The sequence below is a fragment of the Peromyscus maniculatus genome, chromosome 7, assembly GCF_049852395.1.
Source record: "Peromyscus maniculatus bairdii isolate BWxNUB_F1_BW_parent chromosome 7, HU_Pman_BW_mat_3.1, whole genome shotgun sequence".
Taxonomy (NCBI): domain Eukaryota; kingdom Metazoa; phylum Chordata; class Mammalia; order Rodentia; family Cricetidae; genus Peromyscus; species Peromyscus maniculatus.
In genome coordinates, this window is record NC_134858.1 from 75,149,393 (window position 1) to 75,268,095 (window position 118,703).

The 118,703-nt window shown below is 42.9% G+C and overlaps 1 protein-coding gene, 2 long non-coding RNA genes and 1 pseudogene across 9 annotated transcripts; 1 reads left to right on the plus strand and 3 right to left on the minus strand.

The window, feature by feature from the left end:
* Positions 1-15,720: 15,720 nt before the first annotated feature.
* Positions 15,721-40,410, plus strand: Klhl31 (kelch like family member 31). Of its 3 annotated transcripts, XM_006973718.4 has the most exons (4): positions 15,721-16,004; positions 34,273-34,371; positions 35,935-37,139; positions 39,013-40,410. In XM_006973718.4, exons 3-4 carry the CDS (start codon positions 35,968-35,970, stop codon positions 39,743-39,745), a joined length of 1,905 nt encoding a protein of 634 aa, XP_006973780.1. In that variant the 5' UTR covers positions 15,721-16,004; positions 34,273-34,371; positions 35,935-35,967; the 3' UTR covers positions 39,746-40,410. The 3 variants fall into 3 exon arrangements, with proteins under 3 accessions (XP_006973780.1, XP_076432823.1, XP_015848037.1); XM_076576708.1 differs by lacking the exon at positions 34,273-34,371 and having other exon boundaries at positions 35,880-37,139; XM_015992551.3 differs by lacking the exon at positions 34,273-34,371 and having other exon boundaries at positions 15,722-16,004.
* Positions 40,411-43,694: 3,284 nt separating this feature from the next.
* LOC143274289 (uncharacterized) lies at positions 43,695-60,634 on the minus strand. The gene is made up of 4 exons (XR_013052830.1): positions 59,513-60,634; positions 49,583-49,686; positions 44,154-44,277; positions 43,695-44,078 (listed from the first exon to the last, which is right to left on the minus strand). It is a non-coding gene; the product is annotated as an uncharacterized LOC143274289 (long non-coding RNA).
* A 6,492-nt stretch (positions 60,635-67,126) lies between these two features.
* Positions 67,127-92,028, minus strand: LOC121830907 (uncharacterized). Of its 5 annotated transcripts, none has more exons than XR_013052831.1 (6): positions 91,890-92,028; positions 76,580-76,695; positions 71,489-71,545; positions 71,256-71,311; positions 70,011-70,130; positions 67,127-67,795 (listed from the first exon to the last, which is right to left on the minus strand). It is a non-coding gene; the product is annotated as an uncharacterized LOC121830907 (long non-coding RNA). The 5 variants fall into 5 exon arrangements; XR_013052832.1 differs by lacking the exon at positions 91,890-92,028 and adding an exon at positions 91,491-91,883; XR_013052833.1 differs by lacking the exon at positions 76,580-76,695.
* Positions 92,029-94,141: 2,113 nt separating this feature from the next.
* On the minus strand, positions 94,142-94,663 carry LOC102905651 (large ribosomal subunit protein uL23 pseudogene; annotated as a pseudogene).
* Between the last annotated feature and the right edge of the window lie 24,040 nt (positions 94,664-118,703).

Consider the following 118,703-nt stretch of genomic DNA (forward strand, 5'->3'; position numbering starts at 1 on the left):
CACACAGGAAGGGGGGGGAGTGACCAGGAGAAAGGCAGTCATTAATACTTCAGCTGGGTGCCTCGAATCTCACTACCCACCCCAGTGCTTTGGATGTGGGAATGAATAAGCTGGGTTTGCTGTTAAAGAATGTTTCTCCTGCCAAGAAACTAAAGTCAACTTTCACAAGATAGAATAGTTGTATCTTTTAAATTTTGTTTAAGTAAGTGAAGTACCGAGGAGTGTGTGTGTGTGTTTATGTGTGTGTGTGTGTATGTCCATGTGTGTCTGTGTATATGTCTGTGTGTGTGTCTGTGTGTCTGTGTGTATGTATGTCTGTGCGTGTGTCTGTGTATATGTCTGTGTGTGTGTCTGTGTGTCTGTGTGTGTATGTATGTCTGTGCGTGTGTCTGTGTGTCTGTGTCTATGTGTATGACTTGTGAAGAATATTCATAGGTTAAAGCTTGCACATGAGCTTTATGGGTCCAGCTTTCCAGATAAGTGGCCACAAATCATTTTACTATCTGATATCAATTTCAAAGAAGAGAAAAGCCCAATAAAAAAGTGATGTTTATCCAAAAACTCAACCAGCCCTTGATCACATACCCACAGTGTTAGGTAAGTGCTGGCTTTTGTTGTTGTTTTTATTGTTTTGGGTTTTCTGTTTGTTTTTTGATATCATGTCACTGCTATCATATTGATACCTCTTTCACAAAAGCTGGTCATATTTATTGCATAGTTTATTAAAGCATGAAATGGTTTAATAAACTGGGGTTGCTTTGACTGGGAGTCAAGCCATGCTAAGCATACAAAGATTGCATGTGTATAAGCATGGGAGATTTACATGGTTCATATTTGCACGAACTGATTCTGTATGCAAATGTAAGCACAGACTTGAAAATGAATAATGCAAAAAATTGGATTTAGACCTTTCTGTGGACTTTGTACTGTTTACCTCATGTAATTACCTGTATAACAAGGCACATTTTAGTCTTTTTATAGTTCATATTTCTCCCAAATATCCTATTGTGGAATGTGGGAGCCCACAGAGGCTTCCTAGTGAGAAATTACTGAGGATCATAGAATCTGAGCTTGCTTTACCCAGCAGGGCTGTGTAAAGAGATGATTTGGCCATGAGCATGTTTACCAGATGTTTGGAAGGACCTACTCTTGGCTGTAAGGTGTGCTTTGATATTGCAAGGGGGAGGTCTTTTGCCTCTCCCTTTAGCATAATATAAAAAGCCCTTTTCAATGAAGGATGAGGCTGGTGGGTATTGACCCAGGCCTTCCGGAGGCTATCTTGTGTTTCTGTCTTTCTTCTCATCATCTAAGTCTCTCTATCATTTCTTAATTCCTCTTTCCTCCATCTAAGAACCCTTCAAAAGTGGGAGCCAGCCTCCCACAGTGAAATATTACTTTAACTCTGTTAAGGTGTGTTACATTTGTTTATGCTGCATTTGTTTAATTATGTAAAGATGTGTTGCTCTTTTGCCTTGCCTGCCTAAGGCTCCTGATTGGTCTAATAAAAAGCTGAATGGCCAATAGCTAGGCAGAGAAAGGATAGGTGGGGCTGGAGGACAGAGAGAATAAGTAGGAGGAGGCATCTAGATTTGAGAGGGAAGAGAAAATGAGGGGGAAGAGAGAACGAGGGAGAAAGGAAGGGAGATGCCCTGGGCCAGAAGCCAGGCAGTCACCAGCCAGCCAGACACAGAGGAAACAGGAAAGTAAGAGATACAGAATGAAAGAAAGGTAAAATTCCCCAAGACAAAATATAGATAAAGAGCAAGATTGAAACGAGAGCTAAGCTAAGGCCAAGGATTCATAACTAATAATAAGTCTCTGTGTCGTGTTTTGGGAGCTGGTTGGTGGCCCCCAAAAAAGCCTGCTACAATACCCCCTTGTAGATTTGAAAAGTAGTCATTAGTGTTTGAATAACAGGGCAGGATTCAGATAGCAAGCACTCAGGGGGAAATTTCCAAGTTACACTCTCTATGATGCTCACCAAAGTTTGTTTTGTTTTTTTTTCTTTAAACAAAAAACGAACAAAAAAACTTTTTTGTTTATTTTTGAGACAAGGTCTCACTATTCAGAACAGGTTGGCCTAGAACCTGCCCATCCTCTTCCCTCCGTCTCCCACAGCGCAAACTACTGCTTCAACTACTACTTTCTTGCTCCATGTTAGACAGCTTGGGCTTCAGGGCACAGTCAGGCCAGTGTGGGCCTGGCTGCCACCCTGCTCGTACCCCCTCAGCCCCTTTGCTCTGCTTTCTGTTTCTGCGTCACCTTGATCGTCAGTAGATATATAAAGTGCCTTTGTCTATTAGGGACTTTTTTCCTCTTCTGTGTATTCTCTCCCAGATAGCGGAGGTTTTAGGCTATTTCACTTTCTGCTTCCTCTGCTCCTGGGACAGTGCCTGAGGAATAGCAGCAAAGACACTCCACAAATAATTGTCAAGTGATGAGAAAAAGAAGGAAGATGGCCTTTAATGGTCTCAAAACCCCCCGCGTCTCGCCTCTTCACTGTGGCCTGAAAAGCTGGTCATTTTCCTTTAAATCCTGTGTCCTGAGGTTCATCTTGGAAATTCTCCTGGGAGAACATATTTGCCTAGGACTGATTGGAGGTGGGGAGGAAAGACTGCCTTGATCTTTCATAGTGTTTGTATTTTCTTTTTCTATGAGATCTGGGTGTGTGAACTTCTTGTTTTAGTTCTGTGTCTGATGTAGACAGAGCAGGTTGGGGCAGAGCACAGGATGTGTGGGCTAGGTTCAACCTCCAGGTTGTGTATGGCTCCAGTGGAGGGAAGTCAGGTGGGCAGAGGGGCCTGAGCTGGCCTGTAGTTTGTGCATCCTGATCTAAACCTGGAGTTTAGGGGTAGATCTGGGGGGGTTAGAGAGGGTGTGTGGAGGGCAGAATCAGGTAGACTCACCTGGACAGACCCTGGTAAAGGATATACAGTATCTTGCCGGGCAGGGAGGTTGGATCTGGTGTGGGAAGGACCTGTAGGCTGTGGGCAGGTCGGGAGGGTTCTGACCGAAGCCTGCAACGGTGTGGCAGCACAGGCGGGGGTGGACAAGCTAGACTGGAGCTCTAGACAGAGGATCTGGGCTGAGTCTGGGGACTTAGGGAAGATTTGTGTAGGGGAGGGTCAAGTGGACTCTTTGACTTACTAGACCTTGGTGAAGGATGTGCGGGCTCTGCCTAGGAGGAGAGGTTGAAGTTACTGTTTTTACATTTTTGTAGTTCCTTCAGTACAGATGTTATCACAAAGCATAATCAACTGATTTTTATTTATTTGTTTGTTTTGGGGTGTGTGTGTGTGTGTGTGTGTGTGTGTGTGTATACATGTAACTTTGCCATGGTGTACACATGGAAGTCAGAAGACAACCCGTAGGAGTCAGTTCTCTCCTTCCACCATGTGGGAGCAGGGGGTCACAATCGGGTCACTGGTAGTGGTGGTGGCAAGCACCTTTACCTACAGAGCCATCTGGCAGTCTCTGGTTTTATTTTTGGAAGAATAAATGCATTCCATCTGCAAAAATCGTCTTCCTGGAGGCTTATTTGCTTCATCAAGAGGCGTGTGTTTCCAGCTAACGTGACTTCTGCTGCTGAGATTGACAGCTCTGGGTCTGACCCCCTTCTCCGCGAGCCCGGCTTGCTAGCATTCTGGAAGTCCAATTATAGTTCAGCGTCATGGAGCGCTGTCTTCTCACACCACACATAGCTGCTGACCTCACTGCACACTCAGCCATTCCGATTCGGGCCTTGGAACGGCTCTCACAGTTCTGGTGACACACAGGTGGCATTGCTGAACTGACCATGACCCATATAATTCAGATTTCCTAAAATATGCTTTCCTGGGGCTTCCACTCCACAAACGGAAATATGGCTCGTGTTTGAGTAGGTGGGTCTGCTTCTTCCATATCACTTTAAATATGATTTCTTACTCGCATGAAATGCTTCTTCATGCTGTCAACCCTTCACTCAAAGAATTCCCCACCCCGTGTACATAGGAGACCCTCACTCCAATCCACTGGGTTAGTTCCCATTCAGACCGAGGCAGGGCCAGACATGAATATGAACAAAAATTGGAAACATATGTAAATGTTTAAAAGGCCCAGTGAGGCTTCATACACACATATTAAGGCCCCAGACAGCTGGAACCATTTCCTTTAATATTCCTGTCTTAAAAACTACTTTTGACCCCTTATTGGGCCAAGGGTTGTACATATCTGTCCTGGGCTTCATTCTTTGAAAGTATGGGGCCAACTACATTCTGTTTTTGAGCAGGAAATGCCAAGATCCTGGACAACTCCAACCACGATTATAGGAGCCCTGTTGGCTAGGTTTTTAAAAAAAATAGGTTTCAAAGTACCAAGGGAACTTTGAAACCTAGCTTCATGGCATGGTCATTGGAGTGGCATGTGACCCACCATTTTTCATCTCTAATTTTATTAATTTGGGCCTTCTCTCTCTTACTTTTGGTTAATATGATCAGGGTTTGTCGATTTTGCCTATCTTTTCAAAGAGCCAACTTCTGTAATATTGTTCTTTACTCTCTATCTGATTAATTTGCCCCTGAACTCTATATTATTTCTTGCGGTCTTCTGCTTGAGGGGTTGGACCGCTCTTGCTGTCCTCAGACCCAACTGTGCGTCATCGGTTATTTGAGAGCATTCCGAGTTTTTAATGGCAGCACTCCAAGTCAAAATTTTCCTTTGAAAACTGCATCTGCTGTATCCCCAAGGCTTGGGTAGGCTGTGATTTTATTTTCACCGGATTCTAGGAACTCTGAAATTTTCTCCCTGATTTTTTTTTTCAATGACCCAGATAATTCAAAAGTAGTATATTGTTCAGTGTCTTAAGAGTTTGTGTGGTTTCTGCAGTCTCTCCTGATATTGATTCCTAATTTTATTACACCACAATCTGGTAAGATACAAGATGTGTGTGTGTGTGTGTGTGTGTGTGTGTGTGTGTGTGTGTGTGTGTGTTGTGTGTGTGTGTTGTGTGTGTGTATGCCCATGTGTGCATATATGTTCATGTGTCTGCGCTTGTGTGTGAGTGTGTGGGTTAAGACTTGCTTCAGAACCTAGGAGGTGGTTTATTTAGAGAAGGTAACATGGGCTGCCTAGAAAAACATGTATTCTTATTTCCGTCGGATGGAATATTCTGTAGGTATCTGTTCGGTGCATTTGATCTGTGGTGTAGTTTAATTCTGAAGTTTCTTCAGTGATTTGTAGATGAGCGTGTGATGTGGGAGTCTTCCACTGTTGCATAAGGACTTAGCGGACTTTTTATGATCATTAGTATTTAGTTTATGAGATTAGGAATGTAACATTTAGTGAGTATATTCACAAGGTTTTGGGCTGGAGAGATGGCTCAGAGGTTAAGAGCACTGACTGCTCTTCCAGAGGTCCTGAGTTCAATTCCCAGCAACCACATGGTGGCTCACAACCATCTGTAATGAGATCTGGTGCCCTCTTCTGGCCTCCAGTCATACATGCTGTATACATAATAAATAAATAAATATTTTTTTTTAAAAAAAAAAAAAGACTCAAAAGAGCCAAGTAGATATTGAAAAAGGAAAAAAAATTAGAGGACCAACAAGGTTTACATTTTCTGGCTGGCTGGTTCTCTTAATTAGGATGTGGTGGCCATCTTTATCTCTTCTGAGTAGTTTTGTTTTGAAGTCTGCTTTATCAGGTACACAGTGGTTACACCAGTTTGTTCTCGGCTTCCATTTGCTTGACCTCCATCCTTTGCCTCTTGGTCTGTGGGAATCATTACCAGGGAGCGGGGGGCGGGGGTTGTTTCTCAGCGAGAACATAGTCAGTCTGGCTTTTTAATCCAGTCAGTCTTGTCTTTGTTAGTGAGTTGAAAAAAATAAAAGATTTGAGTTAAAAAAAAATCTGTTTACACTTATTGTCATTTGCGAGAACTATTTACCAGTTCCTTGGGTTTAATGGTGGTTTCTTTGGCTGGCTAGATTACTCTTGGTTCTTTTCTTTTCATACTGCTGTTCGAGATACTTGGTGATTTAATATGTTAGACATGATGGGTGCCTCCCTAGCTCTCTTGCATTCATCTATAGTGACATCTCATCTTCATTTGCTCTCCTGAGTGAAAGGAGATGGTCTCTCTTCTTTTTAAGTACCATTTGCAGAGATGAATTGGTGGTCACCATGTGCCTTAGTTTGTATCTGTCTTGAATCATCCTTATTTTGCTACCAACTTTAAAAGATGGCTGTTCTAGACATAGCAAACTTGGTTGGCACTTACTGACTTTTAGGGCTTGAACTAGATTACTCCGTTACTTCCTGGCTTTGGGGGTTGCTGACAAAGAGCTGGTGTTTTTCTTGATGTGTCTGCCTTTATGTAATTTGGTACTTTAACCTGTGGCTTTAACCTGTGGCTTTAATATTGGTTTTTGTTTTGCATTTTAATTTTAAATTATGTGTATATATTTGTGTGGCAGAAAGGGGTTGTGAAATGCATGCAGGTGCCCACAGGGCCAGAGGTATTGGATGTCCTAGAACTAGAGTTACAGGAAATTATGAACCACCTGACTTGGGTGCAGGAATCCAAATGCAGGTCCTCTGGAAGAGTAGACTGTACTTTTAACCACTGAGACACTCCAGCCCCTGCTTTGGTTTCTTGACATTTTGGCTATGGGTCATCAAGAAGTGTTTCTCTGGTCATGCCTATTTGGAGTTTACTTTTGCAGTTACATGTTTATTTCTTTCTCTAGATTTGGGGATTTTTCTGCCATAATATCATTGAATAGATTCCTTATGCCTTTAGTATTTATCTTAACCTCTTCTAGTGATTCATCCTGTGGATTCTTAGATGTGGTCTCCTGTTAGCATCCTCCAGTTCTTAGATGTTATGATTATGTTCATTAGTTCTTTTCCCTTATTGATATTTGAGTGTCATTTTTAATATGCATGATACTCCTTTTCTTTCTTTTTCTTTGGTGCTTGGTTAAGTCCATTGGTGACACGCTCTACCATGTGCTTTGATTCAGGGCTTTCATTTCTAAGATTTGTATTTTTTCCAAGTTTCAATTTTCTTTCCAAATGATTTTTATTATTACTATTTCACTAAATAAAAAGCCTATGTTGGTGATTTGCCATCCATACTGCTGATTTTCTCATCTATTATGGTGATATTTTTTCCTTCTTTGTTGCTGATTTGCCTCTCTAGGTCCTCCTGCGTGGGCTTTTCCTACTTTTTGAGGTCATCGGTCATGCTGACATATAAACTTGTGAAGTCATCATTCAGCATTTTGCAGATCCCAGCATCTTTTCATTCAGTGGTTCTGGAGCTGTGGCCCTCTGGAGGTGCTCTGCCTTCCGCTCCCATGCTACTGTGTTTCTCCTGACTCACATAGCTGTTGGTTTGGATGTGTCTTCCTGCTTAATTTGGTGGCTTACCTGTGGGGCGTTTACCCACCACCCCCACAGCTCCCCAGAGTTTTCTTGAGTGCGAGCAGCAGGAAATATTAAATAGAAGGATTTATAGCGGAGAATGTTGCGGAGATAAACAGATAGAAAATAAAGGATAGCCTCGAGAGGGCCTGGAACCTATTCCAACGGGCCCCGACTGTCTCTGGTCCAGGGTTTTTATAGAGACGCCAAGGGGTGGAGCAAAAGACCTCCTCCCCCAGCACAGCCAAGTGCAGACCATCTCAGACACCTGCACTCAGGCCCGTAGTCCTGATCATCCTCTATTCGGACCTGCTGGGTAAAGCCACGAGGAACCCCAGAACGGGCTCCCACACTTACCTAACCGTCAGTCTACTCCTCGGGCATCAAACATTGGTGTCACTTTTATAGGAGTCTTCTGCCTCCCTTCCCTCCACCATCTAGTGCTCATTTTTGCCTGGTACAAACTTCTTAATCTCTGTAACTTCAGTGTCTTCCCCTGTGATGTGGCAGAAGCCTCTCTGTGAGAGCTAAATGAGTTTGTGTGTGTGAAAGCCCCACTGGGCACATGGCAGAGCTCTGTCAACAGCAGCTTTCATGACAGTGGCTACCTCAAGCTATCAGCCCCAAACAGTGGCATCTCAATTGATTGATAATCTGGTAATCCTGTCTGAGCCATTTCTGCAAAATGCCCAAACCAAAGCTAAGGAGACAGAGAGCTCGGCCTGAGGCGGCTGTTCTCCAGTGAGCAGATGTTTCTCACCAGTTGTTGGCCATACATCTGCTGAGTACGTGCCCTGTTGTATAGGTCAGTAACAAATCACTGAATCACACAGTTTAATGAAATACTTCACAAGGCAATGGAATGTGAGCAGGCAAGTGGTTTGGAGGTAAAACAAACAAATAAATAAAACAAATAAAAGCAGTGTTGCTTGATACCCTATAATGATATATGTTTCAAAGTGTAGACACTGCAATTATATAGCAGTGTCCAAGGTTAAAGTAAGTCACACGAGTAAGTAAGGTAAGCTTATTATTTTAGTTACTGTTTTATGGCTGGGAGAAGACACCATGATCAAGGCAACTTATAAAACTTACAGTTTCAGCAGGTCAGTCCATTATCATTCTGGTGGGTAGTGTGGTGGCAGGCAGGCAAGCATGGTGCTGGAGCAGTAGCTGAGCTCACATCTGACCCACAAGTTGCAGGTAGAGAGAGAGGGAAACAGCCTGGTGAGGGTTTTTGGAATCTCCAAGTCCATCCCCAGTGATACTTCTCCAACAAAGTCATACCCCCTAATCCTTCCAGAATGGTTCCTCTAACTGGGAACCAAGCATTCAAACATATGAGCCTACTTGGGGGATGGGAGAGCATTCTCATTCAAATAACCACACTTACATAACTACAAAAAAAAATCTAAAAGTGAGAACCAAACATCAAATTCTCACTGAGGACTCATAGATACCCATAAATGCCCTGCAGAAATCTCTCATTCCCATACTCAACTGGCATCTTCTCCAGATCTTCCCAGAGTATCCTGGACAAGAGCTGTGCTTCACCATCAACCTATCCCTGCTTTCCAATTCCTGCATGCTCAGTAGAGTACTACTGAGATTTTTTTTTCTTTCATTTGTTTCAGGTATTCAGCTGTGGACAAGTTGAAGGGAAGATTATAATGTATAGTATGTTCATAACAATTGACTCCAATTCTCTTCTTGACATGTAGAAACCAGCTGGATTGAGATGTTTAAATAATATTTAATTAACTTAATTTAATCTTCAATCTCGGTATATTGACCGAGAACATAAAAGCTTTACCTGTGTAAAATTAGCATGAATTTCAGAAAAAGAAGCCTGTGCCCATTTCAGCAGCCAAGACATGTTTTAACCATCACACTCTTCCCAGCTGTTTTTGAGGTGATAAGGAGTTGCTGTTTCTCACAGAAGAACCCAGAGGCAACTATCAAACCTTCAGAATATAATAAATTATTTTCAAAATAACATTTACAATTTAAACTATTTGAAGACAACATATAATTTACCTTAATTTTATAATCTTAAACCACCATTGTTTCGAGAGTTCTTTAAGCCTTGGGGTCTTCCTTTTTAAACTGAGCAAGATTTTTTTTTATTAAAAAATTATTAAAACTTAACAAAAGAGATATCGTATTTTTTTTAGTCTTTCTCAAGCTTCAACAATATAGATCATGATTATGATGAAGCAGAGCACAAGTATTTTAATGGAAACAAAGTTCAAACTACAGCTCAATGAGTGATAAAGGAGGAGGATGCAGGAGGCAGAGGGTGGAACTGTCACTGACCTAGAGCAAGGAGCAGAGGGAACTCTTGACAGTCTCCTCATTTTCTTAAGGTAGATCCACAATGCTCCAAATGAGAGGATGATCTCTGATGCCTTCCTCTGACTTTGACCATGTTTAACTCCAAAGTGAGGGAGTCGCTAGGGCAAGCAATGGGCCTTCCCTAGCATGGCAGACTGTCAGCCATCAACCATGTACCAGGTACCATGTTGAGTACAGAGGTACAGAAAATGAGCACCACAGGACCTTGTCCTCTAGGACCTCGTAGACAACACACTGTCACAACATGGAAAACACCAGGAGAGACAGCTAGACTCATGGCATTGTGGGAACCAGAAAGCAACCAGCACAGGAACATGGAGATGGAGCCAGGAGAGTCAACTGATGAAAAGTTTATTATACGCTCGTCAAAACTTGTCAGTGGACAAATTTACAGCATTTTAACTAGATGTCTAACTTTGAGGCAACTGCTCTGCCAGGAAAGCAAGTCCTCTGAACAGTGAGCTTCTAGATTTTAACAAGGCCAAGTCTTCCGTGGCGCTGCACAGAATGGGAGTCCAGCTTTCCTGTGGAGGTTTTCTTTCTGTTATTTGGCATCGTCAGGCAACTTGCCTTTACTATGTGCTCTTGCGGTCACTAGTGAATCATGATCTGTGTTTCGAATACCAAGGCCCACTGTTAGAAGAGCCTGTGGTGCCTTCGATGCATTTCTTCCACGTCTGCAAGCATAGTTCAGACAAAGCAGTACCGCTGCCTTTGAAATGCCACAGCAAAGCATGTGATTGGCAAGTTCCACTGAACTCAAGAGCCTCTCAGCACACTGAGCACAGCCCAGGCACAGCCAGTGCTTTAGACGGCCTTGGAAGGTGGCACAGAGTCACAGAGACCGCTAGGGTTTCCGTTCAAAGTTTTATTTCATTGGGCTTCACATCTACTTTCTTTCTTTCTTTTTTTTTTTTTTTAATATTTATTTATTATGTTTACAGTGTTCTGCTTGCATGTATTCCTGTAAGCCAGAAGAGGGCACCAAATCTCATTACAGATGGTTGTGAGCCACCATGTGGTTGCCGGGAATTGAACTCAGGGCCTCTGGAAGAACAGCCAGTGCTCTTAACCTCTGAGCCATCTCTCCAGCCCCACATCTATTTTCAAAAGAGGGTCTCTGGTGGACCTTCAAATTGTGTTATTGCTTGCTTAAAAGTCGTGTGTTTGAAATAGTAGAGCATACCCCTTCCCTTCCCCTTGACAAGGGAATGGTTCGAGTCTATTATCTGAAAATTCTTCTCTTCACCCCATTCTCTGAGAGGAGTGAGTGGTCCCTGACAGCAGTTCTTTTGGGCAAAGATCTGTCAACATGTATACCTTGTTGAGTATGAGAAATAGGGTTTCTTGTCTCTTGTGACCCATCTTTAAGTCTGAGTGAAGACAAGTGGGTTAATACTTATATAGTGCCCATGCCAGCTTTGTCCTCCAACCCTGTTGATACTCAAATAAAACCGACTTGACCTTCCTAAGTCCCCAGCCTCAGAAAGATCTTTGCTGGAACTTCAGGGTGTTGCCTGTGTCCTTAGGCTTGTGTCTGTCACCCTGGTTCCAAGTTACTGCCTGGCTGAGCTCCAGCCCAAGCCTGGCCATTGCTCTCCCATCGCGCCAGCTCTGGGTCACGCTGGGTGACTTTTCACTAATTGCTACTCAAAACACCCACCGAGGGGATTGTGCAATGGACTCTACTAACACTGTTGTGCCATGGAGCAGAAAGGAAACCGTGATAAGACACCCAGAAGAAAGAACAAGGGGGAGAAAGGGGTGTGGTTTTGTTTGTTTTCTAGCTAATGGTTTCTGTGTTTATTCTATGGTCACTAGGCTCCATGCGCTTGAGCAGAGCATGAGGCAATGGGAGCCGGAGGCAGAAGACAGCTATTCTTACTGTGGTGGACAAGAGAAAGAGAGGAAGGGGAAGGGGCTAGAAACAAAAGGCCTGCACCAGCAGGGTCCAACCTTTGAAAGTTTTCAGAACCTCTCAAAGCTATGTCTTCAGATGGGAAGCAGATATTCAAAAATACAAGCCTGGGAGGGACATTTCAGATGGAAACCAAAACCATTATTTAGAGATCCCCCCCCCCCCAAAAAAAAAACCCACAAGATTTTGGCTGTGTTTCCCAGGATAATCTCAAACTCTGTGCTCAACTGACCTTCCTACCCCCGCCTCCCTATTAGCTGAGGTCAATGAATGGATGCCACTGCACCAGATTTCCTCTTCAGTAAGCCAATGCTGAGTAGTTAAGTGTTCTACAGTCCTGCTATTAGCAAAACGTGGCCCTTGGACTGTCAATATCAGCATTACTCATGAGCCTGAATAAAGGCAGGCTCTCAACTGCCCTCCCTGGGACCTAACTTATAAAATAAATTCTACAAAGTTCTCAGGTAGTTCTGCATGTGTTACTGTGAGCAATAGCATTTACAATTACTTACTGTTAGTGGTATATGTAAATAGGTAACTAAACAGCCAGGTTTATGGTCTGCAGTAGCCAGGTACGATTTAAGGCTTTTTAATTGTCCAACTGTTCTTTCAACTGTAAGTACTTCTTTTTTTCTTTAGAATTATCTTTATTAAATCATAAATGTATAACAGTTTAACTCCACATACACACTTCAATTTTTAAAGAAAAAACATTACATATTATTACACCATGATCCTGGCTAGTTTCAAAAGTTTGAAGAAAAAAATCATTTAAAAGGTTTTACACACAGCTCATGCACACAATCCTTCCCACACGGTAAGGTAATGTTATCAAATCATTCAGTCTATTCACAGACTGGCTCTCTGCAGCTGCTTTGACGTCTTTGGCTCTAACACTCCCCATTTGGGCATGACTGAGATAAGAGTCCTTTGACACTGTTATTTTGATAACCTGGAGCTGTTCAGTTGCTCTGGGCTCTCATCCTCTCCATTTTATACCCTGAAGGCCATGGCAAGTGGGAGGAAATTGGCATTGACCCCTCCCACCGTAACCCCTACTTCCTCCACTGCCCCCAGGACCACAGCTTCCTGCACAATGTTGCTCCTCCATGTTCCTGCCACCACCCAAGTTTCTGCTCTTCATTACACTGTAGGTAAAAGAGTGCTGATTATAACTTCCAAAGTCATTATATTTTCTAATTTGTCACCTCCTCTTCCACACAGTTCCAGGTTATCACCTCCATTGCCCCACTCCTGGTTGTTATACCCAGGCTTCCACCACCACCACCACCACCACCACCACCACCACCACCACCACCACCACCACCACCACCACGTTCTCCTCTTCCTCCTCCATAATCAGGGGTACCTCCAAAGTGGCCACCTCCAACCCCGCCCCCCATCCTACCCATGGTAGCCATTGCCAAATCCATGTCCACTTCCATATCCATCACCCCTCCCCCAATAAAGTTGTTCTCTGGTCCTGGTCCAAAATTTCCACCACCACCTTGAGATTCCCCCAAACCAAAGTTCTCTCCTCTTCCACTCCTGGCTCTTTGGACATCTACATCTCTTGCCTTTCTAACTTCTGCACTGTGACCATTGACAGTGTGATATTTTTTGTGATAGTTTTTTTTTCTCATGACATCATGGTCCTCAAAAGTAAGAAAGCCAAAGCCTCTTTCTTCCCAGAGTGCCTGTCAGTAATTTTTAAAATATTGTTATTTCAATACTATCGATTTTCCACATTCTTCAAAGAAATCTCTAGTGATGTCCTTAGCATCTTCTCTAACCCCACAAACAGCTTTTTCATAGTCATATGGGCACTAAGCTTTCAAGATTCCTTTCTGGTGATCTTCTGGCTCGGCAGCTCTTCCATCAGTGGAAAGAGGCCTTGCACCCAAGTCAGCATCGGCCTCAGCCGTGGGTGAGAGCATTTCCCAAACCAAATCCTCTTGACCATTTGTTTGCAGAGTCCTTCATAACCGCTGTCTATGTGCTTTTCCCATTGCGTGCACTAGTTTCTCAGACTTGCTTCTGCGATTTCAATGCATAAGCCCCTAACAAAGAGTCTATTCCTTTTCTCCTTTTCTTCTCCGCAGGAACAGTTTCTGAAGTGTCTCCCATCGTGGACTCAGTCTCTTCAGCTGCATTTCCCACAGCCTGGGTGAAAGAAGAACTCTGCTTACTGACTCTGCCCTGTGCGGCCTCCTCCTGAACGCACACAGCTGGAAGCTCGCGCACACAGGGCTCCCTGCCTCTGCTGTCGCCACAGGCTGGCCTGCCAGCTTCCCGATGGGTTCCCTGTCTTCTACCATCCACTTTGCCATAGGAATGTTGGAGTTGCAGATGTGAGCCATGGCACCCAGCCTTTGTAGGTTCCAGAGATTGAGCCCACGCAAGGTTTGCACCTGCTAGGCCATCTCACTGGCCCAGCAGTGATTTTTTTCAGTATAGTGACAACAGGGTTGAATGCTCTGGCCCTTTACCTGCATCAAGGCAGTGGGGTTCACTGGTACATGCCTGTATTCCAAGGTACCCTGGAGATGGATCTCTGGAGCCCAAGCAACACTACAAGACCCGATCTCAAAACCAAATGTAGAATGACTTCAATGCGAGCCATAAACTGCCTTACTTTGCCTCTCCCAGATTCTGTGCTAAGGATTCATGAGTGGAATCCAAACATCTAAGATCAAGCCAGGCGTGGTGGCCTGAGCCTGGAATTCTAGCACTCAGGGGACTGAGGCAGGAAGCTAACAAGTTCAGGGCCAGCCTGGGCTATATAGTGAGTTCCATGCTAGCTTTGAGTTCCATAGTAAGATCAGGTCTCAAAGACTGAGATATATATATATATATATATATATATATATATATAGAGAGAGAGAGAGAGAGAGAGAGAGAGAGAGAGAATATATATATATAGAGAGAGAAAGAGAGAGTATATATATATATATTTAGAGAGAGAGAGAGAGAGAGAAATGAAGGAAGGGAGGAAGGGGGAAAGGAAGGGAGGAAGGGGGAAAGGAAGGGAGTCCTTTCTACATCACACCTGTCTTATCCCTTCCCTAACATCCACCCTCTGCTTACAGACCAAGCTGCCATATTGTCACTGGAACCCGCTTGTTTTCAATTTTTCTTCCTTATTTTTCACTGATTTTCCTGATGTTTACTCATTTAGGCCTATTTTTAACATGTTAGGCTCCACAAATTTCAGTTGCACTTTCTTGGTGCACCACAACCCCCAAATTCAAATTCTTGGGAGTCTCAACTCATCTCGAAGTCCTCTCTTCACTATGATTTTTTTTTCACTTGTCCCCAGGATGTCTGGCTGATGATGTTTTCATCCTTCTAGTGATTAAGGTTGTAGAAAAGTTTCTCAGTAGGCCGAGACGGCATCTGACTGATAAAGGATAATTAGGATGTTTCTTTTCTATGTTCTATTTGCCCGTTACTGAAGCTGATACCATATTGACCTTTAGAGCAGTCATTTCATACCCTAGGTGCCTATTAAAAGCCCTCTGTCCATTACAATCACTTGAATTGCCTTCCTTGCATGAAATGTTGCCAAAGTAGGTATTTCCCAGCATGCTTCTGTGCAAGCATGTTTACTGCCGACCCTCCTTCAATGGCTGGTGGGGGACCGGTCACAAAGCTGGCTTTATTAAACTATGAAATGTCAGCCCTGTACTGAAGCGCTGCGGAACATCTCCTATCCTGGTAAACATGTCTCCTCCTCTACAGAGAGGCTATTTATAACCAGTCTCCTCACAGGACCTGAGGTGACAGCGATTTACCTTCCTAGAAACTAATTTTTGCCTATGACCTCTCTTTTTTACAAGTCAAGTTCCCGCTTCCGTCAATTGCAACTGAACATCCATTTAGCTAATTTTCTTCCCTCGCACCCATTGGGTCCTTGACTTAAAGACAAATGAACAAAACAACCTGGCCAGGTCAAGAAACCCAACCCCCCTCTCCACCAACCAGAGCACGCCCTCTTCCCCTGCATTGCCCACAAGCTGAAGACCAAAGAGGGAGTCTCCACTCCGGAGGGCTCAGCCTGCTCCAGGCCAGCGCGCAGGCTCAACCCGGCTCCTCCAGTGGGATGGCCAAGGGCCATTCTAAAAATTACTGCCGCTAGGGTTTGTCAGGCGGCTGCTGGTGACTCCTCACTGGGTCTTCCTTCTCCCGCCCTCCCTTTCTCTCCACAGATCACCTCCCCAAAGGAGTCTCCCGTTAAACCTTCTTCACTACCAGCCGGGCTCTCACTTCATACCGGGCGAGAGAAGCTGGGACCCGCACTGCCAGCTCGTGCCTTCCGGATCCCAGGGTGTGTATGGCTGTGTGGGTGGGAGACGGTGGGGGTGTCTTAAGTGTTGGCGGCAATAGAGCTACTTTCCTGCGGGGCATCTCCAGCTGGGTGCTACAGGTCATGTCCCCTGATCTGAAGTTCAGAGGCAGAAAACTTTGTCCTGGAATTTGAGAAATGTTGTAACCGAGGAAACGGACTCAGTAACTGATATGTAGAAGTGATACCCTGTAAAAGTAAAATTACATGTGTTTTGTCATAATAGTGTTGTCTCTAAATCGTCTACCTTTTTATTCCACTGTTTTAGAGAGAAAATTCCTAGGGTTTGCTCAGGAGGTTTAGAGTTCCATCTCTAATGTCATTAGCAACCACTTTAACACGTGGTTCAGTTAACACAACCGTTCAGGGAAGATACAATTTTATCAGTTTTAACTGCATTAGTAGTGCAAAACTCAAATGTCCTCTTTGATTCCCCAAAATATAACTTCTCGATAAAACTGAACTCACCCCCACCCCCTGCAAATACCCTACATTTGTTATTTGACCTAAAATAAACCTAGAGTTTTGTTCTAAATGTACATTTATGGTTATCACGGCTCACGTTTCACATTGAAAACTCATTTCGGTGATGAAATGGCGAAGTGGAATCCCCGTTCTGATGGACTTCTCTAAAAATGGACAGCGAGGGCCAAGCTTGTTTCTATTCCGGGAGGCAGAGCTGACGAGACCCAACAGATGCAGCCACTGGAATGCGACAGAGACAGGGGGCAGGCACAGCTGACTCTCACCATTAGCCAGGAGTCCTGTGGGATCCCACTCCGGGGCACGAAAGCGGCAGCGACGCTTCGGCACACGGGCACGCCCAGGGTCTCACACTCGAAGTGACCCCTCTCCTGGAGGCTTTCTCCAGAGGCAGGCTTGAGAACAGGAATGATTTTTCTTTCAAGTCAACGCTTTTGCATGGACTGGCCCAATGACAGGTGAGGGTATGGTTATGTTTCTATTGCTTGGCAACATCAACCCAGCTGTTCTAGACATATTTTGGATTACAGACTTTTTCAGGAACTTTATGGGGGAAAAAAAAAAGAACAAAACCCAAAACTCTGAGCCATTTTACAGAAAAGTAACATGAAGACATCTGTACTGTGGATTTCAGAACAGTCCTCAGGGCTCATGGACCCATCTGGAACCAAACCTGGAGTGCAGCTGCCAGACAGAATACAGGTTACCCTATTAAATGTGAACTTCCTTATAAACTACAAATTCAAACAACTTTTAGTATGTGTGTCTGTAGTACTGCCTGTGATACACACACACACACACACATACACACACATATTACACACACACACACACACACACACACACGTGTGTGTGTGTGTGTGTGTATGTGTGTGTGTATATATATGTATGTGTGTGTGTGTGTGTATATATATATATATATATATATATATTCTTGTTTTATCTGCAATCCTAACTGCACAATTTTGCTTTATTTGTTGACTCTGACAGCTCAGAACTAGTTGAGTAGATCCTATCTATATAAAGAATCTTGTCTCCATTGGCTCATCTGTCTCTGAGAAAGAGTTAATTCTGGGCATTGAAATGCTGTTTGAGTAGAAGTGGCTCCAGTCCTGGCAGAAAATGCCAGCTGTGCAATAACCATGAGGCTTTTGAACTAAGGGGACGGAGCTCCGGTCTGACAAGAGGTTAAATGAAAATCGTCAAGGCTGCGTGCCTCATTCCAGCCTCGCAAACGGTTCCAGCAAGTTGATACGAAACTCGGTTCCAGTTCTGCAATAAGCAAAGGAATGTGAGTGTTCAAGACTCGGCTTGGGAGAAAGAACTAGAAACTCACATCCTAATTCCCTTATGAACATAAAAGACAAAGAAAGAGAAGAAAGGCCTTTTTATTAATATTTGCCAGGCTTGAATGTACATGTCTTTGATCCCAGCACTCGGAAGGAGTGGATCTCTGTGAGTTTGAGGCCAGCCTGATCTCTTGTCTCAAAAATATTTCTTTTTCAGCAAAACCAATACCAGTATTTTTGGACCCTGTGTCTTGAAGGCAGAAAATAGGATTATAGTTAACTTTGTGTTTAGAGTCTCAATGCCCTATAAATAAATCCAAGCACAGCTGTTTTCTAAGTTAAACATATAACCTTGACATCATATTTTTAAGAAAAAAAGTGGGAACTTCATGTTCAATCTGACCCTTACAAAGAATCACCAAATCCACAGAAGCTCATCTGAACTTACATTTTTGGTTGGTCCAACCTGTTGGAGTTTTGTGATCTTACCATAACCTTTAGCAGGAAAAAGAAACCCACAGAATTTATGTGTCTTCAAAAACTTCACTTTGTACTCAAAAACGTTTTTACTTTGATAATTGGGGCTGTGAAGAACTATTTCACAGTCTCCATGTGTACAATTTGATTTTATAAGCCATGGGTCTTCCTCGCTCAATCTCATTTTTTTTCATGTTGGAAAACGTTAGCTTTTCATCTTCTACAGGCTTTAACGGACCTTGGATTAAAGGGAAGCAAAATAGAGAAGAAGAGTATGGTGTGGGTTTGAGTCTTTGCTCCAACATACATTGCATATGACTCGTGTTACTATGGACAGTGTTTTAGCTCTCTGAATTTTGAATTCTCCATTTGTAAAATGAACACAGGACAAGATTTTTATTTTAAGATTTCTGCAGCATTTAAATTTAGAAAATTAAATCATAGGAAGTAGATAACCAGGACTCTAGCATACAGGAAGCCCTGCGTACTGAGTAAATCCTAGGTATATAACACCACTTAGGGAGAGATGGAGGTATCTATTTCCACTTAATGTGTATAGATGCACACTTGGTGATTTATATTTTGTAATTAACAATGTGCTTAAATTTGATAAGTACAAAAGATGATGGAAAATGTGATGATTTGCATAAGACTGCCTAGCTGCTAATCAGGTATAGAATACACCATCGTTGTGGAAACTGCTTAGGAGACGAGAGCCATGGTGGGCAGTGAGAAAAGGCTGGAGAATAGTGCCTGTTACCATTCTCCCCAGTTCCAGTGAGAGATTTTCTTAGAGGGATGGAGCAAGGAGAAGAGTCAGCGGCACCCACTGTCAGGATTATTATCAATTGTCACTATATCTGGGTTCCCTCCAAGGGATGAAGGTAGAGCTTTGGTAGGCTCCAGTAGGCCGGGGAGTCTCCTTTAACCCCCTACATCCAGTCCGGCCTCTCCTTTGACCCGAGAAGGAAGAGGCAGAAAGGACTGGCAGTGCCTTCAAATGTGCTCATCCTGTTTCACAAGCTCAGCTGCTGTGGATGACCCGCTCTTTCCAGCATGCCCTACTACGGTAGGAACCTTGTGAAAAGTGCAAGCCATGAATAGTTCCACGATCGATCTGGAAAATTCTTCTTCTCTTTGAGCATAAAGGTGTCAACTCATCAGAGCCCCCATGGGTGAGAACAACCCAAGCATGTGATTCAGGAAAACAGGGAAAGAGTCTTGAATATCCTCTCCAGGGAAACTTGGTAAGATCACAGAGCTCTCTCTTTAGCACTCTGTGGTCTGAACAGAGCCTCAGTGAATGGGAAACATGGTGATTACCTGGCCTCCAAGTCTAGGCCCTCAGAGTGGTTGGCCACAAAGCATGAGCTTGGCTGATCGGGGGGAAGCTGTAAAGACCTGTTAAACCCTCAGCAATCTTTCAGCTCATGTATAAGCTGAATCAAAAAGAATAGAATTCTTTCAGAATTGATTCCTCAGTGTGCAGGAATATTCTAGATTATTGAAGGCAAATGAGTAAATTAAAATGAGCTAAGTTGTTCGACTTTCCATATATATATATATATATATATATATATATACATATATATTCCTATGTTGCCTATTTATAACTGCTTCTTTTAAAAAAATTTATCAGTTCTTTGGAAATTTCATACCATGCATTTTGATCACATTCATAGCCCCTTCCCCGCCAGCCAACTCCTCCCAGATCCATTCTTCCTCTCCTACGCACCTAACATTTTTAAAATAACAATTTAAGAATTGTGTCTGACTTAAACAAACTTTATTCAAGTATAAATCAACATTTTAAAAGGGTTAAATTTCCAGACAAGATAATAACAATAGCATGACCATAAAAGAGTTTAACAGGTTTTAAATGTCTAAAATAACAATAGCATTTGATTCCTTGATTTATATGTTTTTGATCTTATTCATTTCACGATGTCCTTATTCTGGACTTCATAGTTTTCTGTTTAAAGGTTTGAATTATGAGTGTCATGTTGAAGAAGTCGGAGTTTATCCCTTAAATAGCCTGCTGGTAAATAATATCTATATTAATAGTTATACATGTTATGCATGTACAACATTCACTTGGAAAATAGTCTTTAATGGAACTAGTAATGTTTCAAGTACTTTTTACACCTTTGAGCACATAAGAAATACACAAGGCACTATTTATTCAGTATATAACATAGCATAATTAGCCATAGTATGTATACGGCATGTTGTCTTTATCTCAAAGACAATAATTTTGAATTATACCTAGGTTTTATTGGCGATATTACCAATTTCAAGACAAATGCTTTGAGAAAGTTTCAATTTCATTTTAGCAAGCAGTTCTCAAGATAGTAACTCTTAGGTCATAATACAAATCAGTAAACACATAGAGTCTAGATGGCTTTATGAAACTCAAGAAACTAATATCCCTGGTGCTCAGTGTGATCCAGAAGCGATTAAGCTGTGTTGTCCTTAGAGGTGCCAGCTGGCTCTTGAGTCATCACATTCTTGCCTTTTCTTTTCCTTCTTTTTTAATCCTTCTTTTTTGAAAATTTCATCATGAAATTCTTATCACATCTACCTCACTCCCACATTTCCCTCTCCTCCCTGAAACTCCCTCTGTGCCCCCATCCTGAATTCATCATGATCTCTTCTTTAATCATTATATATGTGTGTATATATGTATACATTATATATATATATATATGCATATACAACCTACTGAGTCTGTTTAACAGTGATCATGTGTACATGTGTCCAGAGATGACTGCTTGGGATTAGACAACCTACATGGGAAGTTTGTCCCTGAAGGCAATCCTCAGTAGCTTTTGACTACCTGTTGCTCTTCATCTAGGGGCTGGACCATGTGGGATTTCCATTGCCTGCATTGGCATGTCAACTAGTAGTGTCATTATACTAGTCTTGCTCAGGGAGCCATGTTGAGAGTTCATGGATGCTTTTTCTCCATCTTGTCTAGGGGACATCGTCTATTAATAGGCATCCTGGGCCTCTGTTTGTTACAACCTTTCTGCCCCCTCTTCCAAGATTTTCCAAGAGCCTTAGGCATAGGAGTCATGTTGCAGACATATTGGTCAGAGTTGGGCAGGCCACACTCACTTATTCTCTGCATTTTGGCAATTGTGAATCTCTATAATAGCTTCCAGCTTCTGGAAAAAGAAGCTTCTTTGATGAGGGGTGAGAATTACGCTTATCTGTGAGTATTAGGATGGGCGTTCAGAAAATAGAAATACATTGGTTTAGAAACTTGGGAGTAGTAGGGTCTCCTCTTGTGTATGACCTCTCATGCAAAGGGTAGTTGACTAGGTATATAGTACCAGGCATGAATTCCCTCCTATTGAGTGGGTCATAAGTCCACTTAGATAGCTGTTGGTCACTCCCACGATAAAAGCGCCACTATTTCACCATTTGGAGTATCTTGCTGGTCTAAGTCATTGTTGGTGGCCCAAAGGCTTTATAGCTGGGTAGGGCTATTGAATCTTGGCAACTTGTGTAGCACTTTCTGGTACTATGAAAGCCAGTCTTCAAGATGAGGCTTACAGGTCAGTTCTAGGTCCATCCTTCCAGGTCTTGTGTCCAAAGTGCATGGAGTCTTCAACAATAGACCTTTACCTTCAAATTCTGGAAGACATCCAAGAGCAACAGCAATAGCTTATATTGTTTGGGATTCTATTGGATTCTGCTGATCAATAACTGTAGAGGAAGGTTCTCATGTTTGGTACTGGAATTTTTGTTAGGTCATCCATGGCTCTTTGGGGGGTGCATTAACAACCCAAGCCATGTAACTTCTTTAAAATATGTATCTATATGTAATTTCAGGTAAACATGAAGTAGTATGATTCCCTGTATCTTTTCAAACTTCTGTAGTGTGATTTATTCCCCTCCTCTCCCTCTGTATTGCCCTCTTTCCCCAGACCTCTGTGGGGCGTTTACCCACCACCCCCACAGCTTCCCAGAGTTTTCTTGAGTGCGAGCAGCAGGAAATATTAGATAGAAGGATTTATAGCGGAGAATCTTGTGGAGATAAACAGATAGAAAATAAAGGATAGCCTCGAGAGGGCCTGGAACCTATTCCAACGGGCCCCGACTGTCTCTGGTCCAGGGTTTTTATAGAGACGCCAAGGGGTGGAGCAAAAGACCTCCTCCCCCAGCACAGCCAAGTGCAGACCATCTCAGACACCTGCACTCAGGCCCGTGGTCCTGATCATCCTCTATTCGGACCTGCTGGGTAAAGCCACGAGGAACCCCGGAACGGGCTCCCACAGGTCCCCCCTTCTTAATATATAAAAAAATAACTATTAATGGCTTACAGCAATCTCCATAGCTGTTACACCTCCCAGTATGGGAGTCGAGGATGATATAGATGGCATTTCTCTTTTGAATTAGGTCCAAGGTGACCACAGCAGTCTTAGCTGCCTCAAGCCCTTTCTAAACCAAAACTCTTAAGGCAACTACAAACTTAAAGAATCCCTTAGCTTCATCATTACCATTAACAGGTTAACATAAATATTGCTATACATAGTCACAATTCTCTCAATCTTACAACTCAAAACAAACTCTTAACAGAACCATTAGAATTAGCATATATGGTGCTATATATAGTTAACAATTTTCTCCGTCTTACAACCTTAACTCAATCATTTGAATTTTCTTGTTAACATAGGAAAAACTTCGATGTATTTACATCAAACTTAAATATTTTCTTAACTCCACAAAACCAGGGTGCATTAATATCAATAGGTTTCTGCGAACATAATTCAATCTCATAACTCCTCCTTTTCTTTATAATTTTTTAAACAAAGTCTCAAACCTAGTTAGAGGAACCCAAACTTATCTGTTTGAACCGTTCCATTTGTAACATAAAACCAGTTCCACAAGTAATTTCATTTTTACATAAACAGTTTCACAAAACAACTCATAAATCACCAGTTAATAAAGCATATACGCATACACAAAATTGCATCTTGATTCTAAGTAGAAATACATTTCTTCATTTAAACAGTTTCATTTTTAACCCAATTCCAGAAAACCGTTCCTAGGTCATTACTATAAGTAAGCTCAAAATTGTCCCATTGCAATGAAATCTCTATTGTTCATTTCATTTAAGTACCAAAATTCAAATGATAAATATTGGTACTAGCCTTCCAAATTTGAAGAAATCCATAACCAAAATGTTTTTGTAATTTTATCTCATTTTAAGTTCAAAAAGTTCAAACAAGAAATAAATTCTGGTATCAGGCTTTCACTTCCAAATATGAAGAGACGTTTTTCAACCAAAACTTTTTGCAGTTAATTTTTGTTCAAACAAGCGTCTCTGCAACTTTTGTTCTCAAAGACAGACCTTTTTAGTATAGTAATATTTTAAACCGCACCATTTTTGCTGTTAGCTCAGGTTTTTCTGTGCTGCGTTGATATTCCATGGATCTCAGCCGCGGATGCCTTGTGCTGGTTCCGGCGTCTGCCATTCTTAGCTTCTTAGCGGCTTCTGGAGCTTTTGAAACCATTCAGACTGCCTACTTTGCAGTCTACTAGGACACTATCTCCTATGTCTCAGGTGTTTTCACCATTTACATTAATAGACTCACACTTAACATTTACATACACTTTTTCGCAAACTCACATATAACATTTTTTTGCCTTGCAAAGCATTTAGACTCATATTCAACATTTACACGTTTTTACAAACTCACATAACATATTAACATCTACTTATTTATACTTTAAGGAAACTATAGAACTACTATAGCAAATATATTTCTTATTAATTCTTATATACTTATATTTTACAACTAGCATCTTACAAGCTTATTACTACATGTCTTAAGACTACCTTAGATATTTCTTACAAGCTTATATTCTTAAAGGAACTCTATAGATCTATTTTACAAACTTATATAGGCTACCATTAGTATATATCTAACTTAGCAAACACCTAAAGATTTCTTAACACAGATCTAACAAGACAGAATTTCTACAAACTCACATATCTTATTTTCATTTATCTACTTCTTACTCTTAATTATTATCACCATCTCTATCAGAAAGATTCTCTTAACTAGACAGGAAGTGTGTACATCATTTCTAAAGTTTACAGTTTATAGTCAGCTTTGTTATAAAGCACTGGGATTTAGTGAGTGTTGTCATTATAGAGTTGTGATACTTGTTGCTAGGGGATTGTAACATTCTCGGGACGAAACCACACTCCAAAGTTGCCAGATCTCTCAGCCGTTCCGGACCGGCAGAGATGCACTGTCAGCGGTAGACAGTTTTTAACTAGAGGCTGTCCCTTCACCCAAATTCATAATAGCTCCCCTAAGTACTTCAATTCAGACAAACGTTTCTATTACAGCAGCACTTTTGGTTTGCTCTACCAAAAAACTTCACTTCACACTGAGGGTGAAATTACCATATTTAGCTGCTGTAAAGCTCTTCGCCAAAAACTGTACAGTTATTAGGTGGTATTTTAAGGATTTTAAAGTGACTCGTTTGCTCTTATAGGTAGCTTTTTTGTCATCCAATTACCGTAAAAACTTTGCACAGCTATTAGGGTAAATAAGGCATTTTACCAACGGAGCCCCAAACCGCGAAGCGCCTAGTTGCGTATCCTTTCAATCTTTCATTGGAACTGATACTTAAACTTAGACAACTTTCCTTCTTTTTAAAAGCTGTATTTTAATTTTAGAGCTGACAAAAGTGTTTCAGGGCAATGTCGCCATCTTTAGTGGAAAAACTACCTTTCCCAGAATGTATTTTTCTTATATCAGTCCATAATAATATCAGTCCCATATCAGTCCCTTATATCAGTCCCTTATATCATTTCCCATATTTCTTATCGGGTTTGAGAGTCAACTGGTTCTCTTTTACCAGACTTGCTTACAAATTCTTGCCCGGGAGGTTTGAACAAAGTTTTTTGCTTTTGCAATGGGAGATTTGAACAAGCATTTTACATTTTCAGCTATGGCACATTGGGAGGTTTCTATTCTCCTCAGCTGGCTTTAACAGGTGTCTCTCCTTCATCAGACACTGGCCCCCGAATCAGAACCGCACCTGCCTCGTTAGCACGCATTGAGGCTGGCATTTCTGATAGCAACTTTCCTCGGGGCTTGTGTTTGTTTTAGCCAGTCAGTGAAAAACAAGATCATTTACAACAGCTTTTCCATAGCTCCTTCAGAGATTTTCTCCCACTGATTTATCTCATTTTGCTTGTTGCTTCCCCCCCCAGTTGCAGAGCTTCAGGTATCTGTCTGCGGCTCTGTACTTCTGCTAGCTGCCTTTGGAGGTAGGGGCTTCTTTTTCTCCCCCCGAATCTGCCTCAAATTCTAGCAGCTTTTTCAGGTCACATTTTCTGGGGAGGATTATGTCCCTTCTCTGTTTCTTCAGAGTCTTTCTCCCAGACAGTTCCCAGTTTGGTCTCAGTTTATCCCCTCTACCCCAGAAACAGTTTCCGACACTAGAGCGGTGGCTTTCCCTGCTCCTGAAGGTAGGGGCTTTTTGTCCGTTTGTTTTCGGGGTCTGTGTTGTTTGCGTACAGACTGAAAAATTTAACAAGGGAGGTTTTTGCCATTTCTAAACTCCCATTAGGACAGGTGTTTTGCCTCATCAGGCCTTCACCTGGCCCAGTCCCCCAATGGGTTGTGTTTGCTTGTCTGGGTGCTCAGGACAGAGCTTATGCCAAAGGCAGTCACCCCTTAGGGCTACACTCCCTCATCTCATCGGGAGTCAGTTGAAACAAAGCTTTTCTCAAAGAGGTGCTTTCTCTGACAGAAAAGCTTTACTCCTGGATAGTTCTGTTCTGCCCTGGCTGGGCTCTTTCCCCAGACAGCGTTCTGACTCGGCAGCATGACTGCTTCAGACACAGTTCAGCTTTACTGTTTTCCCAGAAAGGTCCTTTCTCTGATAGGAAAGCTTTTTCTCAGATTTCTTTTTGTAGTTGTGGACCTTTCAACCCGGGACTTGTAGGAAAGTGGACAACTGTGCCGTTCCCACCGGCTTTAGCTTTGTTTGTTCATTAGCAATCTTCCCCTGGGTCCTGCACCTTCCTGCCTCAGCTCTGTGCTCCAGGAAGTTTACAACGCAGGAACCCTACTATCCCCGAAATGCACTCCAACTCAGAGACGCTGGCCAGTCGCCTCTGGGTTTTTGCTCAGAAGCGAGGATACAATGCTAACAGTTTCAGGGAATCTTTGCATAGGACGATTAGGAGCACCTTTTCATTCTGAAATGCTCACTCAGAAACAAAACCCTTGATGCTTCAGCTCGGCTGTAACTGTGAAGCTTGGCTTTTTTGCTTTTCTCAGGCAAAGTTTCCTGCCCTTTTGGGCTCTCTGTAGCTCTTCACCCACACTCTCCTAAGCGTTTCCTTCAGGGTACTCTGACCACTGTCTTTTACCAGCTTGAAGAGACAGAGCTTACAAGGGGTTTTTAGAAACTTGTTCCTGCCTCCTGCATTGCAGGGAGGATTTTTTAATCTTGAGAACTTAGAGGGGTTTTGCTGTCTTAAGTTTGTTGTTTTCCCTTAGAGCTAATCACAGGTGGTCCCCATACTATCTTCAGGTGATTCTAATTTTTGTCCTTCTGAGAGAGTTAAAGGCTTTAGTTTCTAAGTTTCTTAAGAGAGAAAGATTAAGGCTTTTTAGAGAGATTTTCCCCCCAAGTTTTCCAAGAAAAGCTTTATAGTTTAAGAGAAAGGTGTTTTTTCCCCAGGAGAAAGACCAACTTTTCCCAAAACTTCCCAACTTTAAACTTTGACTTCTTACACCCCCATTTTTGCCTCAGGGAGAAATTACTTTCTCCTGCCGCTTGGATTTGGCATTTCAGCTGTCCCCAGGTCAAAAGCTTCCATAGGAAACTTTTTCTTCCCCATAAGCTCAAAGAAGAGCTTTTTTTACTACCCGAAAAGCCCAAAGAAAGATTTTTTCCCCAGTTTGCTTTCAAAGCCCCCAAAGTTAGAAAATTGAGTTTTTCTGTCTAGTTGCCTTACTTATTTTTTCCTACACAATCTTATACTTCTAAGTTTTTCCTAAACTATATTACTACCCTATATCTTATACTTATCACAGATAGAAATTGAGAAAGGGATAGAAGATAGAAAATTTTGACAGAAGAGAATTTCGCTGCAGCATCGGACATCCTTCCAGTCCGCTTTCCTTTTCTCTCGAGGATAAAACCCCTGCCTCACCAAAAATATATATATATAAAAATATATATATTCCATAACACCGGCATGCCTTTCCACTGGCAGGGCTAACTCAGCACTTTCACCAAAAACTCTGTAATAAAACTATTATTTTCCTTTATCTTTAGTCCCTATTAATTTGTCTTAAGTCCCTGTTCATTTGTCTTTAGTCCCCCCTTTTTTTGTCCCTTTTTTCTTTAGTCCCTTTTTTCCCCCTTTCTTTAGTCCCTTTTTTTCCCCTTTCTTTAGTCCCTTTTTTTCCCCTTTCTTTAGTCCCTTTTTTTCCCCTTTCTTTAGTCCCTTTTTTTCTTTAGTCCCTGTTCAGGCGCCATTCTGTGGGGCGTTTACCCACCACCCCCACAGCTTCCCAGAGTTTTCTTGAGTGCGAGCAGCAGGAAATATTAGATAGAAGGATTTATAGCGGAGAATCTTGTGGAGATAAACAGATAGAAAATAAAGGATAGCCTCGAGAGGGCCTGGAACCTATTCCAACGGGCCCCGACTGTCTCTGGTCCAGGGTTTTTATAGAGACGCCAAGGGGTGGAGCAAAAGACCTCCTCCCCCAGCACAGCCAAGTGCAGACCATCTCAGACACCTGCACTCAGGCCCGTGGTCCTGATCATCCTCTATTCGGACCTGCTGGGTAAAGCCACGAGGAACCCCGGAACGGGCTCCCACACAGACCTAGTTAAAGCCTGCCCCCATTTTTCCATTCCTCCCTGGATCTCACTATTCCCCACTCTAGAGTTGCCCCTTGGTCCCTTCTCACATATCTGCTTTCTGTAGTTACTCTAAATTCCATGTTCACATCTAAAGATCCGGGCCTTAAAATGACAGATGAGAGAAACTGCAAGCTTCAAGTTTCTCAGTCTGTTTACCTCACTAAGAATATTTACTAGTTTCATCCATTTAATTGCAAAGCTCATGGTCTCATTTTTTTCTTTAAAATCGAGTAATATTCCATTGTGCATGTATCACAATTTTATTATCCGTTCATCAGCTGAAGACCATTTAGGTTGTTTCCATTTCCTAGCTACTGTGACTAGACATCACTGAAAGCCATTGAGCAAGCATCAATACTGAGTCCTTTGAGCATATGCTAAGGAGTGGGATCTTAGTTGCTTTTTTATTGCCATGATAAAATATCATCACCAAGGCAACTAATAAAAGAAAGCATTTAATTTTTTTGGGGGGGGGAAGGGGGCTCATGGTTCCAGAGGGTTAGAGTCCATGACCATCATGCTGGGGAGCATGGCAGCAGGCAGACAGGTGTGGTGCTAGAGCAGCAGCTGAGATCTTACATGTTGAAACAACAACCATAAGGCAGAGAGAGAGAGAGAGAGAGAGAGAGAGAGAGAGAGGGAGGGAGGGAGGGAGGGAGGGAGGGAGAGAGAGAGAGAGAGAGACAGAGACAGAGAGAGAGAGAGAGACAGAGACAGAGACAGAGACAGAGACAGAGAGAGAGACAGAGAGAGAGACAGAGAGAGAGAGAGAGAGAGAGAGCTGGGAATGGCATGGACATTTGAAACTTAAAACCCACCCCCAGCAGCACATCTTCTCCAACAAGGCCATACCTCCTAAACCTTCTCAAATAGTTCTACCAACTGGGGACCAAGCATTACAATATATGAGCTCATGAGGGCCATTGATTCAGAGCACCACAAGTGGGAGGTTTAGTTTTAGGTTTTTGAGCATTCACCACAAGGATTTCCTGAGTGGCTATGCCAGTTTGCAGCCCACCAACAGTGAATGATTGTTTCTCCTTTTCCTCCTCCTCACCAGAATTTATCAGTTGTTTCCTTGAGCTTATCCGTTCTGACTGGGGTAAGAGAAGATCTTAAAGTTATTTTAATTTGTATTTCCCTAAGTGCTGAAGATGATAAACACTTTCTGAGATATCTCTTAGTAATTTTTATTTATTCTTTTGAGGACTCTGTTCAGATCCATAGCTCCTTTTTAATTGGTCTTTTGTTTCCTTGACACTGTTTTCTGAGTTTTTTATGTATTCTGAATGTTAATCCTGTCAGATGTGGGATTCTCCCCCTCTGTGGGCTTCCTTTTTATTCGGTTGATTGTTTTCTTTGTCATACAAAATGTTTTCATTTTATGAAGTCCCATTTGTCAGATATTGACCTTAATTCCTGTGCAAATGGAGTCCAGTACAGAAAGTCCTTTCTTGTACGTCTATCTTGTAGGACACTGCCCATGTTTGTTTGTTTGATTCTAGCAATTTCAGTATTTCAGGTTTCACATTTGATCTATTGGAAGTTAAATTATTATGAAGGGATATAGATGCAGGTCCAATTTTATTCCCCTACATGTGGACGTTCAGTTTTCCCAGCACCATTTGTTGAGAATGTTTCTCTTCTCTGGTTGTGAGGTTTTGGCCTCTTTGCCAAATATTGGATGTCTCTAGTTATGTGCATTCACATTTGATTTTCTATTTTGTTCCATTGTTCTCATGTCTGTCTTCGTGCCAGTACCAGACTGATTTTATTACAATATCTCTGTAGAATACATTGAAATTTGGAGTAGTAATCCTTGGGGGGGGGGAGAGGCTGTTCTTTTTGCTTAGGATTGCTTTGGCTATCCTGGGTCTTTTGTGATTCCATATGACTTTTAGGAGGTTTTTTAAAAAATTTTATGTGAAGAACTATGTAGGTATTTTGATTGAGATTGCATTGAATCTATAAATTGTTTTTGGTAGAGTGGTCATTTTCACAATATTCTATCAATCTTTGACAATGAGATGTCTTCCATTTTCTAGTGTGTTTCTCAATTGCTTTCTTTAGAGATTTAAATTTTTCATTGTACAGGTCAATCACCTCTTTGGTTAGGTTTATTCCTAGATATTTTATTTTCTCTGAGGCTATTGTCAATGGGAGCATGTCCATAATCTCTTTCATAGCATATTTGGTTTTGGTATACAGAAAGGCTGCTGGCTTTTGTAAGTATATTTTGTATTCTGCCACTTTGCTGAATTGTTGATTATTTCTAGAAGATTTTTGGTGGAATTTTTTTGTATTTCTTATATATATGTATAATATATCATCTATGAATATGGATGATTTCACTTCTCCTTCTCCTCTTCGTGTCCCCTTCTTGTCCTTCTGTTGCCTAGCTAGTGTTCTGGCACTATATTGAAGAAGAGTGAGGGATAGTGGACAGCCCTGTCTCACCCTAATTTTGATTGAATTACTTCAAGCTTTTCTCCACTTAGGATGACGTTGGCTGTAGGTTTGTCATATGTCTTTACTATGTTGAAGTATGTCCTCTTCAGTCCTACTTCTCTAGGCCTTTATTAATTATTATGAAGGCATGTTGGATTTTGTCAAAGGCTTTTTCTGCATCTATTGATATGATCATGTGAATTTTTCTTTAAAACTGTTTATATGATTTATTACATTTACAGACTTATCCCCTCTCACTGCTACTGAACACTCTCCCAAGCAATTCCTCTCTGTCTCTCTCTGTCTGTCTCTCTCTCTGTCTGTCTCTCTCTATCTGCATCAATCCACTGAATCACTAATTAGGGTTGCTTGTATGAGCCTGGGCAGGGAATTATTTACTGGAGCATGAGTTGCTACCCAGTGGCTGCACTCCTTGAGAAAATGACTTGTCTTCCCCACACACACACACCGCAGCCACTAACTGCCAAGCCCCTCCTCCACCCATGATGGAATAGTGACAGCCTCATTTTCTACAGTCGTGTAAAGACATCCAGGGCTTCTGTGATTTCACGGGTGTCGTGACCAAGTCATGTCCACATGTCTATTTACAACATCCTTCCTCATTCTTTAGCCAATATTTTGTCTGCCCCCTCTTCTGGAGTGTCTCCTGAACCTTGGAGGTGGGGGAAATATAGATGTCCCATAGAGGTCTGAACCCTTTACAGTTCACACAATTCTCAGCACTTGAACCAACTAGGTTCTTTGCATCAACTGCATAAAGGGTCTCTGACCAGGGCTGAGAGCAGCACTGGCCTTTGGCTAGCTATAAACATATCTATTTAGAAAACACCTTTACAATGTATCCATGTACCAAGGCATCGGTAGTAGATCCCTGCCTAAGCTTATGACTTACTTTATCATTGACTTTTTAAATATATATGTGTGTGTGTGTGTGTGTGTGTGTGTGTGTGTGTGTGTGTGTGTGTAATTTTTATGTGCATCTGTGTTTTTGCCATGGGTGTCAGGGTCCCCTGAAACTGGAGTTAAAGACAGGTATGAGCTGCCATGTGGGTGCTGGGAATTGAACTCAGGTCCTATGGAAGAAGAGTCAGCACTCTCAACGCCTGAGCCATCTCTCCAGCCCTATCATCAACTTCTAAGCAGGTCACACATCAGGAACAAATTCCCTCTAGCAAAGGAGAGCTGACCTCCAAGCAGAAGGCAGTGAGCTACCCCTGAAGGAGCTATGGCCCTGCTGCACCACTGTGCACAGCTTGCCGGGCAGCACAGTAAATTACAGCACGCCGGGTGAGAGTATCGCCGACTCTTCTGCCCGTGTTAGCCTGTTTAACAGCTTTCCGAACTGTGAAAGCTAGCCAGCAGAGAGGAAGCTTCCAGTTCAGCTCAGCTCCAGCTTAATTTCTCTGCGTTCCCCCTGACCAGCAACTTTTAAGGATTTATAGCAAATTTAGAATTGGAGATTTTAGTTAAATAAGCCACAGCTTTTAGAAACAGCATTAGCCAATGCTAACTCTCTTTAGGCCCTTTTTAAAAATTTATTTTTAATTAGCCTACATTGCACCTAAGTTTTGGTTAATTCTTCCCCAGCCTCCTCCTCTCTCCCATCTCCCTACCCTTGTCCCTTCTTAACCCTTTGTAGCCCCAGTATGACAGATACACCAGGCTGCTTCAGTCCCAACCCAAGTGCTGACACTGGCCGGATGCTCCGGCATCATCCATTCCCAGGGTTAGTTGACCCAGCAGGTGAGAGTGTTCTTTTCTTCCTGTGGTCAACAGAGGCTGAAAGAGGTCCAAAGGTCACACTATGGATAAGTAGCAGAATTGGTACTGGTACTGTGTTTTCGTGTCATTCAGTATGAAATGCGATCTAATTTCCCTTGTAATATCTTCTTTCAGTCATAAATTATTTAGAAGTACATTGTTTAATTTCCAAAGTTTGAAATCCAGGTTTTCTCGGATAACCTGCAAGTATTTCTAACTTCATTCCATTGTTATCAAACAGTGTATTCTACATAGAAACCCTGTGACTTCAATGCTTTTCCGTTGGCTGAGGCATTTCTGGTGACTCTGTGAATGTGCCATGTACACATTAGTAGAATTTGTATCTTACAGTTGCATGTAATGTTCTATTAAGTCAGTGATTACTAATGTTCAGATTTTGTTAACTGAACTTTTTTTTCTAGTTCCATCAATTGTTGAGTTAACTTTTTCATATATAATTGTGAATTGTTTATTTCTGTCTATAATCCTGTCATTTGTTAGTTCATGTATTTTGAAGCTCAATAATTATGAGCATATACATTTATAATTGTTACATCTTCGTATTGAGTTTATATTTATATCATTATGAAGTTCTATCATTAATAAAAAAAATTTCTTTAAGTCTATTTTACCTGACACTAAAAAAGCTACTAGGACTTTCTTATGTTAATTATTGCCTCAGTAAATATTTTTATAAGCACTCATTTTCTACTTATCTGCGTCTATACAGTGAGTCTCTTATAGACAGCATATTGATTCTGCTTTTGTTTATCTGTTCTGACAACCTATGCATTTTAATGCTTTGCCATTAATACTGAGTGTCATCACTAATACATTTGTTTAACATTAAATTGTTGTTTGTCCCCTCCAACTTTCTTGTCTTCTTTTGAATTCCCAGCTATATTCAGAATATCTTAAATAGTTGCTCTAGAGCTGTGTTGTCCAACACAAATACTCATCAGCCACTTGGGGCTACTAAATGCTTAAAATGTGACTAACTCAAAGCAAGACATACTAAATTCTAAGTGTACTCAAGATTTTGAAAATTTAGTATGAAAACATACAATAGCATATCAATAATTTCATAAAATTATATGTGACATGATAATATTTTGTATTTGCATTAATTTAGCATTAATTTCAACTGTTCATTTTTATCTTTCTAATACAGCTGCTCAGGCTTTTAGATAGCATATATGACTCATATTTCTATAGGACAGCATTGCTCTAGACTACTGGTTCTCCACTTGGAGATTCAAGATCCTGTTGAGTTTCCCTTTTCGGAATCTTTTACAGAATTTCCCCTCAGGTTCTAGTGAATGTAGTTCCCACAATCTCTGCTGCCCAGCTGCTCTTCAAATCAGAAATACTTCCTGTTGGAACTGCAGCTGTCTTGTGCAGGGCCAGCTCTAGCCTGCTCTTGGGCTAAAAGCCATCAAAACGCTCTTTGCAACTGCCAACTCCCTGCAAAATTGTCCTCACTTTTTGCTCTATGATGTCTTCAGTATCTTCTCCTGCTCCCCCCACTTCCACTCTTACCTCTAGCTTACAGTTATAATGTTGTAAGCTAATTAGAAACTTATTAAGGAAAAGGGAATTCCTCATTTAAAGAAGACATGGAGACTAACGGGTAAAGAAAACACTTAAAACTATAAATTAGACATAATTGATTCTGAAGTTCATTGGTCATATTTACTCAGAATCTTCTGCCAACCTTTTCCCCAGAGCCTCGGCATATCAGAATGTTAAAAACTGGAGATCTGACTATAAATATTTTATATGCGTTAAGCAAACAAAATTGTGAACACCAGCCAGCTGCTGCCCCAAGCCCGTCTGAATCCTTCTTACCCTTTCAGCTGTCTCTCAGCATGCCCTGAACCTCATCATAATCCAGAACTGAAGACTTATACAGGGGACCTCAGAAAGCTTCAACACTGTGGTCTGGGTCCTTTCTGGTTAGTAGGGGTCCTGTTTTATCAGTTGTGTTTTTAAATATCACCTCTACACCTACATGCCACTAACAAAGTAACCGTCTAATAATAAATAAACAGAACTGTCTTAGTTAGGGTTACTACTGCTGTGATGAAACACTGTGACCACACCAACTAGGGGAGGAAAGGGTTCTTTCAGCTTATACTTCCATATCACAAGTAATCATCAAAGGAAGTCAGGATAGGAACCCAAGCAGGACAAGGACCTGAAGGCAGCAATAGATGCAGAGACCATGGAGGGGTGCTGCTTACTGGCTTGCTCCTCATAGCTTACTCAGCCTGCTTTCTTATAGAACCCAGGACTATCAGCCCAGGGATAGCCCCACCCACAACAGGATGGGCCTCCCCCATCAATCACTAATTAAGAAAATGCCCTGCAAGTTTGTCTACAACCTGATATTATAGAGGTATTTTCTCAATTGAGGTTCCCTTCTCTCTGATGACTTTAGCATGTATCAACTTGACATAAAACCAACCAGCACAAGAATATTTAGCTTTTTAGTCTGAAGCACACAGATCACTCTTCCAAGCTCGGGCTTTCCTCGAAAGCCCATTATGTGCATGAATAAAACATTGGCTATCTATTCCAAGGACCCAGACAAGGCCTGCCTTTCCTCTGATATAAACGTAGCTTCTTGCTTTTGGCTTTACATTTGCCACATCTTGCCAGCACAAATCACATGTTTACTGCTCTGTTATTTCCAGAAAACTGCTGAATAATGGATATCATATAACTTCTTGTTGAGCAAAGTGTTTTTAAAATTTCCTCAAACAAACTCAACAAGGGGACACTCAGCACATAAGTGCAATTTTGGAAAGTAACTGCAAAACCCATTGAGAAAGGACATATGGCCTTTAAAGAAATGTGAATATGAATATGAGGATTTGAGCAAAGCGAGAAAAAGCAGCCCCACATTGAGCAGATGCTACTGATTCCCGCTATGTCCTAGTGGGCAGGCACAGGAACCCATGCTGTGCTGGGGGCAGGGTCACGAGGACACGCATCCTTTCTTTTAAATCCTCTGGCAAACCCTGTATACTACATAAGGTTCACTAAATTCTAGCTACCTGTGTTGCTTCAAGTATTGTAAACATGATATGGTAAATGTTGCTAAAAGGCTCTTCTTATTGTGATATTTTGTAATTTTACATAGATTCCTAAATTTTAATATTGATGTTGAGGAAAACCTTCAAGGTAGTCATAGTTCACTTTCTGGTTAAGCCTTTCAAATGTTTCCATTCCAAAATTACTGTGCATTTGAACCAGAGAACTGCTCATTGCTGCTGGGTCATAATTGCTTGGCAATACACCCTCTGGGAGATTTCATTCGAAAACACACACCTTTCTAGAATCATTTTCAGTGTTTGGGGCTTGAAATAATGTCACTGAGATGTGCATCTCTCTTAATATCTTTAAAACACATTTTGTTTAAATAAGAACGAACCTACTTTATGCAATTATATGTTTCTAGCGTAACAGTTCGAAGTCCCAAGCACAACTGCAATCGACATCTCCTCCTCTTTCAGGGAGCTCTTGACTGCGACAGCGGTGTGGCTAACATGGCACCCAAAAAGAAGGCTATCAAAAAGAACAAAGCGGAGATCAATGAGATGACTATCATCGTAGAAGACAGCCCCCTAAGCAAGTTGAATGCTCTAAATGGGCTCCTAGAGGGAGGCAACAGCCTTAGCTGTGTTTCTTCTGAACTAACAGACACTTCCTACGGCCCCAACCTCCTGGAAGGCTTAAGTAAAATGCGGCAAGAGAGCTTCCTCTGTGACTTAGTCATTGGTACCAAAACCAAATCCTTTGATGTTCATAAATCGGTGATGGCTTCATGCAGTGAATACTTTTACAACATCCTGAAGAAGGATCCATCAACGAAGAGGGTAGACCTCAATGACATCGCCCCTTTAGGCCTAGCCACAGTGATTGCATATGCGTACACGGGAAAGCTGACCCTCTCTCTATACACAATAGGGAGCATCATTTCTGCTGCTGTGTACCTTCAGATCCACACCCTCGTAAAGATGTGCAGTGATTTTCTGATACGAGAGATCAGCGTTGAGAACTGCATGTATGTTGTTAACATCGCTGAAACATATTGCCTGAAAAACGCAAAAGCAACAGCCCAGAAATTTATCCGGGATAATTTCATTGAATTTGCGGAATCAGAACAATTTATGAAGCTTACGTTTGAACAGATTAATGAGCTTCTCATAGACGATGACTTACAATTGCCTTCTGAGCTGGTGGCGTTCCAGATTGCAATGAAATGGCTAGAATTTGACCCAAAGAGAGTGAAACATGCAGCAGACCTTTTAAGTAACATTCGATTTGGTACCATTTCTGCACAAGACCTGGTCAATTATGTTCAGACTGTCCCAAGAATGATGCAAGATGCTGATTGTCATAAACTGCTTGTGGACGCCATGAACTATCACTTGCTACCTTATCATCAAAACACGTTGCAATCTAGGCGAACAAGAATTAGAGGTGGCTGCCGAGTTCTCATCACTGTTGGGGGACGCCCTGGCCTGACTGAGAAGTCCCTCAGTCGAGACATTTTGTATAGAGACCCTGAAAATGGATGGAGCAAACTTACGGAAATGCCAGCCAAGAGTTTTAACCAGTGTGTGGCTGTGATGGACGGATTCCTTTATGTAGCTGGCGGTGAGGACCAGAATGACGCAAGAAACCAAGCGAAGCACGCGGTCAGCAATTTCTGCAGGTACCTAGTGCTTTGTTGATAATGCGAATGAGTCGAAATGTGAAGAAACTGCCTTGACCCAGAATTAATGTCTAACATCTTAGCTCATTGACCATCCAGTAGTGGTAGAATGCTTTAGATATTCTCATCATTTCATATAAAGTGCATTCAAGATATATGTACCCTAGATTTCTTTTTTTCACTTTTTAATATTTGTTACTTAGCATAAAAAGGGATGGATTTCATTTTGGCATTTTTGTACATACAGGCCATTACACTTTCTTATGCGTATCTCTTGCCCGCTCTCCTCACATGCTCCTGCCTCTCTCTTATTGGTCCCCTTGCTGCTTCCCTGGAATCCTCTGCTTCCATGTCACATGAATTCTGTTACCCCCCTTCTCTGAAAATCTCTTTCTCCGCTTTCATGGTCCCCTTTCTGTTTTCATCATGCATACGCATCAAACATAACCAAGAGGCAAAATTATTATGATATCCTTTATTGTCTCATTATATGTGTGTACCCACCACTTACCAAGAACCCAAACAAAGCATTGGAGAAGTGGATCCGTGGTTAAAAGCACCACTGCTCCTGCAGAGGACCCAAGTTTGGCACCACATCAGGTGGCCCACACCAGCCTGTAACTCCAGCACCAGGGCATCCAACACCCTCTTCTGGTCTCCAAGCACTCACACACCCATATCCACGCAGAGACACACATGCACACACACACACTTTATATACATATATATACATGAATACATATATACACACATTACATATGTATATATGTAATCATTTATATGTAAATATATTTATGCTTATATATTTATTATATATGATTTATATTTACATATAAATAATAAATCAAGATAATTATTTTGTTATTATAGCATATATTTTTATGTAATTTAAAGATACACTTTATATTTATATGTGTAAATATATTGTTTTTAAAAAAATAATCCAAGCAATTGATTTTCAGACTTTTTATACCTTTCCGGTTCTGAGCCTTAAATCCAGTGCCTCACCCATGTCAATCAAGCACTCCAGCTCTGAGCCCCAGAACTGAGTCCACATCTTCAGCCCCGGTGCTCAGTTCTTATCTGTACTTACAGTTTTGTTTGGGAGTGAAAGTGGACAAAGGTGAACTCTGTTTACAGAGCTTCTGCACTCTGTGAACAAGGAAGCCCGAGGTCACTGGCTCCACCTCTTTCGCTTCTGCCGGGTCTCTCACCGTTTAATACTCAAGCCAGTTTTCTTTGTGTTGATTTATATACTGAAAAATTCTATGAACTGGAACTTTTACCAGTGGAAAACTAGTAAGAGAGACCAAGCCTTTCTTGATGCTGTAGACATAATTCCATTGATCTCCTGACAGGCTCAGAGGGGTGGCTTAGCTTTCTCTCGGGGCAATGAATAGCCAGAACAGACATGCCAAGGAGAAGTTTGCAGAAGAAATCCAATCAGGCATCTCCTATCCTAATTAAGCAGCAAGAAAGAGCTAGGGGGCCATTGATGTCTGAAAAACAGGTAGAATCACCTCTAACATACAGATTCCCTCTTCAGGTACCCAACATCTGTCCTGTGACCCATTTTGCATGTCTCTTAAATCCCGGGGTGGGGGCCGTATTAGAGGAAAGAGTTCTGTAGGATCGGTTTTGTTGTTTGGTTTGGTTTTTTGTTTTGTTTGGGGGTATGGCTAAAGGAAACGTCTTCTGAATGGGGAGAGAGGGAAGTATCTTTTTTTCCCCCTGAATGAGAGGAGGGGGAGCAATATCTGTGTGGTGGTGGGTGGGTGGGTGGTGGTGGTAAGGTCAGGGTTCCCACTTATACGTTGCTGGGCAAGATGAGCTCCCCTGCTTCTGCAATCAAGCTGTCTTCCTGTCATCTCAGGTACGATCCTCGCTTCAACACCTGGATCCACCTGGGCAGCATGAACCAGAAACGCACGCACTTCAGCCTGAGCGTCTTCAACGGGCTCCTGTACGCGGTGGGTGGCCGCAACGCGGAGGGCAGCCTGGCTTCGCTGGAGTGCTACGTGCCCTCCACCAACCAGTGGCAGCCCAAGGCGCCGCTCGAGGTGGCACGCTGCTGCCACGCCAGCGCCGTGGCCGACGGCCGCGTGATCGTGACGGGCGGCTACATCGGCAGCGCGTACTCGCGCTCCGTGTGCGCCTACGACCCCGCGCACGACGCGTGGCAGGAGCTGCCCGAGCTGAGCACGCCGCGAGGCTGGCACTGCGCGGTGGCGTTGGGCGACCGGGTGTACGTGATGGGGGGCAGCCAGCTGGGGCCGCGCGGGGAGCGCGTGGACGTGCTCACGGTGGAGAGCTTCAGCCCCGCAGCGCGCCAGTGGAGCTTCGTGGCGCCGCTGCCCGTGGGGGTGAGCACGGCGGGGGTCTCGGCGCTGCACGGCCGCGCGTACCTGCTGGGCGGCTGGAACGAGGGCGAGAAGAAGTACAAGAAATGCATCCAGTGCTTCAACCCTGAGCTCAACGAGTGGACAGAGGACGACGAGCTGCCCGAGGCCACCGTGGGCGTGTCGTGCTGCACACTGGCCATGCCCAACAGCGTGTCCCGCGAGTCACGGGCCAGCTCGGTGTCCTCCGTGCCGGTCAGTATCTGAACGCATAGCTTCCCAGAGGCTCATGGTCAAACTGTGAGTGGGCCACAAGGAAAATACACACCACTTACTACAGTGATGGTGATTCAAATTGATCTAGAGGAATGTCTGGGCGGCTCTAAATTCTTAGTTTGGCATCATCTACCTCAGTCTTTCCCCACCTCCCAACAAAATAGAGGGCTGTAGGCAACAGAGGAAGCAATTTCGACCTGCAGCCACTGGGTGGCAAACGGAGTTTGTTGCAGGCACTCTTCCAAGGAGCATGCTTCCTGAATTCATAGCTGAGATTTTCTTTCCTACACGGGAAACTTACGTGACTATGCAATTCCCTATTCAAAGGTGTATTTTCCTCTCAGGTCCTTTTGGGGGAATGGAAAATACTCCTTTCAGTTTTTCAAAATTGTCTATATCTATAAACACTTAATTTTATATTTCAACATAAAAATGTCTGTCTCCTTACTTGAGTGAAAAGAGCTTTTAAAGACATCTCATGATACAGTCCAAAGCTTTAAACAAGATGTGGCCGGAAAGCAACACATTCTACCTGGGATCTACAGTCATTTTCTATCTTAATATCCCACTCTCAGAAAAGGAACGGTTTTCGGCCATCTAATTTACAGTGTAAATTTTTCTTAGAAATGATTTGATCGCTTATCCATCTCTTATTCTCTTATCATTATATATGGAGAGACTTTTTTTTTCTTTTTTTCTTTCTTTCTTTTTTTTTTTTGGTTCTGAGTGGTGAACCAAGGACCTCATACGTGCTAGATAAGTGCTTGCCGGGGAGCTTCATCTCCAGTCCTCATTTTATTCTTTTTTTTTTTTTTTTTTTTTTTTTGGTTTTTCGAGACAGGGTTTCTCTGTGTAGCTTTGCGCCTTTCCTGGAACTTGCTTTGTAGATCAGGCTGGCCTCGAACTCACAGAGATCCGCCTGACTCTGCCTCCCGAGTACTGGGATTAAAGGCGTACACTTATTCTATTTTTTTGAGACAGACTCACTGGGTAGACCAGGCTAGCCTCAAACTCCCAGAGATCAGCCTGCCTAAGCCTCCTGAGTGCTGAGATTAAAGGCATGCGCTACCACTCCCAGCGCTGTTTTTATGTTATTTATTTTAAAGTAGGGCTTTACTAGGTTACCTAGGTTAGCCTTGACTTTAAAACCCTCCTGCTTCAGCCTCCCCAGTAGCTGGGATTACAGACCTATACCACCAGGTACAGTTTTACCCTACACTGACATGGTTAAATTGCTTCTAACATGAGCCCGAACAATCACCAAATAACACTATGTTCTCGAGTGTTGTTAACTTCGGCTTACCTTTCTGGCCGTATAGCCAATAGCAGTAATTTTATTAGCCCTCTCTTTCACACCGCGATGATGAAGGAAACATTTGGGATGCTTGTATTTGGCAATAACTGGATGGATGGACGGGTTCACCTGTTGAGGAATGTGGTTTGTTTCTCCTAATATCTAACTTAAAATATTCTTAAAATATTAAGCCCATAATATATGCTCTTTATGATTTACTTTTACTACTATCACTCCAAATTGCTTTGCAAATCAAAGTGTATTTTTTTTTTGAGTCAGGGTCCCTATGTAGCTCTGACTGTCCTAGAACTCAGTGGGTAGACCAAGCTGACCTCCAACTGGGATCCTCTCGTCCCTGCCTCCCGAATGCTGGGATTGGAGGTGTGTGCCACCCTGCCTGGCAACGTATATTTTCCCGCTGCCATTTCCTTGACTTATCTGCCAAGTCTGGGGGAGAAGGGAAGGATTGTAGTAAATGATGCATATTTCCTTTTACCCTATCAGTTTATTCTTTCTAGTATATTTGTTTAGGGAAGGAAGTGCCTATCGACTATGGCTTATGCACAACTAGACAATTTAAAGGGATAAATAGGTACCTGCAACTCTACCTTAGTTGTCATTAATCCTGGCCCTTCCTGCCACCTGTGTGTGGAGCTGTGATGGATATGTCTAAAGCACAGTCATCTCTGCGTATCTGGGGGCTACACATCTGTAGGTGCAGCCAGCCACAAGCTGAAGAGATTTGAAAAAACTGCATATGTAGGAAACACATGCTGAATGGCTTTTCCTTTTTCTTTTCTTCCCTGAGCAAAACAGCACGACCGTTAGCATAGCAATTACATTGTATTTAATATTATAATGACCTAGAAACAATATAAATTATACAAGAAGATCTGAACAGGTTATACGCAAATACTGTGCCATTTTGTAGATGGGACCCTAGCAAGGGGTAGGGCATGCCCTGGTACCCGTCTCCCAAGGATACTGAGGAATGGCTACATTTTATTCCACCTGTGAAAAGTGATTCTAATAAAACGTTTTTGAAACAACCTTCATCAACCCTTATAAAAAGTTCAGTTTGGGGTATTCAGTGGTAACACTCAGGAATAGACTATAAACACTGGAAATAAGTAAAACACCATTAGCATAAAATACAGAAAGAAAGAGGAGTTTCATAAGTACAGGGAAAATCTAAGGGCGCCTGCTCCTTTGTCTCCATGACTACGCAGGCTGGAAAACAAAACTGTGAGAAAATGGCTTTTGGACCAAGTTAATCACTGGCTGAGCTCCTAAATTACCAGCGATGCAGCAGCATTGGTAAAATAAACTCCATTTTCAATGCATCATTTTGGCCACTACTTGCCAAGCCTGTGTGAGGGTGGCTATAGCATCTTTTCATGGCGAAATACATACACCCCTGCAACTGAAGAGCCTACAGTACATTGTTAATTTTGAGAGAGAAAGGGGTGCTTCATTGTGGGTTACAGATGATTGAACAAACATGTAATTTATTTATGCACACTAATAGATGTTCCTCACTTTGAGAACGTAGAGGTGTGTGGCGACAAGGACCTAGGTCTCCAGATGAAGTAAAAATCACTGCATTGTAACATCTTAGGATTTAAAACATGAAGAGAGTCTGGAAGTAGAGGGGCTTCATCTGTTGCAAATGGTAGAATAGGCTGTAAAGCCTAGGCATTTGCTGTCTAGAGCTAAACTGCAGGCCTAGTCCAACTGGGTAAATTGTAATCATCATTTAACTTTTCTATGTTGTTAATATGAAAACTTGGAAAATATTAATAGCTGGGCTTACCAGGCCCTGGGTGCATTGCGGTTGATAGAGTATGGAACATGAAGATTGGTGAACGTTTGAACCTCTGAATATCCTGCACTGCCATTAAAGACACGGACATACATAGACTCTAAATGTTCTGTTTCACCCTCAGGGTCTTTAATTCATCTCAAAGTTGCTGCTCCTGGGACACACAGTCCACTTTCCAGTTGCAAACTTGACCTCATTTTATCGTGGTTTGTGCTTACCTCTATCCAGTTACACCCCCGAGTTAGGGCCCAAACATGTACTTCTGTTGAGTTTTCTTAAAGAAAAATGGTTTGTGATTGCTTTTAATGCCTGAGTTCTGTGATTAAATAAATGCTCAACTTATCAGAAAATAGCATGTTACCCAGCAGCCAAAACAATCAAACTCAAGCTGCCTTCTTCTGAATGGGCCAGAGACCTGATAAGAACATCTCCATGAAGCCAGGTCTTAATAGAGTGTGACCATTTTCTCAGGGCCCCCGGGCCAAGCTGTGATCTCTAACTCACGATTAATTTCAGTACACTGGGTGCGTTTTCTTTTCACTTCCTGTTGCAAAGGTGGTCACAAATAGAAGGCCATGACGGGCACTTTAACATAGTTCTCTAGACTGACTGGATGTGGGGACTTGAGGAAGCATCATAGCTGAGGTAATAAGGAAGTTACTGAAAGGTCCTCTGCTTTAAGACAGGGTGATAACGATACCATGTGTGTTTTACATCATGTATGTAAATAGAAATTAGGTGGAAAAAGAGGGTAGATCTCCCCAGCTCCCACCCCCAATATCCTGGCCAAGCGTCTTCAGAACTCAAGTAAATGACTAAGTAAATAGACTTAGATCAATTCATTGTATTTATTTTCCTTAGTTATAACAGAATGGACCTTTGTAATCTCTGAGTGAGTGCTGGACCCCTGCCCCAGCACGGATGACTGTGTTCTTGACACAGGACAGCAATGAAAAGAATTCTTTTCCTGTCAATAAAAGATTATACCAAATACTTTCCATTGTCAATTACTAGAACGAAAGGATGTGAAATATTAACAACTTCCCCTACAGCATACCACTTAGCATTCCCTCTCAGGGAGTTTGACAAAAAATATTTATCTTGGACACTCCTAAAAACGTTTGTTGTTGTTGTTTATCCAGCAAATTTTGGCAGGAATCTTGTCGGCTGACAACATTCTGGTTTCCTATAAAGAACAACGAAGAAAACTGTGTGTGGTGTTATTTTGTAACCTCATCACTGTTAATAAAGCTGCATACAAAAAGAGTTTAACCGCTGCTCACTTGTGGGCAGTTTCACGTATTTCTTTGATGATTGGACTGCTTCTTTTCCTTTTTTTAGTTGTTGTTTCTGTTCAGTGCAGCAAAGTAGAAATGACCCTTGACAAGTGTCGCCGCCTCTAGGAGCCTAGTAAAAGAAAGGGGCATGAAACGGCACCAGCGGCCATACTTACCAACTGCTGCCACTCAGCCCGGATCTTCAGAAGTTAGACTGAATGTGTATCTTCTCATCCCGTGACTACCTGTTAAACGAGGAGAAAAGATAAAATCCATGATTGCCCAATTAAAACAAGCTGTCATTTGGGCTGCATCCGGGACTGGCCTGCCAGCGGCCTCCCCCTTAGTTGGAATTTGAGAGAGCAGCCCCTGCCTGCCTCTTGAGGTCCTTTTTATAGGAGAGATACGGTGTTCATAAGGGCAAGAGAGTTAGCCATCATACATTGTTAGAAAAATAAAACGAAGGGGAAGGAACAAGGGTAAGGGTAAGGATGTACATCATGTGATCGCAAGCTTAGTGCAGTTTACATCAGATCTAAGAAACAGAAACTTATTCTTAATTACAAATGGAAACCTTAACTTGCAAGGATTCACACAGGACAAAGAGGAACGTTTTATTTAACTACAAACAGAAACCTTAACTTGCACAGGACGAACAGGAACTTATTCTTAACTGTCTTAACTGCAAACAGAAACCTTGACCTGCAAGGTAGATTGTTCCTGTTTTAGTCTCACATACCCTGAGCACAGCCAGCCTCACTCAGAGTCACCTTCATTTGCAGTGAAATAAATTCATAGGAAACAGATTCCTATTATTCTGCAGAAATATCCTTACAGCCCAGCTTTTCCATCACACCTTTCTAAATGAGCAAATGCCAGGTAACCAACATAGCAGGTTGAGCCCTGATGCAGTCAGGTACTTAAGTAAAATTCAGTTGAGGTCATCTTGGTCATCTCTAGAACACATTAAATAGAAGCAACAAACCTCTTTGGGCCCTGTATTGAGGGGCCCAAATGAGATGAGGCCCAAACAGAAGCCAGCTGTTACCTAAGTCCCAGTTCTGACCATATGAGCCAGGGGCCTTAAGTCTCTGAACTGGCTTTGAATTCCTACATAATCCCAACTTCTTCTTCAGGTTTCTACTCTCTCCAACTCACACACCAGTCTATCTTTCTAGTTCAGAACAGATATGAAATCACTTAACAATATTAATTACAGGCTACACTAGGCTGTCTCAAAGGAGTAACTGTTTTGTTCTGATGTATTGGGCAAAGCTTGGTTGGAAAAACTAGCACCTCCAGGCTTTCCCCTCTCCAAAGAGGTATAGAAAAGCACTCAGAGGTCCACTTCAAGAACTTTGAAGAAGAAGGAATTCCTTGCAGGGCTGGTTCTCAGAAACACTGAGATTTGTTATTATTGTTTATTTTAGCCAAATTCACAGGTTGATTCAAGTGTAGGCTTTACGTGCTCATGACAACACTGACCTTCCACCCAATTCTAGATCAAGCAGACTCCTTGGAGAATAATGAGAAAGAAGGTAGTTGAATGGATGCATCAGCCTGATTAGTCTAAGATCTTACACAACTGCTTTCCTTGAGCCTTTCAAGAAAGCATCACAATGCAGTCTAACTGACATCCTAATCCTGTCTTGATATTGAACCATAACTTCAGAGGTGATCGAACAGAGTTGAAAACACAGGCTTTGTTTCATTATTTCCAGAACAGGAAAAGGGGAGAAACACAAATTTTATTATTGTAGTGCACTTTTATCTCCATCCCTCACTTATAGCATGCTCAAAGAAGAATACCAGGAACAAGAGTCAACAACAACCCTTGCCTTTTCATCTGCCTATTGTTGCTTTGAGCCACAGTTAGGTCTGCACCAAAGGACCCACCTTCAAGCTTTCCATTTCCTTCCATCTAGGGTTATCTCCACTCTCAGTTAAAGGGGATAGTTGAGAAAAATCTGTTTTTGCTAGGTTGGATGTGGAGATCATCTATATCGAATCTGCTTGTATCTCTGTCCATGGGCCCTACCTATGTGTGGCTGGAAAAAATCTTGTGTGGAAATGGCTAGAAAGCTTTCAGGAAAAAGCAGTTTTCATGGTCTCTATGAAATGAGTGGGCACTCACCTTCCCCTGGTTAAGAACTTTGAGTCTACCCAACTCCCATTCAGCTCTTCTGACACTGTGATAAAGGCCCCTCTGGGTCATAAGCTCTTCCCTCAGCTTCCCAATACTACTTGTTCTTTTCCTTTAGACCTTTTTCAACCCAGTATCCTTACAGGTAGGTCTAGAGCAGGCATGGAATTTATTCTGTAAGCCTTCAGTGTTTGGAAAAGTCTAGATCCCTCAGACCATCAAGACGCATCTACTGTTTGTAAAACGCCCTCTTCCCTGTTCCCAGCCTGGGTCTCCATTTCCCTCTCCATCTGTAATTCTGGCATTACTCCTATCCTAAGGTTAGCACACACTGTATGCCTGTGTCTTAATGCTACTCATTCCAGCCATATGAGGAACTCTTCATATCTGACAGTCTGGGAGAGAAGAGCATACACACAGAGAGCTTAAAAGAGGACCCATGTACATCGATTCTTGGCTGCTGTTGTGAACAGTCCTGGGGGAATGAGAAGGACAATCAGATGGCTGCAGTCTGTCCTCCAAGTCTTATTCCCTAGCCTTAATGGATCTTCCTCATTGAGCAGAGTTGCAAGCTGAGAGACATTTTATGGCATCCCAGTTCTGCATGTGTGTAGCCAACGAAACCATGTATGCTAGAGTTATTCTTTCTGTGGTTTAGCAAATATTCACTGGACACAGAATTATGCCAGGCATCATTCTGAAGCTAGAATACTCTCATGAACAAGGTACTGCTTCCTCGGGGACGATAAAAAGCTGGAACCTTCCAGGAGGTGGCTCTGTTGCCCAGAACACACTCATTAGATGAGGAAAGCCAACTCTACAAAGAGCAATTAAATTAACAAGCACATATTTTGGCAAGCTCTGTGCTCTCTAGGTCTCTCCCAGAGGAGAGAAAGGTAAGTTCAACTCCATGTCTGCCCTCGGAGGAATCAGAATTAGTCAAGGTTTTCTAGCTGACTCCATTCCTTGGCTATTTCTCTACATCACACACCCTATCATACCGTCTCAGCTCCAGGGACTACATCACACAGGCTCACTCTGTGACCTATACTTGCGTTAGTCTATAAGAGGAAGAAGCAAGTGACCAGATGTGGGTGTCTTCTATTTCTTTCCAATGCTCTCTTGACTTCAGCACTGTGCTTCTGGCCATGACTGCAGCTCTCCCCAGCTCCCGCCAAAGGGGCTGCTTTTCCCTGTCGCCAGCTTGTAATGTACTCACATCACCGTAGTCTACCACCATGGCATATTTTCTTGTAGGTTTATGTTCTGGCATCCCTTTAAGAATATGCATCTTAAGAGAGAAGGTCTTGTCTACTGACTCACTGCTACGCTTCCAGTGTTTAGAACAATGTCTGGAATACAACGGAAGTCAGTTGTTTTGAGTGAGTGACTGAAGGCAGTAATAAGTCATCATGACCCACTGCTCATTGATTTCTATTCCAATGTTATTCATTGATTTAATCAACAAATGTTTGCTGAGTGTCTACCACATGCAAAGCACCTTCCCTCACCCTAGGAATCACTAGAAGTGGGAATAATCAAGTCATAATCATGATACCTAAGACTTTATCCAAACTGGGTGGAGGCTAAAACCTGAATTTCTTGGAAACATAGGTGAAAGGAATTAGGCAACAAAATCTTTACCATTCATTTCTTTATTAAGCAACCTTATAAGATTGGTATCTCTACAACTATTTTCTCATTATTTTTAATTATAGCTTTCTCCCTACAACTGCCAAATATTCTAAAACATGCTAGAACTGGTTTCACTGTTTAGCTGGCGATTAGTCAGTACTCACTTTATATACATTCATGTACATATACGAATAAATACATAACCGTCACTTGATAGTATAGTGTGTGTGTTTCTATGTATTTATGTGCATGGGGCAGCTACACATTTGCATTTTAGGATTAATAGTCCTCCTGGTTCTACTACCCACAGGTGATGTTCATTGATTCTCATAGGTAGCCACATTCCCAGTGGTGTAGAGAAGCTTGAGAAAATTTGAGTTTACACAGAGACACCCATAGGCCATTTCTGTCTCAAAAATAGACAGAACACCTCCTAGGAGAAGGACATTTTGCACCTGAATTCTGGTGACTTTCCAAAGCTCAGACAAATCTCCACTAGTGGCTCTGTCATCCTTCATTAAAGATGCTGGGACAAGTCAGTCATGGCGAAGTCCTGAGTGATAGAACACTGAAGTCTATGCCTGCGTCACCAGCATATTAGGAAAGTGGGGTATCATGTAAAGTAGTAAAAGGTCTCAAATTCTGCTGCAGGGATGCCCACCTCTGGCTTCAGAGGTCTTCACAGGGGCATCCTTCTGAAGATGACTTAGTGGACTGGAACCTGACCCCAGGACAACTTTAGGAACCAAATGCAGAAAATAGCAGGGCTGTGAATAGAGTTATCAGTGATGGCCTCCACCCAGGGATGCTTGTTTTGAAAAGAGAAAAATTGGCTCCAACAAAAACCTACAGGAAGCTGTGATGCTCCTATTGATTTGTCCATTTGAGTTTTTTACAAATGTTCCTACACATTTGAAAAAAATCACAATCATTTGTGTATTCTATGGGATTCATAATGAGGTCAAGGCAAGTTTGGGCTAGATAGAGAAATCTTGTCTCAAAATAAATTAAATTAAATGAATATTTACCTAAATAAAATTTTATTCATTTAAAAAGATGCATATGAATTTAAAAGAGCCCTAACCAACAACATCTTCAGCTAAATTTTGTTGTATTTTTATTAGGATAAGCCTAAATGCATTGATTAAGGGAGTTTGTTATTTTGTAACCATTTGTTTCACATTTTAGAAGCTCATCTAAAACTTTATTATTGGGTTTATTTTGGGTTTATTTTGGAAACATAGGTGAAAGGAGTTAGGCAACAAAATCTTTACGATTCATTTCTTTATTAAGCAACCTTATAAGATTGATATCTCTACAACTATTTTCTCATTATTTCTTGTATTTCCAAGTTGTTTGCACTGAAAATAAAGTTTTATATATATATAGATATGTGTGTGTATGCATTTACATATATATGCACACACACTTACATATAATATATGAGAATCTGTGAATATATGCATTTGGATATATTTGAAAAAAATCTTAAGAACTATAATTTTATTACATCCCAAAAGCAGAAAATGCAGCACTAATTAAATATTAGCAGTTCAAACGATAAAGACCTTAGTCCAAACAGCTCTTAAGGAAAGAAGATGCGTGCAAGTTGCCTAAAGCCATGGGTGTGATGAATTATAGATAAATGAATACTTACTTTTTGAACTTTTGTATTTAACAACCTTCCAGGTATGGGGCGGGGCAAAGATGAGTAGAACGTGTCTCACCATCCCTTGGGGTAGAGGGAAGTGAAGCAGGAGGCTGCGAAGACAGGCAAACAAATTATAGCTGCATGATGTAATAGCTGTAATTATAGGGGTATGTGCAGGATCTCAGGGGATGGCTGCTAGATGGACGGCAATTTTACTGAAAGGGGCCAAAGCAAAGAACGGAAACTCAAGCTGAATTTTTGTTTCTGTTTTTATCTTTGTCATTGAAAAAAAAAATTTTTATGCAATGTATTCTGACCATGCTCTTCCCCTCCCCAAACTCCTCCCAGATCCTCTCCACAATGCTCTGGAAATTCACCATTATTGGGAGTCATATGGTATGAAATCTTTAATAAATGTACAAGGACTGGTACCTATTTGCCTCTTCTATGGTCCTTGGAAAGCAGTCTAAAATGGGAGAGGAAAAACTGGAACTGACAAATAAAAGGTCTGAACCTCAGTTTCTACAATTGTAAGAGTCACTGCCAATTGTAACTACCCCACTTCTTTCATCAAATGGATATAAATAGAAAATTAAGCGACACGTTTTGAAAACACGAAGCTACTCTACACATTAGTGAAGACCATGGCATTCCTATATGGAGTTACCTATAGCCAACATTAGTGACCACTGTACACTAAGACATCAGAAATATGTGGCTCCTTGGAATTCCATAACACGTTTCTTCTCAAGCTTCGCATTCCTGTTTGCTCTTTGCTTTCCTAACGTCTTTGGCGGAAAAGCCTGGGCACGCTTTGTTACCCCAGACATGCAAAAGAATGGAGAAGATGAAGAAGCCAGGGGAAAAGAGACAGATCAGGACGTGAACTCCTGCTTGGCCTCCAAATCAACATTCCTTCCGACACAAAGTACACAGAACACAAGAGAGGAATGAGAGAGGAGCTTTCTAACAAATATTCTAGTAGCCACTGCACAACAGGTAAGGACACATTCTACTCGCATGATCAACGGCAAAGTTCATCTTTCCCAATATTCCACTGAGGAAAGACTCATGTCTCTAAAGCTCGGAGCAGAAGAAAGCCCTGCCTGCCCACACACTTCTCTTCCTATGCTCCCAGTTTACCAAAGTGCACCTCATCAAAGGCCCACTATTAGGGACTTGCTGTCCAGCTCTAAGGATTCTAGGGGTGCCTCTCTCCACCCAAGCAATGGTCTCTCATCCTTAATCTCAGCTCAAACAACACATCTGCTCACAGCTGCCAGAAATCTCTCCTTTTCTTGAGTTCACCCTGCTTAGACTTTTGGATAAGATTCTAGGCAATCTGCCTCCATGTGAATGTCAAACCCTCTGCTCTTTGGCAACTTCTCAGCCTCTGAGCTCTTACCTAGAAATGAAAGGCTATCATAGTGCTCTTAATAGCACTTGTTACTTAGAAAGATTAATATCAAGTGCAATGGTTTGAATGACTATAGAAGCTTGAACTTCGGGGTGGTGGTGTTGGGAGGCATTGGAACCTTCACAAGATGATGTCTAGTGAGAGAGCCTTATGTTATTGGAATACACCTCCAAAAGAAATTGTAGCTCTGGGTTGGTGTTGTAGGTATATAATCCAAGCCCACCAGAGGCCAAGCAGAGAGGTCACACAAGTTTAATGGCTACCGAGGCTACCTAGTGAGTTTGAGTGTGAGGCCTGAACTACATAGTTATACACCGCTTCAACAATGCTGTGTGGGGGGGGGAGTTGTTATAAAGCCCTGACTAGTTCTTTCTTAGCTTCTTTCAGGATGTGATGTAAATGCTTTGCCCCACCACATGCCCCTACTGTGATGGGTTGCACACACCAGAGGCCCAAAGCTATGGGGCTGCCTAGTCTTGTATTGAAACTTTCAAACCATTGGCCAAAGTAAATCTTTTCTCTTTATAAGTTGCTTATGTTAGGTATTCTATCATAAAGATGACAAATACAAAAGGTGAGGGGTGACAAGTACTGAGGCCATTACTGAATAACTAAATGTGGAAGAGCCTTTGCAAGTGGTTTGTGGGAATTTGAAACAGCGTGGAGGATCTGTTTAAAGAAGCGTGGCCCCTCCATGGAGCTTAGTGAGCAGTTCTCCAGGGGGCTCAGATCAGAATGCTGACGGAAATGCAGCCCTCCAAGTCCAGGTTGACTGGGTTTACGTGGAAATGAAGACTCTATTGGGAGCTGGAGTTGCAGCCATGCTTACAGCACAATAGCGAATGATTTGGCTTCTTGTCCAGACCCAAGACTTTGTGAAAAACAAACCTTAGGAGTGATGGACTAGCTTACCGGAAACAGGAGACTTCAAGAAAGTAAGCATTTGGTCTGTGAGAGAGAGGTCACATTTACAGTAGGAGGAACAGAAAGGAGGGAAGTGGAAAGGTTTGGAAACCTCCCAGATGCACAAGTAAGGATTCCACTAACGAAGGCAGAAAGGTCAGCACGGGCGTAGAGAAACCAGAAGCCTAGTGTGCTCGTTACTTTTCGTTGCTGTGATAAAACACCATGACCAGACATGACTTCCAGAAGAAAGCATTCGTTTTTGGCTCACAGTTCCAGAGAGAAAGTGTTAGTTATTTGGCGGTGCTCTTACCCTGTGAGGAAATGTCAAGAAACACGACAGAATCCACTAACAAGAGTTTTATTAAGATAAGAGAGAGAGAGACAGGTGTGCTCAGGCCTGCAGAAAGACACATGCATAAGGAGGGAAGCCGGGAATATGGTACCAGCTTATAAAGGCTGGGCTGTGCCTGCATACATAGGCTCATGTGGCTACTCCACGCATGCGCGCATAGATCACATGGTTGCACAACCATGCAAAGCCACGGGGTCCTGGTCATGCGAGACATTTTGACCCAGAAATGGCTAGGCAGAAGTATCTAGGTCCACCAGGCTTGTGCAACCATGCCCAACCATGGGGGTGTGTTGTGAATTCTATCAGAAAGTCCACAGTGGGAGGGGAGGCATGGCAGCAGGTGGCCACAGCATGAAGCCGAGAGATCTCAGCTCTGTTCACACACAGGAAGCAGAGAGAGTGAACTGGATGTAGAGGGAGGCTATCAATTCTGAAAGCCAGCCCTCGGTGACACACTTCCTCCAGCGAGGCTGTATCTCCTAAAGGTTTCCAAACATCTCCAGACAGTGCCACCAACTGGGGACCACATGTTCAAATAATTGAGCCTGTGGGGGACATGGCTCATTCAAACCACGATCCAAGCAACACCACTGTCTGTGAAGAAACACCATGACCAAGGCAACTCTTAGGAAAGAAAACACTGCCGGGCGGTGGTGGCACATGCCTTTAATCCCAGCACTCGGGAGGCAGAGCCAGGCGGATCTCTGTGAGTTCGAGGCCAGCCTGGGCTACCAAGTGAGCTCCAGGAAAGGCGCAAAGCTACACAGAGAAAGCCTGTCTCAAAAAACCAAAAAAGAAAGAGAGAAAGAAAGAAAGAAAGAAAGAAAGAAAGAAAGAAAGAAAGAAAGAAAGAAAGAGAGAGAGAAAGAAAGAAAAAATACTCACAGCAGGGATCAAGACAGCATGCACACTGCTGGAGCAGTAGTTGAGAGCTACATCCTGATCCACAGATTAAGATGGTGTGATATGAGGCCTAGCTCGAGCTTTTGAAACCTTAAAGCCCACCCCCCAGTGATACACTTTCTCCAACAAGGCCACACCTCCTAATCCTTCTACTTTCCAGTAGTACTCCCTGGTGACTATGCACTAAAATGTATGAGCCTATGGTGACCAATCTTATTCAAACCACCATAACCACACGCTCATCAGAGGTTCAAAAGTATAGCATTCGGCTTAGCGAGATGGCTCAGGGGTTAAAAGCCTGGCTGTTCTTCCAGATGGCCTAGGTTGTATTCCCTGACTCCATATGGCAGCTCAAAACTGTCTATAATTCCAGTCTCAAGGGATCTGATGCCCTCTTGTGGTCCCTGAGGGCACCAAGCATGCATGAGATAACAAGACATACATACAGACAAAAATACCCATACAGAAAACAAGCAATATTTTTAAGTGTAACATTATTGATCTGTTTCAAAGACTTTTATATTACCTTTCTTGACACTGTGACAAAATACCTATAGAAGCAACTTAAGAAAAGGAAGACTTATTTTGGCTCACAGTTTTAGAGGATCTAAATCCATCGTAGTGGGGAAGCAAGGTATCTCCATCCACAGCAGCAGAAGCTTGCAACACAGTTTAGCAGGTTAGAAAGCAGACAGCTCAGGCTTGAAGCAGGGCTGCACTAAAACTCTCAAAGACATGCTTCCTCAGCAGAGCAGCACAATAGAGCCATCTCTGTCAGCTCAGGTATGAGTGAGCCAGCCCTGAAATTGTGAGCATGGGAGACTTGTCCTCATTACCCATCTGTCTTGTGGCAGCATGGGCAGAGAAGAGTTGCCCTCCTCCCTAACACCCATCAATGTCTGGGGCAGGTGGGAGTGCTGACCCTGTGGTCATACTAGCAGGAGAGCTATCCCTGACCTCCACCAGCTGCAACACTCGGGAGAGCAGGCCCTGCACCTCGCCAAGGAAGCACAATAGAGCCAACCCTGTTAGTGCAGATGTAGGTGAATCAGCCCTGAAGTTGTAAGCATGGTAGAATTGTCCTCATTTCACATCTGGCAGACCAACCCTACAGCTGCCCATCCCCAGCCCCAAAAGTTTGATTTGGCCCACCCCATCATCCAACCAATCTATGATCTGCTGGAGCATGTGAAGGGACCTGACCTGCAGACCCAAAGTTACAGGATCTCCACAACACAGGGCAACAACAGGATATCCAGGAGGAGCCCTAGCATGGGCCCAGCATCAATAGGGTAGTAGAAACCAGAGGCCTGGAACCAGATCAATGACTCTTTGCAATGAAAACTTGCAAGTTAAGATGGACAAAGGAGTTCACGGTGTGACTCACTGTGTCACACTGCTGCTTCCAGGACTAGATTTTTAAGTTTTTTCCTTTTTTTTTTCTTTTAAATTTCGTTTTATTTGGGGGGTGTACAGGGGCAGAGGGTAGATGCAAAGGGACAGGGAAATGAATGGGATCAAGATATATGATGTAAAATACACAGAATAAATAAATTAAAAAATAAAACAAACAAACAAAAACACCACAGACATGCTTCCTGTAGTGACCCATCTCCACCAGCCATTCATTATTTCTACCCAAAACAGTGCCATGATCTGGGAAGCAAATGTGCACATACATGAGCCTGTGGAACATTTCACATTCCAACCACAGCTGTTCGGAGCAGAACCATTTCACCAAAGAGCACATGAGTACCCTGTTCACCTAAGACTGCTTCGGGATTCCCTTGCCAGTGTTCAGGCTGTGATCATCACAGTTCAGGCAGACCCACATACTCTTCATGCTGATAGTAGACTCTGGCATTGCCTACATGGTACTCTGCTTTTGCGTGTTTGCAAAACACGAGAGTTATGAGATCATGGTCGCTTCTATAGTAAGAGTTGTATGAACACCAGCCATAAATTCAAAAGTTCAAACAGTACTCACCTTTATTATATTTCATGAACCCAGAACCTAAAGAAGTTAATACAGTAGGAAATAGCTAACATATCAAGTTTTTAGTCATATTATCAATTGCTAAGTTTGCCAAACTGCCTTTTTTTTTTTTCCCCTTTTCCAAAAAGAAGGTTTGGGAGAGCCAGCCATGTGACGCAGGGTTAAAGTATCTCTGCAAATTCTCCCCATAGCTGGATGAAGCTGAAACTACAAGGAGAGGCTGGGAAGATGGGTGGCAGCAACATCCAGTATCCTGAAGTTAGAAACTGAAGGCAGTGTGGAAAATACACAATCCAAGAGAATATCTATGCTGGCTCCAGCTGGCAGCAAATATCCCTCCACAGATTGACCCACACATCAGGCACGTAGCTTAAGATTTAATGTTTTGCCTGCTGAGTTTCCCCATTTCCTGATCCATTTATTTAACTTCCTTGTTCCTCCTTTTTGTGATGGGCTAAACACCCTGTGCATGTTTCCCATTGTAACCTGGAAATACACTACTTGAATTTCGGCTACTCTATGGGTTCAGAGCTGAATTTTTCTAGTCTTAGAGACTTTGGAGTTGGACTTTTGAGCAAATATTGAACAATTAATGTCACCAACTGGTTGAGAATAATTTTGCTCTACTTAGATAGAAATCGTGAAAGTATAGAATAGAGTCCTGTTAGCGTTCACAGTTCTGAACTTTGTGTGCTAATGCTCAGCACTTTCTAGTACAGCTCCAAGATCTGTGTGCCGGAGACACGTGGGTTTTATGATGCTACATCTCTGTACTTGTGGTGCTGGACGCATCAGGGCTTAATGCTGCAGCTCCGCCCCCAGTGCTCTGAGCTCAGCTTCCAGCTGCACTCAGCAGCCAGAACTAGTAATTATTAGTGGGTCTCCAGGGGTATTCCAGGGACAAGGGCCTGCAGCTCTTCCCCAGTCTTGGTACTCAGCTCTTCAGTAAGCACTCAGGAACTGGTCACTTACCACTGACGGACCCTGCAAACTGCTCAGCCTACTCTCCTGGTGCTCAGAGACCATCAGTAGACAATAAATCCAGAGATGAGTGGGGGCCAGTCACATGAGTGAATGAGATGGCTCAGCAGGTAAAGGCACTTGCCACTAAGCTTGACAGCCGGAGTTCAAGCCCCAGAACAACATAGAAAGTGGAGAAAGAGAACCAATCCCAACAGGTTGTCCTTTGACCTCCACATGTGCACAGTGGTATGTACGACCCCCTCCACCCCGCCCCCCACACACTAAAGAAATGTCAAAAAAAAAATTTTTTTGCATTAAAAAAAAAATCCGGAAAGCAAAGCACTGAGATGGAATTTTATTGAGGTCTGTACTCAGGAAGTAATTGCAAAAATTAACCAATGGCATTGCATTAGAGTAAAAACTTCTACACAATAAAGAAGACCATCATCAGAAGATGATTAATAAAGTCCTTGACAAACCTTAAGTATTAAGCACCAAGAAAAAGAAAGAAAGAAAAAAGAAAAAGAAAGAAAGAAAGAAAGAAAGAAAGAAAGAAAGAAAGAAAGAAAGAAAGAAAGAAAGAAAGAAAGAAAGAAAAGATTCAATAAAAATGAATTAGAGGATTCTCAAAGGAGGACACACAAATGACCAATAAATATTTGAGGGGGAAAGTCAGCGTTCTTAGCATCTGGAAAATGCAAATTAAAACTCCATGGAGATTCCTTCCCACTCCAGTCAGAACGGCTACCATCAAGAAAACACACAACGGGGCTGGAAAGAAGGCTCAGACCACTGGCTGCTCTTCCAGGACCCAGGTTCAATTCCCAGCAGCTCACAACTGTCTATAACTCCTGTTCCAGGGAATCCGACATCCTCACACAGACATACATGCAGACAAAACACCAATGTACATAAAATAAAAATAAATAAATTTTTTAAAAAGGGAAAGAAACAATTAATGCTGATAAGGATGTGATAAGGGGCTCTTTTACACTGCTGGTGGGAATGTAAATGGTACAGCCTCTATGGATGTAAGTGGTACAGCCCCTATAGAATGTAAATGGTACAGCCCCTATAGAATGTAAATGGTACAACCCCTATAGAATGTAAATGGTACAGCCCCCATGGGATATAAATGGTACAGCCCCTATAGAATGTAAATGATACAGCTCCTATGGAAATCAGTCCTCAAAAAATTAAAAATAGAGCATATGGTCCAGCTACATACCGATTTTTGGATATGTACCCGGAAGGAATCTAAGTCACCACACACAGAGATACTCTCACATCCTTGTTTGTCCCTTTACCAGACACAGTAGCTAAACCAAACTGGCTGTCCATTAACAGATGAGTAAAGGAAGAGTGGTACAGATACACAATTAAGCTGTTATCATTTTGGTGGTGGTGGTGGTGGTGGTGGTGGTGGTGGTGGTGGTGGTGGTGGTGGTGGTGTGTGTATATACAAGTACAAGATGTAGAGGCCAGAGAAACCAAGATGAGAGGCCTCGGTGTCCTTACCCATCAGGCACCATCCAATTTAGTTTTTGGGACATGGTCTCTAACTGGGACCTGGAGCTCACTGACTAGAGTAGGCTGGTTGGCCAGTGAGCTCTGGGGATCTGATTGCTCTCCCTTCAGCAGCGCGGAGATGACAGACACCCAGCTTCTTAGGTGAGTGATGGGGTTTGAGCTAGGTCCACATGTTTATACAACAAACACTTCAGTGGCTGAGCTATCTCCACAGCCCTTCACAACCAAGTTTTGCTTAGCCATTAAGAATGAAATTATGTCATTTTCAGGAAAATGGATGGAACTGGAGATCATCATGTTAAGCAAAGTAAGCTGGACTCAGAAAGACAAGGATAAGATAAGGAATATATACATATATATTATGAATACATATCTTCATATATAGAAAAGACATGAAAATAAAAGTGAAGCTGTGGTGAGGGAAGGAGTGGAAGGAGGGGGGAGGGGAAAACACAGAGTAATGAGGGATTTAAAAAGACAAAAGACGATGTTTTCTTATATCTTACATAACATGAAGGGGGGACTATTTGAGAGCAAGAAATGGATCTGTGAGAAGAAGGGAGGGGGCTTATAAAGGCCATAGTAAGTAAACATGAGCAAAGTCCAGGGATACGTATGCATGACAATATCCTCCCCATGCTAACTAAAACAAACAATTCAAAACACCATGTAAACAAATTCACCATCACAACATTACGTCACACTCATGGTCTACATCGTCTGTGTCAGTTTTATCACAACTGTGGCGAATATGCGACATAGACGTTGATTGCGACTCCCAGTTTCAGAGGCTTTGGACCTTAGTTGGCTGTTTCTATTAATACGAGCCTGAGCATGATGGCAGGAGATCACACAATAGGGCGACAGCTCATCGCATGGTGGACAAGAAGCTGATAGGATGTCTTTGCTACATGGTCCCTTCCCCCCCACCCCTCTCATTTTAATGCCACCCCCCAGCCTATTGTGAGGGTGTCGCCCACACTCAGAGCGGGTCCTCTCTTTAGTTAATCATCTCTGGGAACACCCTTGAAGGCAAGCCCAGAAGTATACCTATCTAATGCAGGATATATTAGTTTGCTGTCTGTTGCTGACCCAAAGCAATTTGGGGGAGGACACTTAAAGAAGGTTTAGAATTTTTATTATAAACGGGGAACGTGGGGGCGGGTGGGATTACCACCTTGGCCTAGAAGCAATTCTGACTCGGCCTTTCTTTTCTTGACTGTTTTGACAGCAGGTGGTGCTAGAATCCAGGGTCTCCCCCAACGACATATTGGGCTTGAACCTGCTGCCCTGACACCTCTCCAAATACATATTCTGTACATAAGTAAATAAATTTGCAAATGACCACTATCACTATTTTAAATTAGAAATATTTCGTGTGTTTATACTGAGATATTCCCGGTGAGCTGGCCTAACTGGAGAAAATGTAACTTTATATGGAACCCACATGGTCCTAGTCATTCACTAGTTAAGTGGCATCTATACCATCATCAGTCTGTAAATCCCCTAGACCCAGGGTCTAAACACAAGAAAGATCCTGCAACCTTGACAGAACCTAGAGAGCCAGATGCTGCATTATGAGAAAAGGACACCGGAAACATTGGGTTTGGGTAAAGAAAATATCCAATATTCAGGTTAATATAGAGTATATCCCAGGAGAAAGCCAAGGATAAAGATAAGACCTTGTAGCCAGGTGACCTGAGTTCATAATCTTGGCTGTGACTGCTATCAGTCTTGCAGTACAGTATCAGGCCCCTTAGCGCCACAATGAGGATTTCAGTAGTTTAAGAATGAAAGGGCTTGTCTTCTGTCAAACACAAGGCAATCCACCTTAGCTACTGCAATCCCTCTTCCTGCGCAGTGTCCTACCTCTGACTCCACAGCGAGGCCCTGGGAAGGGTGTAATCCTGAAGCACGGCTTTCGCGAGTGTGCACGTGTGCTTCTGCTACCCCAGGTACACGGTGTCCTCTGGATTTGAGTCATCAAGTATAGATCAAATTAAGGGGAAAGGCATTGAAAGAAAGCAAAGACATCAGAAATTTCCCTCTGACAGGCACAAACCAAGACAATAGGAGATACACGAGCACTGGCCATATATTCAGGGGAGTTCAGACAGTACAATGCCCTGTTATAGTTTATGAGCTCATGGCACTCAGAAAAGCTAACGCAGGAGAACACTAGCTGACATATCAGGTTTGTCCTTGACAGTTGGCCAAACTGCCCTTGGCAATGGCCCTGACTTCCCACAACAAAAAGAGGGAAAGTTAGAATGGTCACTTTCCATTTGACTTTTACAAGCCCCAGATTATCTTAATGAAAGATAAATAAAAGTGAAACCAGAGAAAATAGCCCGCTAAGACAGCCGGGTTACTAACTGTGCTCTAGCACTGAGATACCTCACCAGCAAGGGACAGAATGTTCCAAGCACGCTGCAGAATTTGAGTGACTTTGGCCATGGTCCTGTACATTAGTTTTCTGACATTCCACCAGTTTGGTGGCTTGAAGCAAGAGAACGGTTCTCTTTCATAGCTCTGGAAGCTACAAGCCCAACATCAAGATTCCAGCAAGGTTGGTTCATTCTCCAGGAAGAATCTGGTCCATGCTAGTCTCCCAGTTCCTGCTAGCTGCCCCTTGCATTCCTGGGCTTATTGATGCATCATGCCAATCTCTATCCATTTTCTCATGATCATCTTTTCCCTGTGTGCCTCTGTGTCTTCAAATAGTATTCTCCTTACTCTCTCATTACCCAGGGCCAAGTTTCCTTCTTTCAAGAACACCCATCAGATTGGATTTGAGTCCAACCTAATGACCTCATTTTAACTTGATTATACTTGCAACAATTATGTTTCCATTCCCTTGATTCACAGGTAGCAAGGGTTGAGATTTCAACTCATCAATTTAATTGTTGGACAGTGGTAAATATGTTAATAGCTGAAAAAAATTAAGAGTGCATCAAGTTCTTTCCATTGTGAAACATCTTCATTTCCAAGACAAGGAAGGTAAGCTTTCGTACTGGATCTTAATTAGGGTTTTCTCTTCTGGTAGTATTTAACTCAACTTTTTTTCCCTATTTATTTATTTTTTTCATTTCTATTTTTTTTTTCTTCTTTTTCAAGACAGAGTTTCTTTGTGTAGCCCTGGCTATTCTGGAACTTGCTCTGTAGACCAAGCTGTCCTCAAACTCACAGAGATCCTCCTGCCTCTGCCTCCCAAGTGCTGGGATTAAAGGTGTGTACCACCACTGCCTGGAGATTTACTTGATTTTTCTTTTACATGTAAGAGTGTTTTGTCTGCCAGTACATCTCTGCAATGAACGTGTGCTTGGTGCCCCTGGAGATCAGAAAAAAAGCTTCAGATGCCCTGGAGTTACTGGTGTTTGTGAGTCACCATGTAGGGCCTGGGAATCCAACCTGAGTCCTATGGAAGAAGAAGAATCAGTGTTCTTGACTACTGGGCTATCTATCCAACTCTTTATTCGATTTTTATTTTGGTGTTTTTCTATGCTTTAGAAGAGACTGTATTTGCTTTGTTTTGTATTAACTCTTTATGTGCACAAGCGACTTGAAAGAAGGTAAGTTATGAAGGTTCTTTAACTGGCCACTGTTGTCAATGAAGCTGGAGAAAGAAGGAATAGAAACTATCCAGAAGTCATTAAACTTCTACCAGAGACATGCTGTGCACAAAAAGCTTAAATACACTGGAGGTGGGGAGTGGGAAATAGGTTTCTTCTTTAAAGAAAAAAGGGGGGAGATAATATTTTAATTATGTTCTGTTGTATTTACAATACCAAAAACAAAATTCGGTGTGTCCCATCGGCCATGCCAACTGGAGGACTTCCACCACAGAAGTCTTCTGTGACTAAAGGGACACTCTATGGGCAGTCACAGGCTGCCTGTGGTCCATGAGCACACTGAAGGTAACCTGGATGTGACTGAGCACCATAACTTGAACTTTCAACTTTGTTGAAAACAAAGTAAGTATAAATTCAAAGACACACATGCCTATGGATACTATACTAGACAATGTAATACTAGGGATTGCATTGAGAGAAAAAAGTCTGGTTAAAAAAAAATCAAGAGATTTGTCTGAAAAACACATTCCCCCCTACAAATGCATACTTAATGATGCAATAAATAACACATATATACATATATATATGTTTTATATATATTATACATTCTAGGTGTTGGACACTGAGGGATTTTTTTTGTTTGTTTGTTTTGTTTTTATTTTGTTTTGTTTTCCCAGTTTACATACTAATTTCCTGGTGTTGCATTTGAATATGGGACGTTTGGGATAGCTCGGGCTCATGGAACAGTGGCTTTACTTCAAGGGCTCCAGGGACCTTTTCTACACAGGAATAAAAAAATGGGGTCCAGCTGATTCAAGAAAACTTGAAATCAGATTCCCAAGCCTTGTTGCATCTGAAAAGCAAGAAGGGGTTCACTTTAGGACTGTTACCTTCAAAGTCACAAACGGAAAAGAAAAAAATCCCTTAGCAGCGGCTGTGGCCCGGAAGACAAATGGCTCCCTGCTTTCCCTGTGTTAGTACAAGACAATCAAAAAGAAAAACTTGCTTAAAGCGAGATTGAAATTCATTTTCCCATTTTCCGTTTGTTTGTTTGTTTGTTTGTTTGTTTGTTTGTTTACAACACGGGCCAACAACTGAATCCGAAAGGTGGTTTCTGCCGGTATAGAATGTGGTTTTTTTGTTTATTGTCTGTGACTGCTTCTCACTACACTGTCATAGTTATGTTGCCCACAGGGACTAAAACATTTACAAGCTGGAATTTACTGGAGAAAGGTTGCTACCCCTGTATATTGCTAGATACTAAAGAACGCTGTAAGACACTAACACCCAACACAAAACTTGCAGCTAGAAATATGCAATAAATCTCTCAGCATCACTACTTATTTGACAGACCTATGAGCTCAGTGATTTAAAAAAACTGACATTACTACCTGTTGGTAAAAAACCTAATCAAGTCTAAAGAAGAAACAGTCTAGTAATCCAAAGAATGGGATTCTAAAACTCAGTGCTGTTATTGGAAGTTAGAATCTTGGAAATGATAGGAAAAAGTACTGAATCACTTAACCGTTATTTTATGGCTTAAAGTAAGGCCATAAAAAACTAAAAAAATAAAGTAAAAATCTTATTATTTTCTATGATGTGTGTGTGTGTGTGTGTGCGTGTGCGTGTGCGTGTGTGCGTGCGTGTGTGCGTGTGTTGAACTGAAATTTATCATTCTTCTCATTTTTCCCTCTCCTTTTCCTAGGGCAGCAAACTGGGGTGGGGTGAACACAAGTGTGGCTGGGCACCTGAACTTCCTCAGAGTTCTCCAAGTTTTCTAGATATGAGCACTTTGGTCCCAGGGAGCAGATCGTTTGGATCCTGTATCCATGTTCTTTCCCATCTTTCCATTCTCTTGCTTTGGCCTGTGGGAACACAGTCACACCTCACATAGGGCCTCTTGGCCAGTGCCTGTGGATCAATGCCTCAGTTGAACTGTCTGCCTGACTTTCCATCAGATCGTCATTGATTCCAGGCTCTGCAGCAAAAGTGCCAGGCTTGATCTATCCCTGTCTGTCTGACCTCATTATTTCCCCTAAGGGCACAAATGTCCAGCCTCTACTCTAAGCCAGGGACATCTACGTAATATGTTGGCTATTTCCTTTTTATTGGATCTGTCTTTCCATTACTGTTTCTAGGTTATCTCATCTCAGAACATATCAGAACCTGAAGGGTCTGCCTATCCTTTCTCTGCTGTGAAAAGAGATAAATCAGTGTACACACAGCACTTCAAGTACACCTGACTATAGCAAGTATTTTAATAATATCTATTATGTTGGATGTTAGCTTAGTAAGATATGAGCCAAGATATATTAATAGTTCCTTAACTCCTACATTTGCTCACAGAGTTCATGAAATTAAACATTTACAAGAACAGGATTCAGTTTTAGGTTGCTGGTATATTACCTAACATCTCTTTTGAATAGCCTTCAATTTCTGTTTTCACATTGAGTACAAAAACCTTCCAAATGTGCTTTTGAAGTAGGACAAGAAGGTAAGAATATCTGTGGTACTCATCGTTCTTATTTTTAAGACAAACTCACTCATGTCAAACTGGGGATGACCCTGCAACCTAAACAAGCTTTGTCTAAGAAGCATTTGATCACCCTAACATAGTGGTTCTCAGCCTTCCTAATGCTGCTACCCTTTAATACAGTTTCACGTGTTGCAGTGCCCTCCAACCATAAAATTTTCATTGCTCTGTCATAACTGTAGTTTGGCTACTTTTATGAACCATAATATAAATACCTGTATTTCCGATGATCTTAGGTGACCCCTGTGAAAGGGTCGGTCTATTCCTCCAAAGGGTCGCACCCCACAGGTTGAGAACCTCGGCCTCAACAGAGTGTTTTGAATGTGCAATGTCCACACAGGCTTACGTATCAGGAGCTCAGTCGCCAGTTGAGAAGTACCCAAATACTTAGCTAACCAATGGCGTACTCTTCCAATATATGTTAGATAGTGTTGCTGGGAGGGTTTGGGGAGTAGGAGATGGGGTCCTGAAAGAGGAATCTATGCTTTGCCTCTTCTTCCTGTCTGCCATGAGGTGTACTGCTTCCTGCCATGATGTCCAGCCTCTCCCTGGGCTGGACTGAAGCAAGCCAGTTATGGGCAAGCTTCCGAGACTGTGAGCTAAAACAAGTAGTCCTCCCTTGAGAGGATTTTTTTTTTTTTGTCACAAGGCTAAACAGTCTGACAATGCCCAAAATTGATCCTGAGGAAGGGGATCCTTGCTGTGATTGCTCCTAGCAATGTGGCTCAGAAGTCTTTGGAATGGGTTTATTGGAGCAATTTGGGTAAATTTGGAGACACAGCTAGAGAAACTCTAGAATGCTGCAGGTGTAACTGGCCCAGTGGCCAGTGATGGTGGAACTCAGAAGACAGATGCTCACAGGCACAAAGACAGTCCGAATGTCCCCGTGAGGATCCAGAGGTGAATAAGAACTGTACTAGGAATTTGACAAAAAGCCGTTTGTCTTTCCTCTGGCAAAGAGTTTGTGTATATTTTGTCCAGAGAATTAAGGTTTTTGGGGGGTTGTTGGGGCTAAGGAAGACACAGTTTCTAATAAGATGAGAGCCCTTAAAAGTGGTTCTCCACCGGCCTAAGGCTGTGACCCCTTAATCTAGTTCCTCATGTTGCGGTAACTCCCAACCATAAAATGATTTCTGTTGCTACTCTATAACTGTAATTTTTTCTGCTGTTATGAACTGGAATGCAGTTCCAGCTGATATGCAGGTGGTCTTAGACAATCCCTGTGAAAGGTCGTTCAACCCCCAAAGGAGTCACAATCTACAGGTTGAGAACCACTAACTTAAAAAGAAGCCAAATATTTTTAACTAAAGCAACAGGTGAGATGCCTTGAGCACGTACTGGGACCTGGCTCAACCTCGCTGATCCAGGGCTCAGTTTACACAGAGCTTTCAACTCATTTCTAAGACTTTATTTTGAGAAGAGAGAGCCAAGTCTCCTTTTGTTACAGGGCCACCTAGGGAATTATTTCCCCATCTGGCCATCCAGGCACTCAGAGGGGCCACAGGCGCTAGCTTGTCCATGTGATATTGGGTTTGCATGCATGCAAGAATGTAAGGACTGTGGGCTCATGGGGGTTTCTGTCTCAATTTCAAAGGAAGGCTGAGGGATGAGGAAATGTGTAGCCTGGTTAAGATCACTACAGGAAGACCCTGAGGGGATTGCATGGAATTATGAGGATGAAACTTAAGACAAATATACAGACCCCTATGATGCTGGAGATGCCCCAAATACTGAATGCTTACTGAAGAAAGTTACAGGCAGTCAACAAAGCCAGTCCAACAGATACGTCATGTGGTCTGCAACTAACAAGGCCATAAGTGCAGTGCTGTCCAGGACCGGTGGAGCTTACATCATGGCATTATTCACCCTCACTCCTGGACATGGAGCTATAGATTTGATGTTTGCCCTCTAGGTTTCCATTTTGTTGGGTTGATCCTTTCTTGGCATTCTTCTATTCCCCGTTTTTGTTTTTGTTTTGTTTTGTTTTGAACAGACATATTTATGTGTACATATTTATGTGTATGTGTACATTGGTTTTTAAATTATGCAGAGATTCACAGGTAAGTGTGCCTTTAGTTGCCGAGGAGATGTTTAAAGTAAATTGAGAAATGTTGAAACTGTTAAGACCACTAGAGACTCTTGGAGGTGCATTTAATTAATTTTGTATTATGAAATGCATTTGAGCCTTTTGAGGCTCAGGGGTGGGATATCATAGTTTGAATGTGAAGTTTCCCCACGGGGCCTCTCTATTGGTGATATTGTCCCCAGTTTCGGAAGTAATTGGGTCCTGAGGGCTCTGAGGCTCTGATCTGTGAATTAGTTCCCTGATGAATTCAGTGGCATTTGGGGAGGGGTAGAAAGCAGGAGATGTGGCTAGAAAGGTCACCATAGCATGCTCTGAAAAGGTGTATATGACCATCCCCTCTGCTTCCTGTCTGCTACAAGGTGAGCAGCTTTGCTCCGCATCACGATATTCAGCCCTCTGTTAAGCCCACAGCAATGGAACCAACTGTCCATGGACTGAAACCATGAGGAAAAAAAGTAAATATTTCCTCCCTTTTTAAGTTTAGTTAATTTTTTCTCAGGTATTTATCACAGCAATGAAAACCTGACTTATCCAAGTAATTGTTGTCCTTTTTGCATGCAGTAAGAATTTCCTCCCAAATACTACAGAGAACTGCTTGGAGAGATAGATAGTATATTTGCCCAGCATAGCCACCCTTCTCTATGACAAATGGCGTCCACTCTTATGTAGTGCTAAATTAGCCATGATTGAGATGTGCTGGAGGCTCCCTGCTCATTCCCTAAAGCATGAAGTTTTACATTTCTTATTTTGTGCCAACTGAGTTCTCCAAACAGCCAGCCCTAGGAGACTGAGCTCCAGCAAGAAGTGAGCTAGAAATCAGGAAGGAAGATGTCAGTTTGCTGGCAATAGCCAGACTGGAAATAGGCCCGACTCAAATATCACCTGGGAAAAACACAAATTATTCTGTTCTTAACATTACCTATTATGAGTCTCTGTTCCTGAAATAGCAGTGTGGGGTGGGGGTGGGGCTAACAAATGATGGGATTATGAGTACCAGAACAATAGCTTGGTAGTGCTGGGAAACTTCAGGTGCTGGGCATGATTCAGGCATGAGATAATCTGTGATCTTTAGACACGGGTCTCTTTTAGAATCCTGGAGCTGGCAAAGGGCCTGCACTTGCCTGTGGTAGTAGATCTCATCTTGTTCAACATAAAACCCAGGAGATCCTTACAGTATGCACATTATTTACTGTTGTCTTTTTAATCAGAATATGTGTTTATATCTCCTTCAATAAACACTGATCTCTGTTAAAGACTATATCATTTCACATTCAGCAGCCAATCAATCAATCAATCAATCAATCAAATTTATGATGTTTTGTTTTATTTTTTTTTTAAATGCTTCATGCAATTCTCAGATTAAATAGTTGAGCTGCTATTGGGAATTTAGGGGGTCCTCCAGGGGAGAAAAAAAGTAATATCTTCCCATTCTCTAGTTCATTTGGAGTCATACACAAATGGGCCAGGAATGATAGGCCCACACTGACCTGAAAACTAAAACTGTCTGCCTAGGAGGCCCTGAAAGAATAGTTAAGACTAAAGAAACCTCTGCCAATACCACCAGGTGGCACAAAATTCAGTCAAGCTTGGATGGAGGATTCACACAAATGTTTGCTGCAGTTCATTGTATCATCTTCTTCTGGAAAGGAGAAAACAGCAAACCCAAATGTAGTAGGTTCCCCCGTGGACCCTATGACCTCCCTAGCCTGGGAGTCTTGATCTGGTCTACAGCAACAAGTGTGTATTCCTTCCCTCAGAGTGTGCCTCCAATCCAACCAGAAAGTGGTTGATTGCCCCCAAAGCGGTCACGCCACTATTGGACCAGTGGGTTGTATTTCATCCAACAGAACCCAGCATGCAGAGTTCACCGCTGAGTAAGGACTATCGATGAGCTCTCTCTCCCGGCAGCCTGAACAGGAGAGGCAGCTTCCAGCTTAGTTCCGGCTTGATTTCTCCGTGTCCTGCAATCAAAACGTATAAATCTCTTCAGGAATCCAATCTTACCATGTACTTCTAGGGGGCCATCAAGAACAATGTCAATAGGCCATACATTATTTTCGGGAGCCGCTGGGACCTCTCTGCCCCACAACTCTGACGGAGGTGTGCTTCACACGACGCTGTGATTTTCATTAAAAAACTAAACACCGCCCGTGAGTTGCGGGAGCAGTATTTTACCCACATAGAGTGCCTGCATTCTTAGCTCCTTTTTAACTTAACGTTTTCAGTTAGCTTATAAAGCAGTGGGCATCTTTGTGATTTTTTTTTCATAACCCCTCATCTTTATTAACCCTCCACCACTCCCACCTTCTCCCCATCCCCCCACTCTCTTCCCCATTTACACCTTTTCATGCCTGGTATCTCCCCACCACCACTTTCATATCCCACGGGTTGGTTGCCCGTAATCTGGCAAATAACCTCCTACTCGTAATCACCCCTTCCCATACTCTCTATGTAAAAGGCAGTGGTTAGAAAAAAAAATCCATGAAAGTAGGAGGCCGGGGGTCACGCCTATCTATGACCTACCCCTGGGGCCAGGCCAAGATGGGAGCCCTTAGGACTCAAGATCCGGGTGTGCCAGGTCTCTTGGTTCCTGGTGATCCTGGATGCTGGATGGTAGACCGAGCAGAGTTCTCCAGAGAACCCAGTTGGACTGTACTCCACCTCTCCTGGATCCTGTAACCAACCCCTTTACTGGTTGTAAGTCACCCCAAAATAAACCTCCTTTTGAAGTACATGGAGTTGCCTTAATAAATCTTCCTGACACGGAAGATGGGAGTGATCCATCAAGGGTCATCATCTGGAGACCAGAAGCATAGTGTGGATGGTACTCGGAGACCAGAAGTGTATGTGGTACCCTTCATTTTCCAGAAGACCAAGACAACTGTGAGTCCTTTCCATTCTCTGACCCTTGTGCTCTGTTTCAGGTTTTTATTCTTTTAACTGTGCTTTGCATGGTCCTTGATCTCAGCTTCTCATTTGAAAGCTGTTTAGAGTCAGTGTCCCCCAGTGCCCTTCACATAGCTAGTCACCATGCTCTGGTCTTCCATCTAGGTCTGCGGTTCTTGACTTAGTCCCTGGTCACCATAGGAGGATGAAGAAGAGAGTTTAGAGCTTTCAAAACCCACACCAACCCTTACAGACTGCCATGTTTCTCAGAAATAGCTTTCTGGTTGGTAAATAGGTAAATAGGAAACTGGGTATGGTTTGGTGATAGGACATTTATTTGCCTAGCATGACTGGGACCCTGGGTTTGATCCACAACACTGCAAAAACAGAAAGTGCAAGTGTTCTTCCTTATAGGAGGAGGAAGGAGAGAGTGAACGGAATAAAAGAGAACAAAGTGTGAGGCGTGCTGGCGTGAAACCAAGATGTCTCAAGGGCAAATGAAGTCTTTGACTATCCCCAACAATAGTGGCTCCTAACTGACTTGTAATTTCTACCACCTTATTACCTGTTTGCCCTTCAGCCTCGGTTAAACAGCCTCCACTCCTGCATCTACATGAAAAGAAACGACATGGCCTAGATTCATTTCTCTTTTCGGTGGGTGTGAATTAACATGACTTTTATTGCAGGATCTTTATAGCAGACCGTGAAACAACTTGCAATGTTTCAGATAAAAAGAACACCTCTTTTTAGAAAAGAGTTATTTATGGTGTGTGTGTGTGTGTGTGTGTGTGTGTGTGTGTGTGTGTATACTATATGCTTATGTGTACAGGTGCCTCTTAGTGCACACGTGGAGGCCAGAAGTTGATGACATTAAGAGTCTTCACTTTATTTACTTGTTCATTTGTCATTTTTTTAATTTTAAAAAAGGAAATCATATAGTAAATGTCCACATATTTTTAAACAAACTCCAAAAGTGTTATGAGAGCAAACTGAAATAGTTACAGGAGAACCAGGTGTGGCTCTGGGAGATGATGCATGTGAGAGGTTTATAGGCGGCTTGGCTATATTTCTGTAAGACATATTTGGAGACAAGGAGCCACCCTTCATCTGCTTAAGTTTATTTTCTCTCCATGCAAATAAATGGCCCTGGTCTAGATCACGTTAGATTAGTTCTCATGGGAAAGACAGACAGAGACCAGTAAAAGGTTACAGCAAGTCGCACACCCTGCCTTTGGCCTTCCTGCCTTTAGAGTGTGGTACATGATAGAAAATGGAAGAGAGGAAGTTTACCTTGGCATCTGGAGTCACTCGTGTGCTGACTGGTGCTGCTGGGATCAGATCCCACCAACTTCTGGTGAATGGGGCCATTACTCATGTTTGAAAAGAGGCCTTTCTGTTCGGCTTCTGTGACTGACACGTGCATAAAGCAGGGCGAGAAAGAGGCATTAAAGAGCTTGAAACTAAAACACAGCCCCACGCAGACAAGCACACTTCATCCTACAGAGCATGACAGTAGTCCTAGGCTCAGAGAAAGGCTCTGTTCCATCACAGGAACACTTGGCTGTTCAGCAGAATTTCCTCTGGCCTAAAGGTCACGCTGGTTGCCTGGTTTCTGTTCTTAGACAACTCCAACTCAATCGGGCTAGGAGAAACATGTATACCCTATTTCCTGGTTCTTCCAATCCTCCATTTCCACCTTATTTTGGTAACTGTCTTGATTTCTACTCCAAAGTGCCAATGAGACCTGGCTTTTTCCCTCCCTCTTGGGAATGCTGGAGATTTAGAACCCAGATCCTAGGCAAGGGCTGTATCTGCCACTGGGCTACAGCCCTGGCTCTCGATTGATTTTTAATACACTAAGTAGAAGGGAAGTTTAAAATCGTTCCTCTGATAAATTAGTAAAAACCTATAATTGCTAACAGAAAAGTAATAGCATACTTCTATCTCTACTTGGCTATACTTTCTAAATTTAACCAGTTAATTGGTTATTCCTAAGTCATTTTTTCATAAAGGATTAAAAAAACTTCTTAGAAGGTCTTATAAAAATAACAATAAATAATAAATAAAATAATTTGATAACAAGTTACCATAAGCAAAACCAAAAATAGAGTGCATAAAATAGAACTCTAAATGAGCCAAGTCTTGTCTTGTTTTTACTTCATTATACTATTTAGGGACCTTGGTACCAACTTTTCAAATAGCAGCAGCTCTGGCCAAGGCGGTGCGTCTACAGCGCTTGATCTGCACCAGTTGCCATTTATTCTTCATAGCAACAGAGGAGGACAGCATGATGAGCATCCCCATTTTCCCACAACTGAAGCAGAGAGAACTAGGAACAATCATATTGCCAGATTCTGAGAAACCCTGCAGCCCCACCCCAGCAGTCGGGCCCTGGGGACTCCTCAGTACCCTCTCTCCTCAACTTCCTCTGCTGCTTTACAAGCATGGTGCCCGGTAGATGTCTTAGTGGGCTTCGTATTGCTGTGACTAAACACCAAAACCCAAGAAACCTGGAGTGCAGGGGTGCAACCTCACCTTATAGGTTATAGTCCATCATGGAGAGAAGCCAGCGTAGGACCTGGAGGCAGAAACTGAAGCAGAGGCCACAGAAAGACACTGCTTACTGGTTTGCTCTTCATGAGGTGTTTAACCTGCTTTCTTATGCAACCCAAGACCATCTACTAATCATCAATCATTCATCAAGGAAATGCCCCCCCAGGCTTGTCTACAGGTCAGTTTGATGGGAGCATTTTCTCAGTTGAACTTACCTCTTCCCAATTGACCATGGCTTGTGTCAAGTTGACAAAACAAAGAGCAGTGAGTACCTGGAATTTATGATAAGGTGTCAGTGGTTATTATATTATGAAATATGTACTCATTTTTCCTTCCTGTTTCCTGACATTCAGCTCCTCAATGCTCTTGGAATCTATGGAGTGACGAGGTCCTTTTGTGTGCTGAGATGGCCGGTGGTTAAGGGCCCTTAGGTGTGATTAGAAGGAGGAAGGGCGGGGACGGGGGAGACTTAAGTATGATTAGAGGGCTGGAACTTTCAGTTCTAGGCCCCAGCCTGTCCTTCCTTGCAAAGAGGAGGCACTGCAGGGTGAGCCGCTTACAGTGGCAGATGATTTGATTATCAACTGTGCCAATAAAAAAATCTCCATAAAAATCCAAAGGGGCCCTAGAGACGGCTGAGTGAATAGGGTTTGGTGCTCAAGCCTGAGGACTGAGTTCTGATGGTCGGCACTCACCTAAACAGCCAGGTGGCCTGTTCACACATGAACAGGACAGACAGGAAGACGCTCAGAGCTCACTGGCCAGCCAGTCTAACCGAACAGTGAGCCCAAGGGTCAATAAGAAGAGCCTGTCTCAAAAAGTAAAGGTGGAGAGTGATAGAAGACATCTGATGTCACTCTCTGGCCTCTACATCTGCAGCTTTCACACATGCACACACACACACACACACACACACACACATGCACACACAAACACACACATGCACATGCACACACATACACACATGCACACACATACACACATGCACACACACACACACACACACACACACACACACACACACACACACACACAAACACACTGTTCAAAAAGCTTCCATGTATCTAAACAGTTATAGGCCCAGGGAGCACAGAGAAGCTCCACCTCTCTTCCCATATACTTGCCCTTTGTATCACTTTCACCTGGCTCTTTGTCTGTATCCTTTGCAATAAACCAGCAAGCATAAGTTCTATGAGCCATGCTAGCAAATTAATTTGTGGAGATGGTGATGGGATCCCTGGCCTATATCTCATGGTAGGAAGACGTATGATACCCTAGTGTGTTGGTTGGCATCTCAAATGATCAGTCTCACAGAGGTACTTTACTCGTGAGCTCCAGCCTCTAGGTAGATGGTGTCAGACTGCATTGAAATGATTGTTTCCCACAGGAAACATTGTCTGAATTTGGACAGCTAGGGGTGAGTGTTCTGTGCTAGCTGTAGAAACTGGGGTTTTGTTCCTCCTGTTTTAAGTAGAGGTACAATGTTATAATGTCTTGTTTAACCTCATAAACCCCAGGAGCTCTGTCTGAACTAGGTAGGAAAGGAAAACCCTGAGGAACAAGTTAGCAACAGATAATAGTTCCCTGAAAGCAGGAAATGGCAGTGCCTGGGCATTGACCGTAATCACGCTTAAGCAAGTTCAATATTTACTCAGCTGACAGAAGTAAATATTTCATTTTTAATTGTTACTCAGTTCAACCCATACTTAGCTAGTATCCACCATTTAGGGAGAACTCGTGTGTTTGGGTGCGGGGAGAGTCCATGAAGCAAGAGTCCATGGGAAGAAATAAAAGTTTACATGAATCCTGTGAGAACTATTACAGCAGGAAAAATTTAAGGAGAGAAGTGTTTCTCTGGTCCTGTAAGTTTTCCAGTGGGTTTAGAAAGCTAAGGAGCAATATGGCATTTCGGGGTGTCATGAATGAGGTGAAGGGGCAGAATTGTGAGGGATCCATAGGCACTAGGGTCTGCAGAAGGAGGGAAGCTGTCGGCTCACTGTGAAGAAAATGTCAGCGAAAGAAAGGAAATCAACCTTTCCCTTTACACACATCATTTCATTAGATTATCTCAAAGCACAGTGATTAAGGTCCCCCCCCCCATACTTTTACCACTTGTGCCTCTAGCCTTACTGAACCCGACTAACTGTTAGGAAAACACTGTCACCCAGGGAATGATTTGTTCCAGCTACCGCCAGTGTATCAGGTGGCCCTCCAGATCTATCTGAAAGTGAGGAGAGCAGGCAGAGCAGCGGGAATGAACGTTTCCTCTCAGCGGGAATGTGCCACTGGTTCACACTAAGCATTTAAGCTCTGCTGACTCACCGTGACTACTGTAAGCTGCACTGGGCTAATGCTCAGAAACGTGAGACAAAGAAACAGAGCCTAACATCAAATCCTTAAAGGCATGCTACCTGACTCAGTCATACCTGGCTGGACTTAGTCATAGCTTGAGGCCACACCCATAGCAGTGCTGAGGCTGCATGATGATTGCAGAAAAATGAAGTAAGTAAGTGTGCCTCGAACAAGGCCAGTGAAGGGTGATTTTTAATATCACCAAAACCACTATAAATTATCCACAAATTCTCCGAGCACCACTATTGATAGTACTTGCATTGATACATACATATTCTCACTTGAAAACTTTTAAAAGCTGGGCCTGATGGGGCAAGCCTGTAATCCTAGCTGTCAGGAGATGGAGGCAAGAGGATGACAACTTCAAGATCTACTTGGGCTAGGAGTGAGCTCAAGGCAACTTAGTGAGATCCTGCCTAAAAATAAAAAAGAATTCAGGATGAAGTTCGGTGATAGAGCACTTGCCTAGCACATGTGAGGCCTCAGGTTCAATTCCCACTGTCACAAACAAAACAAAACAAAAATTCTTTAAAAAAAAAAAAAAACCCTAAGTGACAGAAAATAGTTGAAACTTGAACTGAGATTCCAGTGAACAAGGGGCAAGATGTTACTGCTTAGCTATTTTAATCGCCTTTCTCGTTATTCACATTATACACAGGTAGAGGAAATCCCTCGCTCCCTTCAACCTCTGAATGTTGACTGAGGTAAACGGACAACACAGACTGGCAGGAGAAATGATACAGCCGTTTTCTGGTGTGCACCGCGGACAGTCAGGCAGTGTGTTTCCACTGAGCCAATGAGGTTCAGATGTTGGCGTGACTCAGCACTATCTCAGTAAGGCTCAGGGGTGTGACTCCCCCACTGACCCCAGTGAGGCTTGGACACCTGGATACCCTTCTCCACAGAAAAAATAATGGGGGCGGGGATGGAAATAGAGGCAATTTAGAGGGATAGTAAATGATTATCAAGGGGAAGGATAGGCTCCGAGACAGAGATGGGATTATAAATGACCCTCTGGAATCTGAACGAGCCAGAAAGAGATGTTATCTTGGGACAAAGTCCACCCTGTGTGGATGCACTTTGATAGACTATGAGCTTCCTTCGTGAGAACGGAAGGAGGTTTTGATCTTCAGCGGGTCTGGTCTTCATGTAGATTATGTCCTATCCTGCACCTGTGGGAAGGTCAATCTCACGGGGCAGGGGAGGCTCAGAAGGATCCTCTCTCAGACCACTCCTCCAGCTCCCCAGGTTAAAAAGCACACTTTGAGGTACCACTTTGTGAGTCCCAACAATATGTACATGAAGAGAGTGCGGCATCCCTGTCACAAACGCTGCTGTGGAGTTGGAGGTTTTCTTTACACATTAACCTGAACACTAATGTGTAATTCAAGAATGAGATATTTCTGCTCTCCTCCTCCCTTCTGGAAGGCTCTCTCATGTCCCTCCCCAGTGAGTATCTCGCCATGGAAGTGCGGGGTCTCAGAAAACAAGGCCTCCCTAAGTATAGTCTTTTGGCACGCTTATAGAGAAACAGTCTCAATATCGGCGTCTTCCTAACCTTCTCCCGTTTCCCCTCCATCGTAGGAAGGGGCTCCCTGAAGGCCCTCATGTGACAGCAAACTGCTTCTGAAAGAAATGCAATGTCTTAAGCTCTTTCTCCTAGGGAACTAGGGAACTACATCAAGTAACTGAGAAAGATTATCTAAAAAGGAACTAAACGTTGTCCCACGCCTGGGCAGATTAATCTCCTCTTTCAGTTCCGTGGCCGATTCATCTCCAAAAAGTGCTGATTATCTTCAAGATTACAGTCTCAACATAGGAATTCCAGGAAGGACAGAGAATATACTACCCTTTAATAGCACTCTGTGGGTCACAAGGCACATTTCGCCTCTGTATTACTACACTGCTTTTCTACATCAGGCCATTTTATACTCTGTTTCCACAGATGATGAACTCAAGATTCAGAAATGTTTAACTCATTCAAGGCCTCTTTCTTGACGACTCAAAACTACATCAGAAAAACTCTAGTATCCACAGGGGCCAGGCTGACAAAGGCATGAGCTAGTCAGTCGTGGTATTTGGAAAGAGGCACGAAATATTATTTGTATATATAAATCATGACTCACTCTTATTGCACATGCATACTCTTCACTCTCCTTTGTTCTTTCCTAAAAACACAATTGCTGGCCAGGTGGTGGTGGCACACGCCTTTAATCCCAGCACTTGGGAGGCAGAGCCAGGCCGACCTCTGTGAGTTCGAGGCCAGCCTGATCTAAAGAGTGAGATCCAGGACAGGCACCAAAACTACACAGAGAAACCCTGTCTCGAAAAACAAACAAAAACAAACAAAAACCAAAAAGAAACAAACACAGTTGCAAGAAATAGTCTACTTTTTTTGTTAAGTGTGCTATAAGAAAAATCCCATCAACATGATGAGGAATGATGGCCCTGGCATTAAGACTGAAAATGCCAGCAGAAAGCCTGCTGCAACCTGGACAAAGTATCCCAGGCTCATGGCTACTCCCTCATCAAACGGTTGTCATGGAGATAAAAAGTATGGACCCAGTGTTCTGTCTATAGCTAGTGAGGTGGTGGAAGGTTGCGACATATGTCAACGAACTCAGTTTTTTTGTTTTTTTTTTATTTTTTATTTTACAATACCATTCAGTTCTACATATCAGCCATGGGTTCCCCTATTCTCCCCCCTCCCACCCCCTCCCCTTACCCCCAGCCTACCCCCCATTCCCACCTCCTTCAGGGCAAATCCTCCCCCCGAGGACTGCGATCAACCTGGTAGACTCAGTCCAGGCAGGTCCAGTCCCTTCCTCCCAGAATGAGTCAAGTGTCCCTGCATAAGCTCCAGATTTTAAACAGCCAACTCATGCAATGAGCACAGGACTTGGTCCCACTGCCTAGTTGTCTCCCAAACTGATCAAGCCAATCAACTGTCTCACCTATTCAGACGGCCTGATCCAGCTGGGGGCCCCTCAGCCTTTGGTTCATAGTTCATGTGTTTCCATTCATTTGGCTTTTTTTTTTTTTTCAATAATTGCGAACTCAGTTTTTGAATCTAAAAGAGATGAATACTGGGTTACACAGACCGTGTCTAAGGGCTGAGCTCCACCTGTGGACAGCAGCTTGGGAACTCTGCTCTAGTTCATGATGTTGAGAAGGAAAACACCTTGTGAACTAGCATCATGGACAGATCCCAGATTGAGAGGCAGTTCCTTACTAGGGGCTAGGAATCTTCTTGAGCATACGCTAAGGGAAGTACTTGACCTTGCTTGTCTTGGCTTTATCTATAAAAGGATGACGGTCCTAGCTGACGCAGAATGGAAGGACGTGGAAAACTGTGAGAAAGGGGAAATATGAAACACATGAGAAAGGGAAACAGAATCCCGCCATCCCAGAGTCTGGTTTCAGCCTCTCACCAGCCACGGAGCAAGAATTTCAGCACAATTAACAACCACTTGTAGACAAATTTCTAAATGGTCTTATTTAATAAAAACATGGAGCCAGAAATGTGGGTGAAAGCCTTGGAGAGATCAGGGAAATACGGAAAGCCAACCTCACCTCACCAACTCCGCAGCTTCCAAAAGGGAGAGAGCAACTTCCTGACTACCCAGGCTTATATACCTTGCTTTTCTGCCCTGTCATTGGCTCTTAGCCCAGCTACCTCACTTCCTCTTCCTACACAGCTCTGTCACTGTCTATCTGTACAGACCTTTCAGGTCTCTATGGTTGGTACTGGGATTAAAGGCAAGTGTCACCACACTTGGCTCTGTTCCCTAGTGTGGCCTTGAACACACAGAGCTCCTGACTGCTAAGGGATTAAAGGCATGTGCTGCCTGACTTCTTTGTTTACTTAAAATGGCTGGCCTTTCCCCCTTGATCTCCAGGCAAGCTTTATTTATTAACGCACAAATAAAATATCACCACAACCACTTAAGGCTTTTCTCCCTTCCGAGCTGAAAACTTGCACTTTTCTAGAACTCTCATCAGAAATTCTCTGTGCAACCATAGCGGGTCCTGGGTTTTCCTTCTCAGATTAACAACATCTCACCAAAGTCACCCCCGGGGCCTCTGTACCTAAAGGGGTAACCGAAGTAAAGGCGTAGAGGGGGCTTAGAGACCTCATGTACGTGAAATCCCAGAAGCTTCCAGAACCCTGTATGCAGACAATCTCCACCAGGACACTCCTGCACCATGACCCTTCCTTGAGAAGCCCATACCACATGCTTGTGTAGATCTCGCCTTCCCTGCGTGCCCTTTCCCCTAATGTTCATGCCTACTACTGTGTTTAAAATGCCTTCTAATAAACCACCACTCTGCCTGAGAATCCCACATCCACACCCTTGTGTGCGCTTTTACTTTCTTAAGTGCCTTTCTTTTATTTTCATAAAGCCTCAGCTCTGCTTTACACCGACTAGTCCTAAATTCTCTACATCCAAACCACCCATCTTGGGTTTGTCTGGGCTGAGGCCCCTAAAAGATTAAGAGAATTCCTCAGGCTACTGAGGGTAGCAGTATGGAGCTGTGCCTCTGCCCTCTGGCTACTGACAATACCAGCCATGGAGTCTCTGTCTCTATGAACTTGCCTATTCTTAATTCTTCAGTGATATGCAAAAATGTATGTGTGACCACTGTGCCTGATTAATTCGCTCTGCACAAGATTTGTATGGTTTATTAACACTGCCGTATGTGTTGGAATTTATTATTGAGTGAAATCATTCTGTTGTATGAATGATCATGTTCTGTTAGTTGTATAAATTTTCTGTGGGCACACACCTAGGAGCAGAATTGGCCTATGTTCTATGAGTAGAATAGATAGGTCATGTAACTATGTCAAGATGACTAATCATTAAGAGAGTGACTAATGAGAAATGAGTAATGTATATAAAACCTTTATCACACATATAATAAACACTCAAGAAGAGTGGTATTAACTGCCACATTTACTATATTGATCTTACATAAAATGAATTGAAACATGTTGAATCAGACTCACATCCAGAAAAATAAGACTGTGCTGATGTGAGAACCCACCTCCAAACACATGTAGTAATTACACACAGCAGTGGTTTCAGTATGTGTATCCACACTCCGAAAGAAGGCACTAGAACGGTCTGGAGTCGAGCCACGGAGGGCTGCTACAGCAGGCAGTAAAAGTTGACACTACAGATGTCATGGGTGACTGGCCAGAATGAATTCACAGGGCCTAAGAGACGGACCTCATGGAGATGGCATCTGAACTTCCGGGTAACAAGAAGCTAGGAAGGTTTGTCTCAGCAGAAACTCTCCTGCCTCCCAGCTGCTGACTATGGCCTGGAAGTGACGGCTTACCCTGAGGCTCAGGAGAAAGAACCTCAAGAACACAGTGCTGGCCGATTCTGAGTCCTCCTAATCTGTCTCTCCACATTATGAAATCCTCATGCCAAGGGACAAAGGTAGTATTTATACAGAGACAAGTGAACAGCATGGAAGCCCAGCTTACTCAGCCAAAACCAACTCATAATGAATCTTCTAAAAGCTGAAGCCAAATGAGCACACAGTTCTAAGTCTCTCCAGAGAACTGTTCCCAGGAAGCGAAAGACTAAGAAGCTAGCCACAGGGCACACAGATAAAAGAAGTCACACTCAGTGAACTACACGCAATGGAGCCATGATTGCATCAAATTCAAAAGATAGAAAAAAGAAGGGGATTTACAGCATGGGAAAGCATTTTGAAAAAAGAATAAGCAAGTTTGAAATGGAACTGATTGAATTAAGATGCTGGTTTGACCTGAACTGAACTGAACTGAACTGAGTGATTATTACCAAACTTTGTTCTAGATACTGTCAGAGAAAAATGCAATCAATAACTATGAATGTTCCAGCAATAATTTTGAATTACTTTTAAACTTTATAAACTTTTTGAATCAGCTCCTACAGTCGTTTTTCTTTCTAACAGGGACATATAAGAACAGCTGCTCCAGCCAGGCGGTGGTGGTGCACGCCTTTAATCCCAGCACTCCGGGGGTAGAGGCAGGAGGATCTCTGTGAGTTCGAGGCCAGCCTGGTCTACAGAGTAAGTTCCAGGAAAGGTGCAAAGCTACACAGAGAAACCCTGTCTCAAAAAACCAAAAAAAAAACCAAAAAAAAAAAAAAAAAAAGAACAGCTGCACCGCTCTACCCAAGTGAACATGTATTTATGGAAAGGTAAGGGACATCAGAGCGGCAGATGAACACATCCATAAGGAAAGTAATCCTCCCTTGTGAATTAAAGGGAATCTTGAAAATCAAAGCAAGTCAGAGACATTTCTACTTGTAACTAGCAATGAGTATATTACAGAGCTCAGGAGTGGTTTAAAGACAGTAAACTAACATAAAAATAAGAAAGAAAAAGGTTGTAACATAGAACAGTATTCAGGAATGTGTCTAACTACAAATAACACACACTCAAAGCCCAAAGCTTAAAGGGAAAGTTTTCCCTATGTCTTAAGAATAAGAAATCAGGGGCTGGAGAGATGGCTCGTCAGTTAAGAGCACTGACTGCTCTTCCAGAGGACCTGGGTTCAATGCCCAGCACCCACATGGCAGCTCACAACCATCCATAACTCCAGTTCCAGGGGACAGAACACCCATGGCAATCCATCAATGTACATAAAATAAAAATAAGTTAATTAAAAACAAACAACGATTTGTTTAGAAAAAATTTTAAAAATAAAGAAGAGACATCAAGGGCAGTCCAAAGCTGGTGGCTCTCAGCGGGTAGCTTCTGGTTTCCGCATCCACCATCCTCAGAATGAGGCTTAGAACCAGGTGAATATTAGTGCTTTCCTCCTCTTCATGCAAGATAGCTATTTATCTTTAAACATTAAATCTGTATTCCTGCCAAGCAGAAAACAGGAGACGAGCAGGGCTCAACACGTGTTAGGAAAGCACATGTCCACTATCTCTCTCATGGAACTCTGTGGGGTCACATGATCTCGAGTTGCAAGACAGTCAGATAAAGCAAATATTTTTGAGTTTGGCACACTGGATAAAATTGGCTCTTTTAAAAAGAAAAGGGTGCTAAGGATCGACAGGGGTGAGGTCGGTTCCACAGCTGGGAGACAGAGCACTGGCTGAGGCTGGCAAGGCCCTGGACTTGCTTCCTGGCAGGGCCTCAGCCTTGCACGATAATCTGGCCCTGTGAATTGTTAAATATCTCAGAAGTTATAGAACAACCATGTGAGAAAAACCATAGGGTAACCAAGACAGCTTGGAGTTAGAGCAGGAAGAAATTAAAAACGGCAGGTCCTGGAATGGAAGAAATTAAAAACGGCAGGTCCTGAAATGTTGAGAATCGGGAATCAGATCAGTGGCTGACTGTTTAAACTGACAGGTGCCCACATTTGAGTGACTTAAGCTATTTATGTTAGTCCGTCCCTCGGACTCTGTCTCAATTTTAAACACTTGATATATATATGAAGGAGGTCTCCAGTCCTGCTAGGCCTGGAGATACAAAGCATAGCTCATCTCCTATGAGTACATTGGCTGTCTAGGACACAGTAGCCAAAAAGATTCATCTATTGTCTTGTTTAATATCTATATGATCTTATACAAGCACTACTGTATGTTAAATGATTTTAAGGTTCAAAAAATAAAATAAGTTAAACCTTACCAGCTTTTTTTTTTTAAACTTTCTATGTCAGAGCTGAGCATCAGGGAAATAAATGACTAAGTCAAAGTGCGACATCAATGTGCCTCACATTTAATGTGCACAAGAACCACAGGTGAGGGACGAGGGCCTGTGGTTTAAAAACGTCTTCAGAGCTGGTGAGATGGGTCAACAAGTGAGGGCAACTGCCACCAAGCCTGATGACCGGAGTTCAACTCCTGAGACAAGGTAGGAGAGCACTGACTTCCTCAAGCTACCCTCTAACCTCCACATGTGTGTGTTGTGGCATGGGCACACGCACACACACAATAAATTATAAATAAATAAAGTGTAATGAGGCGCATACATTCTGATCTAGGTCTTGAGTCAAAGCCAAGGTTTCCTTTGCCTTCCTCGCACACTTGCCGGTGATTTTGATGCTGATGGCTAGACTATACTTTGAATCTCAAAGGCCTAAGATGCCTCGAAACCCTACCTTTTTATAATCCTCTATATATATATATATATATAGAGAGAGAGAGATAAAGATTCATGTGAAATAGACTAAAGAAACGGAATATGTTTTGCTACTGTTAGACACTTACATCTCGGAGCATACATGAGGTCTTAGGGGAATGCCATGTGCTTGAGAAGTCCAGCCAGCTTGCCAAGACGGTGATGAATGAGCATAATTGAGATGTGGGTGAAACCCTCTACAACTGAGAGGCTTCGGTTCTGACATGCCCGTTGAATACACAGAACACATGCCAAGATTTTACTAACAGGTAGTTTACGTCCAACCTTGAGAAAACTTGTATATTTTATGTCGTAAACCCTCTGCCTCAAGTGCAATTGGGTAATTCTGGAAGGTTTAGTTAATATCTTGAGTCTGTTTCTTACAAGGAAACCACATTTTAACCACACAAACAAACACGATGTAAGTTAGATAATAGGCCATAAGAAATAGAGCAAAGTGGAGAACTCTGTGATAATAACATAAAGGGGTTCAGAGGGTGAGCAGCTTCTACAGAGCCCGTCACACTAGATGGAATCTCTTAGAATCCTTACCCCAAATTTGTGTTTCTTATATATGACAAAAGTAATCTTTTTCTGAGAATTCTGAAGCTCAAAGACCGAGAAATACCGATTTAGGTGAACAACCCTTGGAGTCGGGAAGACGCCACTTGTTTGGACACAACTACAATGAACTCCTGAATACCGCCCCTCCCCCTTGTCGACACCTTCCCTGCCCCTTTGCAGCCAATCCTGTCCCCTCTGTGTCCCCAGCTCAGCTGGGCAACCCAGGATCTGGTTTCAGTCTCTAGCTTTTCCTATTTTAGATTGGGATCAGTGGAATCACATGGAACACAGCCTTCTGGTCCCCTGCCTCACATGGCTTCTAAGAGTCATCAGTGCTGGCACATGTATCCCCTTGTCCTTCCACACTAAACCACGTGCTTAAGGATAAGGAAATCTCATCCTTGTATGCCTGGCTTAATGTGCTTTGCAAGCATAAGACCAAAGCAATAAAGTAATGGGAAATACTGAAAATGCAAATATTAGGTATGTTAATTGATGTATGATACTACTTATTTAAAATATTTGTTATCTCTTTCTGGATCACAAACCACATTGCTCACCAGGACACTATTCTCTGTATTTCTTTACTTGCCCACCTGTCTTAATAATTGCTAGCTATAAAAGCAACAGGTAAGAAATTTCAATGTTGGGTGGTGGTGGCACACACCTTTAATCCCAGCACTAGTGAGGCAGAGCCAGGTGGATCTCTGTGAGTTCGAGGCCAGCCTGGTCTACAGAGTGAGATCGAGGACAGGCACCAAAAACCTACACAGAGAAACCCTGTCTCAAAAAACCAAAATAAATAAATAAATAAATAAAAAGAAATTTCAATGTGCCTATCCTGTATACAAAACTAAAAATAGTTGTTACATGTTTATTCACAGAAGCAGTATTTTACACACTGCATCAAAATTATATGTCCTGCACAAATTCAACATCATCATTGGTGTGGGGAAATAATAGATGCACACCCATGAATATAGGAGCCATACAGGTTCCACTGTTCCACTATCAAATTCTTGTTGAATAACTTGGAGGAAAATAATTCAAAATCAGTCTATAAATTTATTCATAGCAATTTATTTAAATAATAAATTAAATTTATTGTTATCTGATTTTAGAGCCTCTTCCTTGTCCCTTCCTCAATACTGTGTGAGGGAAGGTTCAGCTACTTATTTCGGGTAATCCCACAACATGCCAGGTGTCCTAGTTAGGGTCACTGTTACTGTGATGAACACCATGATGAAAACAACTTGGGGAAGAACGGGTTTATTCAGCTTACACCTCCACATCACAGTTCACCATCAAAGGAAGCCAGGACAGGAATTCAAGCAGGGCAGGAACCCGGAGCCAGGAACTGATGCAGAGGCCATGGAGGAGTGCTGCTTACTGGCTTGCTCAGCCTGCTTTCTTATAGAACCCAGGACCACCAGCCCAGGGCCAGTACGACCCACAATGGGCTGCCCCCCCCCCCATCAATCACTAATTAAGAAAATGCCCTGCAGGCTTGCCTACAGCCTGATCTTGTACATATATGTGTGTGTGCATAATTAATTAAAAGGCATCATTCCAAGTAGAGAGTTTGGCTTTCATTAGATTAAGACGATGATACTGTTTTAAGTGTGCTCTGCGTAAAATTAGCCTTGATTGTCAGCTTCATGGGATTAAGAATCACCATGGAGACAAACCTCTGGGTATACCTGTGATGGAGTTTCTAGATTAGACTGATAGAGGTGAGACGATCCACCCTAAGTATTCCACAGGCAAGGCTCAGTACAGAATTAGAGTGAGCTGAGCACCAGAATCCGCAGCTCCTGCTTCCTGCTTCCTGAAAGCTCCTTCTCCACGCCTTCCCCAGAGATGGACCACATCCTTTGAGCCCAAATAACCCTCTCTTAAGTTGTTTTCATTGGGTATTTTCTCACAGCAACAAGATAAGTGACTAACAGGGAAACCATGTCCATGACAATAGAACCATAAATCCCTGAGGTAAGAGAAGGATTTTAGAAGGTGGGGAGGGTTGTGACAAGGTAGACTAAGAGGCTGAGACAGAGCACACAGAGCCTTCCTTGTCCAACTGTTGGTTATTTCCCGTCACCCTGCCCTCCAGTCATTCCCCATCCTGCAGTGTTGCATCCTAACTAATTTCTGACCACCCCAGCGGCTCTCCCTCTGTGGGAGAACCCTGGCTAGTTTCGTGATGTTCTTTCCTCCGAAAGCCACCAGGATGGACCCGTTACTTCCTCAAGTCCTTGCCCAAATCACTCCTCAAGGGAAGCAACCTATACAGTCACTCAGTCATTCACTATAATATCCTAAGTCTACACCTAGCCTTGCCCTCCTGGTCCTCTGCTCTGGCTTTCCCTCTTCAGTACTTGTTACCGGGTGGCGGCCCCTGCAGTCTATTGAACTTCCCATCTTCCTCCACACAGTTCGAGCTCCGCAAGGAAGCTGATTCTGAGTGTCACTGTGTCCTCACCACCTTCCACAGCATCTGCCGCTGGTACATGCTCAGTGAACATCTATTTAAAAAAAGAAGAATGGGATCCAGCCATGGTGATTGCACACTTGAAAGCCCAGCACACAAGAGACTGGAGCAGAGGAATCACAATTTTGATCCTAATCTGGACTACCTAGCTAGCTAGTTCAAGCTAGCCTGAGCTGTATCATGAACATCTGGTCTCAAAAATCCAGGGGAAAAAAAATTAAAAAAGAATCAATTAGCCTTTTCAAGGACAAGGCACAGGTCTAGACCTTCCTAGTGCGCTGTTCCCCATGTTCCCTGGAGACTAAGAGGCTTGATTTTTTTTTCATATCATCTACTTCCATGCCATGTCTTATGCACTCCTCTGCCCTTTTGTCTAGAAATCAGAAGCCTTGACTTGTGAAATGGCATTTTCTTCTTAACTCACTTTTAAAGAGCAGTGCCGCTGTTTGCTTGTGAAGCAGACAGTAACGGGTGATGTAATATGAACTGTCTCTGTTTTGAACACAGTAGGCGCTGGGAAGCAGGTTTTGGTTGAATTTGTCAAACAGAAGATAGTATCTTCTCAACAGTCAGCACTAGGTCTAGACGCTGCCCTTACATTGTCAACACTGTGTTCACAGACCCACACTGTCGGAAAACATTGGCTCTGGTTCCAGCAGTCAAGGTCAGGAGACAGGATCCAAATTAGAGAGTGGAAGTGGGTCCCTCTGGGAAAAGACAGAACCGCAGGCCAAAACACTGCATCTGGAGGGAAATCGTGTAAAAAGAGAAATGCTGATGTGTTTCCACACTCCTAATATGTAATCCTGCCAGGGAAATCTAAAAAAGCCTCAGAGTAGGCCCAACCAAGAACTAAGGAACTGAGGAATCTGTCTACAAACTACTGGCTCAGAGCTGTGAGAATATTAACCTAACTTCACGGTGAAATATTTAAAATTTGGATACATCGTCACGAGTACTGCGGGGGCGGGGGAGGGGGGCTGTGTTAAATGAACAAATAATTTTATTTAATTTAACCAACCTATAAGCAGTCTCATTTCCTAAAACCTAAAATGATAAGCTGCTGAAACTATAAAGAACATAGGTAACGCATAGTAGAGAAAATGCAAAGTACAGAAAAATCCTTCAGTCCTTAAAGCAGTGATCTGATATAGGGAGAGCAAGGGCTGACCACACCACACCAGGAACAGTGTGAGACAGCTCAAATGTGGGCAGAGCACACGGCTAACAAGACAGATGCCATCATGCACTGTTCTTCAAACCAGAAAGTTCAGTACCATGTGGTCCACTCCCCCCCCCCCTTGCTCATTCATCCATCCATAGTCTCAGTACCTACTAAAAGGCACAGGAAGGTGTCACTCAAAGGATAAGGGAAGAATCAGCTCCTGGTGCAAACAGTTCCCAGCAGAGCAGAAAAATCAGTCAGAGTAAATGTCACAAATATGTACCAAGGACATATGCAAATGCTTTACCTTCTCACTCATTCATGAAAACCGGAGTTGATGGCCTGGAAGTAGAGGGTAGATAACAGAGGTCATTAGAGGCTACAAAGGGAAAGATCTCAGCAAAATGGTGGACAATGGGTACCTAAATGGGGAGGTAGTTCTAATGTTATATAGCGCAACAGGAGAACCACATTCTATAATTACATAAGATAGAGAAGACTCTGAGATACAAAGGAAGAGTTTGGAGTATTTATCGCATGTCAGTTAAAAAACAAATTACAGGCTGGAGAGATGGATCAGCAGATGAAGTGCTGCTCCAGCATGATACTGGAGTTTGGATCCCAAGACTCATGTAACCAGCAAGGGTATGGTCCGATGCACAGCTACAACCCAAGAAAGACAAGAGATAGGATTGCTGGGGCTTGCCAGCTGAAAACCACAAGTCCCAGTTTCAGTGAGAGACCCTGCCTCAGAGGAATAAGGTGAAGAGTGATGGGGGCAAGGGGGGTACCTTAAACCCCCCTCTGGTATAAACATGCACATATACACTTCACACACATACATCCACAATCATATGCACATACAGATACACAAAAAAAACCAAAAAAACAAAAAACAAACAACAGCAACACACACACAAAAACAAAACAAAACAAAACAAAAACAGAATAAAATGCAACTGAGACTGAGAATCATTAACTTGCTTTAAAGGTCTAGGTCAAAGTGAATGGAATGAGCACATCAATCAATATTTTTGTGGCACAGTCAAGTTTATTGACTTATTGACTTAAGTACCTTTGTATTTAGATATTTATTTTAATCAAATTAATTTCTCTTCTCACTGACTTGATAGAACAAAAGACATTAACCCTCTTTTTTCCCCCTCATTTTATTTTCTCCAGTCCCCTCCATGAAGAAAGTAAGATCTTCATCCTCGGACCTGAATTGAAGACTGAAAAAGTCAAGAACTTATTTTGTTAATCAAGAAATGGGTTTCTATGCAAGAGAACTTATGTCCAGATGCTTATTTAACACTGGCACCAACAACTATGCAATTTAAAATTATTTATTTATTCCTGCTCTTTGAGACAGTGTTCTACTATATAGCCCAGGCTGGCTTCATATTTTCAATCCCTGCCTTCACTTCCCATTTGCTGAGATGATAGACAGACATGCATGACCACACCTAGCCCAGAAATATTTTAACCTTTTTAATCCTACGTACTCTAGAAAAACTAACAAGAATTCTCATAAGGCTGCAAGATTCTGGAAATCGGTGATATATTAAACTATGACTCAGTGGGATCCTGTCTCTAAAGGAAATCACCCAGAAAGTTTCTTGTGAGCACCCATGAGAGGGATCAATGTGGTGTGCAATAAAGTTGCTAGCCGGTCTATGAACTAGTTAATGTGTGTGAAAGCTGCCCTGGGCACTCCTCTGCTATGGAATCTGAAATCAGCTAAGAAATATGCTTCAGCTGGACTTCCTCATGGCTAACTAAGAATGTAGCTCTGTGGCAGAATGCTTTTCTGGCATGGCAAAGGCCCCGATCAATCCCTAGCAAGTGTTCATGGGTATGTGCAGGAGCATGCAACATACAGACACAGAAACTTCAGTTATTTTGAACTGTATGGTCTGGAAATTCTTCAAATTGAAGTGAATGAAATTTATGTTGTAACTAGAGTTTCTCTATAGATGCATATCTGCACATGGGTAGGCGTCTACATTTTAAGATACATGGTGAATGCCCTTTTTTGGTGGTGGTTTTTTTTTTTTTTTTTTTTTTTTTGGTTTTTCGAGACAGGGTTTCTCTGTGTAGCTTTGCGCCTTTCCTGGAACTCACTTGGTAGCCCAGGCTGGCCTCGAACTCACAGAGATCCACCTGGCTCTGCCTCCCGAGTGCTGGGATTAAAGGCGTGCGCCACCACCGCCCGGCTGGTGGTTTTTATTGACTCCTTATGGGAGGAACTTCAGACACCAAATTAAGCGGTTTCTGAACTTTGGATTCCAAGCCCCTACTGTCACTGACCAACCTGAGTTAGTCATTTAACTAGTTGGCCTTTAGTTCTATGCATTATAAAATAACAATGCTTAATTTAACAGAGTTATGGGAAGTGGGGCACAGTTATAAAATGTTGAGAAGTCTTGTAGGCTGCAAGAATATATTATAGAGATTCAGCTGTATATTAAAGCTATACCTAGAAATGTCAAGGCATTTTTTTCTAGAGGAAGCCATTTATCAAGGAATATTTGGTGTTATTCAGTTTTTACTATTCCGGCTGTTTTCTCCTATGAAGTTCTTGTGGGCCCATATATTACTAGACCATTGGTGAACAGTTTAGCTGATCCACTGGGTAACTAACACCTCTCCAGGGCCTTGGAGACAGGCGCCAGTAGATACATAGAACTTTGTTTCTTGTGCAAACGAAGCTCAGACCATCCCTTGCCTTCAGGCCTAGTAGCCCCGATGAGCTATGGACTCAGGACAATGGGGATTTTTTGCATAACCAGGTGCAGTCAAGACTGGGGCAGCTTTCCTGGCCAGAGCAGAGTTGTGTGGCAGAGAAGAGAACAAGGCAAGTTTCTCCGGATAGTAGGCAGAGCCGCATGGCCAGAGAGAAGAGAAGAAGGCAGTTTCTCAGAGCCGGGGTAAGGAGCTAGGAAGGAAAGATGGAAGACAAAGGAACAGAGGACGAAGATGAGGTCAAAAGCACAGGAGCTTAATTAGGACTATGAGAAGACAGGAAAAGTAGGTACAGAGAGGAGCTGAATGTGAGGACGGAGCTGAAGCTGTGTAGATGGAAGTTCGTTATAGAGAACTAAAAGTAAATGGATGAAAGAGTGTGCTGTGTGTAGATTCTTTTCTCTCAGATAACACCCTGCCGGACATAGTATGTCTTCCCCAGGACTCCGGGAGGAATCTTCTCAGGGCAGGCCCTCGGGGAAATTCCGTTAGAGAAGTGTGTCCCACAGCAGTTGATCAACACAAACACATGTTCGGAACCTGTTTTCTTATCAATTATAGCCCAGTCTTGTCAGGCTCTACCAAGCAAACCACACTCAGCTACTGCCATCCAAGTGAGATGGACAGCAACAGCCACACGAAGGCAAAGCCCTAAGTGGCGGAGTCTGTAGTTAATCTCCAAGCTTTACCTGCTTTGTAGTGTGCCACAACCCAGGCCTGACCCTAAACAAAGGACAATGTGCCTTGAACCTCAGCCATCTTTGATCAGTCTGATAAACTTGATTTTTATACAAATGTCCTTGATTATACCCCATTCCTCTTTCCGGAGTAAACTTGTCATTAAGGTCCACCCATTAGGAGAAAGAGTCTTCCTCAGGGTTGGTTATCCAATACCAAATGGTCAGCCTAAAAACACACACATACAAGTAACATATACCAACTGGGCAGGTTGTATGCATGTAGGAATATATATATATATATATATATATCTTTATACATCTATGTCTATAACAACAATTCATTTTTAAAAAAGAGAGGGGGGCTGTGAATTTGAAAGAGAGCAAGAGGAGGTATATGGGAGGGTTAGTAGGGAAGAGATGGCGCAACTATATTATAATCTCAAAAAATAAGACAATTTTTTAAAAGGACCTATCCACTAGGGCTCAGATGCCCCACCTCTCGCCTCCTCTCTTATGCTGATTACCAGAATGGGTCCAACAGCGCAGATCAACCCAAACCACAGGAATAAGTGTCACGTCAAAACTAGCTGAGCCAGGCATGGCATGAGCAACTGTAACTGCAGAACTTGATAGGAGAGTCAGTATAACGGACTTCAGGCCAGCCTGCGTTACACAGCAAGACTTTGTCTCATAAACCAAACAGCAACAACAAAAACACCTGGACCTCGGCTCTTAGGCTGCCTGCCATTCAGACACTGGACCGAATGCTGATCAAAGTAGTCTGAAGCAGAATCCCCCCATGGAGAGTAGACTGCGGAGTGCTAACGCACATTTCAAACTGGGGCAGGCCTAAGGAGAAGCAAGTGAGCTATCTGAAGACCAAAGGACGTATATAAAGTGGAAATCCCTAAATCACAGCTAGACACGGCTATTCCCTGCTGTCTCCCCATACCACGTCTCTCTGAAGGTCCCAGGCAGCAAGCACATCATGATAGTATCTGTGGGAGGGTCTTCAAAATATCTACACATAGTCATTAAAAGAACAACACATAGCCTAATTATTCCTGTTTCTGAAAAATCCTGTTCTAATCAAAAGCCCCACACCGTTCTGATTCCATGGCACCGTGTTTTTATCAACTACTCTTTGTATTTAATCCCACGAGGAAGGCCTGATACATTAGCAAAAATGTAAACCCTTTTCTGATTGAGCAATTTAGTAATACTAATAAAAAGCACCTGTTGGTATACCTGGCTTACTAGGGATCTTCGTTTATTCTGTGCTACTCTAGCAGAATACCAAGGACTGTATGACGGACACATGGAAGGACAGATGGATGGATGGATGGATGGATGGATGGATGGATGGATGGATGGGTGGATTTAAAAGTAGAAATGTTTTTACTGTTCTGGTGACTGGGAAATCCTAAGGTGGAGTAAGTATCCTTGCATCCAGCTGATAAGGAAAGCCTTCTTACTTAATCATCCCATAGCAGAAAGGAGAAGGACAAGAAAGCATGAGAGGAAGGGAGGGAAGGAGGGAGAGAAAGAGACCCCCGAACTCGCCTTCTGTCTGGAGCCCATTGCCCAGACAAGTCACCTCCTCCCACTCTAATCTGTTTAAGTGGGGCAGAACCCTCTGACCTCATCACCTCTTCAGAATCACCCCTCTCACCGCTATTGTCTTGGAGATCAAGTTCCCAACACATAAACTGAAAGAGACCACTTCAAACCATGGCATTTTAATTTTGTCCCCCAAAGGAGTGTCCTTCCTACATGCAAATATATTCACTCCGCCTCCATAGCCTCAAAACCTTAACTCAGTTCAGCACTAGCTCAAAAGTCCAGAGTCCAGAGTTTCATTGGAATAGATTCTGCGTGAGATTCCAGGCATGATTTATGCTAAGGCAAATTCCTCTCGGGCTAGGAGCCTGTGAGCTAAAAAGTTACATGCTTCTGAAATACAGTGCTGGGACAGGCACAGGAATAGCCTCATCCCCAAAGGGAGAACAATGAAAGGAGAAAGGAATATCTGATTCAAAGTGCCCAAACAACAGTAAGTATTCATGCTAGAGAACAATTTCCTTTACCTCAGTATTCTGCCTCTTGGACACACTGTAGAGTCCCCAGAACCTCAGGTAGCCCCACACTCGTGGCTTTACTTAGCTCAGACCATTCAGCAGCTTCCACAGGTTGGAGTCTCATGCCTGCAGCTCTCCCCAGATGGCAATGTGTGCTGGTCACTCCACAGTTGGAAGTAGCCACACTCTCCTGGCTCCATTATGCACTGCTTTAGTAGGAGCTGCAGAGCCCTGCCTCTGCAACAAGTCTCTCTAGGCCCTGACACTGTCTAGAATAGACTAAGATTTAAGAAGAGAAAGCCATGCCCCCATAGTTCTACCACTCTGTATCCACACATAGTCAATACCACATGGACACTGCCAGAGCTGACCACTGGAGTCCTATGGCAAAGACGCATCTAAGCCCACCTGAGTGATGGCGGCAAACTCCCTAAAGAGTGCATGGCTGAGGTCTCGCAGAACACTCCCTGAAAACCATGCTGCCAAGGTCCTCACTGGCCTCAGAGATTTGTGAATGCCTTTTGAGCTGTTTTCCCATTGCCTTGATAAATAGAAACTGACTTCCTTTTATCTATAATAATCTATTTGGCAAGAGGCCAAGTGATAGAAGGAATGCCCTCCGTTGTAGGGCAGTCTTTATAGGTAAGGTTGACCAAGTTTTTCTAGATAGTAAATATTTGAAGTTCACCAGTCATATGATCTCTTTCACAACCATGAAGTTCTCTCATTGAGCAACAAGAAAGCAGCCAGATAGATGAATGAGTATAGCTGTGTTTTAAGAAAACCTTCTTACCCAAGTGACCCAGATGCTCAAATTGACAAACAGAGACAAAATAAGCCTGCTGAGGTCTAGAGTTTCACTATCCACAAAGACAATTCTACAGGCTTGGTCACTTGCCTGTTGCTGGTGGGAGGTTGTTCAGTCTTTGAGAGGTGAGGTCTAGAGGGAGAAAGTTAAGTTGCCGGAAGCACGCCTTTGAGAAGGTATTGAGATCCACACCTTATCTTCTGTCTGCTTCCAGACACATAAGATGAACAGGACAGTTCTGCCATGTGCTCCTACTATAATTCTCCATCTTGATTCAAGGCCAAAAGCAAGGCGGCTTCATGGAAAGAAATCTCCAAAACTGTGAGCCAACACCAGTCTTCTCTCCTTACAGTTGTTACCTCGGGTGTTTTGTCATAGTGACAGGACGCTCACCCACAGCTACTCTAAAATCGTTTGAGGACTTCACATAATACAGTAAGCCAGGGACAAATTTCAGCTCACAATAGAAAGCATAAAGCAACGGCCAAGTGGAAGTTTTGTAAGTGAAAACTACGTTATCTGAGATCAAATATTCCCCAGTCAGGCTAGGGATTGCATGCAGAAAAATCAATAGTCCCATTCATGTGTTGAAATCTAACCCCCCAGAATGAGCGTATTAAATCATATGTTTTATGTGAGATAGTTTGGTCATGTGGGTCTGTCACATGTGCCTGTCTGAGAAGGACTGAGGGAATCCTGTCTCCTTCCATGTCGTGAAGACACACAGAAAGTGCCACCCGTGAAAAAAAAGCTCTCAGCAGATACCAAATCAGCTTGTAATTACATCTTGGGCTTCCAGCCTACAGAATTATGAAAAATAAAATTCTGTTGTTTATAAGTTATAGTCTCAGGCTTTTTTAATAGTACAGCAGCCCAAATAGACTAAGACTCCTTCCAAGTTATACAACAAAAGAAAAAAAAATACAGTTAATGAATGTAGTCTTGGTGACCTATACATCTAATAGGAATCCAGGAAAGAAAAGAGAAGGAAACAGAAGGAAAGGTATTTGAATATCTCATAAATATATATGCATGTATTCCTGGTCCCCGGATGATGGCGCTGTCTGGGAAGGTGGCAGAACCTTTCAGAGTTGGGTTATTAGGAGCAGACCTTAAGGCTTTAGGCCTGCCTCTTTCCTCTCTGCCTCTGATGGCAGCTGCAGTGTGACCAGCCAGCCTGCGCTTCTGTCACCAGACCTTTCCAAGCGTGATGGGAAACAGTCTCTCAAGTGATAAGTCATTAGAACCCTCTCGTTCCTTAAACTGCTTTCTATCAGCCATTGTTTCTCAGTGATGAGAAAAGTAGCTAATACAGAAAACTGACGACACCAAGAGGAGGGTTACTTCTGAGACCAATGACCAACTGGTCCTTAGACCTTTGGAACTCATTCACAGAAGGAATGTGGAAGAATTTAGAATGTTCTAAACAGAGCTTAAGGGGATGTTCTCATGGGAATTTGTAAGCCCAAAAGGATTAGAGAAAAAAATTTTTTTTCCAAAGGGTTTCTTTGTGTAACAGCTCTGGCTGTCCTAGAACTCACTCTGTAGACCAGGCTGGCCTCGGACTCAGAGAGATCTGCCTGCCTCTGCCTCCTGAGTGCTGGGATTAAGGGCATGCTCCACCACCAGCCCCACTTGCCCACCCCCAACTTGAAATTTATTTTAAAATAATTCTTTGGTATGCATACAGTTTGAACATTTGTTAATGATAAAAGCAAATATGTACATTAATGAGAAGGATATGCTTATTTATTTTTACATAGAGAATTAAATCTTTGCCGAATATTTGATATTGCCAGATACACAAAGCATCTCCAGAATTTTTCAGAATTGATTGGTATTTTGATTTTTTTTTTTTTTTTTATGGTGAAAAAGTGTATTTAGAATTAGCCAGCTGGACTCAGTTTAGATGATCCCAATTTTGTTGGCAACATCCAGAGCATCATAGTCAGGAGCCAACCAAACATACGCCTTCTTTTCTCCATCAGGCCTTATGAGGGTGTTGACTTTGGCCACATCAATGTCATAGAGTGTCTTCCCAGCCTGTTTGATCTGGTGCTTGCTGGCCTTGACATCCACAATGAGCACAAGTGTGGTGTTGTCTTCTGTCTTCTTCCTGGCTGACTCAGTGGTCGGGGAATTTGATGATGGCATGGTGGTCAGGCTTGTTTCTCCTGGGCACGCTCTTTCGAGGATATTTAGGCTGCCTCCGGAGTCGCAGGGTCTTGGGCCGCCAGAATGGGGGTGATGTGCAGATCTTCTTCTTTTTGTGGCTGTGGATGCCTTTCAGCACCGCCTTCTTGGCTTTCAAGGCCTTCGCTTTGGCTTCAGCTTTGGGAGGGGCAGGAGCTTCCTTCTTCGCTTTTGGTGCCATCGTGGCGAAAAGGCGGTATTTTGATGTTATAATCATCAATCCTGAGAAGGCTGCTTTGCCTAACTACACAGTACAAAATGGCAGAAAGTGTTCTAGGACTGTCTCAGAAATTATTGGAAACTCCAAGCTGATCTCAAGTCAACATTCACGGAACTTTTTTTTAGTGAAATTCAAGTCAGAAACTCAAACAGCAACTTTTTTTTTTCTGTTACTCTTTTTCCCCCCGTTTTAAAAAATTTGGAGATTCTAATTTGATGAAGACATTTCTCCCTTCCCTTTCCCTCTTCCAAACTCTCCTATACACCCCTCCCTGCTCTCCTTCAAAGCCATGGCCTCTTAAAAAACAACAACAACCTAACTGTCAAAGGGCAACTTTTAAAATCAAGTATTCTTGTACAAGACATTTCAAAGATATTCTGTTTGATACATGCTGAAGAATAACAATAAGAAAATATTGTCTTTACTTTCTACAAATAAACCATTGTGTTTCTGTAAGAGCAGACAAATTTTTGTGTACAATAAAAAATACTTCAGTTTACAAAATCTAAGTTTTAAATTGGAGTCAGTGTGTTTTAGGCAGCATTTATTGCTATTATATAATGTGACAGCATGTGCCATGCAAAGTGCCTGTGTTCTATGCTCAGAGCCAAGGCTACAGTGAAGATTATATATATATGTGTGTGTGTGTGTGTGTGTGTGTGTGTGTGTGTGTGTGTGTATGATGCAATACAGGCAAGCACTGCCAGAAACACATTACTTACACATTTGCCTTTGAATTAACCTTTGGTCATTGGACATTTGGAAACCTTTTACTGATGCCAAGTTTTGCGCATTCAGTTAAGATAAGAGACCTCAATGGGATAGCAGTCCACAGTTTAAGAAGCTGTGCATTGGTAACTAATTTTCCCTGAGCCTGAACCCTCTAGTTTCAGGTTCATTTCTTCAACTGTCTGTTGAACATCCACCCATAAGTCTCTTCAATTCAGCATGTAGGAAAACAAACCTATCAGCTACCCACTCTCATATCCCACTGTTACTTCATTCCCTCCACTTCCATTCTCTATTGCAGGAACTACCAAGGCAAACAAGAGCTTGAACACACAGCAGAGTCTTCCTGCTCACTTGTTACTCACTTTTGCGAGCTTAGCTGTGATTTCCCTAAAGGAAATCTTCGAAAGGATCTGAATATTTCACTAGATATTTTTCTCATTGCTCTTACGAAATACCTGGCAAGAAGCAACCGAGCGAAAGGTTTGGCTTGGCTTATGGTTCACAGTCCACCACGGTAGGGAAGGCCAACGGCCGGGCAGGAGGCAGCCGGGTACGTTACATCCACAGTCAGGAAGCACAGTGTGCTTAGGACACTTTCTTCTTATTCAATACAGGGCTCCAAGCCATTGTACGGTACTGCCAACATTTAGGGTTACTACACTTCCCACCCCAACTAATCCAACACAGATAATGCCTTACAGACATGCCCAGAGATTTGTTTCTGCGGTGATTCTAGATCTCACCAAATTGTCAATCAAGATTACCCATCACAGCTATAGTCAGTTTATTGGTGAAGGGATTCCAAGGAAGAGGAGTGGGGACCTATGGAAAGAGCCAGTCCATGGGCGCATAGTCAAGTAAGTTACTGCCGTAGCCAACCGGGGACTCTGCGGACCTGTGTAGAATGTCTCTCAGAATTGTTTTCCTGAAGGATTAGGAGATATTATTGTTGGGAATCTCCAGCTTGGGGCCACATTCCAAACACCACCCAGATGTCTGACTGGGAACCCTGCTTAGGCCCCACTCCTCCTTCTCCAAACCTCACCTCAGAAACCCGACAAGCAACAGCTCCTCCCCTGGGGCTCCTCAAGACTGTGCCTACAGGGTATTTAAGGTCCAGTCCATAGACCTTCCACATGGTTTCTCCTCTTCCCCTGAGACCACCCGGGGATGCTTTGCTCATTAAATTGGGACTTTTAATTCAGTTTGACTTGCCTTATCGCATCGGCGGAGTTACTACCAGGAATTTTCAAAATTACCCTATATATTGTTATATATAGGATATATTGTTATATATATTGTTAAATATATCCTATATATTGTTAGTTTCATGCATTTCCAGCTTATACATCTGTCACAATGTTTCTGACACAGGAAAAGCAAACACAACATAGAAGTAACAGGGTAACAGAAAACATGCAATCACCTCAATGAGGTAGTACAGGTTACCTGCAAGAAAGAAGATGTTCTCAAGAGACATGTGGGTCCTTCTCTTTGGCTGTTTATTGAAACAACAGAGCCCAAGAAATTGGAATTCTCCCAAGAGTCCAAGGCTGGTAGAAGAAAAGGTTGAGGCCCTAGTTACCAAAAGGAAGGGAAGCTTGTCTCCTGGAAGATGATTTCAGGCAATTCTGATAACTTGTCAGACCACCTTACAATCGGGACTGGAACAAAGACAATGATGATGGACAACATCTTAGATATGCGAGTCTTCTGCTCTTCATTTCAACCAAGACCTCATGTCAGGACTCTCAACCTAGCCTGGGGCCTCAGGTGGTCACTCTTTGTTCTTCTCCTCAGTGGGGCCACATTGAATAAATCTCCGTCTGCTGGTTTTCACTACTACTTTTTAACTGGCTTATTGAGAGCAAGTGGCTAAGTGGCTAGTACCTGTGACCTTAATGATTCCAGTAACAGTGGTTGTTGGTGCCAGGTGAGCCCAAAGAAGTGTCCCATACACTTACCACCAACACATGCCTATCTATATCATTCAATACGTGATCTTTATTCCAGCCTTATATCTCTCTTAGATTGCACCTCAATCTTTGGTAGACTTATAAATAAACACCAAAATAGATGTGTGTTTCTACGTTTTCAGAAGTATGTGAATATAAAGAGGATATTTGGAAAAGAAATTCCCCTAGGCCTCCTTTTCCTCAGACCTTTAGTAACAGCTGCATGTATCGACTCTGAAAAGTAGTCTCGTTAATTTCAGTAACTTTGAGGGAAGAGGGGGCAAAGGAAATTGTTGCAAACAACTCAATTCTTTTCCATGTAAAACAATACAATAAATATCCAACGAGGAACCATCAAACAGTTCCAACTATGATCTTTTCCTCTACAACGCTGTTCATGGAAAAGCAGGTACTTTCAGAGAGAGCCACCTGTGCTGCTGGGGAACAGGAGAAGCCCGCCACTGCTGCTGCTGCCTTTAGTAAATGATTAACATTTCTTCAAAGTTTGGTTTTGTTGTGATTAGGCTCTCCAGGGAATAAGGAGCCATCCAAAGGGCTGGTCAGCCTGACTCGACCTTTCAGGGTGACCAGAAGTAAACTGCTCAACACAACTCCAAATTCTCCTCCCAGAGGCTTTTCTTTCAAGTATAAGGGGATCTTTATCTGACACCCCCTCGGTCCACATCTCTCCCTTTGGCAGTCCACCTCTGCATAATTCTTCTTACTGAAGAAAACCCTTCATCAAATTATAGCCAACTAGGGCCAGAGCAGCAAAGTCCGCTGAGTAGTTCTTGCCAAAGCAGACACAATTCCAGCTGATTAAGACCCTGCCTGGCATATGGATATCCCGCCTCTTGTTTTTCCATACTTCCCATGTTGCCCAATGAAAACTTTTTACACTCTACAACCCAGAGATAGAGAGACTCCTCTGACTCCTCTGTCTTCTTCAGGGATGGCTTTGAATAACCACTTCTTTCCACTAATTACTGTTTCCTGATTTAGTGGAGAGGCAAGCAGAACAGACCTAAGACTCCAGTAACATATGTTTGAGAAAAAAAAAAAAAACTAAACAGGAAATGAATGACTTCCAATAGAGCACGCTCAGGAATATGCCCGCCATCACTACAGGTAATGGTCATTCCGTGTGTGTGTGTGTGTGTGTGTGTGTGTGTGTGTGTGTGTGTGTGTGTATGTGACAGTCCTTTACACACACACACACACACACACACACACACACACTCACACATTTTCTCCAACAAAAACTTCTGCTTTCCTTGGTGAATCACTGCTTCGAATACTATCTCCAGGATTCTCCTTACTTGCTACAAGTAACAAACTTTACATCACTCTCTTATCCCTTGGTTGTATTTATTGGATTCCCATCAACAAAGATGAGAACCTATTGTCTTTGGTTATACAATTAGAACCTTTCAGTGTACATTAGACAACTTGAGGTGAAATCACCAAATAAACATGAAGATGAAAAGTTCTAGCTTTTTTCTTGAAAAAAAATATTTTTCAAGAATGTGTGATAAATTAAAATTTTGAGTGTAAACATAGACAATTAAAACTAAATTACAAAGAGAAAGAAAGATTTGGTACTCTTTACATGAACACTATAAATGACAAAGTAGATACAGACACCATGCTTTGGTGAATTTGGAAAAATTACCCAGCACTAGAAACTCCTGCTGATGTGGATGGATTTGGGGGTGTGGTTGAGACAAGGTCTTACTTTGTAGACTAGGCTGGTCTTAAACTGGATGGATATTTTAAAAGTCTTCATATGCCTCCTCTCATATTTCATGTCTTCCTGGACTTTGTAGGTTAAGTCCTTCAGAACGTGGATTAATCTGAACAGCTTCAAGGAACGTTCTAGCTGACAAAATGAAAAGAGCAATGGGGTCAAAGGTTCAGCATCTCACCGTCAGAACATTGGACACCGCTTCAGAAACGTAGACGATTGGGGAATGTGTATTTCTCGAAATGGAGAGGCAGGAAGTTGGAGAGGCAGATCTTTAGCTCCAATACTTGATAACATAGGAGGGTAAAGAAGCTACAGTGTCTAACATGGTAACCACTAAGCCACTTGTGGTACTTCAAAGTGACTACTGAAAGTTGAGGTGAGCTGAACGTATAAATTACACAACAGATTTCAAAGACCTCATAAGAAAATAGTGAAGCATCTCATTAACTTTTATGTAATAATATAACGACATAATGATAATTTTTATATTCTCTGGTAAAAATACATCACTAAAGCCAATGATCACTGACAAAGAAACCAAGAAATCAAACTGGCTAGATGGTCAAGAAGGTTGAGGAACAGTGGTTGGAAAGTTGAGCACAATACGGGACACTCCCTGATTTAAATCGAATCACCACACCGAGGCAAGCGAGCGTTCAGCCCTTAAAGAGTTCCACCACAGGAGAAGCGCGCAGCCAGGCTTTGCATTCTGAGGTCGTTCTGGCGGCTGTGTTTTCAAAGAGGTAGAGACAGAACCAGAAAGAGTTCGTGTGGCTTAGCAATCCAGAGTTCTGCGTGAGTCAGAAGGACCTGGCGGACACGGGTAGCACAGACACAAGACACCGAGTTGCTGAACGGCAGATAAACCACAATGTAGAGACAATGGCCACATCTGCAGGGTTTGCAGCCAAGGACTGTGACTGTCACTTTCCAGAAGAGATCCCTGAGAGGCCCTGCATAGAAAGAATGGGTGTCTGAGAAAAACAAAAAAACAGTAAGTGTAATTCAGCAGAGTCCTGTTTGTATTTTCAAAGTAATCTGTTGTCAAAAGTCAGTAAATAGTATTCACTCATAAGCAAAAATTGACTAATGCCGCATTAGGGATGGCAGAGTAAAATCTGAGACAATTGGCTCATCTGTCTTTCAGTTCCTACTAGAAGTATCGCCTCTCACCAACTTCAACTTTAGAGCCATCAGGAAAGATTGTTGACAATGAGTTTATCTAATTCTCCAGGTAAAACATTTCAGTGGCATTGGAAGCCAATCTTAAGAAATATTATGACTACAGCTTTACTTTAACTCATTCTCATGAGTTACAGCAAATCAGATACATTAAGCTTCAAGGGTTTTAAGAGGCCCTTGGGGGGCGGCTCAGGGGCTAGGAGAACTTACTCCGCAAGCATGTGGACTTGCGATTGAATTCCCAGCACCCACACAGTAAAAAGCCAGCCATGACTCTAAGGTTGTGGGGTGGAGACAGGTAAACTCCAAGAGCTCACTGGCCAGCCACTCTAGTCAAAATGGTGAGCTTCCTGCTCAGTGAGAGACCCTCTCAAAGAAATGGAGAAAGAGAGAAAGACACCAAATACCAAATGTGCTCTGATCTCTACCTGTGTGACCAAGGGTATGCTTAACTGCCTGCAGCCTTCAATTCTCCTCTTAGCAAAGCTAATCTCTGGGCTAAAGAGGTCAAAACCTGGGTCTTTTTATGTCTACACTGACTCTATTGGGGTCCCTAGGGGAGTTCCAAACAAATTTAAGGCTAGAAACCAAACAGCTGCAGAATTCAAATTGACTATATTCTAGTGGTTAATAACAAATAAGGCTGATTATTTATTGTTAAACAAAGATTTATCAATTATCCCATAAATGCCCTTCAACAAGTATCTAGCCAGCTGATGCTACCAGCCCCACGGCTTGGGAAAACAGGATCACACTTAATATGATGTTAATGGAAAGGGTAGGGATGTGAATTATGCTTGGCAGGAGGTGCTGCAATTTTATTCCCCATGATACAGTTCGTGGTGGAACAATTACGAAGGCTCTTCAGTGCTAAATAAGGAAGAAACCATCCTACCAGTCCTATGAAATGATGGTGTGGAAAGTGGAAATGAGTAATGAATGACCTCACTTCTGACCTCACCTGTTACAGTTACAGGAGCCATGATTACAGTTGTATGTTATGTGACCCTGGGCACATGAGAGTTAGTCCAGTGACTAATGAAAACAGCAATAACAGCCAACATTTCTATAACGTGTCATATATTACCGATGGATATCACAGGACAGGAAAATAAAAAAGGTTAATTTAGTTTGAATAAACAAATGAAAGTATATTGCAAAAGGCTAGAAAATTGTGGGAAATATAAACAAAATGTACTGTTGTTTTTAATCAAGGATTAACTGAGACAAAACTCAACTAAAGAAGCTACTTAGTGGGTATTCACATTCCTCTGACATCAGCACTTCTTGAGATCAAAATCCGTGCTCAAGGTTTCGTTTTCTGCTCAAAACTGTATTGTGATTACCAACTGCGTGACTTTAAATCAGCCAGTCACATAAGAATGTGGTCCCAGCTCGGGCCACTCAGAGTGAGGCACAGGATCCCTTAGCCTTAGTAGTAAAACAAAAACAAAAACAAAAAAACCTAGTGGGACCCTGGTTGGATGTGCTTGCCTGCATGATTTGGCATAACTACACACCCTTGTTCAAAAGTAAAGCGTTTTGTCTTGCCAGATGCTTTGGATTATATGGTCATTTTCCTGAGACCCTAGATGCATTGCTTATACATTCAGTACTGCAAACCAAAGCTGCAGCCTCATGAATGCCAGGCAAACCCTGTCCCGGTGAAGTATATCCCCAGATCTCTTTTAACTTTTTACTTTGAGATAGATTTTTACTAAGTTGCCCAGACTGGTCTCGAACTTACTCTGTAGCCTTCCCTGGCATTGAACTTATGATCCTCATGCCTCAGCTTTTCAAGTATCTGGGATTATAGACCTGTGCTACCAGATCTGACTTTTTTTTCTAATTTATTTATTTTAATTTTATGTACGCTGGTGTTTTGCCATGGATATTGGGTCCTCTGGAACTAGAATTACAGACAGTTGTGAACTGCCATGTGGGTACTGGGAATTGAACTCAGGTCCTCTGGAAGAGCAGTCAGTGCTCTTAACCACTGAGCCATCTCTTCAGCCCCCAGATCTGACTTCTTAAAACTTGGAATGTGCACGTGTGTGTGTGTGTGTGTGTGTGTACAAGTATTCCAAATTTTTCTACCATATAAAACTTGATGCATAAATATGTAAATACAACCTGCTGGGTCTATTTAATGCTGCTTGTATGTACGTGATTTCGGGACTGATCATTTGGTGATGGATAACTCATTAAGGAAGACTAATTCTTCCTCTCAGCAATCGTTATGTAGCAGCTAAAATTACTCCAATTTTTGACCAGAGCAACCATCCTGGAGGTCAGTCCTGTCAACAACTTGAATCTGTTAAAACATTCCAGGAATTCCAGGAAGGCAAAAAACCTGGGGTGTTATCTCATGTCTAGAGAAGTGAATGTCTGCAGGAATCACAACCCTAGGAGTGAATTGTGGCTTTTACCTTTAAAAAACCTCTGCCCTGCTCCAGCCAGGATCACAATCCCAATCCAAGCAAGGAAACTGATAGAGTCCAGGTGGTCTTTTGGTGTTCTCAAACTCCACAATTTGTTCCCTGTAGTTCTTTGTCCAGGAGTGAGACTCTGAGATTCCCCTTTCCTGTTAGACACTGCTATTGCTCAGACCTTGTTGATGCAGTCATTTCTAGGACAGACTGTTTCACAGTGTGGGAGACACAAGGGCCGAGTGCTGGTAGATGAGCATTAGGGAAACCAGGCATGTTAAACATGCAGGGTTGTCTCTTCAAATATAGAGATGTCTAACCTGTTTTCCATCCAGAAGTCTGGGAGAGTGTGGGCGCCATGGGCCCTGGCCCCCGACTGGGAGTGGCTGCAGCCTTGCTTGCTTGACCTTGATCAGATGTCCTCCCTATTCGGATTCCCTGCCGGTATCCACCCTTCTGAATGCTTAAGGGAAGTTCCTTGTGTCCTCCCTATTCGGATTCCCTGCCGGTATCCACCCTTCTGAATGCTTGAGGGAAGTTCCTTGTTGTGTATCCTGCATTTTGGGCGTTAACTAACATTGAGTCTGGAATGTAGACCATTGACAGCGAACTTCTGCCCTCCGGGGGTTCCTCCATTTGTGCTGTAAGCCTGTACGTATTTAAGGTTTCTCCCCTCTTTCAATAAATGGCATTCGACATCCAAACGTACGAATGACTCGCTGTCTCTTGTCTCTATTTTTTAATCCGCAGCCCTTCGCTCAGCCATGGTGAACGGTTAGTGGTAACGCGGGCGTTACCGCAACAGGAGAGGAGGTGGTTAGTAGCCCGGTGACTTTTATGTTATCTGTGTGACCAAGACCACAACAGATCCTCCCCCAGCCCCTATTCTTGAGCTTGTTTTTCTCAGTCTATAGAACCCATCTTTATGGAAGATGTCACATGTATTTTACAAAGAGAGCTGCCCTCCCCAGAGCCTGTCCAAAGAAAGCCCACCAAGCAGGGCTTCCATCCCAGGTGGGTATTTAAGGTCTGGCCCACAGACTTCCACTTACGGTTTCCCCTCCATAGTATCTCCTCTTTCCTGGGACCACTCAGGAATGTTTTGCTCAGATTAAACCTGAACTCATTAATTTGGCCTGATCTGACATATTGCATTGGCGGAGTTACTCACTACTGGGGAATTTTTACTTATCACTTTCCCCTTGTGGACTGACACTCTGCTGGCCATGGTATTTGCAGAGACTGCTCACAACTGACTACATGAGGGAAGCACTATCCCGGCCATAAAACTCAGCATGTAGGCAGTACCACCTGCCAAAACTAAAACAAAGACCGAATCCATCCATGTCCATAGTTCTAGGAAAATCTCTACATATACTGACCCTGTTTTTGGCTTCTATAGTTCTGATTCTAGCTAACTGCCCTTCTTAACTGAATAAGAGGCCTGTTAACAAACAGGTTGTTAACAAGAAACTTGTTAACAAAAACCCAGAATGTGTTTTTTGTGGTTAGAAGTTCACCTCGAGGGAGGGTTGGATCCTAAACACCCAGTGTAGTCGCTGGCCAGCTAATACAGACTTCTATTGGCTTGAACCCATGTCCCAGGAGTCTTCTTTGATGGATACCCCACAACACACACAGCAGGCTTCCTGGTGTTCTGTCTCTTACAGTCTTTCTGTCTCTCTTCCGCACTGTTCCCTGAGCCATAAATGCAGGCATAGATATATCCGTTGGGGCTGGGCACCCATAGTCCTTCATTCTCTGCACGTGACCAGTTCTAGTTTTCTGTAATGGTCTCTGTTACCAAGAGAAACTTCTCTGATGGGAGTGAGCTATACACTTCTCTGTGGGTAAAAGAAAAAGTATTTCCATGGCCCTGCTGTAGCCAGGATCTATTTTGATGGCTGTGGCTCCTAATGCCATGAGGACCTTACAGATTCCCAGAGTCTGTGTCACTACCTGGGGCTATGTTGGTGTCCGAGGGCCACAATGCCACTGGGGCCATGCCGATCTGGGTGACCTGTGCTGCCACCTGGGGCCATGATAACATCCAGATCCCGGCTGCTGCCAAGGACCACGTCTAGGTCCATGGTCCTATCTCAGCTGGGGTCTGTGTTGAAGTCTGTGACCCATGTTGCCACCAGGAGCCACATGTAGGCCTTGAGGTCTGGGGCACAACCTGTGGCTTTGTTGGAATCTGGGGGCCATACTGTAGCCAGGGCCATACAGATCTGAGTGACCTGTCCTACCAGCCGGGGCCATTCCTGTCATCTGTTCCTGGGCTGCTGCCAATGACCATGTCTGGATCTGTGTTGAAGTTTGTGGACCATGTGGCCACAGAGGGCAGCGTGGATGCCCGGGATCAGGTCAGCCACGTGAGTTCATGTTGGTGGCTGAGGGACATGCTACAACCAGGGCCACGCAGATCTGAGCAGGCTGCACTGCTACCCAATGCCATGGTGACATCTGGGTCAGAGCTGCAGCTGAGGGCCATGTCTGGGTCCATGGCCCTTCTGCAGTCAGGGTCTGTAGTGATGTCCAAGGTTCCTGTTACCATCAAAGGCCATGTGGATGCCTGAGATCTGGGGCCATGCAGATCTGAGTGGCCTGCACTGCCACCTGGGGCGATGGTGACATCCAGACCCAGCTGTTGCTGAGGACCATATCTGGGTCCGTAGTCCCACAGCAGCCAGGGTCTATGGTGAAATATGAGACCCATGTTGCCACCAAAGCTTACACGGAAGCCCAGGGTCAAGGCAGCCTTGTCGGTATCCAGGGGCTGTACCACCCCAAAAGCCATTCTGATCTGAGTGCCCTGTGCTTCCACCCTGAGCCAGGATGTCATCTAGGCACAAGCTGCTGCTGAGGGCCATGTCTGGGTCTATGGTCCTGCTGCAGCTGGGGTCTGCGTTGACTCTTGTGGCCTGTGTCACCTCAGGGGGCACAGGTATCATGCGTGATGAAATCAGGTTCATGCTGAACCGACCCCACCCTTCACTGACCCTGGGATAACTTGCCCTGCCTCTCAATGGACACTGCAGCAAGAGAGCTGTCCCCAAGCCTCATGGGAGGACTGCCCTCACCCCCTGCACTCAGAAGAGATGGCCCCAACACTAACCAGGGCCAAGGGAGAACTGACCCTGATGGCGTGGCCATAGGGGAGCTGGCTTTGCCCCTCGCCAGAAAGGGGCAGTCCCAGAGGCCTGGACTGACCAGTTCAACTACAATCCAGGCCCATAACAGGGCCTTGGGTTGGCCCACCCTAACATCGACCCCATCTAGAACCTGCTGGAGCTAGTGAAGGGACTGGTGCTGTGGAATGATATCTGAAGAATCTCCATGACTCGGGGCAGTCACAGGATAGTTGGTGAGGATCCAGTGATGATAGTGTACCAGAAACCACAGACCTTGAACCAGATCAGTGACTCACTGCAATGAACATTTGCCAGTAAAGCTGATGGGACAAAAGGGAACACTGTGACACCCCACAGCTCCCGATGCCACCAGGACGAATGAAGAGGTATTGAGAGGCGGGAAAGATGGAGGAACGAAGGGGTTTTGTTTTGTTATTTTTCTTTTTCTTTGTGTTTGTTTCTTTGCTTGTTTTGTTTTGATTTTTATAAATTTTCTTGTGGGGGCACTGCAGGAGTGGGGGGGGGGATATGGAGGGACTGGGAGGTGGGCAGAATTGGGGTGCAAATTTCCAAAGATTAAATAAAGAAATTATGTTTAATTTTTTAAAAAAAAGTATTTAGAATGCAAGTAAAAATTATATTGGCCTAGTAAAAGAGTAGTAGTTTCTCTAAAATCATGATCTCACTTGGTCTTGGTCGTTGACTAGGTTTATGGGAACAGGCATGGTTTTTCTCCTGTTGAGTGAGTCTTAAGATCAACTAGAGAGCTGTTGGTTACTGCTGAGATATGAGGGCCACTACTTTACCTTTAGGTGTAGCTAGAGTTTTCCTGCCTTGCCCAGTCAGGACAAATCTTTGTCACCCGCCAGTCCCACAGCCGCTCAGACCCAACCAAGTAAACACAGAGACTTATATTGCTTACAAACTGTATGGCCGTGGCAGGCTTCTTGCTAACTGTTCTTTTATCTTAAATTAACCCATTTCTATAAATCTATACCTTGCCACGTGGCTGGTGGCTTACCGGCGTCTTCACGTGCTGCTGGTCATGGCGGCGGCTGCAGTGTCTCTCTGCCTCCGCCTTCTGCTTCCCAGAATTCTCCTCTCTCCTTATCCCACCTACTTCTTGCCTGGCCACTGGCCAACCAGTGTTTTATTTATTGACCAATCAGAGCAATTTGACATATAGACCGTCCCACAGCATTTAGGGATGGCCTGCTGTGCTGATCATTGTGTTTCACGGGCACCACAGCTGGGCAGGACTTCTGATTAGTTTTCAAGCCTTTGGCAGCTTACATAGTACCTTCTGTCACTATGACAGCCAGCCCTCAGGGAAGAGGTGTTCATCAGCTGCCTTTTTTATGCAACCCAATACCACCTGCCCAGGGATGGTACCATTCACTACATCAATTAGCAATCAAGAAAATGCCCCAACAGACATGTCTTCAGATCAGTCTGATGAAGTCAATTCCTCAACTGAGGTTTCCTCTTCCCAGGTGTATCAAGTTGGCAACCAAGATTAGCGATCATACCTTAGCAATTTTAATCATCAAACACATACCATCCTTAGGTTCCATCCTCTACAAATCTTGCACAGGTCAGACTTTCTGCAACTTGACTAAGCGCTTTCATGACTTTGTCTTCACCTTTTACTTCTTCCTTCTAAGGACAAACTCTTACAAACTTCATCCTTATCTAAAATATTCTTTTCTCTTTTTATGCCTTTAGCCTCTTACTATATCCTTAATCCTCTCTCATGCTAACTTACTATTTCTAATTTCATTTCCCTAAACATGAATTGAATGGAAATCACACACATGCCATATTGTAGAAAATTAAGATGATCTGTATACATATTTTTAATTACCAATTTTTTTTCCCTGTTGCAAGTCATAAGACAACCTTCTCTCCATTTGAATCTTTACAAGAATTCTTTTTTTTCCCTATGGTCTCAGAGCCTGGGAAATAGAAAAAGTCACATTATCAAAATGACCCGGGGGTAGGGGGGTGGCATATTCAGTAAGCTAGAACAGAAAAGTACACAGCCAAAACTCTTTACATGTTAACCCTGTAATTGTGATTTTAGATGACTGAAGACATCCACTAATGTTTTTTAATTCACATCAAAAGTCATGAGGGCTATTATTTCTTGTCTTCTCTTAAGTCGGGGATTCTCTTTCGAAATGTCCTTTTTCTCTCTTCATTTATAACATGTTTTTCCTTCTGCAATCTTCTTGTTGTCCTTCCAACGTTCAGTCTTCTGGAACATCCTTTCTCTTGTTTTGTACATTCAATGATTTTTTTATATTCTAGGACTTAATAATTCCCCTTATTATCAAGTTTCCAAGATCCCACATGTAGCCTTCATGGATCCCATTCTTATTATTCCATGCGGGTTATTCATTGGGGAAATCTTTTTTTAAAAAAAAACTCTTTTGTCATTATGCCCTATCCAGGTGGATGTTTTCTTTCCTAAATAGCCTTGGTGGCCCTTCTTATATTTCAGTTTCTTCATCAGAGAAGAAAATTCTCATATTGATATCAACTTGAACCAGGAATTGAGTTTGGGCCCAAGGAATTGATCCAACTGATTAGCAACTCAGCACCCTTGGGTCTCCTATCAGTTGCCAGTTAAAGCTGGGACCTCTGAACTGCTCAGGAGAAGGATGCTGACAGAGCCCAGCTTTCTCGCCAATGCAGGGGAACGTCCCTAAGTGGGAACCTCTGTTGAGGGGGCTCTCCTGTTGAGAAGGGGAGGTTTCGGATTTCATTCTGGCATTTTTTAAGGCTTTGGTGTAGTTTTGTTTTGTTTTCTTTATCTGGGAAGTAAAGAATAAAGAGCAGCTGGTGCTGAAGCTGAACCTGGCTGCTCCGGCACAAGAGGAAGAGGAGGGTGACCGGGGAGCCCATTTAGGAGACAGACTTTCCTTTCCTCATTTACTTTGCTGCCACTGTTGCTGTTTCAGAGAAAAGAGGCTCATGGGCCCCTGTCCCCAGCAAAGAGCTCTCTCCTGCTAGCTCATGCGGCTTTTATCACTAACATATTCTATGAGAAACTGACCCAACCTTCAGCGGCTGTCTCTTTTCCTCGTTTGTTCAGGATTTATCTCCTCAACACTGAGCATGTACCCCCAGAGTGCTATCTGAGAGTGTTTAGTTGTTACCAGTCTAAGATCTTTTCTCCTTCCTCTTACTAGAAGAGGAAGCCTGGTTTTCTAACCCTATCTTGTGTTTGTGATGTCTTGATCAGGGGCTTGACAGCACCCTTTCATGTCATATTTGAAAAATCTTTGGAAATGACCACAGTAGCCCTTCTTGGCTACTGGTGAGTTGGTGTAAACCCTCAACTAGGTTACTAGACAAAGTCCAAGAGGGCCACCTTAAACCATATGAAGGTGTCCTTAGATCGGTCCCCTAAGGTTCCAAGCAGAGGTTTCTTACATTTTGTCAAAATCACTTCATCTCCAGCTAGGCCCCTGCAGCAGGCTGGAACCACAGGCTCGGAGTCCAATTCCATTCATATTTGAATGCAAAAGTGTTTTCTTAAACAGAGCTAGATATAGTCATGGTGGCCCATCAGTTTTAGAAAATAACAATTTGCTCTCCAATCTGCCTTCATTCACTTCCTTTTTCATTACAATATGTAGATTTTCCCTATGCTTAAATTGTAATACACACACACACACACACACACACACACACACACACACACACAGGAGAGGAGAGAGAGAGAACACCACTAAGTATAAATATATTTAGGGGAAAAGAGCAAAATAAAAGTTTTTTTTTTTTCAATCTTGGATTCTATTAGCAAATAAATCATTTAGCAAGGAAAAAAAAAAAAACCTTCTCACTTCAACACACAAGCTAATGATGTGGGGTATTCACCAGAGAAGACTGCTCAGACATGGGTTTAAGCCAATAGAAAGTCTTTATTAGCCAGCTGGCTTCTACACTGGGTGTTCAGGATCCCAGTGTAGTACAGAGCCTTTTTCAGGGTGAGCTTCTAAGTACAAAAACCATGTTCCGGGTTGACATACTTCAGTTAACCAGAACAGTTAGCTGTAGCTAGAGTTTTCCTGCCTTGCCCACAGTCAGGACAAATCTTTGTCACCCGCCAGTCCCACAGCCGCTCAGACCCAACCAAGTAAACACAGAGACTTATATTGCATATAAACTGTATGGCCGTGGCAGGCTTCTTGCTAACTGTTCTTATAGCTTAAATTAATCCATTTCCATAAATCTATACCTTGCCACGTGGCTGGTGGCTTACCGGCGACTTCACATGCTGCTGGTCATGGCGGCATCTGGCAGTGTCTCTCCGCCTCCGCCTTCCGCTTCCCAGAATTCTCCTCTCTCCTTGTCCCACCTACTTCCTGCCTGGCCACTGGCCAACCAGTGTTTTATTTATTGACCAATCAGAGCAATTTGACATACAGACCGTCCCACAGCAGTTAGCCATAACTGGAACTACAGAAGTCAAAATGCAAGGACATTCACAGACTTTCTGCAACAGGCTTTCTCCCTGGGCCACCACCCAGCTCCAAGTCACGACATGGAGATTTCTTTTTCTTTTCTTTCTTTCTTTCTTTTTTTTTTTTTTTTTGTTTGTTTGTTTGTTTTGAGACAGGGTTTCTCTGTGTAGCTTTGGTGCCTGTCCTGGATCTCACTCTGTAGACCAGGCTGGCCTCGAACTCACAGAGATCTGCCTGACTCTACCTCCTGAGTGCTGGGATTAAAGGTGTGCTCCATCACTGCCTGGCAAGACTTATTAGTTATGAACACTGAGCCTTACTTAGCTTAGCCTTGTTTCTTGCCAGTTCTTATAACTTAATTAAACCTGTTTCTCTTCAGCTACGTTTTGCCTCAGGGCTTTCTATCTTTCTTTCATTTTGTATGTACTCTCTGTGTCTGCTGGTTGGTGGCTGCCTGGCCCCTCTTTCTCTCCTTCTTTTTCTCTCTTGTTCTCTTCTTCTCCTTCTCTTTGAGCCTAGATTTCTCCTCCTACTTATTCTCTCTGACCTCCGGCCCCACCTATCCCTCTACTGCCTAGCTACTGACCATCCAGCTTTTTATTAGAACGATCAGGTGCCTTAGGTAGGCAAAGTAACATGTCTTTACATTGTTAGACAAATGCAGCATAAACAAATGTAACACATCTTTGCCTAGTTAAAATAATATGCCACAACAACTTCCCCAGAACTATGGACTTTGGTGGATCAGATTTTTAGGTTCCTTTTGGCAGGTAGCACTTCCTGTATGCAGAGTTTTACAACCTGAATGGTACTTTCCCCAAGGAGTAGGTTGTACAAAGATCTGGGGGTTTCCTAAGGTCTGGGACCCTGTTACACTAATAATTGAGATCTTTATTGTTGCTTACTGGTACTGGTAACTGGGTTTCTTCCCACTTTTTGTGAGGCTGATTTTCTCATCACAAAGATGAAACATGTTTAGTAACTTTCACCCATCAATAATTCTGGTAGTGCAGACTGAATTTAGACCAAGCAAAGGCTGCACTTCCCCCAGGGTAACTACAGAATAAAGAAGGGTGCATTGTCTTTAAAACTTGAGAAACTCAGAGAGACTAAAAACCATCATACATTTTGGTTGAGAGCATGCAGAGGAAGGATATAAGAGGTGAAGAGTGTAGTACAGTTCCATCTCCCTCTGTCTCACGTTTCTTTTGGACCACTGCCTGCCCCATAACCACTGCGAGTAAAAAATAAGGAATGTATCAAGAAGGAAGTATCCAGTTGCCTTGGGTTCTCCTCTAGTTCTGCTGGCCAAGCTTCATTAGCTCGCGCCAGGCTTACACTCATTTCTTGTAGAGTTCAGGACCACTTACTTGCCAAGAAAGAGTGCTCCCCGAAGTGAGGTGGGTCCACCTACATCAATCATCAATTAAGAAAAAATGCCCCCACAGACATGCCCATGGGCAATCTGATGGAGGAAATTCCTCAGTCCCACATGTGTCCAGTTGGCAACCAAGATTAGACATCACAAACAGTAAGGGGACTGTTAACTAGAAAGAAATAGTTGAACTTCCATTAAGGAATGTTAGAAAAGAGAAATCCCATCACAAAACTATGTTCTCTTTACTGTAAAAATTAGTAACTATTGCCACTTACTATAGGTAATATGATGAAAATAATTCCTGAACCTTCATAATTCAATACAGAAATGCCCAGTTTTAAGCTGACATTTGCTTCTAAAACCAATGTGAGAACTACCTGTATGTGTTAGAAGTCAATTTCCTACTGCTAAGCACAATTCCATCAAGTCAGCAGCTGTGTTATTCTAGAAGCATCAACATGCACACAGTCCGGTGTAAGCACATGTTAAGCATCACTTTCTCACAGTGAAAACATCCTCCCCATTAACCACATCTTCCCCTCTGTGTTCTTTGTTATAGAACTCCCCCCTTGTCCTCAGACAGCATTCTAAATTAACTCGTGAAGGTCTTTGACACTGGTCTCTTGTCACCCGACAAGGTAAGAGGACAACTGCCCTGCCCTCTGTTTGCTCAGTTCAGCTCCAGGCCTGGCAACTTCACTCTCATTCTGTCTATTCATGGGACTCCGTCTCCTTACCTCACTCTGTCCTTTACCTGTTCCTCTATTGAACAGCACACTGCTCAGTAGCTGACTCCCACGGAGTGATTGTTGTCTTGTTGGCTCTTTTTGCTCTTATATTTGGGGGGGGGTGGCACCCAGCTCCCAAATAAATCACACACGGAGGCTTCTTCTTAATTATAAATACCCAGCCTTTAGCTTGGCTTGTTTCTTGCCAGCTTTTCTTAACTTAAATTATCCCATCTACCTTTGGCTTTTTCTTTTCTCTTACTTCTTGTATCTTACTTTCACTCTTACTCCATGGCTGCGTGGCTGGGTGGCTGGGTGGCTGGCCCCGAGCATCCTCCTCTCCTTGTTCTCTTGCTCTTTCCCCTTTCTTTCCAGATTTCTCCTTCTATTAATTCTCTCTGCCTGCCAGCTCTGCCTGTCCTTTCTCCTGCCTCGCTATTGGCCGTTCAGCTCTTTATTAGACCATCAGGTGTTTTAGACGGGCGCAGTAACACAGCTTCACAGAGTTAAACAAAAGCAACATAAACAAAGGTAACACACCTTAAAATAATATTCTCCCGCACATTTTGTTACTAGAACTAGACCATCAGGGAGAAGCAGGTGATGGACTAAACGCCACCAGTGGCGAGGGGAGACAGGACCCTCCCCAGAAATGCTACAGAAACCGGGGAACGGATGCCATGAAGGAAGGTCGCTGACCAGGTGACCTCCGAGCCTGCAGATGACTTTGCCACAGGGCCTTGAGCCATGATTCTCCTGTGTGGTTAAGAACGAACAGGAAGCCAGGGAAGCAGAACAGGAAGCCAGGGAAGCAGAACAGCAAGGCAGCCAAGCCAGAGATTTGAATTCAGGTTCTGTCATTTACTAACCAGGTAAACTTTTAAAGCGATGCTTAAATACCCAATGGTTACCTCTTCAACTACAGAACGGAGAAACGGCTGATGACTTCATGGTTGCTTTTCGAATTAAATGAGAAGATGCTTCAGAATCAGAACGCAGTGAGGGACACACACTAAGGCCTCAGTTACAAAACAAAGTGAACAGTTCCTTGACTGAGGTCTGTAAACTTTCCAAAGGGGGTTTATAAAATTAGACATTAAACTGGATGAATCAGCCTCTTGATAGATTCTTATCCTGTAGACTGAATCTGCTTTCCCCACCAGTGACCTATTATGTCTTAAGTAAGCACAGGGGTAGTTTTTGTCTTTGCCACCGACTTCAAAGAGATACTGCTCTGTGGTGCTCTCATCTGCTCAACCTGCTTCCTGTATGACTGGATGTGGGGTTTTCTTGAAGGCTGCTTTAAATAACTAAATATGGCTCTAGAAATAGAGGAAATAGGTCCGGCCTTTTTTTTTTTTTATCACTAAGATCTGCAAAGAGCGTTCTTTTGTAGAGAATTTTCTCTAAGTATGTTTATGTGTGTTATGTTGTGTATGCACAATAATTGTGAGAAGACTGAGGGTTCCAGTAGTTTCATTTCTTCTTTGTTTAAAGCAACATCTCATTGTGTACCTCAGGCTGGCCTCATACTTCAGGATCCTTCTGCCTTGGCCTCCGGGGTGTCAGGATTAAAGCTGTATATTACATCAAGCCCAGCAGATCATTGTTTCACTGTTTTTTTCCCCAGAACTAAGGCTGAGAGGCAAACATATTTGCCCAAATTCTTACCACATTTACACTAGTATTTGAAGGAGAATGGGCTTACAAACAAGGAATCTAGACCACTGACCCACACTGTCTTCCTTTGCATCCCTTATCCCTTCCCCTGGCCCCTTCTCTCCTTTTCCCTGTCTGGCAAATTTTTTATTATCTCCTCGTCAGTTTCTAACATCATTCCTCTGGAACACGGGAATGATGGATCACTATAACCAAAGAACAAAAGCACATTGGTTATTGTTATTACTTTATTCAAACAGTATATATAACAAGTAGGTAAAAGAAACCCAGCATCCCTTAATCATGCAGCAGCATGCTACCTGAGCTGAGCCTTTAACAGACATTAGGAGACTTGCAGCCCTATGCACATGTTTCTTTTGCCTTGTAACTAAATTACTGTATAATCATCTGAGTACAAAGTAACCTTAGACTATAAGCTGGTCACAACTTAAAAACTAAAACTCGGAAACATCAAAGCACACTACTATAATTAAATATAATTAAAATACAATGGCCACGACTCTCCCTTTCCATGTAGAAAATAGAAGAAAAGATAGAGAAGAAACCAGTTTTAATGACTCCATTTTCAACAGAACTTTGTACTTCTTGTGAAAACAACCCAAGATTTACAAACAACTTTGAGCATGATACCATTAATGGGGGTTGTTACTTACTTCTTATAAATTTGACATCCTCAAATGCATTAACCCAGGACTATTTGTACTTTTCTGTTCTTGATTTACATTCTATCTGTCTTCCACCATCCTGTGCCAGGACTTTGTGTTAGCACTGTCTTCCTACAGGACATTATTGTGTAATATATCAAAGCCATGCCATTAATCACTGTCTTCATCCCAAGTAAATTTTGAGAGAAATCTAGTATGTCAGATCAATTTGTAACATAAAATATTCTTTGACATTTTGACACTATTTTGGAACACTGAATATATTCTATTATAAATCTCTTATAAACCTGCCATACTTTTACTATTAGGTAAATACAATATTTATAAGCATGTAAGCAACGGCGCAACAAAACCACCAAACTGGACATTCCATGGGTAAAAAGAAATGTTTACCGGACATCAAACTACCAAGCAATCTCTCAGAGGACAGAGAGAAGAGCCAATTGGTGGGAAAATTAGTAATTTTATGTGACACTTCGCAGGTCTCCGACCAGGGAACTAGATGCCCTTGCCCTAAGAAGTTGACCTTTGGGGCAGAGTAATGGAGGTTCCTGGTGGTATAAGGGAGGCTTCTGGTAAACAGAACCCCTCCCCCCTTTTAGGCCTCTGTTTACCCAATAACAACCCTTCTGTTTACCCAGCCAGAGTCCTACTGTTTAGGACACTGTCACCAGCCCTGCCATTTGTGCTCCCTCCCCCCGCCCCACCCCCCCATCCACCCCCCCCACCGCCCCCCCCTTTGGACCTACAATAAGGACCTGTAGATTCATAACAGAAAGTGGGGACTATTCAAGGGAACTAGGCATTTGGGGTTTTTGTTTTGTTTTGTTTCGTTTTCTTACTTTGCATTTAAGAAGGAAGTCAGATACCCTACCTGAAGGAAAGTGGTGAGAGTTTCTCTACCTCACTCACCTACCTCATGCCCAGAAAAAAAAGAGAGGGGAATTCTCTTCAGAACCTAATAAGCTTCCCAGCAGGCAGGATCACAGCACCTGTGCCTGCATTTTTGGCAAACTAAACAAAACATGGTCTGATACATGAAATAATAGGCACTCTACAATATTCTTCAAAAAGATATTTAAAGGGGATCTCATTTAATTTATCTAGCCTTCTTATTCTAGAAAGAGATCTCCATGAGAGCACCACTTGTGGAGTTATACAATCATGCTACTTTGCATGCCAGACTTTCCAAGGTGTGGGCGCCATGGGCCCTGGCCCCCGACTGGGAGTGGCTGCGGCCTTGCTTGCTTGACCTTGATCAGAATTCCTCCCTATTCGGATTCCCTGCCGGTATCCACCCTTCTGAATGCTTAAGGGAAGTTCCTTGTGTCCTCCCTATTCGGATTCCCTGCCGGTATCCACCCTTCTGAATGCTTAAGGGAAGTTCCTTGTTGTGTATCCTGTATTTTGGGCGTTAACTACTTAGATGCTAGATGGTCGAACATTGAGTCTGGAATGTAGACCATTGACAGCGAACTTCTGCCCTCCGGGGGTTCCTCCATTTGTGCTGTAAGCCTGTACGTATTTAAGGTTTCTCCCCTCTTTCAATAAACGGCATTCGACATCCAAACGTACGAATGACTCGCTGTCTTTTGTCTCTATTTTTTAATCCGCAGCCCTTCGCTCAGACGTGGTGAACGGTTAGTGGTGACGCGGGCGTTACCGCTACACCAAGGAAGTTCTTTGTGGCCCAGATCAACACTACTACTAATTTCACAGCTAGTCTGTGAAGATATTCAGTCCAAATTAGAAAAGAAGAATGGCCATTTGCAGACGGATCTCCATGGCCCCACCTGGGCTGAAGGGAGACCCTTAGCATGTGTTGGCCAGCACTCCTCCACTGAATGTCCTTCCCAGCTCAGTAAAAGATCTGCTAACTATTGTTTACATAATAAAGACAAAGACCGCCAGCTGTAACCTCAGTCGCAATCGGCTTTCTAAGATGCGTCCTCACTTTCGGGCTGGATCTACTCCTGTCACCACTGCACCCAATTATGACTCAGGATGAGGATTCCTCATCACGCTGGCCTGTTCCTGACCCTACTGGGGTCAATGTAAACTCTGGTTAGTTCCCAGTATGTGGAAACAGTTCATGCTCTCTCAAGAAATTTCTATTTGTTTACTTGTAGAGGGGGAAGAAGATCACTTTACTGTGACCTTGAAAGACATCTCTAGACAGAGGAGTTTCACTTTGGATATGAATTTTCATATATGGCATAATGAAATGATGCTAATAAGAAAAGGCCTGTGCTTTATTAAGGGTCATTTTTTAAAAAAGGATTTTCCTTTTAAAACAAACCATTGCTTGCAGAGTTTCTGGCTGGTCTGACTCCTGTGTTACTCTTCTCTCTGAAGTCTGCATTTTATGACCACAGCTTCTGGTACACCTTTAGGCCTCCCCTGTACCTCCTTCATCAACACACTAGGAAGTTCACAATGTTCTACGGCAGCAACCAGTACACATAGGAGGGTTTCCTGGAGATTGAACTCAGGGCTCATGCATGTACTAACTCCGTCAATTAAGCCACATCCCTGGCCCAATGTAGACATTATTCTAAAATCAAAAATTATAGACAAAGAAATGTAAAAACATGTAAAACCCCAAAATACCAAGATCAAGAGGGTTTTATACAGTTTTGACCCAGTAAACCTAACTGTATTATTTGGAAAATCTGTATTGAATGATTTATTGAAGTGGAGTTTCTCTGTGTCTTGGCAGCTGTTCCCAAATAATCACAGAGAGACTTAATATCAATTATAAAGGCTTGGTTGATAGCTCAGGCTTGTCTACAGCCAGCTCTTACAACTTAACCCATATTTCGTATCTAAGTTCTACCATGTGGCTCAGGGCTTGTTACCTCATTTTCTATATGTCCTGCTTCCTCTTTGTCTAGCTCAACACTCCTCAGACTCCACCCTTCTCCCCAGCATTCTCTCTGTCCTGAAAATCCTGCCTTGCTATTGGCTATTCAGCTTTTTTTTTTTTTTTGGTTTTTTGAGACAGGGTTTCTCTGTGTAGCTTTGCGCCTTTCCTGGAACTCACTTGGTAGCCCAGGCTGGCCTCGAACTCACAGAGATCCGCCTGGCTCTGCCTCCCGAGTGCTGGGATTAAAGGCGTGCGCCACCACCGCCCGGCCTATTCAGCTTTTTATTAACAATGAGAGAAACACATTTTCACATTATACAGAAGGATTATTCCACAGATTTATACCATCACTCAGTCAAGATACATGGGATTAATTTGCATAGAAAATATGCAATTTCTATGATCCCATGTTTCTGTAAGAACTAAATTCTATGAATTCAGTTCTTAGAAGTAGTAGAATGTGGTGGTATTGTGTTCCCCAAAATATTGTGCACCCTAATAAACTTACCTGGGGTCAGAGACAGAACAGCCACTACTAGATACAAAGGCTAGAAAATGGTGGCACTCATGCCTTTAATCCTAGCATTCCAGAGGCAGAAATTCATGTGTTCAAGGATACAGCCAAGCATGGTGACTCACGCCTTTAATCCCAAAAAGTGAGTCTTTAATCCCAGGAAGTGGTGGTAGAAAGCAGAAAGGTATATAAGGCGTGAGGACCAGAACCTAGAAGCATTTGGCTGGTTAAGCTTTCAGGCTTCTAGCAGCACAGTTCGGCTGAGAGTCATTCGGATATGAGGACACAGAGGCTTCCAGTCTGAGGAAACAAGATTGGCTGAGAAGTTGGCCAGGTGAGGTTAGCTGTGGCCTGTTCTGTCTCTCTGATCTTCCAGTTCACCCCAATACTTGGCTCCAGGTTTGTTTTTATTAATAAGAACTTTTAAGATTCATGCTACAGTGGAATGTAATATAGAAAATCAAGCAAACAAACAAAAAAAACAAACCCTAAATCCGTAATAAAAACCAATGCTTTCTA

Bases quoted from the DNA above. Each gene is read 5' to 3' on its own strand.
- Klhl31 (XM_006973718.4), top strand. From the start codon at position 35,968: ATGGCACCCAAAAAGAAGGCTATCAAAAAGAACAAAGCGGAGATCAAT. The intron at 37,140-39,012 runs GTACCTAGTGCT...CTGTCATCTCAG, and splicing joins GCGGTCAGCAATTTCTGCAG to GTACGATCCTCGCTTCAACA.